We start from the raw sequence: 136451 nt of genomic DNA, 5'->3' as shown, positions 1-136451 counted from the left end.
TATTTTGGAATAGAATTGGACCCAAGTTAGATTCATCAAAATCTAACCTGTTAAGCCTAATCTGAAGTATACCCTTTCAAGCAGAAACATTAGCATGAATTACAAACAGAGGAAGAAACAACTGCAAGAAAAAACAATGAATAAGAAGTTGCTATAGTTGTATTCTCTCTTTCATGTATTATACCAGGGGATACATATCTGCCGTGCTACATACATACAATGAACCATAAACAGAATGGAATGCATCCCTCAATATTCTTTTACATCCTGCATGAAAGGGTACATCGAATCCTATAAAAGAAAAAAATGAACAAAGGGAACGAGGTATCTACGAAACAACAGTAGTGATTGTCTAATGGTATGAGAAGAGTTATATCAGAAGAGTCACCCTTTCGGATCATAATGAAGTTCTGCACCATCATTCAACAAATCCGATGGCTGATACTACAGTGTCATCATCCATCATACCATAGGACAAAGCTAATCTATCATCTGTAACCTATAAAAAAATGAGCTGATTATTTCTATTCTACCTTTGTATTGTATGAATCTCAGCTGTCACAGTGCCAAGCAGAAGCCGATATAAGGTTCCTATCCTTCCAGCCCAGCAACATTGCGCCATCCTTCTCCACCAGTTTATAATGCTTTGAGTAACACCTCAGCAGGCTTCTTATCACAGAATTCACATAAGAGCTTAAAGGGTATTGCCGGAATCCTGCCATTGTTAGCCTAGACTTCCACTTACCAAAGAGCTCATGGCGCTCCACCCTCTCCTTTCCCTCACAAGCAATGACATTCACAATATCTCTGGCCAGGCAGTGCTGCTCCACATTAATTCGCTCCTTTCTGTCCCTTGGCAGTGTCTCATCGATGGACTCAAACATTGCCAAGTAGTAATCCAGAGTCTCTATGAACCTGGGGAGGAAAGGGGCTGTGTTTGTGTTTGATTCTTGCTCTACCAATGTGGTAACTTTGGGAGAAAGTGATTTTACCATTCGCAGAAGCCCATCCCTAGGGTTGTTCACATCAACGCTCTCATCAGGGGTGTGATGGAGCTGCAGAGGGAAGTTGACAGCCAGAGCCTCCCCAGGCCTGACATCAAGCATCCCCCTCGTGATATCCGGTGCAAAAACTGGCACTCCATGAAACTCAACTGGAATATTGAACTTTTCAGATAGTGCAGCCAAGCGTCTGCCAACAGCTTCCAATCCACCACCACGAGCATATTTAGAAAGAGGATCATCAATTCCTGTAATGCGGACATGAGGAGCTCCACCAGGTCTGGCTGCAAGCGCCTGCAAGAGGGTCACCCATTGTGTTCCCTGACCAATGTGGAAATCGATAATGTGAATGCGATCTTCAGTTCTGCATGCTTCAGCAATGGCCCCATTGGCCGCCATGTAGCCAAACTTCAAATAGGGGCAAATTTCATACAGGATCTGCATGTAGGAAAGTAAGTCCTTGCCTTCAGGCTCTCTGCAACGACGGGCACGATATATGTTCGACCCTGATGCCTCCTTCCTTGCCACCAACGCTTCCACCATGTAAGCACCAAGGCGCTGGATTGGTTCTCCACAGATAGACACAGCATTCCTGGCCTTCGCAATCAACTTATCAAAATCATCCATATTGTTTTCAGAGAGAGCTTGAGCACACACAATCAATAATTGCTTAAGATTGCCAGGTGGAATATCCTGCAAAGACAAATCCCCTATTGCTTTCTGACGTTTCTCAGCATGAGAAACTTCAGTTGACTGCCTATGCCTAGAAACAAAGGATGTCTGAGGCTGAAGCACCAAAGATCCTTGGTGCTCCTGACTCCATGCCCTAGATCGCTGGCCTGTTGTTTGTGGTCTACTACTTTCTCCACAGGAAACATTCGGGGTGGTTACTTCTTCATCCGCATCAGGTGCCATTAGTGCAGTCTCTAATTCCTGCAAAGTGTATATTATTTTGTGGCTAGAATTTGCATCCTGTATATAAGAAGTTCCACCAGAACAGAGTGGTAGGATTTCACGCTTGCAGTCCAGAGAGGGACTCAATTTATGGCAATAAGTGTTAGATTCAAATGAAGAGTTACAAGAAGGGCTAAGTCCCGAGAGATTCTCCGTGGAGCTATGCTGCTCCTGGCTGTCACTCAACGTGGTGTTGGTATCACAATCAAATTGAGTCGATAAGGGCGAATCAAATTGAGACGAAAAGGGCGAGTTGGGTGAGTTTCCTATGTCAGATTTCAAAGAACTAAACAGCCGATTAGGTATAGAAGGAACAGTTGAATAAGAGGTTGAGTAGGATAGGCTTGCACCAGTCACACCGTAACTGAAAAGCTGGTGTGCGTCCATGCTATGAGTTTGGCATCAGCTTTTGAATGCGATGAAGAGATCTCAGAGAAGTTATCAGCAGTTAAGGACAGAATCGTCAAACCCTTTGTCAAGTTGACTACAAGAAGCTTCAACACTATAATAGAAGTTATACCTTCAGGAAAACAAAATTGACCTGCAAAACCAATGCCAAACAACAGTTAAGTTCTAACCGTTCACATTTTGTAGTTGACAAACAAAACTGAAAAGAGAAAGAAAGAAATCCAAATTGAAGAGCTAAAGCCATAGCTTTGATAACATGAACCTAGCCACTAAGAATCAATCTATAATTTCTTGGCAGACAATCTATTGCAAATAGTAATCACCAATCTAAAGTCAAAAAATCTCTCAGAAGTCCTTCTCTAGAATTAATTTATGATTTCTTGCTCAGCAATCCTACAAACACAACAACAAAGTAGCTTGATCAAATGATATAACCCCCGTACTTAGCACCACACAATTAATCTATGATTCAATAAACAATATACAGAAAGAGATCACATCAAGTGGTTTGACAAAAATTAAGAAAACAAAGACAAGTTATCACTCATTCATACATCCAAGAAACAAAAGCAAAGGCAAAAGCATATCCCTAAAGCAGAAATCTATAGAACTTTTTGCCTGAGCTGCACACATTAGTTTCCTACTCAAACAACAACCTAAGATCCACTTTGAACCCTATAACCAAAGAATTTGATGCAGAGTATTTTGAACTAAATAAGATTTTCACTCTTAGAATCCTAAGATTCCAAAAGTTAATCAACATCTGCCATCTACTTTGAGAAAGCTGCAATGTTTAACAACCACAACAGATACAAAGCTTAACAAATTGAACTCTTGTCTCAACAACACCAATCAACTTAACTTCCTACTCAAAAAGAATAAAATACTTAACCCATTGAAACCTCCCTCAATCTGGAACAGCCCAAAAGTTGCAATGATAAAAAAGTTGAAGCTGAAAGCAATTCACTTATTTCATATATGTTCTGGTTGCCAAACCAAGAGAACTAAAAGTTTACGTTAAAGAACCCAGAAAGAGAAAATATCTTTGCCAAGTTTCCCACAAAACAAACACCTTCTAGTTAAAAACTAAGGCACTTAAAAGTACCAAATTCCTTCAATCCATATTTAAAGTACTTAAAGCTCGGCTACTTTTTTCATTTCCCAGAAAGCTAATAACCAAAATGAAAACCCAGAATCAAATATAAAAGCCCAAATCAAAAAGAAAAAAAAAACAATTAATCACCCAACAATCCATAACCAAAATATATTCAAAGAAACACTAAGGAAAAGTCAATTTAACAGTGAACTTAGGAAGTTTACCTGGAAAATTCTTGTTCCTCCGGAATCAAAAATCAAAACCCAAAGCTTCAAAACAAGCAAAAGGAAAAGAGAAAATATCTTCTTCACTTAGACTTGGACTTTTAGTTTATTCAAAGTTTGAAATCGAAAGACAAAGCAGGCAAGAGTGTCTTGGATTTATAGGAGGGAAAGAAGAAAGAAGGAGGATTTAACGGTAACTGTTTTTGAAAATGTAGGAAGTCGTTTTTGTACTGCGAAAATTAACGGCGTTAAAACAAAAAAACGGCCGCCGACCATTCGCACACGTTCGACAACATTCTTCGATAGTTCCATTTTTTCCAGTTTTCTTTTCTTAAAATGCGTGGCAAACGACAAACGCTGTCTCCACGCGCCCCCCTCGACTGTGTAAACTAAACTCCGTCATCCCTTGCGCACTCATAGCCTCACTGGCAACATCAAATTTTTTTAATTTTTTTCTTTGATTTCCTTTTTTAAAAAATTATTTTTTATTTTTTAAAATTATCCATGATTGGGTTTTTCTTATTTTATCACATATTTTATTATTCTCTCAATAATTTATTTATTGATAAATTTAATACATATATTTATTCCGTATATAAGTGTTGACTTCAAAATAATTGATAATGATTACTTAAAATTAATCTTAATCGATATTCTTTAATTTCATCAATAATTTTTAATAATTGTCAATAAAAGTGACAGGTATTTTCCTTTGAATAATAAATTTACATATTCAACATATTGTGGTCCAAAAAAATTCTTTAAGAAGCACACAAGTACTTTAAAGTATTCAAATCATTAATTTAATTCATTCCTTTTAAGAATATGAATTTTTCATAGAAATTATTCATGACTTTTCAAAATACTAGTCAGAAAGATTCATGATAATATAATAATTATCTACGAAATGGTGACCATTGTTTTTTGACTGGTCAATTATCATAAATAGACACAATGACTTAATATAAAATATTTTAATAAGATATTTATATTAAAATGTTAATATGAAAAACATTAAAAAGCTTATATTTTTAAATATATATTAAATTTCACAAAAATTTATAATACTAGTAAGTTAAAATGATTAAATAATAATTATTGCATAATTAACCATAAAAAATTATTTAATTTAATTTCATAGGGAAGGAGCGTGGAACTTGAGGGCAGTGAGGGAACCAGGGTCCGAGCGTGTTCTACGGGTAACGAACACGTGACATTCACGTGACGTTGGGGGTGGGGCTGTACAGTCCGTTTGATTCGGATGCCCTCCTTGTACAACTGAAACCCGCAGCGAAAATACGATCACCCCCGTACGAACGACAGCTGGCAGTACCTCAGAGAAGGAATACACACGTGGCTAAAGGCAGCTGGCAGTACCTCAGCGAAGGAATGGACACCTGGCTAAAGGACGCATGTTCTTTTTGACTCCTTTGACTTGACGTGGCAATCTTGCTCTCAATCCAAGATGGGACCCGCAACAATTTACTTTGTTCTCTAAACAGCTGCTATTAATTATGATTAATCAGTTGAAGAGGGGAGATTAATTGCGTAGGGATAAGGGAAAAATTGTTGTTGGTGGAAGGGTTGATCTTTTAATTGTCCCAAATTACACGAAAATACTAAGAATAATTAATGATTAATTGATTGATTGTACTGACTATCTAATTATTAGTTATATGTTCAATTCCGTTTATTGCTTTCTAACGTATATTATATGGTTGGAAATTAAAGTTATATAAAATTAATATTAAGGTGCATGTTTCAATTCAAAAGTTATATTAATTAAATTTAAAAAAAAACTCACTTTGATCCAAACTTACTTCAATTCTGATATCTCTCATAAAAAGGATTTAGATAAACTCTCATACCACTTGAACGGGATCATTTTCTCTACCCAAAAAGCTAATCTAATAAAGTGTGCAACACCCATATTTATAAGTGTCTTAAGATCTTTCTAGTTGCCTGATGTGAGATTGAAGCACTTCAATAGAAGAATTGAGCGTGACACTTAATTACTGAATATTTTGTGTGTTTGGTATCTCACCTTAAGGTGGCAAAAAAAAATTATTGATTGAAGAGTATGAATAAAGATTCAAGTCGATCACCCTAATTAGTTTAAGTGCGAGATTTTTAGAATTTGACTAATGATATTTTAATTAGTTTGAACTAATCTCACCCATAATTCAATTATTCTCATGTGATTCTCAACTTAATTATTTTGTTAAAATTATTGGTTTACTGCCTTTAAGTGGCATATTTTTCATGTGTGGCCTAAAATTAAAATGTGGCTTGTGAAAAGAGTTTCTAAAATTATAACATGATTAGGGGGATTATGTTGACAAGAAAAGATCAATTCAAACACTATTGTATTGAGAAAAAGTAATCATCTTTAATAAGACAAAATTTATTAATTTCTTTACATACATATAATCAAATAAAATGAAAAAAAATATTTTTTGAATCTAAAATTTCTATTTAAATCTTAATTTAAACGCTGTTACTTATATATTCTCTTTAAAAATAAGAATAATGACCCTTCTTAATGTGAAATGAGAATGATGCTTTGCTTGATTATGATAGCTAATAAGCCCAAACAAATTTCTAAGACAAAGCATGCAATATAGTTAATTAACTTATCAAATGAAAGTCCTTTTCTTAATCACTTGTCATAATGCATGAACTTGAAAACCCAACCTTGTAAGGTCTTTTCCTTCCAATACAAATCATGACCCAACTTTGTGAAAGCAATTCATTTCATTCCCTCCCCACCACAGCCCCCCCGCCCCCCCCCCCCCCCCCCCCCCCCAAAAAAAAAAAAAAAAACAATCCTGGTAGTCTTTACATGCCTTTGTCATACTCCAATCAAATCTAGAAAAAAAGATAAAAAAATAAAAGGTGACAAGCTACCTGCCCCATGCTTGATTGACTCTTTCTTTACTAGCTAGAATAATCTCATCACTATGTCCTTATTTAATTTCATTAATGCAATAATTAATTATGAGACTAAAATATCATGTGAACCTTATGAAATTAATTAATCAACAAGATACAGATGGATAGGGGGGGAGAAAACAAAAAGCAAAAAGATTGGTGGGTTTCTAAGCTTAAGAACATGCATCTATCTAGAAGGTTGTAATGGGATGATTATATTCTCTTTTATAGGAATGTTTCACATCTGTTAGAACAAGATAAATCTTTTAATAAAGGATATGTCTGAATCACTAGCTTTTTATTTTTATTTTTTTATTTTATTTTTAGAGTTTCAAGTACAAAGGGGATAGCACTTCAATTTCAAGTTGTATTCTTTAATACAAATTTTTGTCATTTATCATCAACATTTTAATATTCATGGAAGTTTCCTTATTCACATTTAACCATCTTTCTCAATACCCTTTTTCAACCCATACATTTATGTTTCTTGATATCCTCAAAATATTATTCAAGACCTATATATCTATTGATATTTAGTATTAAATTAATGTATACTATATATTGATCAAATTAAAAAAAAAAAGTGGGTATGGATATTTTGGTGGTGTGAACGAATTTTGAATCTTAGTGTTAAAAGATAATTTAGATTTTTCTTTTACCTAGACTTTTAACAAAAAGGTTATAAACTTATAATTTCGAAAAAGAATCCTTTTTAATTTTTTTTTTAAAAATACAATTTAAAACATTTCAACAAAACAAAATTTCACCAACTATAGAATTTTTTAAAAAAATATCAATTATTTTTTAAAAAAATTACAAGCTATAACGCGGAAAAAACAATAGTGTGTATATATATATATATAAAATAAAAACTTAAATATTAAGAAATAAAAAATAAAAAATATGCATCCGAACATTTGGTTTGTTATCTAGTACGTGATCTCCCTATTTAAAAGAGTAGAAATCGAATCTTTCTTCTCTCAATTCTAAAAAAAAAATAAAAAATGTAAATTATATGGAGACAAGGCAGTATTAAAAGAAAAAAAAATCAAATATAAATGATTATGATAAGGTGTGAACAATGAAAAATTAAAGTACTAAAACAAACAACTATTACTACCTTTTTTTGGGGGGTTGGAAGAGAATCTTGTTGCTGTTTAAAGTACAATAATGGATAATTATGGAGAAACTTACTTTAAAAAAATTAAGAAAAGAAAACCCAAAATCTACATCATTATCAAAACAAAGATAATAATCTTCTATTTTATTACCAATAAAGTGTGAAGGACAAAAGGAAATATATACCCATCGAAAAGATGAGATTCTTTAAGATATAAAATGTTTTTTTTTTCAGGCTTATATATTACACTTATAAGTTATAACAAATTAAGAAAAGTAAAAAAAAAATTATGATTATTTCTATTTCTATTTATATTAATAGATTCAACAAGCTGTATGTATTACACTAATCAAATTTAAAATCTCAATATCTAATCTAATCGTATTCTGATTTATACTTAATTTTAAAATGTAATATAAAAAGTATTATGATTTGATCCTAAAATTTTTATTTAAATTTCTATCTACCTTTCTTCACAACAAAAGAGATTAATCAATCAAAAAATAGGTGACAGCACTCAAAGTCCTGAGTGAGATTATCAATGATCAAATCAAAACCAATTTTACCATTTTTTTCCTTTTCTTTTCATCATACTACACACGTTTTCTTAGATTGAGTCAAATATCATTAAGCCGCAATTTGTTATAATTAATCCTAGTAATTAAGATCACTTTAACTAGGTGTTAGTTCTATGATTCCATCAAATGAATTTCATGCCACATTTTGGGTTTTGACTGTTGAGTCGGCAGCAGCCAAAGGAAATTAATTTCTCTCAAGACTTGGTCACGGACATGACTGAGAATCACATTTCCATTCAATTCAGTGAAAGCAACAATAGCTTGTTTGGTCAAACCAAAGGGAAGCGAAAGGAAACTGACACAATGGCTTCGGGCCTTTTTCCATTTCTCAACTCTGTCACATGGGAAATGCTAAGGCCGGAATAGGTAGACCTAAAGGAACTTGTGTTCTCATTTCTCACCTATTAAGACTAGTACAACAAGCCCAACAAATGAATTAAAAATATCCCAGACATCACCAAATTGTATGCCATGTCAGCAATTTGTGGGCCTATAAAAATGGTGTGATGGACGGCTATGATTGGTTGGGATCATTTTTGTGGATCCATTGTGAGTCCTTATCAACCAACCAAAGTTCTTGCATGTGAGAAAGTTGTCTTTTTGTGTGTGGATAAAGTCAAACATGGCGCTATGCTTATGACAAATGTCTATTTCTTTGACCATGCATTGGTAATAGTTGATATTGATATTGGGGTTTTGACAATCTTGTTTAAGGAATTCAACAAATTGACATACGAGGATTTGCAAGTTCAATCTTTTGTCTTTTGGTTTAGAATTGGACAAGAACTTGCAATAGACAAATCAAATCTTTCAGTTCATGAATGGGATCATGAAAATCAAAGCCATGGGCACATTAATAATACAAGAAACGAAAATTTTAAGAATAATCACATTTGTAGTTAATAACATGATAATAATGGATAAATGTTAGTTCGGAAAGAAAATGAATATCATATTAGATATTTTTCGAAGGTGACACGTAATATCTCTTTTTCAAAACTAAGCAATTTCAATGAGATTACTTTAATGGTTTTCAATGACCTAATCGTTTGGGACACTCACAATAGAAGAATTTTGATTGACAATAAATTGAAATAAGGGAGACAAGTAGTAAACTTTAGTTATTTAGGTTTAACTCAAGTGATAAGAATGAGCAAAGATTTGAGTAAAAATTTTAAGTTTTAAATTGTAATACTTTTTTTTGATCTGGAAAAGTTTAGGTGTTTTATTTTTTATTTTTTTTGTGAAAAAGTTGTTTATATATGTAATTCACCATAATTACATTTGATAAAATATTCAAAACTCTAAAAGAATACTAGTAGTTGAACTTGGGAAACAAGTGGTGAATATGACAATTCCTTCTACTTACATTGAATATTGGACCAAGCTAGGTGCAAGTTGTCCATGGCTGCATACCCAATCTCAACCCAGATTTTTCAGGCCCCAACCTTGCCATGACTATAGACATTTCAAAAAGATGAACCTATGGGATTTGCCAAAGAGAAACGTTGCTTTCCGATGAAACGTACTTGATTAAGACTCAATTAGTCCTGTTAAAATGAATTTAACTCATCAGGTCGGCTCATTTTTTATTGAAAATGAAGTGTGTTGAATTTGAAAATTTAAACTCATATTAAAATCAGACTTAAATGGATCGGTCTATCTGATCAGTGGACTGAAGTTGGTTCGGGCGGGCTAGCCCATGCGGGTTAGAAGAAAAAACAAATTAATAATTTTAGTTAATTTAATAATTTGATATTTTTAATTATATGAAATTAATAATTTATTACCAATTGTATTATTTATTTTATATATTTCAATGTCTTTAATCTTTACTTGTCAAATTAATAATTTTAGTTTAGATTAAAACTCTATATCTCTTTTTCTTTTATGACAATAAATATTAGATGATAAATTAATAATAATTCAGACCTTAAAATATCATTACTGTCCAAAGAAGATTTAAATGTTCTGCTTAAGGATGAGGATTGAGAAGGATATAAATGAGTCTTGAAGTTTTTATTTATTTAGTTATATAGTTATGTTTATGGGATGGTAGTTTGTATTAAAGATTGAAACTTTATTTATGTAATTTATTTACTTATTTATATTTTGTGTAATTTATTTGTTTGTAACATATTTTTATTATTCAATTAATAGATTAAATCATAGAACAATTTTATTGATAAGAAATTTGTTATGTAAAATTGTAAAAATAAATTTTTTTTTTTTTTAAAAAAAGAGAAATCGGTTGGCTTACCCTGACCCATGCACTAGCAAGGGATGCACTAGGTTAAGGTTTTAATGGCTCATGTAAAAAATGGGTTGGATTGGCCCAACTTATATTTTTTCAACCGACAAGAATTTGGACCAAGATATACTAAACCAGCCCATATTGATACCTCTAAACTTAATAGACCAATTGGACTTTCAATGTTCTAGAAGATTGAACCAAAGAAAAGATTCTTTGATTAAATTATGAGTAACATCAAATCTTTGGAGAAGGTTAGTCACTCACCATTATTTCCAAATCATTAAGAAACAAGGAAACCTCAAGACCAAATGTAATTATCATATGAACTTGGTGAGAACTACTTAGAGGCTTTAGATTGCTTCTCTTTGGAATTGCCGTAAAAAATGGCAATTGGACCATTATAGATGACCCTTATCAACTCAGCCCAAGCCCATCTATAACTCAATTGTCTAGGCTAATAGTTAGGTGAGAACTTGTATAAATAGATTAAATGAAAATGTCAATGAAGTTTAAGTACAATTGCATTTATCACAATTGTTGAAATCTCTTCCATCTTTAGCATTTTTTTCTTCCTACATTTTTTCTTAAATGGGTTTCATCAATCTTTTGAGATTGACCTTATACTTTTATCTTTACTATTTATTTCTCTTGATATGCAAATTTTTATTACTTTAATTTTAAATATTATATTTAGAAATAAATCAAATTGTCATAAACCGATATATCTCACCACCTTTTAATTATTCAATACAATTTTGCGGTACAAAGAGAGACAAATAGTAAAAACAAATAAGGTCAGATAATATTTCTCTTTATAAAAAAAACCCATAAAAAAAGAAAAAAAAAAGGAAGTATAGTAAATTCCTATATATTCCCATAGTTCCATGCCAAGTTTCCACTTGCCAAGGCCTTACAAATTTGTTTTCTTGGATTTGACTTATCTCTAATATTTCATTCATTTTAAATGAACACAAGTACTAAACTCTCTTTCAATTGATTCTTCTCATCAAAATAAACAAAAACAAATATTAAAACAAATTGTGATCCCTCCCCCCACACCCCCCTCCCCAGCCCCAACTAGCTTGGACCCATGCAAATCATCCCTTTAGAGCCAGAAATGAAACTCTTTTACTATTATGTTTTTGAAAGAACAAGTGCACATGCACCCACATGTGCAAAATCACATGCCTCCCCTCCCCCCTTGGACCCCAACCCCAAGTTGGCCAAAACCTTTGGCCTTTGCTTCACTCTCATGCCACCATAAATACGGCAAAAAATAAAAAAATAAAAAAAAAAATTGGGGGGAAAATGGTGGGTTATATGTCTTTGCCACCAAGTTAACATGAGAACAATCAATGGGGACAATAAAGATGGAATTGAATATATGCATTACCTCATGCTAAGAGAGTGATACTTTACTGGTGATCCACTCCTAGGACTTGGAACTCCAAAGGCTAAACAAAAAAAAAAAAAAGAAGAAATAAATTTATGATTGTCATATGGAGGGGAGAAAATAGTTTTTTAAAGATAGAATATTATGCACCATTTTATGATCATTTTGCAACCAAGATCAGAAAGACTTCCATGATTTCTGTCTCCAAATTTGATAACACTATGCTTACTTTTTCTGTGGCAGCCCATAAATGTTTTAAGAGCTTATTAGGAGAAAAAAAGGGTTTTTTTGTTTAATAAATATCAATTATGAATTAGTTACCCTAATTACAAACTTTTAATTAAACCAAATGCATATTGACTTGGACCAATAAATTTTTAGAAACCCCTTTCATTTTGTTTAATTAAAGAGTAGTTAAAATTCAGCATCAATCTAAGATAAATGGAATTTTCAAGACCATGTCTAGCTTTATGTTAAAGCAAGTTATAGTGGAGACAATGGTCGACTTGAAATTTGATTAGTTGATGAACATATTATGAACTACCAATCTCCATCTAGATAGATTTTTGGGTACAGGCATGCTTAATCCAATACAAATATGTTCCGGAATAATTCGATAGAACATTCTGATGATTAAGAATACGAGATTTTGATTTTGAACTCGATTAATGAATTTTAAATCATATATATGCAAATAAAATAAGTGGTTTAATCTCTAAAGTCAAAACTAATCTATCCAATCCAATCTGAAATCAAACAAATATTAGTAGTGAATATTGTAAAGCAAACAGTGCCCCCTAGGTTAAAACTTTTCCTTTTGGGGACTTTCCAGTTGTAAGGGAGACAAAATACAAACGTTTTTCTTACAAGACTAAAGCACCTTTTAAAGATCTGTCTTGGCTCATTTGACCGTTTCTTTTGTAATAATCATTGTGCTTTAACCTTGTTGGAGGAGTTGGTAAAGTGAAGAATGATCCAAGATTTTCTTCTTTCAAAAAGCTTTTCCCCAATATAAAATACTTCAAATTAAAACAAAAAAAAAAGAAAAAAGCCATACATATATAATCATATGTATATAAATTATATTTAGGTGGTGATCTCTCTTTACTTGATTTTGACTCAAAATAAATATTACACGTGTATGTCACGAGATAAATAGTGATATTAAGTTAAATTATGACTTACGAGTATTTTTAATGTAGACTATAATGACGGTGATTTGTACTATAAAATATCATTTAAAAAAGAATCATGTATGTAGATAGGGTTTGGTTATTTTGTGAATGTATATGTAAGTGTGTTGTTTATTTAATTAGGTCCTCTTTGACATTGCTTCCTTCTAATCATATTAAGGAGATGGATTAACTCTAATCCTTTATTAGATGAAAGGAAAACCTTTTATTTTATGCATTAATTACAACTTATTAATTTGTTCTCTCGAAGCATTCTTTTGTGTAAACTTAGTCAAAAACATTCTGCTACAAATTTTCATGTCATTATTTCTAAATTAATCCCTCATGTGATGTGTCTTGTTGGGAACTTAAGCATTTTTAAAATGAGTGATGTACATACCACCTTCCCACATCTTGCTTTTTCTCTATATTATAATATCTCATTCAATTTTATACAATGTTTATTTAATCAGCTGGATCGTGACCAGCACCTCCACATTTTTTTCTTTTAATAAATTGTCGAAATACAACAAATTATATATATATATAATCATGTTGGGATATAATTATGTGTAAAAATTTGGTATAGAAAATTTAATTTGTGAGGGCAATTTAATGGTTTAAGATTTTTTATGTAACTAGGTGTAGGCATGAATAAATGAAGTGGTGTGGTTGGAGACTTTATAAGACATTATTTATTATTATCTTTGAAATAAAACCCAAAATGTCATAAGCTTTTAATGACTAAGATTAATGTCACTTTCATGCATATTTATGGATTCTTAATCTTTCCATTCAGATTAGGTGTGTTAGGTTGACAGTTACCCACTGCCTCCTATATCGGTATATGAGGAAAAGTCTCTTCAAAAATCAACAACCACTTCACTTTTCTTTGCTAAGTGTGGATACTCTTAGTAGGTTTAGTGAAACTAAATCTCATTTAAAGAAAGTATATGGTTGATGCATGGCTTCTTCCATTACCATTTAAAGAAGTGTACATACATTAGTCAAAAGAAGGTGAGATCTCGAACTTGAGTGAAACAAACTCGAGAAAATCATGCATTAACAATTGAGTTAAATATATGCAGGTGTCATAATTTCTATCTTTCGAATACTAAAATGGCACAGATTTTATCGAAAATTTTTTAATTTACTCTTTCAAATGGTTAGGGGGTAAGGTAGATGAATTATGTACCTAAATTGGAACTATTAGGGAACCCAGGTGACTACAAAATTTTGGTTTGCCTAATGAGAAGAGTTCAGGTAGCATACTTCAAGTCCACCCTAAGGTCCTAGCATGGTAAGGTCACACCTAAAAAGCCAGTGTGCCTTATATTCCTTTGGACCAACTCACCAATATGCCTTAACTTTTAGGGTATCCTTTGGGGTTTTTTCCTTTTCCTCTTTCTTGGGTAAGTATCAAAATATAGTATAATTTGGGTCTAAACCCAAATTTCATTCATTTAAAAATATGTTTTCTTACATATAATTATGTGTATATAGGTACAAATTAATACAAGATTTAATAAAAATAAAAAAACTTTATAACTTGTAATTATATGATTCATTTAATTCTATCTCCACACATTTATACATCCTTTTATAATCAAATTTATTGCTTCACTTAGAAATTGTAAAAAATTTAAGAAATTAACTTAATTGAACTCGATTAATAAATATCGAATGACATTTTGTTTTACTTTGCTATTTTTATCATATTGAAAAGAATAAAAATAAAAATTAATATTATAGAAAGATACATATGGCATGAGCTATCACAATTTTAAAAGTTATAATTCATATGTGAAAACTTATACTACTCATTTATGTCTTTGTGATTGAGATTGATGAGTACATAAAGCATGTAGGAATTATGAAATTAATCCATAAAAAACTCATGGTTTAATGATAGAAAATCATAAAATTATTATTAATTAATAATCTATCGCTATCTAATATTTATAATATTTTTCATGTTTAAAGGTGAAGATTCAAATTAAAAATTTTTTTATAAAATATTTTTTTATTGTTGAATACTCACGACTTTATATAATTAAGAAAAAAATAATACATTAAATATAAAAATCTTCCATAAATAGCACTTTAATCAATACTATTATAATTTATACTCACTAATACTTTCCGTATACTATACGAAATTATTAAATTTTAGTCTTTATATCTTAAAAAATTATTAATTTTGATCTAGTCATTAACTCCATCATAATTTTTTCGTTAAATATGATATACGAAGCATATTATGTTAATTGATCATGTTAATTAAGGTTGACGTGAAATTGATTAGAAATCATTTTTATTTTTAAAATAAAAAATTCTTTAAGAAAAGTTAAAATAAATTGTATATTTTAAAAAATTGTACAAATAATAATATAAATATTCAATTAATATTTTTTTATAATATAAGGATTAAATTTAAAAGAAAAACTAGGTCCAAATTCCGATTATTTTCCCGAGGAGTCAAATTCAACAAAGAAGGGCAATTTTGGCAAACAAAAAATATTCCTCTCTCTCCTGTCCCCCGCGTTTATTATACAAACGGCAACTCACGCCTGCCCAAAATCAGAAAAAATAAAATTCTCTGGAAATACTCAAAGAATAATTCTTAGGCCTCTCTCTCTCTCCTTACTCCTCAAAGCCTCAGATTCCTTCTTTAAAATCCCACTCAAAGAATTCTTTTCATTGTTGTTTGCTCTCCAAAGAAAACATGTAACTGATGAAATGTACGGTTTTTATCTGCTTTGTTTATAGTAAAAGGTAGCCTTAAAAAGTTTAAGGATTATTTTTTGGTGTTCTTTCTTTCATCAATTCATTCCAGTTCACTTTTTCTATTGAAAACAAATTCTGGGTTGTTCGTTTCTGGCCTTGGTTTTCATGTTTTCATGGGTTAAAAAGTTTTCTGGGTATCTTTTTTTTTTTTCTTGGTTTTTACTCTGTTTGGTTGGGGAGAAAGCTTAGGAAAGGGAAACTTATTGGTTTTACTCAAAAAGCTCTTTGCTTTCTTGAAACTCTTTTGGAGTTCATTGTCTCTTTTTCTTTTGGTTTTCCTGTTTCTTTTTTTCTTTTGCAGTAACCAAACAGATCAGTTTTGTCATTCTTGTTGTTTAATCTATGTATAAGCAGAAAGTTTCAGTTTTTGATGCATGAATGTATAATTAATAATTTTCTGAATAATGCTAATCAGATCAAGTATATTTGTTTCACAAGCTTTAGTCAAATTATTGTTTTTCCTTTTTTTTATACACTGAATTTTGTTTCTGGTGGTCTTTTCAATTGGTTTCCTTTTACAGTTATGTGAATATGAGCGGCTTCTAGTATAAAACTTATTCAAATAGAAGACGAAAAATTTGTCTTTTTGTTCATGTATCTTAATTTTGACTTTTGTTTCATTTGCCATGAAAAATGTGATGAAAGTTCTAAACTTGACCTCATAGTTTTGATAAAATTAACATTGTTTGACTCAGAATTGTGGTGCAGTTTTTTTGTTTTTTCTTTCTTATTGTCAATTTGATGATAGTTTAGAATTGGCTTAATTTGACCCCAGAATTGTATTTGCAGTTGTTTCAATGGACTGGAGGCTTGAATAGCAAATAGCAAAAGAGGGAGTCGAGATGAGGGGGGAGTCATCTGGTTTGATCATTGGGATTTCCATAGGAGTGGTGATCGGAGTGCTTTTAGCTATATTTGCACTATTTTGTATCAGGTATCATAGAAAGAGATCCCAGATAGGAAACAGCAGTTCCAGGAGAGCTGCAACTATTCCAATCAGGGCTAATGGAGCTGATTCTTGTAATATATTATCGGATTCAACTATTGGTCCTGAGTCACCTGTGAAATCTGGAAGAAATGGAATGTCTGTGTGGCTTGAAGGGTTTAAAAGGAGCAACGTTGTCTCTGTGTCTGGAATACCCGAGTACTCATACAAGTATGTTTCTTTTGAAACTTGTTGCACTTATGCATCGTAGAAGTTGATTTTGAGTGGTATTTATTTTAGCCAATATTTTTCTTTAGTTTTATATGTGATTATGAATTCATCGAAGATGTGTTAGTGACTGGTTTGTATTGTTATCCATGTGATGTGATGATTTAATGCCCATGGGAAATTATTTTTGTAGTTTACTCTGGAATTGAATTTGTTTAATTTATCATGTCTTTGATTTTTGTCCCAAGATAGGTAGCATAATTTGAACTTATCAAGGTTTTCCAGTTTTGGAATTTTGCTGACAAACTAATCGGATTTCTTTCTGTTCAATACTTTTTTAATAGCAGGCAATTCATATCTCTATAATCAAGCTAATGGCTTGAATGCAATAATATGTTTGAGCCCTTGATACTTTCATTCTTGTTATAGCGAACTAGTGGTATAGTTGGGTGTTATGTGGCTTAAATATATGTACTTTTTAATGAGCTTTTTCTTTGCTAATTCGGTGGTGGCATTACTCATACAGGGATTTGCAGAAAGCAACCTATAATTTTACAACACTAATAGGACAAGGAGCCTTTGGCCCAGTTTATAAAGCTCAGATGTCAACTGGCGAGATTGTCGCTGTAAAGGTGCTTGCAACTGATTCGAAGCAAGGGGAGAAAGAGTTTCAGACAGAGGTAACTGGAAATTTTAAATGGCAAAATTTATCTGGTCTGTATTACAATTTGCATAAACATTTGTTCAGTAGTATATTATTCTTGGTCTCTACAATAAACTTCCTCTTCAGAATGTTTTTCTTGTTACTATTGCTTCACATGCTTTCACAATTTCCTAAGGGATTAATACCACTTGGCAGACATGCAAGGAAGAGTTTTAGCTTGAATTTCTATTTCCACTTTTTCTACAAGCAAAAACTGAAAGTAGAAGTAGAGAAGTGAAGGATAAGAGCTACAATTCTTTGATAAGCAAAAAAGGAGTACAATTCTTTCTTTCTTTTTTTAGAGGGAATGAGATGAACAAAATATTGTAAGCTTGGATCGTCATATTGACTCAAAAAAATCTCGTCAAAAGAATTTGAGTAAATGAATTAAGGAAAAAAACTTGATTAGCCAATCAAAGTCATTCACTATCTTTCATCCACCTTATTATTTACCTTTTTTAACATGCCTTTGTTGATTGGATTTCTGTGTGTGCTTTTTTTGTTCCTTCCTGCAGTCTCCAACTTCTTTAATGTTTCACCCCCTTAACATTTCAGGTTATGTTATTGGGACGGCTGCATCACAGAAACCTTGTAAATTTGGTTGGATATTGTGCAGAAAAGGGTCAGCATATGCTTGTTTATGTGTACATGAGTAAAGGCAGCTTGGCTTCTCATCTGTACAGTAAGTCGGCACTCCACTATCTGGGTTGAAAGATCAGTTTATTTGAATGAACCAAACTGAAATATTGTACCATGGACTTGTATATGAGCTGGTATCACTCTTCTCTAGGTTAAGTTTTTGTGAAAGAATGCTTTTGTGGATCTTTGACATTCAATATTTTCTGTCATTGCGTAGTCTTTTCTGCTGTTCTGCTTGTTGAATTTAGAATATGCTGCTTCACTAAAATGCAAATGTATCTTTTTTTTTTTCCCTAGTTCATTGAGCCATTGTTGTCAAGTCATTGCTGAAAAACTCTATTAATGAGCTGACCCAACCTTACTAGTATTATACCATCATCAGTGCTTTACATACTTATTATGCAAATGAGTTGATATGGTGAAAACAAGTATGCCTGCTCTGTCTTATAAACCATCAAAAAATTCTGATTTGGGAAGAACTTGAAGTTGCCTTGCTCTTTGAAATTTCGGTTCAATATTCTAGTTTTCATTAGAAACAGCATTTCATCTTTTTGCAGGTGAAAATCATGAACCTCTGAGCTGGAATTTGAGGGTTTATATCGCTTTAGATGTAGCAAGGGGCTTGGAATATCTTCATGACGGGGTAATATATCTTCTTATTTGGATAATACATGGACCTGTCTGTAATTACAGGCATGTATCTGCAGATTCATGTGCATGTATTTTTATGCTTATGGTGCACATTTAGAACTTTATTCATATTTCTTTTGCAGGCAGTTCCTCCCGTAGTACACCGGGACATTAAGTCATCCAATATTCTGTTGGATCAATCCATGAGAGCCAGGGTACGTTCTTGTTGATTGTTGTATGTTGCTGCATGAGAAGCATGAAATACTATGAAGATTCTATAACTCTTAATTTCTGAAAGATTGGTATGTTTATGTACAATTGTACATCAGTGACCTATTATGGCTTGATCTTATGGGACTGCCATCTCAAGCAGGTAGCTGACTTTGGGCTTTCAAGAGAAGAGATGGTAGACAAACATGCTGCTAATATACGAGGAACTTTTGGATATCTTGATCCAGAATATATATCTACAAGGACCTTTACTAAGAAAAGTGATGTTTACAGCTTTGGGGTATTGCTCTTTGAACTAATAGCTGGCAGAAATCCTTTACAGGGTCTCATGGAATATGTTGAGCTGGTAAGATCATCTCTCTCACTCTCCCTGAAAAAGTTAAGCTTATATCCATGTTGTCCTGAATTAAATAGTGATATTACTAACAGGCAGCTATGAGTACTGAAGGGAAAGTTGGGTGGGAGGAAATTGTGGATTCACGTTTGGACGGTAAATTCGACGTGCAAGAGCTCAACGAAGTAGCAGCTCTCGCATATAAATGTGTCAACCGTGCTCCCAAAAAACGACCTTCCATGAGGGATATCGTGCAAGTGCTAACACGAATCCTGAAAACAAGACACAGCAAGAAGCATCACAAGTCCCTCTCTGCCACTGCAGACGAGTTTTCGGTCGACTTAGAGCGAGGAGAAACTAAGATGACATTCGCTGAACACGAACACCGGAGAGACGAGTCCATGGACAGTGCCGCTGACACCTTTGAAGTGTAGCCAATGGCTCCTTTCCATTTGTTAATTTGTTAAAATCTTTCTTGGTTTTGTCTTTTGTTTTGTGATGGACCTGAGGATGTGAAGGAAGCTAAAGCAAAGGGCAGGTTTGGTGTAGTATTTCCCCTTGAGAGTGGGTTTAGTGGTAAAAAGGATTGTTTGTAAGTTGGTGTAACATAGTTAGGCTTTCCTCTTTTTATTACTTTTTTCCCCACTTTTTGGTTTTGCTGATCTAATTTTGTATATTAATACTTTAGAAATGAAAATGAATGATAGAAAATGTTTTTTTTCTTTCCACTCAACTTTCACCAACAACCCTAATTGATTTTTAAATTATTACCCGAACCCATAGTTGAATATCTTAAACATTATTAAATACTCGATTGAAATAAATTTAAAATTAATTTTTATGTATATTATTAATAAAAATAAGTTAATAAACTAAAATTAATTTTATGTATATAAAATTATAATTTAATATTAATAATTAATATTTATAATCGAATGCAAGTAGTGAATATCTTAAATCATTACTTGAACTCATGATGGGTAGTACTTTTATTATCCAAACTTAATTATAGGATGTTTTAAACTTATTTAATAGGGTCGAGTAATGCAAAAAAAAAAAAAATTTTAAAGTTCTAAGAAGAATTTTTAGTAGAAAAAAAGAAAAATATATTATTTTAATAAATTTTCTTTTTAAATTTCAATTTTCAGCCCAAAGCCCATCTTTTGGCCCGAAAATATTGTCTTGTACATCTAACACGCCGTCGTTTTTAACGCTATCTATCATTCATTATCCACTCGCTATATTTATCGTCAGCAACAAAATAGTAGCTCTCGACAAGCTCGGATTACTGAACCGTTGAAGAAAGGCCAAAGGAAATGGCAGCCATGGCTGCGTTGCAAAGCTCAATGACTACTCTTTCGATATCTTCAAACTCTTTTTTGGGCCAACGTCTCTCAGTTCCTCCTTCACTCTCTCCTCTTACTGTACTTTCTCTTCTCTTTTTCTTTCCCTCTCAGTTCCACCATTTTTTCAGCTTTTTTTTTTGTTCGCTCTAAATTGACACTTTTTCCTTATTTTTTAATTCTTTCTAGGTTATATAGAAATGGGTATCTCATGAATTTCACCCTTTTTGTAGTTTTGTCTTAGTTGTTGGTATTTGCCGATGGATTTGGCTTGGACTAAAGCAATGTCCTTTATTCTTTTGCTGTTAAAAGGACCAAGCTTTTGACATAAAAGCTATATACTTTATTAGATTATTCAATTGTGTCTGTGTTGGTTGAAGTGCTTTCTTGATGATATTGAAATGTTTTTTCTTTAATAAAATTGATTTCTAGTTATTTAGTATTTTGGTAAATTGGAGCTTAATGACATAGATGTTGCATAAAGCAGGTTTTTTTTTTTTTTTTATGAATAAGGAGATTAAAATTTTTGAATAAGCAGAATATTTCTTTGCTAAGTCATTGGAATGGTGCTCCTATTGAGTTCATTTTTCATAAATTGGCATTTTTAAGGCTCTAGAGGGAAAAATAATGACTATCTTTATCAAATTAGTGACAAACTTGCCTAAGGTTGTTTGTTAGGAGTTCTGTCAATAGAAGTTCACGATGTATTAAATTTTCACAATTTGTAGCTAAGGTAAAATGGATAGATGGTTTTCAAGTACTTGCATTTTTATTCTTTTTGTGCCTAGCATAAAAAGTTTATGTGCTATAACCTGTGCTTTTTATGATTGATGAATGTTTTGGCCTTTGTTTAGAGATGCCATTTTGTTATATTAGGTGTCCTCTACTGCTTACCTCTCCATTCTTGAAAAATGCATAGCCAAGATGGTCGCTAATTGACGACCCTGTGCTGTTTGTAATTTTGATGTCTACTTGGCTTTCATGTGCGTGAATTTGTGCCTATGAGAGATGAGAAAGAGTAAGATGAACTGGGAGAATGCTTTGTTCACTTTACAGTTAATATGGTAATGTTGTCTTCTTCCTTGTGTTCAGAAGTTTAGAACATTTGTGAGATTGAGATTGTGATTGCACTGATTTGTAACAACTGAGCTCTATATCATTTTATTACTCTTAAATTACCATTTGAGTAGTGATTACTGCCAAGCTCAACTAATAATTAGCTGTATATATTGCATGCAGGTCAAGCCGAGAGAGAATCCTTGTCTCATTGTAGTGAAGGTTGGTATTCTGCTTTCATTTTCTCATGCAATTCGCTTTGTATTTTAACCAAAATTTCTGTGTAGAAAGAAAAAGGCATGAACCATAGAAACAGTAGAGTGGAACACTTGCTACTTCCATTTGTTTGCAACAAGATGTTCTAGAGTCATACTATAATTTGTTACATAGCTTAGAGTTTTTGTGGCAATAACAAACATTCACGTTTCTTAAACTTTTTTCCAGAGGGAAGATATTTGATTTCTTCCATTGATAGGAAGGGAGATACTTTCATATGAACTTGACATGCTTAATTCAAATTACTTATTTGTTCATGCTAACAAAAGGACAAATAGTACATTGCCAGCTTAACGGTTGAGCTCTATGTAACTTTAAGCCTCGTAAATTATGGACTTATTGTGAATGCTGCATCCTCTTTGAAAAGAGTATCATTGTGGGAGTCCTTGTTTTGCTATGTCAGACATGTTTAGTTTCCATGTTATTTACTATATTTCTTGTTTTTTTCCCCTGTACTTTCGCAGCTTAAAAGATGGGAGAGGAAGAAATGTAAGCCAAACAGCCTTCCGATTTTACATAAAATGCATGTTAAGGTGGGAGATACAATTAAAGTAATATCTGGCCGTGACAAGGGCAAAACTGGGGAGGTAACTGAGATCTTTAAGCATAACAGCACCGTTGTAGTGAAAGATATAAACCTGAAGACTAAGCATATGAAGAGCAGAGAAGAGGGTCAACCTGGACAGATAATTAAGGTCTTTATACTGTTCATTTTACTTTCAAAAAGAAAAAAAGTTATTACACTTTTATTGATACTCTATTTTGGAAAGTGCACATGCCTTGTTTCATTATATTCGGATGTATTTGAAATATATGTTTCTCATGTTCATCCCTAGGAGCATGTTTCTGTTTCTTTATGACATTGATAGGAGTAAGTTTCTCCTGCACTCCTTTCGCTGGTTTTTTAGTATGGATATAATTCCTGGAAAGCTACATATATTTTGGTGTGCAAATATCTATAAACACAAAATATTCTTTTCTTCTCTGCCTGTATATATGTTTATCTCATCTTAATTGTGGTGTTCCAGATTGAAGCACCTATTCATAGCTCAAACGTGATGCTCTATTCTAAAGAACAAGATGTCACTAGCCGGGTGGGTCATAAAGTGTTAGATAATGGAAAAACGGTTCGCTACCTCTTAAAGACTGGAGAAATCATAGACAGTGATGAAAACTGGAAGAAACTGAAGGAAGCTGGAAAGGAGAAAACTGAAGTTGCTGCTGCTGCTCCCGCGTCTTAGAACCTAACTCATAACTTCAAAATTAATGTGGCTTCTGGAAAATATAGATGTTTCTCTGTCCTCTTCCATCTTCATTCTCCAATTACTTTAAACACCTTGAAAGGTTGTCATTGTAAGTCGATTCTTTTTGGTAGTAGTAAATATTACTGTTGCTCTATGATTGTTGTATGGCAAACCAATGTGTAGTCTAAATATGCAAGTTATTCAATTGTTCTTACTCCAAGTTATGCTGATGGTGCACAATCTTAGAGTTCATTTCTTGCATTTCCAAATGGTTATGATACATCCGAAGCAAAGCATTATCTTCATAGTTCCGAGCAGATTATGACAAATTGTCCAGAGACTGGATGATGAAAACAGCATAAGCTTCACAGCTTGATGTTCTTTTAGAAATATAAAACTCGACCAGTTCCATATTCCAAATCTATTACACGTCTTTCGGTGAAAATTTACAGTTTCTAATATGTTTTTTACAATAGCAATCAAGTTTTCGATGCTAATGAACTTACAACATGTGAAAATAATATTAAGATATCATTTTGTGTCAATCTAAAGCATCTGTTTCACGTTTCTCATAACAAACTCCTTATTTTGATAAGTTGAGGCATACTTTTTGTACGTAAAATTAAAAATCAGAATCCAACAAAATCTCGCAAAAGAAAATGACACAAAGTTGCATTCTAGTTACTTGTTTGAGTAACCAAAAAGAGTTGTGGTCAACATTTGAAGGCTCCAAGCCGAAAGGAAGTAATGCTGGTGCACTTTCCAAATGGCTGTGTGGGCGCCTGACAAGGCATTGTTGAGAGCTCAGTTCTTGATGTTTTGGTTCCAGGGAGATGAGTTTCCGAAGAGGATTAGGATAACAGAAATGATCAAGAAATTCGTTATCCCAATAGCCTGTAGCGCATGTCATCATTATTTTTGTCTGTATATTTAAAATTTCCAATCAGTACTTCTCGTTCAGTGCAGTGTCATTGGCTACTTGCATCTTAAAGAGTTCCAAACCAATTCGATTTCTACTTCTCATCCAGAGTTGGGTTTCTCCCTCTTAGCTCAAAAACTACAAGAAAATAAGTTACTTTGTCCTTTCAATCCCATCAATGGTGATTCTTATGGTATCAATTATTCAAGCTGATACGAAAGGCAACGAACTTTTCAAGATCAAGTAGGGGGACCATGTCCTTAATTAGATTAAAGATGTGACGAAATGTGCTAGCTCTAGGACATTTTAGAGGTCTAAATATGCATGAATATTTCACAATACCCCTTTCTTCTTCCTACTTTCTAGATTGGTCAAGGATATGATTATTATCTTTAGTACTAAAGCAAATCACTTTCCTTCCTCTCTAGACATGGATTAACGCCCCCAAGATCTAATGGAACCCACCATTCCCTTTGGCTTAATCTGAAAATTTTGACCATGGGCCATTGTTGCTGCTTTCATGAAACATATCACACCAAAAAGACACACACATATATATCTAGTTAGAGAGTTTTATTGAAAAAGTTGTCTCGACAAAGATTTTCTTCTGATCTTTTCTTCTTTAGTTAGAATTTTATTTCGCTTTTATCATTTGAGTTTCACTCGAGTAACCCTTCGAGTAATTATTTCACTCTTATAATTTGAGTTTAACTCGAGCAACCTTTTCAAGTAAAATTATCTTTACTTGTCGACTTTCCAATCCACCTATGTGTACTACAACAATGCACCTTTTCCTTGTGAAAAGAACATGAATGTAAATGCAATGAACCTTTCTTTCCAGTACAACCTTTTAGGTTAAAAGCAACTCAAAACTCAGGTTACCTGCATGATAATCTAAAGACAAATGGCCACCATGCCAACATATATATATATATATATATAGAGAGAGAGAGAGAGAGAGAGAGTACATAAGCTTGGCATACGTCTGCCATATTGCATCAATCAAAAAATATGTACACACAAATGGCCACCATGCCAACATCATGCATGCTTCACTTTCCATGCGGCACATACTGCATTGATTTCTTTTTCATAAATAGATTAAATAATTATGACAATTTAATATTAACAAAGCACATGTCTTTGTTTGTCTGGTTGCTTCTTAATTATTCTTATATTATAGTTTTTCGAGATAAGTTTATTAACATATGTATGGTTTGATTGTTTAAAAGACATGCATAGTATAAGCTTTTCACTGGGGGAGCTTTGTTAGGAGAGGTATGGAGGATAATCTAGGAGCTCCGGCAAAGGGCAAGAGCGTGGTGGCGGCACCAACATATTGCGTAACCGGCGCCACCGGGTACATCGGGTCTTGGTTGGTGAAGCTTCTTCTTGAAAAAGGTTGCAAGGTTCATGCCACAGCCCGAAATCCAGGTTTTGTCTCATTTTTTTAATAATTTTACTTGTAAGTATATATTATAAGAGTAAGATAGAAGGTTATATATATGAATATTAATTAAAAGAAGATTAAATGATTTAGAGAATATTAATAACAAAAAGAAAAAGAAATGTTAGATATATATATACATGTATGTATGTATGATTTACATTAATATAACAATGCGATTATGTTATGATGATTTCTACTTTGATATGGTAGTAATGGTCTTAGTTTTCTCTTTGAAATTGTTCATGATTTCCAATCCCATTTCTATTTAAAATAATTTTTGTACTCAAATTGATCTCTTTAAGATATAACTCTCTGTAAATTATATAGCATGCATATTTTGTCATTAAATTCAGAAAATTCTTATTTATTTATTTGTTACAGTAGTAGGGTTATACAGTATGTATCCCTTCCCCGTTCCTTTATTCATTTCATGCCTTAAAAGGAAGAAAATACCTTTAAACTTTAAACAAATATGGTCATGTAGCCACCAGCTATATTATATAGGAGAAAAATTAATCTAAGTTGTCAAGAATTCATGCTATAATATGGATTAAAAGAACTATAAATGAATTGTTTAGAAGGGTGTCAATTAATTTAGGTGGTAAAGTCTTTTTTGATGGTTATGCTAAGGATTTGGGATGGAGGTTGAATTGAATTTTACATGCTTCATATGTTTTGTTGTATGCAACTATATGAATGATTTGATTGGGCTAAAATGAAGCCATAAATCTCAGAAAAGGCTTTGCATCTACTGTCATTATGGTCTGGAAGTGACCGGTTGAGACTTTTCAAAGCTGATTTGCAAGAAGAAGGAAGCTTTGATGAGGCTGTGAAGGGCTGCAATGGTGTGTTTCATGTGGCAGCTTCAATGGAATTTGGTGTCAATGTGAATGAGAACATTGGTAATGCCTGCATTATCATGATGTATCAACCAACTGATTATATCAGTTGCTCCTAAGCATTTCACCCACTAAACAGTTTTTTTTTACCTGATTTGCAAGAGGGATACGTTAGATCAAATATAATTGACCCTGCAATTAAAGGCACTGAAAACCTCCTCAAAGCTTGCTCGAAATCCAAGTCTGTGAAAAGGGTTGTTTTCACATCCTCCATCAGCACTATCACTGCCAAAGACAGCAATGGAAATTGGAGACCTGTTGTTGATGAATCTTGCCAGAACACGAGCGATCATGTCTTGAATGCAAAAGCAGGTGGATGGGTAAAGCTTCTGTTTCCTGTTCTATGCTATTGACCAGTCCCAGGAAATAGCTCTTCCTGCAATTGACTATATGCCTGGTTTTAACAGGTTTATGCCCTCTCCAAGCTTTTAACTGAGGAAGCAGCATTCACGTTTGCTAATGAGAATGGTATCGATCTTGTTTCATTGATAACGACAACTGTCGCCGGTCCTTTCCTCACAACAACTATTCCCTCAAGCATTCAAGTGCTCTTGTCACCATTTACAGGTCATCAGGAAAAAAGTTCCAACTCATTTTCTAATTATAAATGCAATATATAAAGCATTAATAACAGAAATATAACAAGGTAGACAGCAAAATCATTCTCAAACATAGTGTGCTGATGGCTTCTGCTTTTGCTAAATATCATACTTAAAATAAGCAAACCTTCAATTCTGAACTTGTTAACTACACCAACTTTTAGCACATTGTAAGAAGCGCAATAAATCACCTAAGAAACAAGGACAGCTAATTGATGTATCCTTGAAAACTAAGTAGTTGTGACTTTCTGCATTTGTCTTACTGCAACAGGTGATCCCAAGTACTTCTCAATACTGTCTGCTGTAAATGCTAGAATGGGATCAGTTGCTTTGGTTCACATTGAAGACATATGCGGTGCTCATATTTTTCTGATGGAACAAGCCAATGCGGAAGGTAGATACATATGCTGTGTCTGCAGCTCACCACTGTCTGAATTGATTGATCTTCTTGCTCAAAAGCATCCTTGTTCAAACCTTCAGAGGTAAGATTTTTATGAAGATATATTAGGCTATCAATCAACAATCTTAGAAGAAGAAATTTTTTAATCCTATATGTTCTCTTTTCTCTATGTGTGTTTCCAGGTTGGGGGCAGAGGGAAAAGGTACAAAACCTCCTGAAATTTCTTCCAAGAAGTTAAGAGATTTAGGCTTCACTTACAAGCATAACATAGAAGATATAATTCATCAAACAGTTACTGCTTGTGTAGATTATGGATTTCTGCCCCCTACCAGAAGGTAGGGGCTCCCTTGACTACAAGAAACTAGCTCTGATATAATCCTTGGTACAAAATAAATGACTACATGAAATCCTTGCAATGCTAGGCATATGTTATGTTCCTAGCATCCCATTAATCAACATTTATAGCAGTTATTAATGCTAGCAACTATGTGGACCTAGTTTACCAAAATGTGAGCGTGTCAGGCGGCATTAAACAGATCAAAGGCGTCTATCGTGGCACCAAACTTGCCCTATGCCTATGATCTTATGTCAAAATGACAGTTAATTGAGATGCTAAGAAATTATATATAGACTAATAAGCAGTTAGCAGTCTAACGACTTGAGCCACAGGAATAAGTATAACATCAGAATTATTTGTTTCATAGAGTTAATAAGGGCATAATTACTGTAGCTTAGTTGTCAACTGCACAGTGTAGCAAGAACTATGAGAACAAATTCAGGAATCATTCAACTTTCCATTAGTTTGGAACTCGTAGCAGAATGTACATAACCAGGATCTTTAATGCAAAAGCTACTCCCTTAACCAACTCAACAAACTTGTCCTTTATGGTCCAGGGTTGGCTATGTAGATTTTTCGATCCCACCTTGCTTGATTTGGGACCATTTTCAGTTATTCTTGAGCCCACTTTCAATTTTCTCACCAACCCTATTTGGATGACAAAGTAGCTTGAAAGCTCCCCCACAGTGAGATTTGAGCTATTTTGGCCTAAAGAGCATTTCACAAGTAAACTTTAAAGTTCAACATTTTTTTTTATACAGCTACCCCTTGAACAGTTCATGCCATTGCAGTCAATATTGTAAGTTGCTTCCTGGGAAAGTAGTAAAGAAACCTTGTTGGCTATCATCTGGAGTAGGAAGAGAGAGGAAGACAAATTTTTTGGATTTTACTTGAGTGCCGGTTTTAATAAAAACATATTGTTGTGTCTTTTACTCATTAGTACTCCTGGAGGTCTCTGCAGAAAAAAATTTCACAGGACAAAAATCTCAATGACTAACAAATTTCTTTTAATCTATCAAAAGTCTGACTTGAACTGAGAATGGCTCAGCAAAGGTGGCAGCCCACAAGATTGAAGAGTCTAAATCAGTTGGGGATTGGGGGGGATTCATTCCAAAATGGACCAAATAAATATCTTCATTTGTGTTCATCTGCTTTCAAACTACCCCAAATCCAATATTTAAAACTGAAAAATCGAATAGAATTCAATTTCTAGAATTTATGTTTTCCAGACAAGTGTTATGAGGGTTAGCAGACATTTATGATAGGCATGTGACAGAGAGCTTTAAAAAGCTGCACTGATGTTGCAGTAAGGAGATGACCTAATAAAAAATCCATGTAGGCTCAGGCAGAAGCTGTAAGGGATCCTTCTAAAGTGACCAATGAAAGTCACTATGTTTTGAAATTCAAGAGAGGGAGGGAGGGAGGGAGATTGAAAGAGAAAAGTTGGAAGGGCCCCTGACCTTATCTTTATTGTTAGTTACCCCTTACTCACCAAGAGGCTGCAATGCATAAACATATGCTCCAGAGTAAAAGCAAAGCTGACAATAAAAAACTTTTATTACAGCATTTACTGCGGTTAAACAAGGGATTGAGCATAGAAAGGACAGATTTTTCTGCTTGGACAGCCAAACATATTGCAACCCTTCTTGGTTTTGGTCCTGTGGTATGGGCTAAACATTGTTTGAAACCTCACCCTCCAACCAGGACCACATACCTTATTTATTCTTGACATAGATAGTGGACATGAACATTCATTGTTTTTTCATTGTTTTGTAGGAGTGCATACTAGAAAACAGAAGCATGCTTAGAAGAGTCCCATCTCCTTAAATCACTAAATTTCCATTGAATCAAACTCTTCTGTTGTCGTCTTTCGCATACATAAGTTAATAGGAATCTGAACATGATTAATGTAATCAATAAACTGTCATCTTACATCTTCTTCAATGGATTTAAAACTTTTATGAAATGATATCAACAACACAAGGACTGGGTTTTGTTCTGTTCAAACTTTGGACCCCTGCATCAGCATACATATGCAATTATGCAACTAAGTTTTTATGCTTAGTCAATATGAAAATATTCTCTAACTTCTAATTATTGCAAGTTTTGTACATTTCTTTAGTGATCTGATCTGTAGTTCTATAAAATAATTATCAACTATAGTTTCTAAAACCCCTAAACATTTTTATTTTTTTTTTGCTTTTGTCCATATTGTGCCATGAATTTTTCAGATAATAAATGCTGTAAAATATCTGGTTCCCCCTTCGAAAGATAAAAATCCCATTGAATACAGAGTTTTATCCATCTCCAAATCCTGAATTTGTAACTATGTGCATATCTTGATCCTATCCAGAAGGCTGGGAAAGTTGGCACCTAGTGCATGTTTGTATAAGCTGCAACAAAGCTTGGCAATGCAAATCATGGTTGAAGGAATATAAAAATTTTTCGATGAATTTTTCAACTACAATACAACTGTTAAGCAGGGAGGAAGCAATATAATTGCATGAAATATTCAAATGTGAGATGCACATGAAGCTTGCAAGAAGAATGAGAATTCTTTCAAAAAGAGGAGACGAAACCTCTGGCTACCAAGGAAAAGGGAAAAAGGATTCACATAACTTCACAACTTCTAAGTTTAAACTCTTGTATTGTTTCCTCAAGGTTTGCAGATTACCACAAAACAAGGAAGGAGAGCTCTAGGATTGAGCAGATAAAGCTCCTCTATATTTGAATAGAGACCAACTTTCCCGGCCAATGAATCGAACCCGGTTTGCCCTGCCATTTCCTGTATATTCTCCAAAGGTCTATGAACTCTCCCAGCAATTACTCTGCAAACTATCAAAGCTTTCCTTATAAATGGATCATCTTCAAGAATTTCAATCGACTCAAAAGCTCTTCCACTTGTGGAAGTTGTGAAAACACCAATTCCTTCCTTGAGCTCCTTCTTGGCAGAGAATCCATTTTTAATAATCCGACAAACACAACATTTTTCAGATATACAAAGACTTGAGGAACCATTTAGGCCAAGAGAACACGCCACAGTTGTTCCATAGAACCTCAGTAGCTCATTTCCATCAGCAAGGCATCGCGGATGCTTCTTGGGAAGTTTGCTTGCCTTAATCTTTACCATTTCCCTGTATTCTTCGAATCGAGCAAGAGTTTTCTGCATATTGTGAACTTTCAAAACTCTTTCAATCCGGCCACAATGGTTCTCAGACTTTAACCAACTTGTCCGGCATATAATTTCAACAATCTTTCTAGATGAGTCACCTTCCACAAGTTCAGTAACTGCCAAAGGAAGAGAATGTTTAGCTGCTGATAAGGAAAGCTACTTAAAAAATTGCAGGAAATGAAAACTACTTGATAGTTATATTCTCAAACTATGAAAAATCAATTCTAAAACAAAAGGAATTATTTTGGTTGAAGAAAGACATTATCCAATCAAAATATATATACAAAAGAAACACTATATCTGGGTTTGTCTTCACTTAAAACTTGGATTTTGTAACCAAAATATATGCAGAAAAATATAAGTTAGACAATTTCCTCTTCTCTAATTTGGGGAAGTCCATAAAGATTTGTAAAATTTCTGAAAGAAGTTCTGGGAATCAAGAATCTTGTCCAAATTGATAGAAAAGGAATTAGGAAGCTTAGGTCAGTTTCTATAAAGTAAAAAAGAATCTAACCCATGAAAACGATGTACTGCTATCTCAGGGAAATCAATTACCTTACTCGTAAAAGTGAGCCTGTAAAGAAAGAAGCTTGGATGTTCATTGGTAAAGGTAATCTTGGGATGTCCATTTTGTAAAGGTACTCACTAATTTTGTGGTCAGAGGAAAGGGGGTGATTTGGTACCAGGAGGATAAGAAAACAATGGAGGAAAAGAAAAGTCAAAAAGTTTCCAGCAAAAGGAAAGCCTGTACTTTATTAAAGAAACTCAAGAGAAAAAAAAAACAATGGAATCAGATTTTATCAAAGAACTTACCAGCATGCTTAGATAGATGGTGTGTTTCAGCAGCTTCCCATTTGCTAAATTGCTCTCCACATTTGTGGCAAGTCACTGTAGAACATCCATTAGGGTCAGTCTCGAGAGAAACTCTATTGCTTGAATGGACATTTCTACCACCAAAAATACCAGAACCACCATATCCAGGGCCGTCCCTTTCTGATACAAGCAAAGGTGACTTTCTTGGAGGAGTAGCTGAAGAGTTCCTTAAAGAAGGATTAAAATAATGCATCGTTGGGTGCCCTCCGGGCCCTGGTGTTCCAGGCCTTAAAGTACCAACAAAAGTTGAGCCACCACCATCACCACCACCACTACCACCATTAGCTCCATTATTGCCACCGTTACTGATACCATCTTGGAACCCTCCAAAACCAGTGATTTTCAGCTCACACCTTGAGTTACTAAGAATAACTTCATGAGTTATTGGGTTAAGAAACTCACTACTCCCAATGGATCTTGGACTGCAACTTGGTGGCTTCTCTAAATGTCTCTTGCTTCCATGAATGACATCCTTGAGATTTGCTATAGACCTTGAACACCCTGACCTGCCTGCTTTCCTAGTCAATATTGTACTCAATTGCTTCCTGGTTTTGGGGTCATGAACATCTGATGGCTCTGATTTACAGTGTAAAGATCTCTTCAAAGAAAACCAAACTGTTGGCATATTTTCTTCTTCCCTTTACTCTTCTTTCTTCTCTTTCTTCTCGAACTTTTAAAAACAAAAAAAGAGATTCAAAACCCTTCTTCCTCACCAATCACTACCACTATAATAATTATTTTCCATTTCTCTTTTGCCAATAAATTGTCATGTCACTCTCCACCTTCACTTTTCCCATGAAAGCTTAAAACAAGAATCTAAAAATATAAAACCCCTTTACCTGCTTTAGCTTTCTAGTTTTGCACTTACCTCCCTTTTCCAGCAGTTTCCTTTTCCATTTCTGGAACCAATAAACTCAACAGTCAGAACATGTCTTGTACAAGAAACATCATCAGAAAGAACTGATGCAAACGCAATGCAACACCCAGCAACGAAAATCAAAATCAATCTAGTGTTTCATGTACCATGCTGCTGTTGTATGCCAGTTCATACATGAGCGCTTAGCTTACCAACCATCATCTCATGAATATGTTTTTCAGCTTTTTCTGAAATGGTTTGTCTGTGTAAGAAGAGAAAGAAAGAGAATCTGAGGACTAGGCCAAAAAACCATTAAAGCCCATCAGACGGGGAAAAAAAAAAAAAGAGAGGTAAAAAATACATAATTAGGAAAAAGGAAATCAGACATACAAATACAAATACAAAGAATGGAAATTGATGAAGACATGAAGATTCTTTTGGCTCTTGATAACATGACAAGAAACCCTGAAAGCATCCCCCCATGTTCATTGGTCCTAATAAATAACAGTTACTGAGGGACGTAAACTTTGAAAATACAATAAATATATAAAAATAGAAAGAAAAAAAAACTCTTGTGATGTCTGGTGCAAACACACATGCATATGTTGAATTATAACTAAGTTTGCTAGGGGATAGTTTTCAATCAAATTTCAATTCTAATTTCTATGGTTACAACTAAATTCTCACAAAATAGTATTACAAATTGCAACTTGACCCTATTAAATGAAACAAAAAAGTCAAAATAGAAGGAAATATATTAAAGCTGCAATAAAGCACAAGATGTGAAATAAACAAATGCAAGTAGATTAGATTGCTAGATTCTCTTCATGAAAGTTAAAGATATTTATATGACAATTTTTCACATTTCTATCATTTTTTTATTTAATTTATTAGGTTTTTTTTTTATCATAAACCGTCATTTTCAATCCAAAAAATATACTTATTAAGTTGAAAAATGTTCTTATTTATAAACTCATCTTATCTCTTGCTAACATGAAGTCCATGACAATTTACTCCACTCGATATATAACACCCTTGTTACATCATCTCTTTCACTAATAGAGGAAAAGAATTTATCTTGGTATGAATCAAACTCACTTTAGTCCAAATATATTTCGATTTTGATATCTCTCATGAGAAGTCTCACATCAATAAATAGTTAGGTAGGTTTTTATATCACTTGTCACGGATTCATATTTTCAATTCAAAAAACATGCCTATTAGACATAAAAAAATCCTTACTCATCTCATCTAATACTGATATAAAATCTGTACAATTTAAGATGACTATGACATAATTTAACCTTTTATGTAACTAGTTCCATTAATTTTCTTTTTCTTTTTAGTACCATAATTTCTATGGAATCCATTTTGAAATTGTCTAAGGTTCCAACTCACCTACTTATTTAATTGCAAGAGGAATGGAATTCTACTATACACCTCGTGAACCACTTGATTAAAATAAAAATAATAAATAAAAATTATATAAAACCAAAAATACCCTTTTGTGAAAATGTGATGCAATTTCATATGCTATATAGTTTTTAATAATAATGATCTATCACTGTCAAAATATGCTATAGTAGAAAGTGGACCATGGTAGGTTACCACTTTTATGCTTGTACAACTGTGAGCTAAGAACTTTTTGTACCTTTGTAAAAAGATAGTCTTTTACATTTGTTTCCACTCAAAAAATTAAAAATTCCTTCAAGACAATGGATTTTATTTGCATATAAGTTTTAAAATTTGAGTTATTACCTAAATACATTAACAATCAAGACATTATTTCAAAGATAATTTATATTTTATCATTGAAATAAATGTTCGAATTTTCACAAAACCGGCTTTGGATTAATAAAGAGTATATGTAATTATTTTCCTCTTAAAAATCAAGAGAAGATGTCTTTAATATTGTTGTATAGTATATATGGGTACTTGAAAGGTAAGTCTTATCCAATTTATTCGTATGATGAAAGCAATTTGTATTGCATTATCCTAAGCCTAGCAAGTTATGATTGGCAGTTGAAATGAAGAAATTGAAGAGAATATTTCCCATTTATTTGGAGAATGACTGGTGACCCCAAAATGAAGCAAAATGGGGGTTTAATAATTGCAGTGGATGGGTTTGTAAGGAACATACTAACAAGAGAATATTATGCATTAATGCCAAAAGCATATGACAAAATATTTTTAATTTTTTTCTTTTTAAGCAAAGGAAAATCTTTTAAATGGGTAAAAATTAAAAGAGTTAGTTACCAATAATATGGAACATTTATGGCAATTCTTGAATTGAAATAAATTGGATAAATATAAGTATGGTGAATCTATTTTTATTAATTTTTTTCTTAATTAAATTATTTTTCGACTCTATGACAAAATTTATTTCTAAATGAATAGAATTAATCATGAAACTTGAAAGGTTTTATATTAAAAAAAATAATGGTAAAGGGTACTTATTAATTAAAAGAATTAACTCTTTTATAGCATGGATCGATATAGTATTAGTAAACTATCAAGCAAAGGGGGAGGGAGGGGGGACTTAGTGTTTGTATATTTGATCATATTCATTTGTATATTATATTTGTTATTTTTTAAATTACAAAAATCTAAATCCGTCTTTTTGAATCGTAAATACATGCACGAAAACACACTTAAATGAATTTATTTAAATATAAAATATTTCCAATTCAAATAAAAAAAAAATGTAATGTTGCTAATATCACCAAAAGCCCTAATCTAAAGAGGGACACTAAACCCTTGCATCATGCCATGGGGGCCATGTCTCAAAGACACCCTTTTTGACACCTTGAATCCTGGTTTAAAGAGCAACCAAATAATGAAAAACCCAAACTACAAAAACAAGTGGAGGATTTAGAAAAGAGAGTAAAATTCATAATTAGCTTTGAATAAGGGAACACTAATCTCAATGCAACTTTTCAAAAAAACATAACAAATAAATAAATAAATGATGAAAAAGAGGTAGTAGAAGAGTTTTGAAAGCTGGGGTTCACTCAAATTCATTTCTTTTTTCTTTGTTTCCTGTTTTTCGCTTTGTCATCTTGCTGTTTGTCCATTAAAGAGGCACCTACATGCTTGTGAAATTCATATTATATACATATAACCCATTAATTATTACTGTTTTTATGAAGTTTCATGGTCTGAGGCACTGCGTGGGCATACAGAAAAGCCATGGAAATGGCACTGGCGTTTGAAAGGGGAGGCAGATATAGTTAAGGTGTCGGTATATGTTTAAGAACCCCATTTAATGCTAGCACATGCCAACCATGAGAGTTCAACTTTGCCTTAGCAAATTGCATTATTTTAGAGACAATGATAATTGGAAAAAGAGCATTGACCAACTAAAATTTTCGAGTCAATTTATATTCAGAAGTGTTTGTGGATTGAATTCAGTCAAATTAAATTTTGATTTAATTTGAATTTGAATCTCGAATAAACTTAGATATGGATTGATTAACGTAAAAACAACTTTACTTTTATTCTTATTATCTCAAAGTTTATATTTAGATACCTTGAAGTCCCTCTCTTCTTTTTCTCTTTTGGTATACTAACTACATGTGTTAATCCCTTACTCATACATTTCGGATAAAGTTTGGACTTCCCATGACCAAAAAAACTCCTTCAAAGATAAAAAGAAAGATTGCCATATAGATGAGGAGAATCAGAAAGTTATAGGATGGATCATGGAAGAAGTAAGGTACAAACCCAATGATCATAAGACTTTGGGTCTGAAGAGGCAGAGCCATCTGGTCTTTGGACTAAGAGAGGACTAACCCAAATCCATGTCTGAAGATTGGGTTCTATTCTGTTTGAATTCGTGCCTGATCACACTCAACTCAACTTAGGCCCAAATTCACACATGCCATGTTTGAAGGCATGTGCATACAGGGTCACTCGTATTAGTCTTCTTTTATTCTTCCACTTTAATCATGAATATGCTTCCTGTAATTGTTCTTCTAAGTTAGCAAAGGAGATACCAAGATCAGAGCCTGTAATTGGGTTCTTTTATTCTTTTGAACATGTTCCTATTTCATATCTTACGTTTAGAAGTAAAAATCTTCTTCCACCAACATATTTTTTGGATTGAAAAATGTAGCCTCATGATATTTTCAGTGTCACTTGTATTATTGTCTTCTTTTATTCTTCCACTTTAATCATGAATATGCTTCTTGTATTGTTCTTCTAAGTTAGCAAAGGAAAAACTGTGCTTGTCCTTTTTGATCTTTACATTTTTTTTCCCAGCACTTTTCATTATTGCACAGTAAATTTTCTTTAATACTACACAACGCCTTCATCTTTTTTTTTCTAGAGAAAAATAGTAGAAACGAAAACATTGTAGTTGGAAAAGGAGTTGGGATTTCTTTGTCACATAAAGTTACTTATCTGCAAATAAGTACTTTACCCCTCTCAGCTGTCCTTTCTCTAATGAACTTGTTCATTGAAATTTGCTATAAGAAGGGCCCCACTCTCCTCTCTTATTTCCTTCTTATATTCACCAAACATCATGCCCCATGGTTGTTAGAGGTTGTGGAAATGGCAAAAGCCGGTATTTTTGTTTGCCTTGTGATTGTTATTGTAGATGTAGCTGCTGGTATTCTCAGCATTCAAGCACAAATTGCCAAAGACAAGGTACATGCATCTGTTCTTGTACATGAAAGAAAGAATGTATCTGATATCGTTACAAACTTTGTCAGACATGTAAATGTATTGAGGCTGAATCAGGTTTACCAATGTTTAAACAGGTGAGGTATATGAGTCTAAAGAGATTTGAGTGTCAAGAACCGAATGATCAAGCTTTCAAGCTAGGGTTGGCTGCAGCCACTCTACTAGCTTTATCCCATGTTACAGCCAACTTACTTGGTGGTTTCATGTGCATCTGTTGCACAGAAGAGCTTGAAAGATCATCTGCCAACAGGCAATTCTGGTTCGGGTGCCTTGTTCTTTCTTGGTATGTGCTTTTACACCTTCGTTTTTCCTTGTTTTCTGATTATGAGGATACTCCCATAGATTAAAATTCATTGTCTAAGCTTCTGCCCTGGGAATATGGCAGAAGAAAGTTGTGAATTACATCCATGTTAATTTCTCTGGTTTGCCTGAATGCTGCTGATTATCAGGATAGTAGTAGCTGTTGGATTTCCAGCCCTGGTTATGGGGACGCTAGAGAATTCCAAATCAAAAGGGTCATGCCAGGTTTTGCATCATCATTTTCTAATTCTTGGAGGGATACTGTGCTTTGTACATGGCTTGCTGAGTGTTGCATTCTATGTTTCTGCAACTGTCAGCTTTGAAAATGGAACTCCTCATGGACTACAAGGAGACCCTTAAACAATGATTATGGTCCATCAATTTCCAACCAAATTTGGAGGCTGCGAGACTGGTTGGACAAGGACTTACCTAATTAAGCTGTGTACCTGGTGCTTTCTTATGGGTAGGAAATAGAAGCAAAACAGGAAAAAGCAATCACTTTTTGCTAAAGGTTAAGATTGGAAGGGAAGTGGGGCAATTAGCTTTTCATAGTATTCCAACAGCTACAATTAACTCTACTCCAAATAAATATTTGTCATTTTGCTTTGTTCATACCATGTGTGGACCTTACAACAAGGATTTGTACGCTCTTTGTAAAATCAATTTGTAAGTCGACGTCATTTTCAATTAGATATAATTCACGATGTTAATTTGTCATTTTTCTTAATTTTGTAAATTGAATACATAGTCCGTGAGAGTCGTGAGAATCTAAATTAAAACCTAAACTTCTCTACATTATGCTCGTTTAACATTAAGTAAAAAATATATACACTTATCACTTAATCAAATGTTTAGACACAATTTTTTTTTTATTTTTCAATTTTAACATGAAAAAATAAAATAGGTTACCTCCATTCTTCGAAAATTCATTTCTTCTCCCCTCTCCAGCCGCATGCAAGACCTAAGATGGTTTCTCATAGCCTGAACTTCATAAGAATGGAAATTAGACATGGTAAAGCATCAAACTAGGCTAAGCCAGGTCCAAAGTCCACAGATGTTGGAGTTGGGCTCACCAAACTCTTTTATATATATTTGATCGACCCGATTACTAATATTTGAGTTTAGAACGAGTTTATATAAGAAGTTTACTACTTGTCTCGGGTTTAAATAGAGTAAGAGTATCATCTCTTAATTATCCGATACTCTATTTCGATTATATTTTAATCTAAGGAACATTGGATACTAATACCTTAAACTTGTTTATATATATATATATATTTTATATATGATTTTATATTAATAATATTTGCTTAAAAATGGATAAAATAATTTTTGCAGTTTATCAAAAATAAAAAAAAATTAAAAGGTGAAACAATACAATTAGTCTTTATATTTTGTCAATGTGGTAAATTTAATCTCTATACAATATTTTATAAAAATTGAATCTCTATATATTTGAAATTGATAATGTTAATTTAATTATTAATAATATTTTATTTTTTTATTATTTATATTGACATAATATTTGATTATATTTACGTAATATTAACTCTGATGTGATGTTGAATTTGATGATGTAACATTTAAAAATAATGTAATATCTTTAAACAATACTTATTTTATTATTATTAAATACCACATCTTCAAATTCAATATCAAGTCGCTATAATTAAATATCATATCAATATAAATATGAAAAAGATTTAACACAATTAATAATCGAATTGTTATTATTAATTTTAGAAAATAAAAAAATTTAATTTTTATAAATTATTATACCAGGATTAAATCTCGAAGGTGTAGGGAATAATGGTACAATATTACCAAATTAAAACAATATTGTTAGTGATGTAATTAATTGAGGTTAGCGGTACCTCATCTGACGTCGCAGCTTCTAATTGGCCAATCAAATCGAACAGTACAAACCGAACCGCACGAATAAAAATATTCAAAATATCTCGAGGACATTTCCGTCATTCCAATTATAAAGAGAGGAAAAAACTGAATTTCCCTCCTTAAAATTAAAATTTAACGAACCAAAGCCCGCAAACAAGAAAAGCAAAAGCGGTGTTCGCTTCGAATCTTGACCGTTCGTCTCATCCCCATCCAACGGTTACTCTTCTCGATCCGCGTCCTCTCTTCCCATTGGCTAATTCGTTTACGCTCTCCACTATATATATCCAGAACACCCGGCTATTCTCTCACTTATCTCTCTTTCTCCCTTCCACGCAAGTAATTTTTTGTATTTTTTATTTTCTTTTAAATATTCGTTTTATTGTTGTTGGGTCTATAATGGCGGGTCGGGGCAAAACTCTCGGGTCCGGAGCGTCGAAGAAGGCGACATCGAGGAGTAGCAAGGCCGGGCTTCAGTTTCCCGTGGGTCGTATCGCTCGGTTCCTTAAGGCTGGGAAATATGCAGAGCGGGTCGGAGCTGGAGCTCCTGTTTACCTCGCCGCCGTTCTTGAATATCTTGCCGCTGAGGTACAATAACTTTCTTTTATTTTTTTGCTAATTTTTCTTTACTTTGTTTTAAAATTTCTAAGGGATTATCGGTAATTTTTATTAAAAAAAGTATTTATTTGATTTGTAAGGTAATCTAGGGTTTCGAATTTTCTTTTAATTTTGGGAAGTTTTAGTTTTTGTTTATGAATTTTTTTCCTTTCGAATCTGGATTATTTGTTTGAAATTTTTGGATTTTTAAAATTTTCTATGATTTCAGATTTTTTTTTAAAATTCTGGATCTATGTTATTAATTAGGATTTTTAATCATATCTGCATGAAATTGAGGTTCGATTTTCGGATCTATTCTTTACTTTTGTAAATTTTAGTATCTTTCTATTTTCTCAGGCTCCAAAATTAGGGTTTCTTTTCGTGAATTAATTGTATTTTCCCCAAAACGTTTATATTTTTGTGAAATTAACGTATCTTAATAATCCCTAAAATTAGAAGAAATTAGGGTTTCTATCTATCCAAGCAGCAAATGAAATTTTTATTGAATATTCGGTGGTTTTTCTTGTTAATCTTAGTGAAAATTGTATGTTTATTTCAGGTTCTTGAGCTTGCCGGTAATGCAGCCAGAGACAACAAGAAAACCAGAATTGTGCCACGTCACATCCAGCTCGCCGTAAGAAACGATGAGGAGCTGAGCAAGCTACTCGGAGACGTAACAATTGCCAATGGTGGTGTGATGCCTAACATCCACAACCTACTCCTCCCCAAGAAAACCGGAACCTCCTCCAAGGCTTCCGGAGCTGATGAAGATTAGATCAGATTAGTTTAGATTCTGAAAGCCAGAGAGCAGCCATCCACTCTCTTTGTTGATGTGATTCTGAGATTTAATGGTCTCGGATTTTAGCTTTGCTTGTTGTTCTATTAGTTTTTTGAGCTTAGGGTTTGAAGAAGAATTTTATGTCTTTTATGGAATTGTAGTTTGTTGACAGTGTTTAGTTAGTAGGTAGTTTAGGGTTTTTAGTTTAATGTGAATATAATCAATCATCAATCATTATCTTCTACTTGCTTAATAGAAGAGTTATGACCCATTTTTTTCTTTCGTCTTGTTCATTAATTTAATGAATGCAACATTTCAATTTCCATCTCCATTCCTTTCTTGATCTTTAACTCTTGTTTCTTTTGATTAATGCTTGCATTGATTGAAGTTTGTTGTGGGATGTTATGAAAAGGGTATAGACTTATATGCAGTCTGTTAGGTTAGGTACTCCAATAAAGTTGGAGAACCTAATGAATCTTGCCAAACTGACTGGCATTGAAGAGGATTTGATGATCTGAAACCTTTTGACAATTCCAAATCTTATGAGGATTCCAAGTTGTAGTTTGTCAATGGTAGTTTTCAGTTTTTAGTTTGAAGTGAATGTTTCTCATCATCTTCCATGTGCTTAATCGAAGTTTGATTAATGATTTGTCTTATTGAAGTTTGTTGTTGGATTCTATGAAAGGGGGGGGAGGGGGTTTAGATACTTGCCTTTTGATCCCCAAGACAGGTGTAGAATCTTAATCTACTATGGTATGTTTATTGAATTTAATGTCTCTGACTAAGTTGATTGTGAATTGCATTTCCTGCTTGTTTTGATTAATGAAAATGATTGGCATTGAAGATGATTTGATGTCTCTGATTTTAGCTGAAAAACAGATTCAGAATCTTGCTCTGGTTTGTTGGAAGTTTGGGAACATGCAGCAGCAAATCTATGTTAGGATTCTCTGGTTACTGAATTTCATGATGTCTCTGAGTAGGTGGACTTTGTAGTGCATGGCAAGATTTTTCAAGCCATATGACAAGGTGAGGAATAATAGTGTCAACTTGAGTTTTTCCTATGAATTTTGGAAGCAAAATCCTGTATTTAAGTTGCCATTTCTAGTAAGCAGAAAAAGAAAAAGAATGTGTGTTCTGAATTTATAGAACATGTGCATTCTGACACTGGATGGGAATAAGCATGAAAGGTAGAGCTGGGTTAAATACAAGGCCAAACACCCAGTTAAAACTTAAAAGTCAAACCCAAACCAACGTCAAAAATGGGGCAATAGGAATTAGGAAAACAACGTTTTCTTGCCAATCAATGATCCATATTTAAGGGATAGAAGGGTGGAACCACGTCATATGTCATGTCATGGTCTAGTAGGAGAGTTGTGAATGTAATGTCGATTTTGTATTAAAGTATAATTAGATATTAAATGTTTACATTATTTTTAATTTATAAAACTTCTTTTATGAAATAAAATAGTAAAATTTAATAGGTCAAAACAAATAATACTTTTACAGGTTGATGTAGATAATGACAATTGATATTAGAGTTAATTTTAAGAGTACTAGCGATATACCACTGATGACAATGTCTTTATTAGAGTATGAGAGAATGTCACAATTTTAAAGAGAATCATGAATTCTATATAGATTATGTACTAAAGTATGATTGGGTAATTAAATATTCATATAATTTTGTAACTTGTGAAACACTTTTTATGAGATAAAACTATGAGATTTAATGATCCAAAATAAAAAATACCTAATAAGTTGATGTAAATCGTGATGCCATGCATATATTTAGTTCAAGCGCACGTAACTTTGTCTAAGCATAAGGGCTCACTGAGGTGGACAAGTTGTGTGGTTTCATGCCCTGCATGGCCTCAATGTCGAAAAGGCCTCTTTTAGAATGTTGTCACTTGTCATGGCAAATGGTTGGCGACTTGGATGCGAGCTTCACCTCCGAACTCACAAGCCTGAAAAGGACTTTCTCAAGACAGTGATAGTTGTCATAATTCAAAGGGATAAATCAATTTGTTTCATGCATATTCTTAGAAGGGCTAAAGCCAGGCTTTCACAAGAGAAACACGAAATCAAAGAAGAAACTAGCTACCAACTCCTCCATATCTTCAAGCAGAATACCACAAGTCAAGAAAGAAGGAAATTTAAATGAATCTGGCCTCAACTCAGAGACAACAGCCTGCAAAAAGTCCCTCCCAAGCCATTCCCTGCAACTCAGACACAATAGTGCAGAACAGAACAAACCATAGCTAACACATGAGTTCCCTGCATTTTTTCAAAGATCGTATGGACAAGCAAGATGTTGCTACTGTTTACTTTCATTTAGCTTGACTATGCCACTCATAAAGGCTCAGGATTCAATTAATTCTCTTCTCTCACTCTCAGTCTCCTACATTAGAAACAAACTGTGGGCTGCTAAAACAAATGAAGGAAAATTTCACTCCTTCCATGGGTAAAACATGAGAGCTAGCAATAAGAAATTCAAGGCAATGTTCCTTTCAATTATCTTCCCACCAACTTAGATCTCCTCTCCCAGTCAGACTCTACTGGGAATTCAATGGGTTCCCTTCATTTCTGCCAAGTGATGGGTACATGGCTTGAAAGCTCTTTTAACTCTTTCTTGTATAGAAGAAGAGCATATCAGTATATCACCATTAAAGGGTTAAAACTATGAATCTCAAATAATATTATTTGAATTAAAAGTTCTTTGAACTAATTAATATTCATAATAAAGTAATTTATATAATGTTTTGGTACATAGGATGGCTTTTTAATTGTATCTTAAACTACTCAAAAAAAAAAATATTTCATTACTCGAATTCACAAGTCTTTCTTTATTTCTTCTCGATTTTAATAATTATAAAAAATTTAAGTTCGAAATTTCAATATCTAACATTAGATTATTTTTTTTCAAAAAAAAATAATAACATCTCCCTTTTGGTTAACGAGTAAGACATTTGTTCATAAAAAAAGTCGATGTTTATAAATACTTATTAAAATAATATTTATAAAAATTATTTATAAACACTTGTTAATCAAAACCCTAATTCATATATTTATATGATAATTGGATTGCATGACTATATCCCACTAAGAATACATAAATATATAATTTAAACTTTCAATTCCCAAACTTGTACCAATAAATGACAAAAGAGCGACGGCCAAGGCAGCCCAATTTGAAATTTATTAAATGATGCCCCCCCAACGCGTAACGCGTAGCTTCCAAATTACTACAATATCCTTTTCCTCTCCTTTTTCTTAATGGAAGTTGGCTAAGAAATGAGGTCAATCCTTAACTTTGACATTTTTCAATAAAACATCGAAATTTTCGATCCCGGATAATTATCGAAATCTATTGCATGACATTTTCTCTCACCGAATCCGACAGAAGCTTCGTCTTGGGGTGTTTGACGGGAATCAAGTTTATATCGAGTTTACTTTGATATTATTTGTCAAAAAATTATTATTTTTTCTCTAAAAAATCAATTTAATAAGATAATATCGACAATTATAAAGTTGTGAGATTCAAACATCTTACTTACTTCTTTTGAAGTGCTTGGTGTGAGATTTCTATCTAAACTTCTATTTTTATATATTTATGAGATATTATTATGTGATTAAGTGATATTATGTTAATAATGTGTTGAAATATTAATTTTAAAATTTTAATATGATAAAAAAAATAGTTTATTGAAATTAGGGTATGATTACTATTTTCAGATTCTTATCACAACAATCAAGAGTTCATCAATGGAATAAATTGATAGTGGAAGGCTTTTGAATCTTTTGAACAAATTGGGAAAAAAAAGGATTGGATTTGGTTCAACTTCTTTCTCCTATATGGTAACCAATTTATCATATATATATATATATAATTAAAAGCAATTGAATTTCCATGTAATTAATATTTAAAGAAATAAAAGTATTGGAAATGGATAATAAAATGGGTTTTTTTAAAAATAATTGAATAATTTAAGATATTTCATATTTAATTAGAATAATAATAACTTATCTTTATCCATTCAAAATTCCAAAAAGTAATAATTATCATTAATTATTGAAAAGGATTTGGGCAAGGTAATTTTAACTTGTCATAACAGAACCTTAATCACTCCCATTAATTACCCCTAAAAACCTCATTTTTAAATTGCAAATTGCCCTTCTTCTTCAGTAAATTTCCATTTCAAACCCTAAACCCAAATTAAAAAAAATTAAAGCAAAATCCTAGAACCAAAAAAAAAAAAAAAGGAGAAAGAAAACATTGGAAACATTCTATGTTGTCAGCTCATTGTAAGAAGAAGCCTTGTTCCATAAAGGCCAATATTTTCTTGGTCAACATTTTTACATGCATTTAACAGCTTTTTTTTTTTTTTGCCTTCAATAAGTTGCTTTTCATTGGATCTGGTCATAACAAAGGGCCCATCTTTGCCCTTTTATGTGTTCACATTTAGGATCTTTCAATTAGTAATGCAAAGAGGTTGGTAAAGTTTAAAAGGAAAGATTTGAAATTTATTTATTTTTTCTATGAGCTCCTATTTTAGCTCTGTCTAATCATATCATTTCTGGTTTTTGTTTCAAAATTTGATTTTGATCCCATCTTTTGTCTTTCCAGGGGAAGATAAATTCTGGGTTTTGCTTGGTTTTTTGAGCTCTGATTCCAAGTTTCACTCTTTCATTAAGTTTTTGAGGATTTAAAGGTTTCTTTTGAGGGAAAATTGAATTGGGTTGGTGCCATATGATATAAAGGTTGAACGTTGATGATAGAAGTTGGTAGGGTTTTGGGTTGTGTTGGTGGTGGGGGGTTTTGGTTATTGATGAAATGAAAAGGATTCCTTTTTGTGCTTGTGATGATACTGATGATACAAGGACAAATGGGTGTCATAAGAACAAATTTTTTGTGGTTTTTGGTAATTCTGCTTTGTGTACCATTGGCTGTCAGCTTAGATTACAGGAGGTCTGGAGAAGAAGCATTTCTTAACCAATTAGTAGATCCAGCAACTGGGGAGATTGATGAAAATCTGGTAAAGGAGATTACTTTGCTTGTTTGCTCCTGATTACTGTTCATTTGCTTGTAAACTCCTTTGTATAAGAACAGTTTCCTTCAATGATCGGTTTTCTTTAATTAATGTTCATTGACTGTAATTGATTTGCTTGAACAATATTGTTTGTGGTCTGAAAGCAATTTTTGCTTTGTTTAGTAGCAGATAGTTCATATTTGCTGAAACCATGCTTTAGCCTTTTATTGATGCGGTAGAAATGGTTGAGAGGATGTTTTATGAAGCCTTGGGCATATGTTGGAACCATACTTTAGTTATCAACTCAAGCATTTGAACTTTGTAATATCTAATGATCCAATGATTACTTAGAGGTATTAAAACAGTTTTAGTAATCTCTGTATTGTTTGTCTATCAAGGCATATGTTTATAAATTGGTTGGAAGTGAGGAAAAAGAAAAGCAACATTAGAGGTGGAAATACGTGGGAGTGTTATGCACTAGTGCATAGAGATATCTGCTGAAATCAGAGTTTTTGACTATATCAGCAGCTTTCCTGTATGATGGATAGTGCATACTAAACTTTTGAGGACTAGAAGAGGCATTAGATGTATGACTTTCGAAGTCCATCTATTATACACTGAAATTAAGGTGCACTACAAATTGCCTTGAAACATGTTGTCTGATAATATTTTAAAGCTTATTACACCATTTGGTGATGACAGTAACATTAGATATTGACAACATAGATTAGTGAAAATGTAAGTTAGGTAGTGACAATCATTATTCAAATGGTTAAAAGTTGTACTTGAGGTTAACAATGATTTTCTAGTAGCTTTTTTTTTTTTAGAAAAAACAATGATTTACTGGTACTGTCAATAGGATAGGGCATTAAGATGCTTTTGGTTTCTGTAGGTTTGGGAAGTAGGAACTAAGTCCTCTTGCCCTTTGCCTCAATGTTGTCTGAAATTATTAAATTGTTTACATGCAGGCTGAGTTGTTATGGACAAGTTGCAGACAAGAGTTGAATGATTTGAAGGATGCTTTTGAAGATCCTGAGTTGCACCTCTTGGAGGAAACACCCAGTACAAGCAATGATATTGATAGAAAAGGTCACTCATTAGCAAAAGAAAACATTCAGAAATTGAATAATGTTCTCCATCCCCAGATAAAGCAAGCTATTTCTGACTGCATAAGAAAGAATAATCTTCTATTACACATATCTGGAGAAGATAGTGGCTTTACGACTTGGTACACCAGATATTATGAGTCATTGTTCCGCATGCCTGATGTTCCTAGAAGGATTTTGGCTACTCAGGGCATTGCAGGAGCCCCTTCCTCAAACTTAGGCCCATCCCCATCCCCATCCCCATCCTCAGCCCCAGCCCCAGCCCCTTCTCCTGATTTCAGTCCAGATCCATTGCAAAGTTCAGCATCTTCACCCTCTCCACTTCCTACACCTTCTCACCATGCTGCACCTCCAGAAAATGATATTCTGGACAATTTAAGTCCAGCCAATAGACATTCAGAAGAGAAAGGGACTGATAACAGTAAAACAATTATTGTTGCTTGTGTTGTGACTGCTGTAGTAACATTTGTTGTTGCAGCGTTGTTCTTCGTTTTATGCTGTCGTAGAGGTTCTGGAGCTAAACAAAATGATGAGAGGCCTCTTCTCAGTTTAAGCTTAAGTGAATACTCTGGTGGTATATACTTTCCCACACATTGTTGTTGTCTAGAATAATTTTACAAATTTTTTACCAAAACTTTTTTTTTTCAGGTTCTTCTCATGCATATGCTTTTGGATCTATTAAAGAACAAAAGCTTGGTCACCAATCATTTGGTAATGAATCAAGCTTACATAAAAAAGCTTCAACTAATGGCAATGTTTACATTGAATCTGATGCTCTACAAATCTCCCTGGATGGAAAGTCATCATCTGGAGCTGTTGCTGGTGCTGCGAAAGCCTCACCTGAATCTTCTGATACATCAGGCAATACTAATTCACTGCTACCACTGCCTCCAGGAAGGGTGGGTACTGTCCCACCTGGAATGCCTCCTTTGAAGCCTCCTCCTGGCAGAGCAGATCCTCTTCCTCCTGAACCTCCTGCGCCAATTAGGGACAGTCCTCCTCCACCACCTCCTGTCCCAAGTAGGGCCAGTCCTCCACCACCTCCTGCTCCACCTCCCTTTATGAAACCTGCTTCTGCCAATGTAGGTGCCCGGCCTCCTGGACCTCCACCACCACCTGTACCTCCTGGCACCAAACCAGGTCCTCACCCCCCTCCTCCTCCCAATAGTGGTCTTGCTCCTCCTAGGCCACCTCCACCAATGCCCTTAGGTTCCAAGATGCCTCGACCACCAAGTGGACCACAACGAACATTTAATGCTATCTCTGGTGAGGGATCTGGCTCAGAGGGTGATGCCAACGCTCCTAAAGCCAAACTAAAGCCATTTTTCTGGGATAAAGTTGCAGCTAACCCTGATCATTCAATGGTCTGGAATCAGATTAAATCCGGATCATTCCAGTACGTGACAATTCTTTCCTTGTTTTTCTTTTTACTCTTGATGCCAATGGATAAGTATGAGATGCTTGACACTACCTTTGCAGGTTCAATGAGGAGATGATAGAAACTCTGTTTGGGTATGCATCTGTTGACAAGAATAAAAATGATAAAAAGAAAGAGCCCTCTACACAGGATCCCGTGGCTCAGTATATTCAAATCCTTGATCCCAAGAAAGCACAAAATTTAGCAATCCTTTTGCGGGCATTGAATGTGACCACTGAAGAAGTTTGTGATGCACTTCGTGAAGGTGATTTTCTCCATCTTTTAATCCATTAAAAACTGTGCTTCTGAGCAACCTATGTGTAGGTTTCTAAGCTAGTGCTCCACATTGATGTTTGTCTGGTATACATGGCTATGGTATTAATGGCTAAGAGTGAAGCATGCTTAGCAATTAGGGTTACAAGCATTTCTCGAGTAGTTATAATGTGTGTTTTCAGCTACTGGGGGATAATTGTTGATAATTTAACAAGAATTCTGTCAGGGCATTTACTTATACCAATTATTGATCCTTGAAAGTGGCACTACTGTCCATGGAATTGGAAAATTTTCTCTATAATTTGCCACCTTTCCCTCTTAGCTGATTCCTTTTGGTTTTTAATACATTGTATCTCTTCTTGGAAAAGAATTTTAGTTGGCATGTTTTATATATCTACCATGTCTGAACTTATGCTAATGCCTGAACAATGTCAAACATGAACATTTAGTTGAAGCTAAGCATATGCAATAGAATAGCCTGTAGGGTTTTTCCCCCTTTACTGTATCATACTGACTGAGCTTTTCTATGCTTGGAATTAACGTATTTTTTTTAACATAGGCTGGAATATTGCACTTAAACCCAATTAACCACACTATCTGCTCATGCATCATAATTAAACAGTCTTGAGGGTTAGAGGAAATACACAGATTCATTTTAGTAATATGGAAAATTATTAAGATAACCTTGGCTCCTAAAACTTGTTGAAAGTGTGAGATTATTAATAGCCAGATAACTAAATAGGACATCGTCCCTTGAACCAAAAATACTTGTTTAAAAACCTGTAATTTGAGCTCACGGCTTCCAAAAAGGGTAGTGCTCCTAACTCTCATTCTGTGTGTACAAGTATGTTTTTGTTTATTTGTTTATTTTCTGGGGGTGGGGATGGGGCCTTTGGGGTGTTTCCCTCTAGCTATTGTAATATCAAGATGTGGACAGTGCTCTGCAGGCCTTTCTCCAGAATCCATGGGTGCACCATTGCCCTGGACTTATGAAGATTTATGGACGGATCTAGTATTAATCTGCAGACATCTATTTTTGGATACGAAAATATTTGCTGAATTATCTTGCAAGTGAACAGTTCATAACTGAAAGAGCTTCAACTTTATTTTTTTGATCAATCATGTGTCGGATGGGCTCTATGCTGTTACTCTGTTGTGCTTCTGGTGTGCTTTCGATTGTTGAATTATTGTAGTACTAATATGTTCCTTTTTTTGGTTATAAACAAAAGGTAATACTAATGTGTTTAGTTTTCAATCATGATATTCTAACCTGTTCTTTTGAAATCAGGAAATGAGCTCCCTGTTGAACTCCTTCAAACTTTATTGAAGATGGCGCCAACAGCAGATGAAGAACTCAAACTTAGACTGTTCAATGGTGAACTTTCTCAACTTGGTCCCGCTGAGCGGTTCCTGAAAGTCTTGGTTGACATCCCATTTGCTTTTAAACGAATGGAAGCGCTGCTTTTTATGTGCTCTCTTAATGAGGAGGTTATTGTCACTAGAGAGTCCTTTGAAACATTAGAGGTGGGTCATTAGATTTTAAATTGCATCACTTGCGTATCATATTTTGGTCCAATAATTCATACGAGGCATGTAATGCATCAGCAATGGTTGGAAATATTTTAGATAGTCAACAAAATGTAGTTTTAAGGATGTCTATGCCATGGAAAAACACGTACTCTTGTGTGATGTTTTATACAATCAAATTCAGTCTCTTTCCTATTTTGACAGGTTGCTTGCAAGGAACTCAGAAGTAGTCGCCTATTCCTCAAGCTTTTAGAAGCTGTTCTTAAAACCGGAAATCGCATGAATGATGGGACATTCCGTGGTGGTGCACAAGCTTTCAAACTTGACACACTTTTGAAGTTATCAGATGTTAAAGGAGTAGATGGCAAGACCACACTATTGCACTTTGTTGTCCAAGAAATAATACGCACTGAAGGTTTAAGAGCTGCCCGTGTTGCAAGGGAGAGCAAAAGTTTTAACAGCATCAAATCTGATGATCTTCTTGAGGACGTTTCACCTGATACGGAAGAGCACTACCGCAGCCTTGGTCTTCAGGTGGTTTCCCGTCTGAGTGGTGAACTTGAAAATGTCAAGAAAGCAGCAGTTCTTGATGCTGAAAACTTAACAGGAACTGTTGCCAAACTTGGCCATGCAATCCTAAAAACACGGGATTTCTTGAACTCAGAGATGAAGAGTACAGAGGAAGAAAGTGGTTTTCGTGAAACATTAAAGAGTTTTGTGCAGAATGCTGAGGTTGATGTCATGTCGTTGCTCGAGGAAGAAAAGAGAATAATGGCTTTGGTGAAGAGCACTGGCGATTATTTTCATGGAAATGCACAGAAGGATGAGGGCTTACGCTTGTTTGCCATTGTACGAGATTTTTTGATAATTTTAGATAAGGTGTGCAAAGAGGTTAGAGATGCCCCAAGGAAGCCAGCAAAAGCACAGACAAAACCCGTGTCCAATGCATCATCTTCCTCTGAGTCTCGTTTTGAACCACCTTCTTCTGATCCTCGTCAGAAGCTTTTTCCTGCAATTGCTGAGAGAAGGATGGACGATTCTAGTTCTAGTTCAGATGACGAGAGTTAAAAGTGTTCATTTGATGAAGGTATCATGTTCTTATCCTTGTCATGCAATCTTTTAGCTTGCCACCTTATATGCTGAAATTTAAAACTTAGACATATACTTGTCATAGATTGTGCTGCTGGTGAGATCTAAGTTCTGTTTTTCTTCAGATGGATGTTATGATGGCAGTTGATCAACATGGGAGGCTGCCAAAGCATCGGTGCTGCAAATGTTTGATGAAAGGAATACATCTGAAGTACCAGCAGAAAGGGAAAAGGGGAAGTGAATGGTATTTAGCTCTTCAATGCTAGATTTCTATGGAGCTAACATCACAATGTGCAATTGACCTTCCTTTGGTATTGGCTTCATGATTCTTGTTGAATTCCCTTCCCTCATCTGCCCAACTTGTGCATTGATAGATAGATATAAAGATGCCTTCATTTTTTTTTATCTAATATCTAATTCTTTGTTTATAAATTCTGTTGATAATTTTGATTTGAAAATTAGAATATTTATCAGGGTAGTGTTGAAATTAGAAACTGCTTTACTGTCTATAAATTTTGGATGGAAGAAATTTTGATATATTTAATTGAGTCAGGTGAATGCCACCACTTTTTCCTTCCTGACATGATAATATGCCATTCATTTCTGTAATGCCTTTGCTTAAAAAACCCAAAAATCTGATTGGCTCAGCAGCAGCTAATGAGGAGACATCAGCTTTGAGACTAACTGTCGTACTTCAAAGTACTTAAAAGGTTTCTTATAGCTGCATTTTGCCTCGGATGGCTGCAGACTAGAACATCAGATCATCTTACATTTCTATTCAGTGAAGGAATCACAACTTTGGGTCTCAAATTATTCCAAGATTGAGAGTACAAGATCAGCACTATCAATAAACAACATAGCATTTATCTTGGGGGTAAGGAAAGATTGATGTGGCTATATTCCAATACCCAAAGTGGCTCCAGCATTTCCACGGCTAAAAATTCAAACATCTTTGAAGAAGATACCAGTTCTTTATGCAAAAGCAACAGATGCCAAAATCAGAAGCATTACCGTCAAAATATTCATTGCCACTAAATAAAAAAAGATGAGAAAACCTTAATATAAAGAGGGTTTCGGGTGGAATGGAACTAGACAGCTGACAACCAATGAAAATGAAAATATTCCTTTCACACCACCTTTGCACCATTTCATAGTGATTTGAACCTGTCCATTCAAGGATATATCAAATTGATGGAAACTGGAATGGGACCAAATCTATGTATTGGCAATGAACTCTAGTCTCATATAAATACATTAACAATGAGGCTTGGGACACCACGATCTGAACCTCTAAGGACTCTTTGCTTGGACTCCAAGGCTAACAATTTATTCACGCTGTCTGATTATGATTACTGTTTCTGTACTATGAACTTGAGGAATAACATCATTTGTTGATTACATAATAAAAATTTTGAGCTTTTCAACCAAGAAAAGAATAAGGGCTAATGTTCTACCATAAAATTTTGCTCAAATTATTGTCAGAGTAGCAGAAACAGAATAGCTTGATTAAGGTTTGCCGTCTGTATTCTTCTGATCAGACCTGGTAGTTGGTAGCTGTTGTATTAGTATTATCAAAGCTTATCATTTGATTATGGTGTCTTATAAATTTTCTTAAGAACAACATTGGAACTTTTATGAAAATTATGCAAAGTTGTTGAAATTGAGTGTAGAATATTAACATCAAGAATAGATGGTTCTACAATCCTGCCAGAAACCTACTTAAGATTCTCAGCAAAAGGATAATCATTGTGCCACATCTTTTCGCGTTGATTTTTCCTGGGGGTCACCAGAAAAGCATCAATTCATGCCTAGTCTACTAGTCACAGTTCCTTTCTCACCAGTTAGCAATGTCCAGAAGAGAATGATTCCTTTTTGCTTTACACTCTTCATGATATTCCCAGGGAATTTGTCCACTCCTTTCTCTAAAGGACTCCTCTCACACTATAAGATGCCGACCCCCTAAAACTACCTCCCAGAAAATTCCAAAATCATAACATTTTTTTTTGGTTGTTTTGTAATGAGTGGTTGCATTAAACTTGAAGTTCAAACAGAAGATCAAACTCCCCAGAAATGGTGCATTTCATTAGCCGAAGACGTGTTCAAGAGGTTTCTCTCCCAGGGTAGTCCAACAGTGCATAAGGTATTTGGAGAAGGATCATTATTTAGTCCCCTGTTGTTTGGAAAATACTTTGATCCGTCCGACGCCTTTCCTCTCTGGGATTTTGAATCAGATAGCCTGTTATCTAATCTAAGGAACGCTGGCAAGAGCATAGTTGATTGGTTTCAGACAGACCAGGCTTATGTACTTAAAGCAGAACTACCAGGTAAATTTTTTCAAGCACCCCTTGAAGCATTCTGATGTTAGAATGTAAACTTAATGATCATTAATTAAGATAGAAAGGAAAGGAACATTAGGAGTGGAGGCATTATTCCATAGCTTGCAGCTCTTTCTGTGTCTTGAAAAACAAGGAGCCTTGTTTTGAAACATTTTTGGTATCTGGTTCCTGAAAATGGGAAAAATAAGGTGATGTTAGGCATGGGGAATCCTGTGAAAGAGTTGGGAATAAGGCCAAGACTCCATAGGTTTAAAGAAGAAGTAAATTAAAAAGTGGTTGTTTATTTTGTCAAGACTGATCCATGATGGTTTGATGATTAAAGCAGGAGTAGGGAAAACTAATGTTCAAATCCATGTTGACAATGGGAAAATTCTGGAAATTAGTGGACAACTAAACCAGCAAAGAGAATCCAAGACAAAGGATTGGAGAAGCTGCAATTGGTGGGAATATGGATATGTAAGGAGGCTTGAGCTGCCAGAAGATGCATATTGGAGAAGAATAGAGGCATACCTGAGCAACGATGTGCTTCTAGAGATTAGAATTCCCAGAAATCCTTTGCATAGTGATACTCCTGAAGATGCAGTGGGCAAAAATTCAGAATGAATGTGAAACAAATGACACACACTGCTAAGAACACGATAATCTTGACATAATGAAAACTTCTACTATGTGAGTGCATGGCATAGACCATGTAAAATTGTGTGTAGAGTCACATAAACACTTGGTATCAGTTATCAGATAGCAGATATAGGCCTAACTGATTATCTGAAATGAATTGCAGAGAAGAAGGATCAGGTACTTTTAAAGTAAAAAATTCTTAATCAAACAACAAACCAACAATTAAGAATTGGTATCATTCAATTCTCCAAGACATAAGTTTTAGATCCTTGGCCTACTGTTCATTTATAGGCAAGACTAGAGTTCAATATGAGAGGAAACAGCCCACAAGGGCTGCAGATAAGCTGTCTGAAACCATTGAGGACTACTTCATGAGCATCACCAACCACCTAAAAGGATACTATTTTAATAATTCACAGAAATTCTAAGAATTAAGTCAGAACTAGGCCAAGAATGAAATATGCAGCAATGTTTTTGGGACCTTTCCAAAACAGGATGTGAACCAGGCCAGACCACAGCATGCAATTTATAACCAATTGAAAACATGATTTTCTTTATATCACTGCATTTTTTAAAGCAAACATTATCATTTAAGAGCTACTTGAAACCAAAAAAGTAGCAGCGCTAACCAGCACTTGGTCGAGTTGTTTGTGTGCCTTGTCTTGAAGTATTGAAGTCGACGAATAAAAAGAACAACTAGGAGGATTTCTGTCATAAATGGGTGAAGAGAGAAATAAGGGTAGGTAGTTAAAAGAATTGGTTCTACTTAGTTCGTTTGCAGAATTGATTGCACCTTCTTTAATATTACCATAAAGCAATCAATTGAAGCACCAGGTAGAAGAATCTAGTATGAACACTGGGGGCTACTCCTTCAATCTGCAATCAAAATTCTTGCCATAACTAGCTGTCCAGTAATTTTTATCATAAAGATAACACTTTGTTCATGTTCAAGGTGCATCTTTCAGTCTATCTTGGTGTCCAGTCCTTAGTTTTTAGGATAATTCCACCCGTAGACCTCTAGAGAGGGTGAGAGAGAGGGAAACTAAACATAAGTATCTTTGATTATGACACTTTGTAGAGATTTTCTTGGCCCCAACCTTTTTCTTTTCTCTTGACTGTTAAGTAATGGTTGCTTCCATATAAAGAGAGCAAGCCATGAGGATATATGTTTTTTTTTCCTTATAAAGATCATATCATTGTGGTTTACAAAGAAGAATGGCAACAGGGAAATCACATAATTTTCTTCTCTTTTCTTCTGTTTCTTTGAGCTGCAATATTGTGCCTGAAAGTACAAACAAAATAATCATGAAAATGGTCTTTACCTCAATGATTTCTAGCCAGCATATAATGTTCTAATGGATTAATGTTAGGTAACATAAGAATCTGCCTAATCAAAAACACTGGCCCTTTTTTGTTGGATTTGGGTTTTACCTTCTCAACAGCATTTTAATATGCCTTTATGCAGTACTAATTTGTCTACTTCTCAATACCTTATAATTGCTTATACTTTTCCAAGACATTGTTCTTTCTGTTGAACTAATAATACACAAATCTCATTGATTCAAGTATAATAAATCAAGTTGTTGATCATAATTATAGACTGAGAATGAACAAAAAAATTCAGACAATGTTCTGATATATCAAGGATGTGGCAAATCGAGTGCTGTTGGACAACTTTGAAGGCTAGTATATATATAAATCAGAAAGATGGGGAACTTTTGCCTTGGTTTGTGTCTTGGGGACAAAGCTTTCAAGGCTAGATATGTCTGCAATAATAATAAAAATTGATGGTTCCATCATAATCTGTGAGAAGAATAATGTGGATGCAATAATTTCCCATGAGAACCCTTTTTTGTATTTTATAACAAGCTATTATACTCTAATTTTATCTTAAATTTATTTTCGAGATTTATATTTTTTTTTAAAAAAATTACAATTTAAGACGTTAAAATTTGTATGGATTTGATTTATATAAAAAAAAAAAAAACTCTTCCCTTTTCTTCCTAATATCTTGGAGCAATTTACTTCCACTTTGATCAAATACTACTGATTTGTACTAATGAAGACAAAAGGAGTACATTGAGGGAATAATTTTAACTAGATTAGAAGCCAAAGGGCTGATCAAAGATCAATGATCATGGATTTTCAATTTTCTATATACTGTGGGAGATATAAGAAATGAAGTCCAGTAGGCCCATCAAAAGACTTTTGGACAAGTTGGCACTTGGTAGTCCATTATTGAACTAGGGAATCTTACAAATCATGCATTAGTCTCCTATAATGCTTTTGGTTAAACTAAAAAGTCCAACAAGCCTAATGATTAGGCTCAATAAATAAGCCACAAATCTTTTATTTTGGACAGTTAGAAAGAGATATCAGATTCATATTCTCTTTGAGCATTCTTTCTCTCCTGAGAAAGAAAATTCCTCCTCCTCTCTCCTTTTATATGATAAACAATCCTTTTGTGCATAATCCCAAGCTCATTTGCAAGATGAGTAGCTGTTAAACAAGGAAGACAATTAGATACTGATGATTCTGCATTCAAAACTTGTTTTTCCTTATCATTCCTTGTACATGGGTAAAATTATTATCTGAATTCATCTCAAACTCGAATATAAAATATCCGTATTTTATAAAATTAGATTGAATAAATACAAATACCTGTTTAAAAAATACTCATTATCATCCCTAGTTCCCTGAAAGATAATTTAAGACCAGCAAACTTAAGAGAAAAGTTTCCTAAAAAATTGGCTTTTGAGCACTGCATAGGGCACATCTGTAACACTAGGAGGCAGCAGAATGTGACATTTCTGATGCATTTTAACTGACATAACACCATCCAGAGTTTAATTTAATGAGATTCAGCAATTAAGGTTGTTTTCAGTGTCATATTCCCATACCTTGAAAAAGAACATTCTCTCATTTTTTCCTGCAGGCCTCCCATCTTAGTTTGATCCAACAATTGTAGTCCAAAAACTTGGATTAACCTGCTAAACAGATCTATGTTATCAGTCAACTGAATAACCAATTAGATTAATCCATAGCTCTAATCATCTGCCATGTGCTTAACAAGAGGCATCCAAGACACAATGGCCAAACATAACATACAAGATTAGGATCTAATCTCGTCAGATTAGCGGATAATGTGAAACTGATAAAGCTGCAGCTTCAAAGCTTAATTGGGTTTCTTTGACTGATTAAGTAGTTAATTTTATAGTAACACATGATGAGGGATAAATTAATGATTAAGCCAAAGTACTTAGTGAACTTTTGTACTAGCTGACAAGAAGCATGAAAAAATACAAATAGGAAATGCTTGTTGCAGTTCAGCCCATGCAGACAGACAATGGATCTCATCAAACGGTTGTTGAACTAAAGAATAGGATCAATATTTTACCAAAGGGTTCTCAATTATTTGAGGGTTTGTGTGTGGTCTCGGGTGAATTTCCATTGGTGAGATCATCAACTTCATAACCAAACCTTTTTAATTTCTCAGTGTACCAAACGATTTCCCAAGCCATAATTCTTCACACCTAACAGCTTATGGTTTTCTCACCATGCATTCAAGGAATTGCAGGATCCAAGCTTAATTAACCAGGAGACGACCGTACCTTTCATCTTCTTTACGTTAAAGCAGAAGGTATTAGAGGAGGACAATACTTGCTTGGCAAAGAGGCAATTCCCATTAAGTCAAATTCCACCTAAAATATTGTATCAACTTTGTTGACATGCTATGAGTTTGTTGGTCGTTATTGAGTTTATACATATTATCAACTTATTAATAACGTGCTTCACGGTTTCATATCGAAATCATAAACAGGTATTTGGATCTTAAATCTTAATCTCAAAAAAAATAATGATATCGTTATGTTAAAAACATAAATTTTTATAAACTCCAGATTATGTCCGATTTATGATATATAATACACAATAGAGTAAAGAACTGTTCATTGATGTTACATGATACGATTGCTACCGACAAAACCTTTCCCATAAAGATGATAACAGATTACCAAAAAAAGGGCAGGCCATGAACATCAAACTAATATGCAAGAGAAGATAGATGGCTAGTCATTTTAGTCTATTAGGTAAAGAAAATTCATCAGATTTATGGGGTATATATCTTAAGCTGGAAAGTTACCAAATAGCCATGGAAACTATGATATCCATGGAGGAGCCATAGCAGTCTTTTTCAATGGAAAGTGAGTTAGTGCAACACGCATGGTATAAAAAAACATGGGTAAAGGAGAAGCCTCCTCCTCCTTCCCCATAGGAAGAAAAGGACCACAAGAAGGCATCCGAGTACCAAAAACCAAAGGGATATGCCAACCAACCTTCTTTCCCAAGTGTGACGGCAACTTTAATTCTTTTCTCAAGTACTGATATTTTGCACCAAATCAAATGTCTAAAAGTTCCTATTAGTGTAATTAAAGTGAAAAATTCTTGACACCCATTTGACGCAAAGAGAGAGATAACAAATATTTGTTTATTAGTATAGTAGAGTAAAAGGTAGGATTTTTTTTTTTTTTGGGTATGAGCAAAGAAAAGAGGACAAATATGCTTGGTTACTCTACTGACAAATCTTTTCTTTTCAAGTTTTTCTTTAAAAGGAAGTAAATAGGATGTTTTAATCTTATATCGAGTTTATATACACAAGCAGGTACACATCTTATTAAGTTAATCTTTTTAAAGAGAGAGTAATGATCTTGTAACAAAATCATATCAAAGTAATCCAAACTCTTATAAGAGATAGATAGGATAATCAATGGTGGCAAAAACATCATCGGATTGAGTAAAAGAAAATATCATGTCAAATATTTTTCACTTTTCAATAAAATAATAATAAAATAATGAACATAAATAACATTATCTTTTAAATAATTTTATTATTTATCTACCGAAAGCAATTGTTGAACTCCTAGATCAATGCAAAGTAAGACCAAGACTATTAGAATTAAAAAATTAAGTACATCTCAAGTTTCAATGAAGTACTCTCCTACATTATTTTTTTTCCTACCTATTTTATATTAATATATCTTTGACATTATCCAACCATTGTTTTCTTATGTTATCATTAATTCAATCATCATCTTATTTTTTTCTATTAATGTAGTTTTTAAGAATATAGAATTTTGCTATGTTATGGCTAATAATGTATACTATTGAAGAATAAACTACTTTTGTAGCTTAAGATTTAGGTCACCTAAGAAACCTACTTTTAGCCACACCAAACTCACATGCAATTCCCTCAAAATTCATTCACTATGTTGTGGGACAAGTTAAAACATTTCCCTAAATGTGGAAAAATCAAATATTGCGTTTTATGTTATATGAATGTCTCGATTATTTTACGAATTAATATAAAATATATTGACAGTACATTAAATATAAACTTTAAATTAATATCCGATCGTAAATTGGCGTAACTCGAGTGGTGAAATTATTTAAAATTTTTTTTATTTCAATTTAAATTTCTTAAGTGGACTTTTTCATGACCAAATCTATCAACATTGCACTGAGTGGACAATTTTAACCTCAATAATATAGTAATTTACAAATATGTAGCTGACATGACTAAGGGCAATATTGTCAAACCAAGACCCCTGCAAAATTCCGCCAGATCCCCCACTTTAAAAAATTTCAAATCCCAACGGTAATCACAGTCCAAAAAATCAAATTTTTACCAACAAAAAAGTAAGAAACTTTCATATTAAAAATCTAATTTTTTTTGGGAGGATTAAATTAAAGAATATTTTTTGATTGATTTCTGCTGAGTGTCCTTTGTTTGATCATCATCATCCTGATCTTCCTGCTAGTAATAGCAACGGTTGTGATTCACTATTGGTAGCTTTGAATGCAATCCATGGTCCCACTTTGCTAGACCCAAATTTACTATCTCCAACATCTCACAGCTTCCCTTTCTCTCTCTCTGTCCTTCAAAATGGGTTCAAAGAACCAGAACAAACCTCCATTTCAACACAACCCCTCTCCAACACCAACTTCCACAGCCACCCCAAGCCCTTTAAAAGTAAGTTTCTTTTCTTTTCTTTTTTTTTCTATTGAAATGTATTTGTCTGTCGTTGAAGTCTTGAAGGTTGTTTATTTTTTTTTATTCTTTCCCATTTTCTTGGTAAAGATTCAATTTTTATGTTCTTCTTGTTAATGGGTATCTTTTGTTTTTCAGTTTGGGCTTAAAGATTATTATAACCCAATTTTTGGGGGCTTTTAATTAATTTTTCAAGTAATTTGTTTACAGTGGATGGCTTTTTTTTTTTTGGGCCATTTTTTGGTAAAGATTCAATCTTCATGGTTTTTTTTTTTTTTGTTAATGAGTATCTTTTTTTTTTTCATTTTAATATTATTTTTAAGTCTAGTTTGTATCTAAAAATTGTTTTTTTCCCCATTTTCTGGATAGAGATTGAATCTATATGTTCTTTTTCTTAGTAAATACATTTTGCTTTTCGTTTTGGGGTTTAGATTGGCTTTTATTTTTCCAATTTTTGGGACGAAGTTTCAATTTTGTAGCTCAATTACTTCCTGCGGTTTTTGGATATTTTCCTTTTCTGGATGTAAAGTTTTAATCTGTATGCTATTGTTATTAATGGTTAAGTTTTGTTTTTCTACTATTCTTATGGAAAGAAAAAAATGGAAGCTGAACCTTTTTTTTTTCCCTTCCCATTTTTTGAGTGAAATATTTTTTATTGGATTTGTAGAAGAACTACATTGCTGATGAGGTGAGTGGAGAGAAGGGACAAAGGCTCGGATTTGACAAAATGGTTGGCACTGCAAATAATGGTAGGCTCCGGCTAGCTTTTTCACTTGTAAATGGCTCCCATGATCTTGGCCCCAATAGTGCGCCTGCGAGTAATGCAGGTTCAGAATGTGGTGGCATTGAGTTCACCAGAGAGGATGTGGAGGCATTAGTGAGTGAGAAAATGAAATACAAGAACAAATTTAACTATAAGGTTAGTGTGTTTCTGTTGTGTTTATAGTGGTTTAGTTGGAATTAGTTTCTGATTTTTGCTTTATTTTGTAATTCAGGAGAGATGTGAGAATATGATGGAGTATATAAAGAGGCTTAGGCTTTGCATTAAATGGTTCCAAGAACTTGAGGGAGAGTATGCATTTGAGCAAGAGAAATTAAGGAGTGCTTTGGAATTGACTGAGAGGAGATGCTCTGAAATGGGTATGAATCGTTCATTTATCTGTGGTTTAGATGTTTCATAATCGTATTGATCAATTTTCATTTGAGCTAAAATAATGTATTTCCTTGTAGAGGTGGCTCTAAAAAACAAGGATGAAGAATTGAATTTGATAATTTTGGAGCTTAGAAAGAGCTTGGCTTCCTTACAAGAGAAGCTTGCAAAAGAAGAATCAGAGAAGAAGGTAAGAATCGCGATATCTTTTTTTTTTATTCCAATATGTTTTAGTCAGAATTTTCATTGTTGTCTATTTCTGTTTGGAAAATAATTAGTTCTTTTGAATGTGACAATCAGGCTGCAGTGGATTCTCTTGCTAAAGAAAAAGAAGCTAGGATTAATACTGAAAGGTCACAAGCATCTCTTTCAGAAGAGCTTGATAAAGTTCGAGGCGAGCTTGATGGTGCTAATCAAAGGGTAAATATAAGAATGAAAATTTGATCTTCCTAAAGTTCTTTACGCTTTGGTTTTTCCTGTTGTTGCATCAATTTATAAGTTTACTTTTGTTAACTTGTACTTATGTGATTCTTGTACACTGCAGATAGCATCAATTAATGATATGTACAAGCTACTGCAAGAGTATAACTCAAGTTTACAGTTATATAACAGTAAACTCCAGACAGATCTTGATGCAGCTCATGAAACCATCAAGCGTGGAGAGAAGGAGAGATCAGCCATAGTGGAGAATCTTCATAATTTAAGGGGTCAGCATAAATCATTGCGAGATCAACTCACTTCATCAATAGTGAGTTTCCATGCTTGGGAAAGCCATCACTTGTTGCATAGTTTTATCATGTGCAGTAATCTAGCCTTTTTCTTATGGCATGCTAAGCACAATGCATGATTGTTAGTTGTCATAATTTATCTATAGTAGATTTGGCCTAGTGAATTTTCAAGCCAGCTGCTTCTCTTATCTACATTTTATTTCTGCTAACTTAGAAAAATTAAGATTTCATATCATAATTGAAAATTTTGTTTGGAGAACAGGTTTGATTTCTTTAAAGTTCTGAAATTTTGCAAAGTTTCATGGAAACGATATAAGGAGGTGATCTGCTTTTCTTGAAGTGAATAAAATATTAAGATGTAAATCATATGTTTGTAGAAGACTTAAAATTGATGATCAATTAGGTTACTCTAACTAATTAGAAGTGATATATGGGTTAAAAGAGGCTCAAGTGGTTAGTGGTGCCTTTTGTTCTAAATTCAATATTGTTGGCCATTCTCTCCTTTCTTTATTTTTAAATATTTCTATACTGGCTTAATTTCTTAAAAAAGTTTCATCAATTGGATTAGGCTTCACAAGATGAGACTATGAAGCAAAAAGATGCTTTGGTGAATGAAGTTGCATGTCTTAGAATGGAGTTACGGCAGATTAGAGATGACCGTGACCTCTATCAACAACAAGTGCAAACTCTAACTGCTGAAGTGTCTAAATACAAAGAGTTGGCAACCAACTCAAGCGAATTAGAGGTTAGGTTTTGCTTCTCATTTACTTTGCTTTGGCATTATATATGAACATATTCTGATATGTTATGTATCCTTTATAGGAAAAATGTTTGTCTCAAGGTAATCAGATACAAATATTGCATGATCAACTAGCAGTTGCAGAGAGGAAATTGCAGGTTATTTCATCTATCTTTTGAGAAAGCTAATTATATCATTCTAGTCAATTTATTTCCTATCATAATCTTGCTTCTTTCTGTATTTTAGATGTCTGATATGTCTGCACTTGAGACAAGATTTGAATTTGAAGGGCAAAAGAAACTTATAAACGAGTTACAAAATCGCTTAGAAGATGCAGAATTTAAACTTACAGAAGGAGAGAAGTTACGTAAGAAGTTGCATAACACTATATTGGTAATGTTCTGAACTATATCTTGTGTTAGCATTACCACAAATATATTTCCCTAACAGACTTATTTCTTGATTGTAGGAATTGAAAGGGAACATCCGTGTATTTTGTAGAGTGCGGCCTCAGTTGCCTGACGATTGTTCAAGTAACCAGGGGAAGGTTGTCTCTTATCCCACATCAATGGAATACCTTGGACGAGGCATTGACATGACACAAAATGGTAGCAATCCAATATATTTGAATTATAAAAATATATTATAGCGTGCTATATGATTTTATTACCTATCAAATCTTGTTTCCAAAGTTAAAGACTCATTCAATGTTTGTCTATTTATCAGGGCAGAAGCACTCTTTCACATTTGACAAGGTTTTTATGCCTGATGCATCACAAGAGGAAGTTTTTGTAGAAATATCGCAACTTGTCCAAAGTGCTCTTGATGGTTATAAGGTTAGCTTCTGTTTATATGTGAATGTTGCAAGGACTTTGTTAAATACAATAATGCACAGTAGTAGCATCATATATGCTTTACCAGACAATGGTTTTATCTTTTCACAGGTTTGCATTTTTGCTTATGGGCAAACAGGCTCGGGTAAAACCTACACCATGATGGGCAGACCAGGACAGCCAGAAGAAAAGGGATTGATACCTCGTTCATTGGAACAAATATTTCAAACTAGGCAAGCTCTTCAGCCTCAAGGCTGGAGATATGAAATGCAGGTGTGCAGTATTTCTTATTCCTCAGTTTTCTTTCTGTATTCCATTCTATTCATATGTTCTCTAGATAGTTATTAAACTTTTTCTTCAACAAATGTTCACAGGTCTCAATGTTAGAAATATACAATGAAACAATTCGTGATTTGTTATCAACAAATCGGGATGTGTCACGAATTGAAAATGGTGTGGCTGGAAAGCAGTATACAATCAAACATGATGCAAATGGAAACACACAAGTCTCAGATCTTACTATTGTGGATGTTCAAAGCAGTAGAGAGGTCTCATATCTTTTAGATCGGGCTGCACAAAGCAGGTAAACACTTTAGAATATGCATCATTTTGGCCTTCTCTATTAGATTAAGTAGCTATTTGACTGTGTTTTCTTTTCTTGAGTTTTATGTGTTGCCATTCAATATGCATGTTTGGGCTGTATTGACATGTATGTATCCAACCTCCACACTGTCTGCTAGTTATGTTGAAAATTTCACTGGAGAAATTTTCAAATTCTTTGTAAGAGAGATAAATCATGGACTGTTATCCTGAAGGTTATTTGAAAGAATTTTGAATGATGAAGTTTGTGCTTGTCTCATTCAGATCTGTTGGGAAGACCCAGATGAACGAACAGTCATCAAGAAGTCATTTTGTTTTCACAATGCGAATAACTGGAGTTAATGAGGTACAAGCACTTTTAATGCTATAATCTGTGCAAATATAATGCTACTCCACTCTCAATCTTTTCTTCCTCAATCCAACGCAATGCATTATAGTTTTGACCATGTATCTGTTCTCTACCAGAGCACTGAACAACAAGTACAAGGTGTCCTGAATCTAATTGATCTTGCTGGAAGTGAGCGTCTTTCCAAGAGTGGCTCAACAGGGGACCGGTTAAAAGAGACTCAGGTATTTTTTTAACGATACTTATTATTTAGTTTTGTTATAAACTGTTTCTTTTTTTTTTTTTTGACTTGTTCATTTTTTATCTTATTCAGGCCATCAATAAAAGTCTATCATCTTTAGCTGATGTTATATTCGCCTTGGCAAAGAAGGAGGATCATGTACCATTTAGGAATTCAAAGCTCACTTATCTTCTTCAGGTAAATGTATACACACAGAGTTACCATTCTCAATATAATTAAGGCATTACCAGTAGAAAATATGGAGTTACTATTATATCCTTTGATCTTTAGACTTTGCCTTAGAAAAACGTGGAGTTCATACCTCAACTGGTAATAAAACATACTGAAACGCCCTTTCAACTTAAATAAGATCTTCTTAGTCTTTCTGATGTGCAGCCGAATTCTTCATTTTAAGCTTTTACTAATTTCTTGCTGCCATTTATGTCAACATTTAGTGCATGTTTTATATCACAGCCTTATTGAAGTGTTAACTACAATGGCCCGTAAGTTAGAAAAATAACTTGTGCAGCAGATTGTCATCCTTCGCTCTGTACTCTTTTTGTTGACTATGTTATAGCTTTTTCCTTCTGGCAAAAATCTGCTAGGAAGAAAAAGAAAAACTATCCTTTGTTTGGAAGTATTAATTATATCCGTTTCTTGCCCACACCATATCTAATTTTCTTTTACCCCACGGTTAACCAGCCTTGTCTAGGGGGAGACTCAAAGACCCTGATGTTTGTAAATATCTCTCCTGAACCTTCCTCAGTGGGTGAGTCCCTCTGCTCACTGCGTTTCGCAGCCAGGGTTAATGCTTGTGAGATAGGGACTCCACGGCGACAACTCAACATGCGAACTTCAGATTCTCGCTTGAGCTATGGCTGACCTTTGATAAAGAAAATGTTTTTGTTTCTTTCCCCTTGTTTAGTTATCTGTATCTATGTTACTAGTATTAGTAGATTGAAAAATGAGAGTGATTCTAACATAAGCGGGTTGTAATCTGTATAGTAGTCATTGCACTTGTATCATTAGTAAGCAATCCCTTCACAGTTCTATATTTGTATTACTTGTGCTGAGCTGATATCTTCAACATTTTCCATTTATGGAATCAATGTAATGTTATTAAATCACGTTATTTATTTGTTCTTTCCTTCTATTTTGTTATGCCAAAGTTCACTCCTACCTTCAAAATGAAATGAAGACACCATTTTCCCTTTCTTCCCCTTTTTCGTATATGTTAATGTACTTGAGGACAAATGAGCTGCATGGTGCAAAGCATATAGATATTGCCAATATTGAAGAAAGCACATTCCACAGATTTAAGCCATTCGATCCATGACCTCTTGAAGAATAACTTTGGTGTCCTGATAACATGATTCTGTCTGCGGCAGGTTACGAGTCTTTGCAGCATCTTCGAGCTGTTAACAAAATGGAAAAACTTTGCAGTTCTTCATTTAGTAAAGATTGAAATCAATGGCAAAGGTTCATGTAAAAGATTGATTTACCTTCTCAAAACTGTCAAATAATCTGTTAGCCAAAGTAGTTAGAGGTTGCTTATCGTCAACTGGTGCTGCAGAGATGATATTGTCGAAATCATAGTACATAACAGTAGACTTAAGTCTCAAATACTTCTTAACATAACTCAGGGTGCCTGGTCCAATCAAATCTGCCATTGCAAGAAGATCAAATGCATATTTCTTCAGCCTATACATGCGGTTTTTGGTGTTGAGATTAGCCACATAAAGTCCTTTCTTTACAAAAGAACGAGTGCCCGTCTTCTCATTCGCAATATCTGTCACATTTCTTTTCATATCTTAGAACAAGATAGGAACATTTCATATTACAAGCAAATGAAACACCAGCAAGAAAGAAACCAAACACAGGAATTCACCAGGGAAAATGGAAGTTACTTTTATCAAGAAAATGATCATAAGAAAGCTTACTGTTTTCGACAGAAGGAACAGGTAGAAGATCAGTAATCCAGTAGCCATTATCTTCGGCGAGGGAGATACTGTTGCTAGAAGTTCCAACAAGAGCAATGGAGGCAAGGCTTAATGCCATTCTTCTGGTCATCTGCAATGGTTGTTCTCTCAAGTCTTCTGTATTCTTGCCAAGAAATCCAATTATTTTCGCTGTTTTCCTGCTTCTTTGAATGCTGGGAAGCTTTGGGATGGCTGGCAGGGTCTCAGTGATACCATTTAAGTTAGCTAAGTGAACCATTTTTGTATGAAGAACTGAGAATTCAGGAAGAGTTGCAGTGTCAAGTTTACTGATAAGACAGAGGTTCTTTGTGTTTCAGTTATATCCGTTCCTGCGAGCGTTGGAAACTACTGACCACCAGAAGCATATCCATACTAAGGATAGTATGGTCATTTTGAAAATATAGTCTGCCATTCCAACTTTTGACCTAGTCCATATCTTTAAACAAATTGTCAAATTGCAATTTAAGCCAAATTTCTTTAAACTTATTGTCACCTCTATCATCCACACTGCAAAACTGGTTTTTACCATCCTCTCTCCAAGGGGCAGAATTCACCCAAATCCATAGGTAAACAACAGAAAGCAGAATGTTTGCTGGCAGCAAAAGATTCAAGACACAGCATGTATTGCCCTGCCTGTTAGCACTACGGTTAAAGATCTACTAGTTGACAGCTAGAAGCCTAGGGCACTGCTTTGATTGCATGTGTATCTTGTGCCATTGGAGTGGAAAAGCAAAAAAAACAGACACTAGGCAGGATTTATGGGGAATTGTTGCTTCCTCTTAGCATTATTAAACTTGTACGAATCTGCACACAGGAATTGGTGATAAGGATAAATTTTTTTTGAACATTGATGTGGACCTGGGTTGATTGAAATGAGCAAAACATGTGGGTATAAGGCTACAAAAGCCTAGAACCTACCATAAAAACTTACCCAGAAAATTTTTTATTGGAATATTTTGCATATATGGTTTTATATAGCTAGACTAGGATGTTGTAGGCTAGACTCCAAGATTTGTAATTCCAATAAATAATGATGGAGGAGTTGAATTCTGCTACTACAAAGTTACATAAACTTCAACAGTATAAAGTATGAGAAATGTATTTGAAAAATGGGAAAATGCATGTAAAGCGATTCACCAAGCCAAAAACTTTGACTTGAATGGAAAAAGGCCTTCAGATCTATGGAAATTTCTTCCCCTGGTTTGGATTGATTGGAAACATAGGAAAGGTTTGAAACAATTAGACTCCACCTCATTTTGTTCCTTCTGCAGAAGAAAATTTTAAGACAAAATGAGACATCTTTGTAGAAAAGCCAATAGAAAATGAAAATATCTAGTGATTAGACTTGGATAAAGCTAATCCCCTTCCAGGTATGCAAGAATGAGTAGCTACCCAAAAGTGGGCCGTTCATTGATCCATCAGATTCCCATCATGCAACAAAACAAATTATAAAGAATTACACAAGAGGAAAGACAAAAGCAGCAAAGCTAACATGCCCCTAATCCCAGTATTGCACTGACAACCTTATAATCCAAATCCCTCTATAAATTCCCAACATATTCCCCAGAGAGAAGTGGAAGTAAGGTAGAGATGGATAAGCAAACTCAGGTGGTGAAGTCTAGAGTTGTCAAAGTAGACTCAGAAGAGTCTTGGGATTTTTACATCACACAGGCTAATAATCAAGGCTGCCCTGTAAGTCTTTCTTCCTCTCCCCACCCTTTAAACCTTTGTTTGCATGGCTTACTGTTTGTGACATTATTCGAAATTCAAAACCTGCACTCTTTCCATTTCTCTGTAATATTGCAGGTTATGGTACATTTCACAGCTGCTTGGTGCGTGCCTTCTGTGGCCATGAATCCTTTCTTTGAAGAACTGGCCTTGAGCTACCAAGATATTCTGTTTCTTTTAGTGGATGTGGATGATGTGCAGGTACTCTGCTTTCTAAAGTAATTTTTGTCAAATTTATGAATGATGCATATTAACCATATAACATAACAAGAGATATGCAGTTATTAAATACGGTTAATTAGGTTTTAAATCTTCATACTATCTCATTAAAAGTTTAGTAAAAAAGATAACAAGTTCATCACATCTCTTGATCTGCTCATCAGTTAGCAGGTGATCTTGTTAAATCTGATGTTCAACAATCATAGGATATGACCACGGTGATTAGTCAATTCCGGTTTTGTTTTACAATCCAATCAGAAAATAATTGATTCACATGATTCTTGACTCTAAATTGTTTATCATATTCTCTTTGAATCTATATGGTCATGGCCCTTGAAAATGAACATTTTGGCATGTTCTCACATGCAAACTTACATAAACACTTTACATATATATTATTCATATAGATTAAAATTATGGGTCTTCTTTTTTATTTTAGAAATTATATTTGTTTTGGATCAATAACATGTACATATTTTTTGTGAAATAATTTGGAATTAAATAGGGAGTAGCAATGAAGATGGAGATCAAGGCCATGCCAACTTTCTTGTTGATGAGTCAAGGAAGTCAGGTTGACAAGCTTGTGGGTGCAAATCCTGATGAGATTAGGAAAAGGGTTAATGGTTTTGCTCACCAAATTCGATCCAGTAAAGCTGCATAAACATTAATTTGGTGATCATATGCCTTAAGACAATATTGTAGAACAAGGTTTTTAGGGTTTAATCCCTTTTAATTTCTCTTTAATTACGTGTTTACACCTTTAACTTGTGTGTTTTTTATGGATAAAACCGTAAACCCATTAAAGTAGACAATACTTTGTAAGTTATGTGGATTCTGACATTTAGTTGAAAGGGACTCGATATATTTTAAAATAATAATAAAAAAACTTAATAATCATATTCATTGCATTTACATTATTATCCTAACTTATTGTATATGAATTAAATATTTGTAAATAGAATTGAAAGCAAAAGGTAGTAAAAAGTTATTAATTTATTAATAGAATGATCGTCTCAATCTTATAAGTATTATTTTATAAGAAACACGAAATTCAAATTCGATAAAAATAAATTTATATTTTAAACATAGTCAATGTACAGTACTTATACAACATCACTCCATCACATAGTAACATTTCATAAATATGTAAAAATAAAAATTCAAAAATCTTTTAAAATAAATAATTTTAAAATTTTGAATATTTATTTTTAAAAATTTTAAAATTATTTATTAACGAGATGATAACATTTGATTCACCCACTAATATGTTAACAGTACATAGACCTATGATTCGAACATTAATTTATAATGATTGCTGACAGCTAAATGTGCACTATAAACCAATGATTGTGAGATTAGTAGCTAACATTGCATTTAGTGAGATCATGCAGCAACTTCCTATTAATTAAATTCAAGAATAACCCACAAACTTTTGTTTATATTACCTACTTAATTACTATGGTACTTATATAATTTATTAAATAAAAGAGTTACAAAAAGTTTATCATTATGTTATTTAATTTATTATATTAAAGAGTAACAAAAATTTATATCGCATGATCTGAAACGATATATATTTAATATATAATAAAATGTATTTTATATTAATTAAAATTAAAATTATTAGAGTTTTTTTACAGGGTTTTTATTTTTTTACTAAATTTTTTTAATTCTAAAAATAAATTAAATATATATATATAATATTTAATTATATTAATTTTACATGAAAAAAACGAGCTGCTTTCGAATATTTATTAGACGTAGAATTTAATGAAAGAAATTCAAATTTTGGTCCAAGTTTCCAACTGGGTTTTTTGAAGCCCAAAAGGCCCAAAAGAGGGTCTAAGTGTAAGGCCCACCACCTGCCATCAAATCCCAACGTTTTCCTCACAGATTCCTCAGCCCCCAAATCCCCCTCCCCCACTCCCTCTTTTATGTTTTCCCGAGAAAATTGAAGGAAGGACCTATCTTTAATTTTCTCTCTTCCCAAACAGAACCTTACCCCCCTCCCCAACCCTTTTCCAAAGCCGGAGAATCAAACAAAATCCTTTGAGCTTTCCGGCGAGGATCGAAGTCAGCGGAGAAATGGTGTCACCTGAAAACTCTAATTATTGGTCTCACTTCGATTATGCAAACTTGATCGATGATATCCCTGACGGTCCTTATTCCAGTTTTTCTTGGCCCGCGCAGCCAACCAACGCCCCATCTAATGTTGTCAGGTATCCCCCAAAAAATCTCTTATCTCTCTCTCTCTCTCTCGCTGACTAATTTTGAATTAGGGTTTTGAATAATGTTTATTTAATAGATTGGCTTTGTTTTGAGATTATTTTAGTCATTTTAGGTGGGCGGTTTTGTTTTATCTGATAAGGGTTTCTCGGAATTTGTCATAAAGTTTTGATTTTGCACCGATTTTTCATTGAAAAGTTAGGATATTTTTGCGTATATATGGGAAGTAGATTTGGGGTTTTTTTTTTTGAGTAAATTATGTGAAGTAGTTGGTTCTTTATCTTAAAATTGTTGAATGGAATAAGGGTTTTTTTTTTAGAGTGGTGTGATTAAAAATGGTTATTAATTTATGTTTTCTTCAAATCGATAAAGTTCATCTATTGTTCATCTTAATTTTAGGTTGTTAATTATTGAACTATAGAAGGAGATCCTATGTTTCAAGCAACCTGTTAAGTTGGTGCATTTGGTTAGATTATGGTGTTTGTATGTATGCCATGTAACTTGACAATGTTGTGCGTGAGTGTGTGAGTGCTTGAGTGGTCATATGTTTATGCTGATTTGCCATTCATGCTCTCATGTATCATACGTTCTACCACATGTTTGTTTTCAGAGCATTTTGTGTTTTAAACCTGTAACACATTTTCATGAATTGGATTTTGTGGTCATACTTTTCATAGAAGTCCTTAAAACGAAAGCAACGTTATTGGAAAGTGGGATTTGAAACAAAGCTTCATGTGGAAGCATGTATTAGAAACATCTTTTTTCATTCGTTAGAGACAAATATTTGGTGCAAACTAGAGCTGGTGAGGATGCAGTTGGGTGTTCATTTGGAGTGTGTCTCCATGCAATTATAGTTGTCCATGAGAACTTGATTAGGCATTCATTATTACAGACTATAGGATTTCACTGTGTGCTTCTTGAGTGTTTTAGTGTTGATAGGTATGGATATATAATACAGATCCATGGGAGGGTAGGAGCAAGTCTGGATTAACCATTGGCTTATGTTTTTATACTCAGATATCTTGTTTCTTTTTTTTGTCCTGTCTCATATTTTCTTTATTGTGTCGTATGATCTGTTCCTAGCGTGGAAAATGATGGCTCATTTGGGGATTTGGATGGCCTTAAGGAATCTGGTTCAAAGAAAAGGTACTGTTCTGTTTTTCATGCTTGATGACGTAGGTTTTTGCCACTTATTTCTCATGTGTGTTTAGAAAGTTTTTAAGAACTGATTTAATGGTTAGATACTTTGGTGGGTTTAGAACATTTTTATTAATGGAATCTCTTATCGCTTGTTTCTTTTTGTGTTGCAGGGTTAGATCTGAATCATGCAATCCATCAAGCTCCAAAGCATGTAGGGAGAAGTTGCGTAGGGATAGGCTAAATGACAAGTAACCCCATCTCTCTTCTCTTGCCTTTCCTTTGAGTTGTCTCTGTTTCTTTGTTAAGCATGAATGTTCAACAGTTGGTGTAAATAACAGGTTTATGGAACTGGGTTCTATTTTAGAACCTGGAAGGCCTCCCAAAACAGACAAGGCTGCCATTTTGATTGATGCTGTCCGAATGGTGACCCAGTTACGAGGTGAAGCCCAGAAATTGAAGGATTCAAATTCAAGTCTCCAGGAAAAGATTAAAGAGTTGAAGGTGAGGCTGACTTGGGAATCTTTTTTTGGTAAAAAAATTGTCAGAATCTTTAGAATGCAATTTTCTATCTGCAAACTGCTGATATCTTGACAATGATTGAAGAAACATCAGGTATATCCATGCATTAGATTAACTATATTTTCTCTTTTTTAGTCTGAAAAGAATGAGCTTCGTGACGAAAAGCAGAGGCTGAAGGCAGAGAAGGAAAGGCTGGAGCAGCAACTCAAAACCATGAATGCACAACCTAGCTTCATGCCTCCTGGACCTGCAATCCCTGCTGCATTTGCTGCTGCCCAAGGTCAAGCTCCTGGGAACAAGTTGGTCCCTTTCATTGGTTATCCTGGAGTTGCAATGTGGCAATTCATGCCACCTGCAGCAGTGGATACCTCACAGGATCATGTTCTCCGCCCTCCAGTTGCCTAAGCTGGCAACCTACAATGATTTGGGTTTGCATTTTGACCCAAACAAGTGTATTTGTTATGTCATTGTTCTGGGCTGTTTTAGATTTCACTGAAGTTTGCTAACTGGATTTGTTGGGTGACTGTCATTGTATTCCGATGATTGGATGCTGGTAATCACATGTAAATTTAATAAGTTCATTGGGCGGCCTATGTTTCTCTGTTCTATAACCCTCTGGTTATATGTATGAGGCATTCGTATCGGCCTCAGCTTTACCAGAAAAGAGAGAATTTGGAACCAAAGAGTGAAGCTATTGAGCTCTGAGTGGGGTACGGAGGAACCATTAGCCGAAGGGTCTACCTATTTGAAACTTACATAGGTAACTTATTTAATGATCTACCTGGTTGTGTTAACAACAAAATCTTGAATTGTAGTCCTTGTTTGTGTAGTAACTTGTTTTCCTTGCTTAATTAGATGGGAAATGGGTTATGGTCTAACTGGTAAATCAGAATAGTTCGGAATATACGGTAACAAGAAAATAAATTAAGTTTGAGTCTGAAAATTGGACTAAAAGACAATACTAATGTCTAAATCAATATGACTTCTAAGAAAATTATTTTTTGGATTTTTTCATTTGGTAAGGCTGCTAAAAGCCAATGATTCCTTATCTTTTAGACCATCTTGGAACTACCTCTCTTCTCAAACCACCAGCTCTCTACTCAGTTTTAAAACCAACTAAAATGGCGTCCAAGTTTCTCAGGCTTCATCTTCAAACCTCCAAAAACCCGACTCCATTCCCTACCCAGCACCACAACCACCATTCTCATCTTGCTTTCATCAACTCAAATGCCTCCCACAGGTACAAGATCCCCTCTCTATCAATTCAGTCCTCCCTCTCCTCTTCCACACCTCCCTCCTCCAAAGAAGAAGCCATCCTCCAAGCCAAAACATGTCTTTCCACCTGCTTAGAGAAGCCTCTCAACAATCCCAAGCTAGCAGGCAAGCTCAAGAAGCTAAAACAACCCAGGTTCCTAGTTGAAATCCCACTCATTGATGACTCACCATCATCTCTTTCTCAACTAGCTCTTGATATCTTTAAAGATATGTCCATCAGAAGGAAAGGTTCTCTGGTTCAGTTTTTAGTGTTTTGGCCTAATGTAAGCTTAAAAGAAGCTGGAATCCAAGCATTTGAATCATGTCCATTGAGCCATATTGAACATATTGACTTGGCTACAGTTAACAGAAATAACAGAATTTTGAGTTCTGCTGATGTAGCAGTTTTTCTGGCTCCAGAGCCTTCGCAGCTTGCTGTTATAAAAACAATAGCTGACAGTTTGTACCCAAAGCCGATGGTGATTTTCAACCCCAAATGGAGTTTTGAGGAAGAGAGTGGCTTTGGTGATTTGAAAGGGTTTGTAGGATCTTTTGAAGTGATTTATTCATTCATGGGCTTAGAGGTTAGGGGTGTTGTGAGTAAAAGGAAAGGAATGGTTTTCAAGTGTGTTAGGGATGGTGTTTTGAGTGGAGAGCAATGGGCAGTTCTTGTTGAAGAAGATGGTGCAATGAAGGTAGTTTCAAGGTTCAAGTCGCGGCCAGGGATTGAGGAAGTTGAGAATGTGTTGTATAATTTGATGGCTATCAATTCACCTATTACAAAATCTGCCAAGTTCTTGAGGGACTTGGTGTCTAATGTTACTGGAAAAAAGTAAGTGTAGTTGGATTTCCAAGTTTGATCTATCATGATCTTTGCCCTCATGGTTTGAGGAGTTTTAGAGCTATCTGTTGAATTTTTATCAATGCAATTGACCGCTAGTTGTATTGAACCTTGTGCTTCTCTGAATTTGACTTTCATGCTACTTTTCTACAGTCATTGATATTGATATTCTGTGTATTCTGGCATAAGAATGTTCCTATGCCAGCAACTCCCTCTCTAGATAAGGAGGATTGGTATAAAGTAATTAACAAAAAATGGAAAATGAGAAGTTTAAAAACAAGTTCATTTCAGTGGTTTGGTGGACTAAGCTACTGCAACAATGGGATCAAAAAGGATAGGGAAGATCGACAAATAAACTTCTTGGTGCCTTATAGCAATGGAAAACATTGCACATGTCCTATGTTGTCTGTTGTTTTTCCTTTGTCATTTTTTGAGCGAAGAAAAAAAGATATTGTCAAATGGACATATCAAGCAGTTGCAACATACTTTGCAGCTCAAAAAGTCAGCAACCTACCATACTTGTTGGTGTTGATGGTTGAATGCTTGAATTCTGATGTTATAGCCCACCAGCCATATCTGTGACCATCATTTCCTTTTGGGGAACATTGGATTAGTATAAACAAATAAGTACTGCAGATTTGCTTGTTCAGTTGATATTGTATTAAATTACAGGTTTTGCAGTTGCCCTGTCTAATTCCTGAGAGAATGGCACAATCTTAATTATTTTCTTAATTTCTTGCTTAGTTGACTAATCATCATGGCGAAGATGGGTTATGGCATATTTCTGCATCCTAAACTGTTACTTACCATGGTATATTTGCAAGCTTTAATCTGTTGTTCTTCATTAAATCTCATGAATCAGAGATTTTTGCATCTTCTAGACATTTTTGGTGCGCTACAACAATAAATACTAGTGTGTTCCAATCTTGAAGATGCTTTTATCTCAATACAAAAAGTATAAGGAAAAAAAAATTAAAAAAAAAAAGGAAAGAGAAATCATCAGTAGGGACGAGTGAGTGATGGATTTCACAACCAGGGAAGAAGAGTTCCGAAAAAATCAGAAGCGTGATGCTGTTATGATTTCAGAATCTGTATTGAAGGCCTTGAATTTGTAAAGAACTCTCTCTCTCCTCTTTTTGTTTCTCATATACAAACATGTATTTTATCATCATTGTGGTCACTATACTCTCTCAAAATCCTTGTTAAGATGCCCTAATATGACAGCCCTTGATGAATTTATCCGAGAAATCGATATACTTAGCCCACAAAGGTCGAAGTTGAGGGAAGGCTATGTCTAGCCAAGGCTTTGCTCTGCCATTAAAATGGATGACCCCAGCGGTCTCAGCATCAAGTAAAGTTGTATTATCTTGGTATCCCAGTCCCAACATGTGCCAAAATGGGTCGATGACATGAACATGACCATGGAATGCAATTAGACCAGGGGGTAAAGTACCCAGTTGCCACAAACTGAGGTCTGTTTTCAAGTTCTGCAGGGGTAATTGAATTAGTCAGAACAACAAAATAAGATTATCTATTATCAATATTTTCAATGTAAATTGCAGTGCACACTCAGTTAAAGGTTAGAATCTGGAGATGGGATTACCTGTTCAAGCCAGTGATAGTATGTAAGGCTAATGTTGGTCTTCCTCCAAGCCTCAAGATCAAAAATATTCATGCCATATGCCCATGCACATTCATTAGGATCAAAATTCTTTGCAATCATAGGATGCGAGAAGTTGAGATAGCTCTTGAATCGCTTTGACATGACAAACTTATCTTCACCCCTACATGTCTCCACTGCTCCATTAACTTTTCCATTCATGTCAATGTCCCATAGAGGTGAAAGATCAGTTTGTATCACAATGTCATCATCTAGGAAGACTACCTTGTTGAGGCTGGGAAACAACTGCATGCAAAGAAAATTCAGTTAAGAAATAGCCACTAGTACTTGAATATTTCTTCTCTTCCCCTTAAGAAACAAAATGTTACCTCTGGTAAATGTATCCGAATGTGATTCATCAAGGAGTTGTACTTAGGGCTGAGTGCTTGTAGTTTGGCTGCGATAACTTGAGGCTTCTCGGTATTATTTGCTACAATTGCTGATGATCCCCCTCTGAACTGTGACCTTACTCTTTGATCTTTTTCCATTGCTTCCAAAACGGGCACCTTCCCTTTTGAAAGCCAATCAAACTGATGCAATGCCTTAACCTCAATTATAGCAGTCGATAAAGGGTGCAATGAAAACCAGGCCTGCATGGGGGAGTGGGTTTTCCTATCTGTTATTATGTGTAGAACAAATTTTTCAGGGCGTAATGCGTTTTTTACAAGGGATGTTGCAACAACTGAGGCTGCAAGCACATTATCTGAGGCAAGTACAAAGTGGAAGTAAGAGTTATCGACAAGGGCAGGGACGAGTTCTGCTGAGGGGAGCTGGAGGCGAGCAGCTGCGTTCGTGGAGTGCTCATTGGCTAGCTTTAGTGCCAAGCAATGCAGCTGTTTCGGAATGCTGCTTGATGCTACATGGCGGTACAAATATTCTTGGATTTTGGCCGTTCTGGTCCTTTGTTCAAGTAGAACTACCTGGAAAAAAATTGTCATAACCTTCATCAAGTCCAATACATTCTTGGCTAACTGCAATCTAAATATAAGGGCAGAAAAAACAGAAATCAAGTGATACCATTTCTCTTAGTCTTAGAGCAAAGGCTTTTGCATCTGATCTGCTTTCTTTCATTTCAGCCATAAACTCTTTTAATGTCTGAGGAACATCAGTTTTTCCTTGTACTTCATCTTTGCTTACTGGTTCATTTAGTACTTGGTATATCACTTCTGGGACCTTCAATAAACCACAAGCAATTCCAATTAGTTAAAAGAACTGATATTCTAAGCAATTTGTTAAACTAGAATGAGATTAGGAATTTACATTTGACTCAATCCTTCTTCCCAAGATCCTGGGTCCTATTCTTTTTCCCAGGCAACCTATCATAAAGCCAAAAACAAAGAATAATTAATTAAAAAAAGCCCAAATTAGTATTTATTTTTTCTTGCTAGGGGATCCTGTGGGAAGAACAAGAGCACTGTTAATCAACCGACCATATAGGAAAAACAAGAATTTCTTATTTAATTACTGTAATAATACTTTTCACATGCTAATAGTGATTTGAGCTTTTATTGAAGAGTAATGAACAGAGAAATTCTGGGTTCACAGTTATCACATGGTATTCCCAATGGTAAATGAGCATTGGCAGATAAATCACAAAGGCATCCTAGATGAATCTGATAGGCAAATGAAGGGTACATTTGTAAATGCAGATATAATAACTTAATTAATTTGTCACACGTGTTATTGACTATGATTACCCATCTGAATCTCTCATTATTCTTTATTATATGATACCAAACTAATCAAATTTCTTAAATGATCAACAAATAAAATCTATGGATATAAGTTTACTGCCAGAATCAGCTTTTTCAAGGCACAACAGATAATTAATTTCTATATATCTATAGAAGTAGAGTTTTTATGTAATAATTATATGACATTATCCTATATGCTTTGATTTTTGTTTTTTGGTTTATGTTTTATCTGACAGCAGACATTGGCATTTGATCATTGCTTTGTTATTCACTGTCAAATCTTGTAAAAAACATTTACATTCTTCCTTGAACTCTAAGTTCAATGCTGCTAATTAAAACAAGAGAACAATGTTAATCTGATGTGCTTTTGAAGAGAAACAAAAGGAAACTTACCTATAGTGGAACACTTGGTTTCTCCATCAATGCTGTCAACAGTTGACAATACAAAGACAAACCGGAGAAGGAATGTGAAGAAGAGAAGTGAGTAGAAGAGCATTCGGTATGAAACCCGTCTTGAACCAACCTTGACTTTGATGAACTCTCTAACTCCTTTGCCTGGAAGTACTGTCACATGCCTCAAACTCGGTGAGATGTGAAGCTGCATTGTTCTTGTCCTAGACAGAAGAAAGAGAAACAGCAGTCAAAGCAAGCAAGCAGAACCCAACACACAGCCCTCCAGGATGATACCCCAGGAATTCTTCTTCTGCTTCTCTGTACAGCTATTGGTAATTCATTTGGAAGAAGAACTGAGAAGTCCCCGAGTAAGGAAATTCTGTAAAAGGAAGGATTTGAGATGGGGTTTAAATTGTAGCTGTCAGTTACCTAACCTTGCTTAGCCTTCAGGCTAAACATGTCAAGTCCCCTGCAAGGTTATATTTATTTTTAGAACAAGTGAGGGAAGGGTTGTTAAGGAGACAAAGACATGAGACTTAGAAACAGGCTATGTTTGTTTTTTTGTTGAGTTTGGAGGTTTTGCCTTGGGTTTGAAGTAGGGAAGTTGAGAGATCATCAGAAACAGAAACTTCGGACAAAAAAAAAAAAAGAGAAAAAAAATGGGAAAATATTGTTTGGTGTCACTTAGCTTTGCCACCACATGAAGGTTTAGTTCTTGTAGGCATAGGAAAGAAAAAGAGAAGAGGGTTCGGACTTTGACGGTACAGGGTTTCTAAATGGAAAATGACTTTCTCTTTCTGTAATCTCTCATGGTGGGGTTGAAACCACTTCGGTTGTTGGAGTGAAAACACAGGAAACATCTAACCATTCATTGGAGAAAACGTTAAGCATGAAGATTTTCTTACTATTATATTATATACATACACACACAAGCACACAGAGTTATTGAATCAAATAAAAATAATACGATGACGAATCTCATGATTTACACTTGAAAATTTATATCGAAACTTATTCTTAACAGGAAGAATGAGAAGTCGAAAATGATAGAAAATTTTGTATACTGATAATAGTCAAAACTATACATCTTCCTTCATTTTCTATAACATATTATGTATATGTCATAGAAAAAGAGGATTAAGGTTCGAATTCAAAACCCGTAATCGAAATCTCATTTTATGTATACTAGAACCATTTGATTTTGAGTTCGAAAGAGATAACATTAATTACATATTATAATGAATTAAACCTAAAAAATCTGACATGATATAATTGATTTCAAGCTAGGGTTCTTTCTTATCTGTTTCCTGTAGGAAAATTATGTTTAACAACACTTCCATACACACATGAAAGCTATAACATCAGCTTCAATATTAAAAGGGAAGAAAGAAAGCTAGAGAGCATCAGCCTGGTCAAAAGGAATCAATTTACCTTGTAAAACAATCATACAAAATAAATGATATATTCTCTTTCATGGAAAATACTTACTTTCCCAGCTGATATACCACCTAATTGTGTAGATATATATATATATATAACAGTGCAATTTTCATTTCATGTATTGAATTCTACTCTATGCTCTTACAAAAAATAAAATAAATAAATTATAGTTTAAGTAAAGAGGCAAAAAAAAACCATAGAATTCTGACATGAATACCACGTGTAACTAATATAATAATCATTAATTATTAAAAAAAAATCATATTTTAAATTTGAGTTTTGATACTAGGAGAAATTAATTGGGCCAAGCTAAGTGTAGACCAAAAGGAATCCCAGATTATGGTGGGCTGATCCAAATAAACATCAACATTGCTATTTCTTTTGAGAAATTAGAATCATGGAATAATTTATTTTTCAAGATAAAACCTGATGGTACCTGCAATCTTGGGTACGTTGTCTCATATTATCATATTATGGAACCAACAAGTGTATTAAAAGAAAGAGAATTTTACCATCAAGACATAACAAAATCAATAATCACATCTCTTTTCAATGATAAAAAGATTTCAATTTTAAAATACGAGTTTTACAAATTACATTAAAAGAAAATATCAATAAATATAGATAAATTTGTAAGGCCTAATGACACCATATTTGTCTTTTCTTTAACAGCTTGATTAGCAACTCTTGGGTGACAAAGGTCAATAATCAAGATACAACAATATATGGGGAATGGAGCAAGAAGATTTTGCATTGCTTGTGCAGTACTAGGAATCATCAAAATAAAGAAGAAATGGAAAAAACAGATATTGACAATGAGGCATGTTATGGATTCCTTGTGTTGTACACTGTATTTGTTAACCCCATGTGTTCTTGGATTACATGATGCATAAATGGCAGCATATAGCTTTGTGCATGTTCTACTTCTTCTATGCTAGGGGTGATGAGTTTCTCAAGGATTTGCATGGATTTCTAAGGTGGGAAGTAAAAGATGACCACCAAAATAAAGCCAAAATTTTGGACTATTTCACAGGTGATGACAAAATGTATTCGACTCTTGTTCTTGGTTCTTCCTATGAGCTTGTCTGTTTTGTCGACATCAAAGGCTATAAATGCTCTTCAAGCTCAACCTTTCAACTCTCTAGCCATGGATACCTTGGGTGCAGTCATTGTTGAAACTGGTAGATGTTTTGCCAGCTTTATCTTTTCAAGCATTGCCACCCTTGCAAAACTCCACTATAACACCAAAAGCCTGCAGAATGAAATAGAGAAACTTGATGCACGAAAGAATGGAATCGAAGAGGATGTCAGATTAGCTGAAACAGAAGGGAAATGTCCAGCTGCATAAGTCAAAGGATGGCCTATCAAGGTTGAGGAGATTGAAGGAGAAGTACAGCCGATGCTAGAAAAGGCTGATAGGATTGCTGTCCAAGGATGCAGTTCAAGCTGCAACATTCTTCCCCGGTACCAGCTCAGCAGACGTATGGCAAAGAAGCGTCTTGAGGTGAAGCATCTGATTGATACATGCAATTTTGATACTGTTGTTACTCAGAAGAAGTCTCCTGTAAGAGCAGTTGAGAAACAACAAGGACCATCTCTTGCTGGTCAGAGAGAAGCAGTAGAGATGATAGAAAGACTACTGAAATTCCTAAAGGGGGGTGAAAATAAGAGGATAGCTGTCTGGGGCATGGGAGGAGTGGGGTAAACTACGTTGATCAGAAACCTGAACAACAAGCTTGAGTCATCCTCCTTGATGGAAGAACTAGATATTGTCATCTGGGTCACAGTATCAAAGGACTTGGATTCGGAAAAGGTTCAATCTCAAATAGCCAAGAGATTGAACTTAGAATTGGATGGGAACAATACCATAGAGGAAAGGGCTAAGAGACTGCTTCAAAGATTGATGAAGAAAAAGTTCCTCCTGATGATGTTTGGGAGCGAATTGATTTGGACATTGGGGGTGTTCCACAGGATGATGACCAAGCCAACTGCAAGATTTTCTTGACAACTCGATCCCTCGATGTGTGCAGGGCAATGATGACCAATGAAGAGAACAAGTTGGACGTTCTAAACAAAGCAGCATCTTGGAATTTGTTTGCGCAGAATGCAGGAGATGTGGTAGAAGTACCAGGCATTAATCCACTAGCCAGGGCAGTTGCAAGAGAATGCAGTGGTTTGCCATTAGCACTCGAGACAGTTGAGATGTCAACTAGGAATAGAAGAAAAATTGAGTTGTGGAAGCATGCACTTCACCATTTGCAGCGTTCAGCCCCTCATGTCAAATGCATTGAGGATGAAGTCTATCTGCCTTTGATGTTGAGATATAACTCATTGCCAAGTAAGATTCTGCAGTCATGCTTTTTGTTTTGTTCTTTATATCCAGAAACTATATGATCAGAACAAATGAATTGATTCAATGCTGGATAGCTGATAGATTAATCAATGGACACCAGACTCTAGAAGAATGTTTCAATGATGGGATAGCTTTGGTTGAAAATCTGAAGGATTCTTGGTTATTAGAACAGGGTGAATGGGCTGGAACTGTAAGATTGCATGATATGGTGAGGGATGTAGCCATATGGATATCAAAGAAAAGAAGATTTTCTTGTGAATCCAGTACTACGTCACATGTAACAAAACAAGGGTCAGAGGAATCATGCAGAAGGAAGTCATTTATGAACATCACAAAGTTGCCAAAGCAATTGTCAGGTTTCTCTGAGATAACTGTGTTATTCCTCCTAGGTAATCCTATTAACAAAATCCATGATCATTTTTTTGGAGAACTTAGAAAGCTTAGAGTCCTTAATTTGAGCCAATCTCTCCTAGCGTCTCTGCCACCTTTTATTAGTCAGCTACATTGCCTTCGTGCTCTTCTTCTAAGAGACTGTTGTTATCTAGAGATGCTACACCCACTTGGAGCTCTTTATAAACTAGAGGTGATTGATCTCTCTGGCACTTGACTGAGAGAACTACCAAATGGAATGAGTAAGCTACATAATCTGAGAGAACTAAATTTGTCCCGCACACACCACCTAGAAACCTTTGAGTCTGGTACAATTTCAGGATTTCATAGCCTGGAGTCATTGGACTTGTCTTTCAGTGCATATAAGTGGGATGCCAGATGTAATATAGAAGATGAGAGAGCAGCGTTCGATGAGATACTCACCCTGGAGAAGCTATCAATTGTTAAAATAAGACTAGACAAGGTTGATTCTCTTGTCCTGGATGCTTCTTGGTTGAGGAGACTGAGAGAGTTCAACATACAAATTAGGCCAACAAGTCGTTATTCAAACTATCTGCCCACTGAACATAATGAAAAGAGGGTCATTCTCAGAGGAGTTGACCTCATGGGAAGAGGGCTCAAAGGGTTGTTGTGCTCTGCAACTGCCTTGGATCTGGTTATATGTGGAGGCATGAGTGCATTATCTGAACTGGACATCAACAATAGTTTGTCTGGCCTGAAAAGCTTAAAGTCACTCACTATATCAAAGTGTGATTGCATCACTAGTTTGATAAGTGGAGAGAACATTGTAGGGAGCATCTTACCAAAGTTGGAGCATGTAAGCCTCAGTCGCTTAGAAAATTTAGCAGCAAATTTGGGAGGCATGGTCCCTAGAAGAGGATGTCTTAAGATGGTTAAAAACTACAGAGGTGGTGGACTGTAAAAACCTGAAGACCCCCATATCCTTTGCTTTACTTCAACAGGTTAAAACCTTGAAGAGATCAAGGTGAGAATTAGCAGCAGAATGAAACGTATCATTTCAGGAGAAGTGTCCACCGAAATGATCTCAAAGCTAAGAGTCATAAAACTGAGAGATTTGACCATGTTAACGACTATTTGTTCAAGGGTACCTGCTTGCCCTCTTTGGAGAAAATTGAAGTGAGAAACTGTCCCATGCTAACAAAGCTTCCTTTTGCGACAAGCAATGCAGTAACTCTTAGAGGAATAAAAGGGGATTTGCAGTGGTGGAATAATCTTGTATGGGATGACGTTCAGATCAGATTCAGTCTTCAGCAACGATTCCAACCATTTACAGCCTCTCCAATGCTGAAACTAGAAGATAGATGGGTAAGAAAAATTCCTCATTCTACGTATCTAGATAGCTATTTTCGGTCTGTTGAATAAGAGCATTGCATAAGATAGTAAAATATCCAATTGACTAATACAGTTTACTGCACTCATGTATCTATTTCAAGTGTATCTTACCCTTTTTTCTGGTTGATTTTCCTTGTTCTTAGGCCTAGTAGCTCGGAAAAGGTGGTTGAGAAATGGTGCTCAACAAAAATCTTTGGTACACAGTAGGTCAGGTTGATTCCTGCAGTTGTTTGGATTAGAGGTGTTAGATTCAGCTTTGGGTTATTACAACTTGTTTTGATGGTTGAAAAATTAATGCTGTGAAATGAAATGTAAGAAAACCCTTTTCCCCTTTTCTGGTAGTTCTGTTAGTTTGTGGTGCAGCAGGTTCAGAAAGAGAACAATATGTAAATAAGTGTATATAGCAAGGCCTTGAACAAAAGGCTGCCTATCCCACTTTGTTGCAGTTCATTTCAGAATGTGTATATTTCCCAACAATGTAATTACAGTGCTAGTTTTTCAAACAAGAAGCCTTTTTCTTGGAAAAATGTCAATGGCATTTCTGTTTATAGAACTATCGACGCCATAGCAACCTAGGCATAACTCTTAGCCATCTTTTTCTTCTTTAACAGATGAGAAATTGGGATTGAAAACTCAAGACCTCCTTTTGGAAGGTAGAGTTTGGCTATGATCAGGCTCAAAATTTGTTAATTACAGTCAGCTTTGGAAGCAAAGGTTGCACAAAAATGATGAAAGTACTATAGCTGTTGGTCCTTGCCTATATTGAGGATGACATAACTCATGCCAAAGACAGTTATTGAAAATTGAAGAGATTTGATCTCAACATATATCTATGCATGCAATTGTTGCCATCAATACAGAAAATCTTTGCAAGTATATCAGAAACATACAGAAAATTTGTAGAAATGGTTTGATGATCTGAAGCAATTTACAAATGCATAAAGTTTTTCTATCATGGTGGTTGTATATAGGAAGATGGCAGATAGTGTTGGAAAAGAGGGTAAACTATTTCTATGACATGCTTAAAGCCTTAAAGATCTATGTCCTAGCCTATCATATCTTGTACAATTTTCTTGCACTGCATGCAACGAATTCCAATTAGAAAGTAGAATAAAGCTATGTGAATTATAGAAGATAGTATATTATTTAAATCTTGGGAGCAAATGAGTAAGAACCCTTTGCGTCTGATGCTAGCAAGGTAAGCTAGAGATCCAAATCCAATGCCACATCTATTGCCTTCCCTACAAAGGTCAAACAATATGTCATTACCAACCAATGCCTGCAGGAAATTTTTTTTTTTTTCTAGTTTCTGTTTCTCTGTCTGCTGCCATGATCATATCAGACAAGCTACCAACTGTTGTGTTAGATTTCAGTCATCTTTCAGCATTGCTTCATATCTGGTCCCATGCCTTTGCAGAAGACTCTTGTATTAGTATTTGATGTGTTATGGTTGAGATCCTTCAAGTTTAGCATTATTTACAGTGTACATAGAGGCAGTTTGGGCAGTTGATTACTATTGACTATGCCTTGCTTATATATACTTGTATCAGAGATGATATTATTGAGCCTGTGTTCTTGTTTTACGGTTTTGTTTCGAGTGTGTGCTCATATTGCAAGAAAACACTCTCCCTCTCTTCATTAGCTTTGCTGTCATTCTCTGCAGTTTTTGGTTCTGACTTTTTCTGTTGTCTGCAGCTGCCGATCCAACACAACCTCTCAAAGATTAAAACCATACTAGAATAGCTCAAGAACATGGTTACCTACTTTCCATGCCTTGTTTATATATACTTGCATCATGAGCAGATACTCTTTTTCATTTTAGTTTATTGTATTTTGTTCAGTTGTTTCCCTGATTTGACACACAACAGCATGGTCTGTCCATGGGGGTTGAATGGTATGGTGCCTCTTTCAATTGCAATTCGATCAAAATTTCCTCCACAAGTTGCTGATAGATAACGCTGATGTAACATGGAAAACTTACTCCAAGAATTACTATTTACTGCTGCAGAAAAACTTGACCAAAACCTAAACGTGAATGGTAACAAATAAGCCTTTAAATTAATAGAATAGAAGCAAGTTGGGGTCATAAGGTAATGCTATTATTTACATATCACAACTAATTATTGGGAATTCATTGTCTGTTATTTACAATGTCAACATATGAAAAACCCAAAACATAGTATCCACAATTCCTCTTCACAGTCAAGCCCCCCTTTGCCTCTTGTTTACATTGCCACCCATAGTATTAACATTGTTAATCAGCCTCTGGAGAATAAAAAGAATATCTGCACACCTGGAAATAGGAAAAGAAAGGCAAAATTTCAGTTCAAAAATCATAACACAGACATCTTATTATCAAATTAATTTGACTGGAAGCATAACTAGAATAAAACATCAAGAAGGGATTGGCATATCAATTCAATATTTAGCTGAAGGAATACCTAAAGACTGCTTTGTCTAAAATGCCTTAAAACTAATGGGGACAGTTTACACCATGTTCAAGCAAGTTAGTTTATAATCTAAATAACCATTTGGCACAATGACAAAGACATTCAGATGTCCCACGTCCATGTACATACCTTTAGTTCACAAGGCATGGCACAAGCTGATTGAGCCATTATATTTAACAATAAGGAAAGAAATGGCATCTTAAACAATGAGTGAAAACACAAGTTGCCAAAGTTAGGTAGACGGCATCATATTGTCTATTCATACAAGGAATAACGAACATCCCAGTGTGGGTAAAACATGTGAAGTTTTTTAATTTTTTTTGAACAGCAAAATGTGAAGTTTAAATTAGGTATGTATCACTTTGAGGCATATCCAAGCTCGTGAACATGAAAAGTTTGGACACATTAATACTAACATTCAACTTATAATTTAAACTGGAAATAAAACCATTACCTCTAATCAAACATATCACCTTCATCTTCAAAATGATTCTCCATCTTGAGGCCTTCACTGTTACTATTTACAAACTTGAGTTGAGCTTCCATTTTTAAGCTCTCTCTATTATTTACAATCTCAAGCCGAGTTTTTATTTTAGAGCTGTCACTGTTATTTACAAAGCCCTTGGTTTCTATAGGCATCTGAGGACCATTCAAACTAGTTTCTTCAATGCCATTGAGAAGTTCAGTAAATGCAGCACCATGTTCATTCATGGAGTCAAGAGAGCCAGAGCTACCTCTACGTGAAACCTGCCCATTTTCAGACAGCCCAGACCTCTGATGCAGCAGGCGTCCATTACTATTGCTATCTACAGTTGGAATCCTGTAAAAACCAGACAGTAAGAATAATCCTTGAATGTCAACATAAGCAAATCCAATAGTTGCATGAAACGCCATTCAGTTAAGACCATGGAAAAACAAGGGCTAAAGAAACCAAAAGAATGATACTGATTAAGCAATTGGCAAAACATATAGATCCTATACCCTATAAATTAACTACTCCTTCACTTAGATGTAAGAAGCATCCTTTCAAAAATGATACTATGAACCAAAAAAACTCAAATATCTAGACTTCTTAAATTGCAGATAAAAACAGAATTGACATGCATCCTTTGAAACAGTAAAATAAGTGGACATAAATAGCACTCAGCAAACCTTGCTTGCTGGAATTTAGGAGTTTGAAGATAGTCAAAAACTGGAACTAAGTCTTTCGATCGTGCTTCAATCATGCGAGTTGGGAGCCTTTCAATTTCTATTTCCCCTCCAAAAGCATTTTCTTCGGCCATTTTGATGCCATCCATCACCATTGATTGGAAGTATATCTGGAAAGATATAGAACAAGAAAAAAGTTAAATTTCTTCAAATAAAAAAAACCCAGTACTCCAGGTGCAATGGCCAGACTTACAAAACAGGGGATAATTCTCCCCCTTCTCTCAACAACCTCCTTCACAACACCCACACGTGCACAAACACACATAGAATCCCAAGTGAAGGTGAGATTTGATCCAAGTCCTTAGCACAACCACCACAGGACTTTACCAACTAAGCTAGCTGGCACCTTCAAGCATAAGCATATCTCCAAAAACAAACATCTAAGAAACTTCTAAACACAGAGTAATACCTCTGGTTTTGCCCACAATGGCATTCGAGCTTGATGCATCTGCAGTTCAGCTTCTGAAATATACAAATTATGTTTTTCCTCAGGGTTGGGATTTGCTTTGTCGACAATATCAGTAGGCTCAAGGTATGTTCTTCCCTCTTTGATTTCTTCAGGATATACTTTACTGTTGTCTGATGTTCCATTCTCACCATATATGTCTACATTATCTTCTCGCTCCCTTCGAATGTGTTTCTGACATATATTCCACTTCTGGATTGCCTCAACTACTAATCTTCCATCAGATTCTGCAGTTGGCTCATAAGCTGCGCTTAATCCAGAAACAAAAGGTGTTGAATCACGGTCAGCTGATATTCGTAAAACATACTGTATCATACATCCAGAAGGAGAGAAAACCAGAAGGTGGTATTTTGTCTTCAAAGAGCTGCTCTCAGCAAACAAAAAATTATTGCCTTTGCAGTTATGGAAAGACGAAGCAATGGCCCCCGAAAGGGAACCCATCCTGCCAGTTGCAGCTGCTGCAGCGCCACTTACAGTGCCTCTCCAACCATTACTTCCGTTCCTTATTCTGCTAACAACAGAAAGTGTCAATGGGGGCCCAGATGCACAAAGGTTCGTTTGAGTAGGTGCTTGCACTCCTAAATTAGGAGGCCAACGAACTTGTGGCTTAGTCAGAACACCCAAACCGTTATGTTTGGAGGCAAAAACAGCATCACCAGACTGAAAATTTACAGATCCTCCCATCGGATTGATAGCAAATAGATGGCTTGTCCCTCTCGAAGAACTAATCATAATCCAATTGCTATCATCACTGAAACTAACATCCTGTATTACCTGAAAACTCAAAAGAAAGAAAAAAGATTAAGAAAAGGCTCATGTTGCTAACAACAGCATTTGTAAGAATTATATAGAACAGTAGTGCTGGTCTTACAGCATTTGTAAAACCACGCTGCAGCCTGTAGAGATGTGCATATGATGATGATGCATCACATACAGAAGAGCTTCCTTGAAGTGCAGGCATAATCTTGAAAACATTAATGTTATGACCCTGAACTGAAGCTGTCACAAGAAGGGTCCCACTAGGATCAAAGCATAATGCTGAAATAGGACTCTTGTGTGCCCTAAACTGAGCAATAACAGCTTTACTGACAATATCTCTGACAATGACCTGATAAACCCAGGGAAAATAATAAGAAGTGATAACCAAAAACAGGTTTATCTTGTATCCCTTTGCTTATAATGGCACATGAGAGTACAACTGAAAAGCCACTTTGTAATATGTGCTTAATATCAGAAAAAGCAGCCTCCGATTAAAAGAAATTTAATACATAAGATATTGAACAAAGAACGTGAAATTAAAGACTATATATATACATATTTATATATATATGTGTGTGTGTGTGTGTGTACACACACATATATATATGGCCAAATGTGAAAAAGAGAAAGGAAAAAGGGAGCTTGAAAAATACTAGTCTAGTTGCAGGTGTAATCAAACAGAAGAGGAATAATGCATACCATTCCAATGTTATCAGCATCTGGTAGATGACCATTAACAATCCCATTAGCTTTCGAGCCAGGACTTCCTGATTGCAGGGAATTGTAGGAATCAGGCAGGTATCTGGACAGTTTCTTATATCCAATGTCTCCTAAGGTCACAATCCCAGCAGCAAGTTGCTTGCTTGATTCTTTTGCATAGTGTGCAACTAGGCTCCCATTTGAAGAAAACCCAGAGAAACTTGCAGAAGGTGTAAGATGTTGCGGACTGACACGTCCACAATTGGAAGCTACAACTGGACTTCCACTATAAGCCAGCCACCTAGGACCAACTGCAAGAGGTCCATAACCTATACCTCCGGAACTAGGGCAGCCAGTGACTATAGGATTTGTAAGAAGGGTATATTCCATCTCTAATGTTGTGGCATCATAACAATGTATCTGCAAGATATAAACTTAGTCCTCAAACTGTGACTAGATGTAAGGGTGCTCAAAAGTAGATGCATATAAGATAACATACCTGAGCTGCTTGAACTATAGCAACAATCCGAGAACTGCACCTTATGCAATAAACCACTGATCTAAACTTTAGCTTACGTACATAAGATTGAGATCGCAAGGAATAAAACTGGACAATAGCAGGCACAAGGCTACCATTCCCTGAATCATGGTTGTGTCGAATGCTTCCATTGCCTGGACCATCCTGACTGTGATTACCCCCAGAGATGAACCCATCAGCACAAACTACCAGAAGGGGACGGCTGTCTACAAACTTGTCCCCTGATCTCTTAGAAGCTACTGGTTTCGGTAGCATTTGCATAAATGAAACAGGACCATCACGTCTTGATACCAAGTCACGGACATTATCTGCTTCTTCAACATCCCAAACCTGGAAACCAGACCGATAGCCAAGCAGAAGAACTTGTCGAATGACATCTCCCTCACCTTCTAACTTGTCAAAGCCAGCCCAATGCACCTTTACCTCATAAAATTTAACAGAGGAATATGATATTAGCCATATTTTCTCTATGCTCTTAACTTATAGGATTAACCTCAAAGTGTATGTTATACATGCATCAATTATTAACTGGGCAAAGGATGTATAGCTTGTAGCAATTGACAGGAAAAACAAAATCCAAAATACTCCAATATCACTTTGGATTGGATCTCAGAAAATTCAACCCTTATTACCTAAATCAAATTAAAGCAAACACATTATCTCCTGCAATTCCATCCTAAACTCCAATATTCTTTACCAAGTTCTCTATATTAATCTATGTAAGAGAATAAAACCTCTAACTAATTCTAACCCCATAAAGCATTCAACTATCAAGCCTTCAAATGTACTCTGTTGCAGCCTACTCCAGATCTGATTTTTTAACAACTAAAAACTACTCTTTGATACCAATCATTAAAGACAAGAGTGCAATCATTCAAAAATGTCATCAACTACTGATCCAAACAACAAAACTCTCCGAATTAGCTGACTGTCAGGTCAACACTAACACATGGTAAGCCCTCTTATAAAACAAATAAAGTAGAAGCTCAAAGAATCAGCCAAAATGCCAATAGACCACATGCGAAAAGATTAACATTCATGACAATAATAGGTTGAGAAGTTTCAAGGTGTGAAACAAACAAACACGTGAACCAACAGCCAACTAAAATTTCCAACCATTCATATCTACAACTTTTGGAGCTATGGTGCTTAACAGAACCATAAAGCTTGGAAACACTCACATATTTCTTAATTATAACTATTATCTAAAGAAATGCACTGTCAAACTACAGATTTAAATCCACTCATAGTCAGCCTGATTGACAAGTGGCTTCTAATGTAAACAGTAAATTATTCTAGAAAAATCCACCAGATCTTACTTATAGTTGATTTTTGTGTAGATAGAAAGCCAAATTATTTAATTTCCAAAATTGCTAAATCACCTAAGGAGATTATATAAATCATGAAATCACATACTTATAACAGTGCAACACCTTAAATACACAATATCATGGCAAGTCTAATCCCATGCCAAAGTATAGAAAATAATTACAGTGGTATGATGGATTGAGCTTCTACACTATGTCAAAACTCAAAACATATATAAAATGTCAAATGGGAATCAGGGATTCCCAATAGCTCTCCTCTGGAACCCAAACCAGAGCAGCATCGATTTATCGTATTATACAACATCGAACTCTTAACCTCATATAGAAAAAGAGCTTATTATATAAGAAACTATACTTAAAGTCCTCAAAAAAAAAATTAAAGCAAACAATTGTATCAAAAGAAGCTTGCCAATTCTACAACAAACTCAACATGGTCATAATTATAATCCATTTAAATAAAAAAAAAAAAAACAAATTGACCTGAAAGAAGCTTTCCAATTCTATAACAAACTCAACATGGGCATGCTAAAAGTCTCCAATATGAAAAAGGCCAAATTGAACTCAAAAGAAGCTGACGTTTTCTTCTTACGAAAATTTAAACCCCCTAAAATATTCCAATTCTATAGGAAAACTAAAGTAGGCACACTGATAATACTCGAAGAAACTTCAAAAAAAAAAAAACCCAAGATTGAACTCAAATAAGCTTTCCAATTCTATAACATATTCCACACGGACAACTAAAAAAAAATTCTCAAAAACCATCATCGTTTCTTACCTGATCACACCCAGAATCATCTTCCCTATCCACAATCGACGATGCCACGGAAACCGCCGACCGTGCCACGTTCGAAGCACCGGAAGAAACGATCCTCAAGTAACTGGAGATGGCACGAAATGAACTCCGAGCTGACCTCGAAACGACACCCCCACCTTGCATTTTAGATTGCCCTTGCCCATCGCCACTATTCCTCATAATCTCAAACACCCAATTAAGCAAACCCAAAATCGAAACTACCCAGATAATCAAAATTCTTTCTGATAATTCCCCAATTTCTTCTTTTATCATAAGCCCAAAGGCTGTTCCTACTCAAAATCTCATAAAAAATTCTTAAGCCTCTTTTTTTTGCGGGTTTTGCTGAAAAAAAAGGGGGGGAAATTAAGAGGAAATTATGAATACCCAGAACGAAAGAGCCTTCTAATTGAAAAAATTTTCAGGTTACAAGTGTTTCCATTTCAAAAAACACAAGAGAATTCTTTTCCCAAAAATAAACAAACTTCGAATCGAAACAAAACAAAAAAAAACCGCTTTGATTTTGATTCTGGTTGTTTACAAAAAACCCAAAAAAAATTATTTATTTTATCAAATATAGCACAAATTAAAAATTTAAGCTTTTGATTGGAATTAAACGAAAAAATTAACAAATATTACACAGAAAATAAAGAAAAAAAATTTTTTGTTTCGGAAATTGAATTAATTTTTGAACAAATTAAAATGGGAAAAAAATAGAAAAAAAAAGATAATGATTGCTAGAGTGTGGTTTTTAGGGTTTTTGGAACGAAAATTTAGGGAACGACCTGATGAGAGAGAGAGATAAAGAGAACGAGAAAAACATGAAAGATTTGAGAGAGAGAGAGAGATTGGATAATGAACAAATGAAGTTGTATTTTTATTTTCCATTTTTAATCTTTTTTCCTTAAGTTTTTCTTATTATTTTAATTTTAATTAATTAATAAAATTAAAGAGCAAAAGACTTTCTCTCTTTTGCTTTGGCTATTGGAATTCCTCTCCTCTCTTCAAACCTCCTTCACCTTTTCCTTCTCTTTATATAATTAAAGATGTGAACATAAATATCCATATTAATAAAGCAATTATTATTTTTATGTCACAATTGATTTAGGATAATCAATATAACATGCAAAATAATTATAATTTTTATTTTTTTATTAACTCTCAAGATTTTCTTATTAAAATTTTTACATGTCAATTACTCAATTTTAATATATAATTGTTATACATTGTTAGTACATCAAATATAAATTTAAAAATAATTTTATATAAATAATAAATTATTAATATTTAATAAATTTAAAAACTATTAAAAAATAAAATAATTATCATGATTGGATGCCTAAGATTTAATGGATTTGATCACATCAAAAAATTTGTGACGGTCAAGGCGTGCATTTTACATAAAAATTAAATTTAATGAACTTGGTCACCATCATAAATATATTTTATGAGACATGCATAAATTTTATTACTTAAACACATTCAATGTATAAATAATTATTACTCATAACATTTTTACCAAAATAATTTTTTTAATAAAAACTTTTTATTTAAGCATAATACTTAAAAACTCATAAATTTAAATAAATTATTTTTTATTATATTCAATCAAAATTTTATATTTTTATTTTTAATTAAATAAGTATTTATAACTAATAAAAATTTATCATTTTGGATCACATAGTGTTAATATATTATATCGAATGATGATATTACAAAATATAATTTTCACTTTTCATATCAACATCATTTTATAATTAGATAGATATGAAAATAACAAAAAAATATTTGACTAGTGATAATTAATTAATAGCTAATCATAAAAATTTATTTAATTGAAAATAAAAATATAATATAATTGAAAGCAATATATAAGAATAAATATTTATGTTAATTTTAATGAATAGTTAAAGAATTTTTTAAATTATTTTGTCTTTTTCTTCATTTATTTCTTAAACCACCGTCGCGAGTAGATAAAACGGCGTTACTCGCTATTACAACCGTCTCTTTTTGGACACGTGCTGCTAATTTGAGGTGAGTGTGAAGTTTTGAAAGGAACAGCGAGTGGTCGAGCAAAAAGTTTCTTACACGGTTGAACGAATTCTTTGATTCTTTAGAAAAGAAATTGCTGAAATTGGGTTGGAATTGATAGAGTGTTTATGGCAAGTTTTCTTGATTCTCAAGCATATTATATTTTTTTAATCCCTTGGGGTTATTTATATTAATATTTTTTAAAGCCCAAACTTTAGTCTAATTTTCTTTTATGGGCCCAATAAATTTAAATAAAATATGCACCTAGATTGTCAAATAATTAGTTGGTTTGACAATTTTTGAGAAATTTCAAAAAAAAAAAAGCAAAAATGTTTAAAATTCAATTTCAATTTGGGTCCAAGAGGAACAATTCAATTTCAATTTATAATGCATGAATTTATATTTGACATTATATCAAATAAAAATGTTTAAAAATTTTTAATTTTTAAATTTATTTATTAACAAGATTTACTAATATTTATAAAATTTATATCTGACATTATATCAAATAAAAATCTTAATTTAATTCCTTGCAAAAATTTTAGCTTTAAAACAAATTCCATGTACAACTAGCTACTTTGGTCAGAATAGAATTCCTTCTTTCAATAATTTAAAAATATATTGTTGACAATAAGAGATTAGGAAACTGTAGAATTCCTAAAAAGTGTTGGTTTAGGTGAAGACAGAAAAACTATATAAAGGGTGAACACGGCCTGATTTCTTCACCAAGCCAAGGAAATCAAACAATTCTCTTCTACAATAATCTAAAGCTCTTGCTTGTTAATTCCCCACTTTCTCCCTTTCTCTTTTGGTTTTCTTTTAAAGAACATGCATTCTATCAAAATCCAACAAGATGATTCTAGTGAAGACTTTATTAGTCAATTACCCGATGAACTTCTACACCATATTCTATCTTTTTTGCCGACAAAGGATATAGTAAGCACTTCTGCGTTATCTTCAAGATGGAAGTCCTTGTGGACTTTCTTTACCATTGTTAATTTTGATTTCAATGCATGGAAAGAGAAGCAGAAGGAACGTTCTAGTTTCTTAGATAGGGTTCGGAGAGAGCTCCTCATTCCTGACACTACACGCATACGAAAATTTCATCTACACCCCGATTGTGCCGTCCATTTTTCCCAAATACTAGCATCAATGTCAATAGTATCACAAGTAGTTAACCATAAAGTCGAAGAGCTTGATCTTTCTATTCCATATTACTTGGAATCCAATTTGTTTACCTTGCCTCATTGCCTTTTTACTTCCGAGACATTGATTTCTTTGAAGTTACATATGACTCAGGTTGCCTTAAACAATTTTCCAACCTCCATATTCTTACCCAGGCTTAAAACCTTGTACCTCGATTACATTAAATTCCAGGATGAGCACTCTGCTCAGTTCCTTCTCTCTGCCTGCCCTGTCCTTAAAGAGTTGTATATAGACAACTGTGGGTGGACCGAAACAACAAAAATTACCATTTCTATTCCCACCCTTTTGACATTATCCCTTATTTTCTTCGACGAAAATCCTCCAGATATGTCAATAAAGATTTGTACTCCAAATCTTTTAAACCTTTACTACACAAGTTCTTTGCAAGTCGAACTCATAGCTTGTAACCTATCTTCGGTGATTCGTGCTGAAGTTGATGTTTTCGGTTGGTTGAGTTATGACCAACGAGTTCGAGTTCAGGCTGCTCATCGCACTCTTCGATTATTGAAAGCAATTCGGGGTGTCAAATTTCTTGAACTATCATATGAAACACTTCAGGTATGTGTATATATATGTATATGAATATACATCTTTTACTTAATAATGCAAATCAGACGAACTTTAATTCATTCATTAGTTTCTGATAGCAAAAGTTTTTCTATTTTCTGCCAGGCTATCTCATTTGCAGAAAATTTCCAAGCTAATGATCTTCCTACATTTTACAACTTGACCGATTTGAATGTAAACTTCAACTTTGCTAATCGTGATGGAGCTGCACTGATGCATGTTCTTCAAAAGTCACCAAATCTACGATCTCTACACTTTCCCCAAGGATTTGATGAGGAATATCAGAAGCATGTTATACCGGTTAAGGATAATGCAGAAGAGGTTCGATTCTTAAATATATACTCAAGAATGCTAAGGCTTTGGAGTGGTTTTCAGTCCATTGCTCAGAAGATCTATCAGAAGACCTGGGAAAGAAGGAGGGGATAAACAGTGAGTTGAGGCAGCTTTTTTGCTCATATTGTGTGCATGTGTTCATGTAGAAGTAGTGCTGTGCTATAGGCCATGGTTAAGGGGTTATGTAATTCAAAGTTTCATTTAAACATGTAATTATGACTTGTAAGGTAGAGATTAAACAGAGTTTGTTTCTGTTTTTGTCTTGCTTTTTGAAAAAAACCCAATCCTTCTAACTTGAATTGTCATTCAGACACCTGGGTTTTGACAAGAGACACTTGGGTTTTGACAATAGCTGATGAAGACAACACTTGTGCTTAATCAATACAGTTCGGTGCAGTCGAGGCTCAGCTGGCATTTTAGATATATATATAATTAATATTATGACAGAACACTTTAGTTTTCTTTTGTTAGGTACATTGAATTAACACCTTACAGTTACATGATATGTGACAAAACATTGAAGGTATTTCCCAACTCATACTCTCTTGGTTTCTCAAGTCCAAACTATAGAACATCAACTTTTTATGGTTTAAATTTTTCTTACATGGTATCTTATGATTTCTTCTTTTTTTTTTTCAATTTTGATTTTTCAGTTACTATCTTATGAATAACTTTTGTTCTTATAAAAAATTAAACTATTAATTTTATTTAATAAAATTATAAAAAAATACTCTTAAATGTGAATAAATAAATTAATTTTAAATTAAAGATATTTTCGATAATTTCATTAAATAAAATTAATAATATAACTCGTATGAGAATAAAACTAATTCACCAAATTGTTAATTGAGAAAAGAAAAAACTATGAATTTATAAATAAAATGCATATCTATGCAAGTCATGTAAATCTAACATGGAATATTTAGTCTAATCTTGTGACAGTACCTACTTCTTTACCTTTGAGAGAGTCCTGTCAGTCTATCAAATATTTCAAAAGTTCATGATCATTCTAGCTGGCAATCATTAATAAAAAGTTTAGCAGAAAGATCTAGAACCCAAAAATTAAAAAAAAAAAAAAAGTTGCAAAGAGTATTATGCTAGGTGGGTCATTAGAAAAGGACTGATACCATATTCACAATTTCACATCCAGATTATTCTCATCCCTTGGTCTGCTCAAGCTTCCCTTTTGCCCTCTCTCCAATAATTAAAAAGGAGAAAAATAAAAGAATATAAATATTACTGCTAAATGAGAGTTGGGAATTTCTTGTTTGAACTATATAATTAACATTAATTTATTACTAAGATTTGCTAAGATAGGCTCAAGTGGAGAAAATGAAAAAGTTGGTAACTGAAGAGCCCAACCATGTCCTAAGGCTTCTTCTGCTTTGGGGCTTGAAGATGTTGTGAAATGTTTTGGGCTTGTTTTAGATCAGAATTTCTCTTCATTGATGTTTCATCCAGAGTTCCATAAGAACTCAAATCTATACAGGGAGTGGTTAGCTCCCTAGCCTTTGAAGCAAGATTCTGTTCTTTGATGGCCAATGTGATTGAGAAGTTGAGAGTTGGAGATCTGAAGAGCTTGAAATTCTGGTTATGTTGGGTTGACACTCTTTTCTTATCATTTGCACTGTTGTGTCAAATCTTTTTATGTCAATGTCACCAGTGTTACTTTGGGATTGAATCACATTTTGGCACATATTTAACCTTTGAGAGCTTATGTTTGCTCTGTTAGCTTATACGTTTGATATCATAAAACTGTCTCCAGCAAGTTGAAACTCCATCTTATAGGGCAGTATAAAGATCCTTATCCACAGAGGGATGATTCAGTTTATTAGTATTAGTTAATCTCATTACAGTGTGATTTTAATAATCCATTTAACATTGATGAGAACCCTTTTACAGTTTCTGGTGCTGTAAATTTGACAAAATGATGAATTGCTTGCTTAAAAGTGCCATACATAGAGAAACCCAGAATGCATTATTGCATTAGCCCCAGTCATATGCAACTGTGCCTAAACCATATCACCAAATTTGAATAAGCACAATTATACACTACAAAGTTCTATAACGTCTTCCTAATAGAATCTATAATGCGAATTCTGAAGATATTCAACTACTTCACCACAACAAGACAGACAACAATGAACCACATAGATTCACTCACACAACAACAGAAATACAAGATCAAAATAGAGATCTAATTCTAACCTCCACTTCTTTAGATACCTTCTGTAAGTGCAAAAACTCGGCCAGCTAGAGGCGAAGGCAGCGCAGAAACTGCTTCCTCGATTTTCTGACAGAACAGGAAGGGCAAATTAACCACTTAACCACAACAAGAAATGCAAATTAAGGCAGCATTTTAAAAACAAGACTATGACTGTAACAACGAAACTCTGCAATCTTTTAGCAGATGATGGTCTATTCGACCAGAAAGCATCTTTTAATTTGATAAAAAGGGAAAAGCATCTTTGAATAAGGGAGGCCAAAGGGTGAACCAAACAAGATCTGGAAATTTTCTATAGGATAATTAGGAAATACACACACACTAAAATTTTGGCCAGAAGGTCCTTGATTATAGGTATGTAAATAGTACAATAAACAACTTGATTTTGATTGCTGAACTACACTTGGTCAAGAGAGTGAAACCTTCAAATAGTTATCCAAGGCTTGCAGATAAAATAAATCACATACACCAGAACTGTCAGGACATACCTCTAAAGCATACCGAGCTGAAAAGTGAATCAAAAGAATTGCTTTGTTTTCAAACTTGTCAGCATAATTAATTATCTAGAAGCCCATCCACATAATGAACAAACACAGTTAGGAATCCTGAACAAATAACATATTGTCATAAACATAATATACAAGAATGTTTCTGGAAAGGCATAAGTTTTACCTCAGAAAGATGAATGTGTCCGTAATCTCTTGCATGCTCAACCGATACAGAGTTATCTATGAATGTGCTCTGCAGGACAACACTGGTTCTTAGTTAGCTATGACTAATACGTACACCAGTTATCAACACCTGTTGACAACAAAAAACCTAACAATTAATTCTTTTAAAGCTAAACTCTGGTTGAGTACCACATTGTTTTAGAATTTCATTGACATTCAATGGCTCAAAAACACTATCACTAAAATGAGTTTCCTCACTTCTTCAATGAATTTATTACCCAGGGCATAAAACATGATTTCTCTAAGCCAACCATGGCAATGCCATTAATAAACCATGATGTTGAAAATTTTAGGTATTCAAGACACTTAACTCTGAATACATAACTTTCTCAAAGCACAAACGCATGCCACAGAGAGAGAGAGAGAGGGAAGAAGGGGGTTAATTAACTCTTGCAAGTACTACTGATTATGCTACCATCACGAATGCACAGCAGCACACTCAGCAAAGGGGATGAGAACAATTCAAGATTCCACAATTCACAAAGGCAGACTATAACCGTTTACTACATGCATGATTGTGAACTGCATATGATTGAAATAGGGACCGCAAATTGCATATTGAAATAAATTTGCAGTCTATGGTTCACATTTATCAAGAGTACAAATAAAGATTGCTTTTATGGAGTGGTTCCCATAAGAAGTTCCAAGTTTCAGCAGCCTGTGGTTACCAAGAGAACCACCTCATCTCTAAAATTCAGAAGACAAAGCAACCAAATGAATCTCCAGTAAAGAATCTCACATTTATCAAGAGTACAAATTAAGTAGCAAAAACAAAAGAATCTCAGTGAGGCACCTCAACAACAAGAATCCTAGCCCTCAACACATCAATATTAGTTTTGTCAACTATAAAGTCAGACGTTGTATCTCCAGTAAAAGCAACTTCTGGTGCTGTAGTAGTGTAAGTAATCTGCCAACACATGAATTCAACAAAGTTACATAGAAGCTTAATCAGAGAATTAAGTGCAACAAATATGAAAGGTAAAAGGAAGAAAAACTTTTTTGGCTACAATGATGAGAATTAACCTAAAAAGAAATTTTAACCCCAGGTAACTACCTCACAACAGGTTTAAGAAATCTTTGAAAAACCTCTTTGGTGATTTTATCCATTATTACTAGATATAAAATTCTAGCGATGCAAACACTCCCAAATTTTAGAAAGAAAACAAAACTCATACAAATAGCTTTTATTTTTGTTTTCTTTTCTTGAAAGCACATACAAATAGATATTATATTCATTAATCCTTCTGCAAACCCAGTTTGGGGATTTTGATTTTATCATACTTCTCATCTTCTCCCTCCTTTCTTGCCTTCCCCACTTGAATGAAAGATGTTTTTGCACTCCTCTGGATTCTATTAATTCAGGGAATAATTTGTGGAAGCAATGTTGAGCTCAAGACACAAGGCAGGCTTAAAAGATGTTAAAGCATAATACTAACTATGAGCAACAATATTCCTACACCCAGCGTCAGTTGTAATCTTCTTATTTAAAGATTTTTTTCATAAACAAAGAAAAAAATGGAAAGAAGTTTTCTGTTAAAGAAAACAAATGCAGAAAGGAACAGTGGTAAAGAAATAACTTAAGCAATAAAAGAAAGAAAAGGCCATCAAACATATGTGGAATTTAAGTAGTTTATAATTATAATTATCAAGACAGACCTCCACACCTGATGACTTCAAGTTCTTGATCTCATTTCCAGAAAGGCCAAAGTACTCCTGTTTAAGTTTTTGTTTTACAGAGTAAACCACATAACCCTGCAACACTCACACCATTACAAATGGTAAGTAAAAGCACTGCTAGAACAGAAGCCATAAAAGAAAGAATATTAAACCTAATTGGTTCACCTGGCTTGGTATGACATGGTAAGTCCTAAAAGCTCTTACTTTCAGGTCCCTTCTCAAGAAAAATTCTTCTCCTGCAATTATAAACGGTAAGCAATTGAAGAGAAATATATGCAAAAAGAAGTGATCAAGAAAGGTAAACTTTTAAAGAGTGGAATAAAAGTTGCACATTACCCACATCTAAGCCTATTAAATTATGCTTTAGCTCTGAATGATCCATCTTTCTATGCACCTCAAAGAGTTTCTCGACATCTTCTTTTATAGCAGTGGGTACAATAATTGTTGGGGGCTTCATGCCATATAAACCCCGTGTTGCTACATACATCGGCAGGCCACCCTAAAAAATGAAAACTTATTTATACAACTAGCATTCCAACAAGATAGACAGTAAGTAAACATTCTTCAAATGGAAAAACATCATAGGAATCAACATAAAGAAACTAGAACAAATGACACATTTTTCCTCTCTGATACAGCTGAATTTGTTTAAATACGAAACAATTTAAAGAACCTGCAAATAGAACATTTTGAAAAAACAAGAGAGACATAAGAGACTAATAAGAAGAAACCTCCCAATCCTAAATTCAAACAAAAACAAGCTTTATATATTCAACATAGATAGTTTTAGCAAACGTATTCCATGTTGTCAGTTATACACTGAAGCAGCACAATCTCACTATCCAACAGTTAAAAGAAAAAGGTAAACCAATTAATGAACTAGAAAGAAGAATTATACAACCAAAAGCAATAACACAAGAAACAGAAACAGAAGAGAAGGAAAGAGAGAGAGTGACTAACAATGTGATCCATATGGCCATGAGAGATAAGGAGAAAATCTTGAGAAAGGGCACGTTGTGGGCATTTACCGATATCAAATGCTAAGTTAAGAGAAGGGAAAATAATGCATGTTTCATGCCCTCCTATTGACAACCCTTCCACCTGGTACCCTTCTATTTGCATTCCCTTTTCCTTCTTCTTTTCATTGTTTTCTTCTTTTCCTGATTCTGGGTTCTTTGATTTTTGGGTTCTTCTATCCATTTGAATGACCAACAGCAAGAACCAGGACCGGCTTCAGTTCACTTCTGCTCTGTTTGAGGGTTGTGGAAGAAGGGAGGGAGTTGACGCTGTAGATTTAGCGTAAGCGTTCCTGAGTTGAGGGTTTAGCGGCGTCGTTTTGAGGCAGAAGAAGAAAAAGCAAAGGTGAGGCGATGAAGCCGGTCGGATCAGCCCAAACCCAACTCAGATCTCGCCTTTAGTCTGGTTGAAGTGTGCTGGCCCAATGCAGCCCAAAAATTTTTGAAACGAGAGTTGGCCCACGTATAAATAAATTTCAAACTCAATTATTTTATTTATTTATTATTATGTGTCTATTTTGATTAGTAAAATTATTTAATTAATTATTAATTATATAATGAAAATGAAGACTTAACTAATTAAATTGAATAATAAAAGGGAATTATTTTTTAAAATCATCTAAAATGAAAATTTTAAAAAATTATAAGAGATAATATTTAAAATTACTTTTAAGTGAATCAGAAAATACATACATTTATCATTTTAAATGTATACATACCAACCCCACAAACTTAACAATGTTTGGGTAGGCTTGAAGAGTTAACTATACTTTTTGGACATGGTTTACACATTTATTTTAAAATATAACCTAATTAATTACTAGTCCTAAAAGAGGTGACACATTTGGTAAAAGCCCTCTTTTCTTTCTCCTTGCAAGTTCAAGGTTAATGGTTCGAGTCATGACATGTCTCAGTGTTGTCTTGAATGCGTCTCGCCCCATTGTGCCTCTAAGTTTAAGGTGTTGTTTGAGGTTTAGGGTTTAGGGTTTAAACATGAAGAGTATAGTGCGGAGAGCTTTGTTAGGTGTCATTTGAGGTTTAGGGTTTAGACATGAAGAGTAGTGTGGGGAGCTTTGTTAGGTGTCATGTGAGATTTAGGGTTTAGGCATGAAGAGTAGTGTAAGGAGCTCTCCACAATGTCATTTTGTTGTATCAACAACACTTTAAATAAAAATGGGAGGTTGGAAATCTTTTAAGTCAATTGATTTTCATAAACAAACTCCTTTGATTTTTTTTTCTTTAAAAAATAAATTCCATTATCATTTCCTTTCCATTTGATTCATTTACTACATTAGAGGAAGAGAGCAATTAATTATACAGTATAATTAATAGTATTTGATGATCCCACATAAACACTCCAACAACTATGTCTTTATTAATGGAAGATGATTTTCCTATACATAGAGAAAGGCAACCCTACTAGCTAGCATCAATGCACAAATTCCATGTGGATGACATTACTAACATCCATGAAAGTTAAAAGAAAAGGTTGGTGACAACCCAACAATGTAGGGGAACCCATGCCTTTAGCTTTGCTTCCTCTCTAACCTTCGTCTTGTTAGGCACTAGCAATGAATGTGAAAGACTTAACAGTCAGAACTTTGTACTACTATGAAGCACATGTGTAAACAACTTAGGCTTGACTCAACAAACCCTAGCCATCCTATGGAAACATTAATTGTGAGCATAAGTGAATGTGAGTTGAGATAAGGTTAAGATTATAAATAGTAACTGATTCAAAATTTTATATGAGATGATTAAAGGATAATTATGTTATATATCTTAAATTTTATGTATATAATAAAAAAATTAAAAAATAAAAGGTGACGATTGTTATTGTCTACTACCACTTTGACTCTATCGGTGATCGTAAGGACATAATCATGTATCATTCCTCACCTATTTGATGGGAACCCATTTTGCTAAAAGATTTTATATAATTTGATCTCAATAAAATTGAAGAGAAATCCCACATGGCAATGAGTTTGAATCTTTGGGTTTCTTGCCTACCAACTTGGAAGAAAAAATGACCTAGAAACTGGAAACCAGCTGTGTTGGCCCAAAAGAATTATTGTAAACCAACAAAATGGTTTGTACATATCTCTCTCACAAAGCCCTCCAAAGGTACCATAAATGAACCAAAGACTTCCATCCAAAACATGTCAATGAGTTTTGCATGTTATAATTTCTACACATAACCTCAAAATCAAAGTCATTTCACATTCATTCTTCACTTCCTTGTCTTGTGCCTTACATTTAGGCCTATCACATATTGTCAAAAAAGTGATAGCAAATGTGAAATCAATCACATGGGTTAGCATAACTTTTAACACCCCAAATAAAACCAATAATCAAACACTATATTCCATATAAATAAAAAATAAACAAATTAAGTAATTTAAATAAATAAAAATTAAGAATATTGAATGTCACGATTGTATATCAATAAAAAATGACAACAAATGTTTTTTTATTTAATAATTATATTTTTTAAATCGACGTGAGTTCGAGATAATAGTATATATTAAATTTTAACACTCAAAAGTAGAGAAAAAAAATTATTTTATAAAATTTTTAAAGAAATAAAAATTATTATTTTCATTTATTTTTCATACTAATATATTATTTTATTATTTTTTAATTTTATATTTATATACTTTGATTGCTTAAGACAACTTAAGACAAACCGACAAATCCACCTCCTGACACAGCCCCAAGATCCAATGCGCCTTTCAGGAGCCCATCTTTGGCACGTGCCCACCCACGAATCGCACGTGCCGCCTCTCTTCTTCTTCTTTCTTTTCCCTGTCCTAAGATTCCCCTCCCCACCTGAAAAAACCCAAATAAAATAAAGAAAATCCCACCATTAATCTTAAAACCCCTCCGAAATTAGGGTTTTCCCCCCACATTTTTCGAATTTTCTTCCATTTTTTGCATGAAATTCTCAGTCTGAACGAGCTTTGTTGAAAGCTTCCGAACAACGTTTTGAAAGGTTTTTTTTTTTTTTTTAGTTTTTTGAATATCAAAATGGAGTCGATTTTAGCTCGAGCATTGGAGTACACTTTAAAGTACTGGCTTAAATCTTTCTCAAGAGATCAGTTCAAATTACAAGGCCGTACCGTTCAACTTTCTAATTTAGGTAATGATTTTTTTATTTTGGATCTCAAATTAAGCTTCCAATTTCAGTTACTTAACTCTTTTTTTTTTTTTTGGATTTGATAGATATCAATGGCGATGCGTTGCATGCAAGTATGGGATTGCCCCCTGCTTTGAATGTGACGACGGCAAAAGTTGGGAAATTGGAGATAATTGTGAGTTTCTATTGTTTATTATTGATTTTTTAATTTTTTTTTTGGATTTTGAACTGAGAAATCGATGATTATTATTTTTTGAATTTGTAGTGTTGATTTGGAATTTATAAGAGTTTGAGATGTGAAGTTAGGAAATTGATTAGATTTCAGCATATGTTAAGCTGAAAATGTCTTTTGGATTATATATGGAGACAATTTAGTGGGAAATTATGAGGTTTTTAATAATTTTATTCACGTTTGGCTACTATGAATTGGAGAATGAGTTTAATTTTTCCTACTTTCAGGTTAGGATGGATTTTGAGATAACCGGTAATAAGTTTTGGATTTGCTGTTTTGCATTTAATTTTGATTTGGTTCATAATCAGGCGCTAAGAAGATAATAAATTTAATGTTCATTTCCTTACATCTCTTAGACATTGCAAGAGCATGCTGATTCTTAATTTAGCTGATTTTTTCTTCCCACGAGCTATTTAGTTTCTAGATGGATGACGACAGCATCAACTACTACTACTTCTGCCGCTGCTGCTGCTACTACTTCTACTAAGCATTCTCACTGTGTGGTGTCAATTATATGAATTACATTGCACCACCGTGCTTTATTTAAGACCATATGTAGTTCCTAGAAAGATACAATGAAAAAGCAACTTAATTAATTTCAGTTTTGTTTTTTAATATGTTTTCTTTATTCTTTTAAATGGAAAATTCGGCTTCACTTGTTCAATTCAAACTATATGTGAAAAAATAATTTGCAAACTGGAACAATAGGAATAAAAGGTTGAAATTGTCATCCATTTTGTATTTGCCTCTGAGCATTTGAACTGGTTTTGATTCTGTTTTCTTGAACTGATCATTTTCTCTAAATTGATCATTTTTCTCTTGTAGCTCCCCTATGTCAGTAATGTACAAATCGAGCCAATTATTGTGCAAATTGATAGGCTTGATTTGGTTCTGGAGGAAAATCCGGATGCTGATTCTTCTAGGAGCTCAAGCAGGTAATGTAGATTCACCCTTGCTCAATGTTATGTTTTACAATTAGAATCATATTTGTAAATCTGTCGTTTGGAATTGTGTACTGTTCTTTAAAGCAACTTGTATCTGCTTTTGTGCTTACAGCACTCAATCATCCACCAGCTCAGGGAAGGGTAGTGGTTATGGGTTTGCTGACAAGGTTAGATACTATCTTTGGTAACGTTGTAGATAAGTATTTTGCCTTAGAATATTAAATCATTTATGGATTTAAACACTACAAGGTTAGCACTTTTGTAGTGCCTGTACTTTGTCTCCAGGTTACTGTTGCCTAATACAATGTTGGACTTCAATTAGATCTTGAGCTAACATTAAATAAGAGAAAACAAATTCCAGCACATAAATATACAAAATTCTTTAATTGGTTGAATTACTGGTTTATGCACGTCATTAGCAACATTGACAAAGGTTTAGGCACGGAATATTTACTTCATGTATTGACCTTTTATTATTTTCAGATTGCAGATGGAATGACTCTACAGGTTCAGACAGTCAATCTTCTACTTGAAACTCGTGGTGGCGCTCGTGGCAAAGGGGGGGCTGCTTGGTATGTTGTTTTATTTTCAGCTTGGTCATAAACTTTCTGGTTGCTTGCATGGCCAGTAGATATATATATACAATCTAACGGTTTCGTACTTGTTTTGCTTGGTTGCTTTGATAATTAGACTCTTCTTCTCAGAGATAGACTCGTCTCCTTTTGTGCCTGACCCTTGTAGTGACGGTTATAATATAATTTAATTTAACTTACAAAGAACTTGTAGAAATATTTCCAAAAAGGACATTGTAGTATAATTGGAGTGCCCCTTTTTCTTCTAAGTTTATTCATATCTTATGTTTATACATTTCTTTTAACTGTATATAATCTTTTTACAAGCAAATGATTCCCTAGGAATTGTTGAAAAATGTATTGTTATATACTAGAAAATTCTAATCAAAGATGCATATGGCTATGTGTTGTCTCTAGAGTTTTTGGAATTGCTTTGTCTGACATTTGGTCATTTCTAAACATCAGATCCTCACAAGACTTCAATGCATTATATCAAAATAAGTAAGAAACACCATCATTGGTAGAGGAGGGAAACTTATGAAGATTTTACATCTTTGCATGAGATCATTGTTTATTCTATATTTATCTTGGGGGAACCCGATAATGCTGTACACTTTCTTGTTTAATGGTTTTGTAGACCTCAATGAAGGCTTTCAATATTTGCATTCATTCTATACGAATTACTAAAATATGTTCTGTCATTCTGCCCTTGTTTGTGCACTAAAAGAGGATAATTTGTTCAAGTGACAAATTTCTTTGGTTGTCAATGGAACTTGTATGGAACTCTTACCTTGTTACTTTTTTTACTCATGTTTATCATTTTTCAGGGCATCACCTATGGCATCTATCACCATGCGCAACATTTTACTATATACCACTAATGAAAATTGGCAGGTACTTTAATTGTGTTTTATTGTGTCATAATCTTGTTAACTGTTTTCTTTTGTAAAAGTGCACATTTGAACAATTTTTTTTGGCAGGTTGTAAATCTTAAGGAAGCACGGGATTTCTCCTCAAACAAAAAGTTCATATATGTTTTTAAGGTAATGTTTTACATAAACATTCCTTCCTCAAACTAAACAGACTTGTGATTCCCTCTCTTCCTACTATGCATGTGCACATACTGGCATGCACATTCCTTCTGTGCACTGCTTTATGATTGTCCTTTTGGTCTACCTGTGTCCTTGGTTTCTGTCATAATGAGTATATATGTTGCATGTGTCGGCTTAGTGTCTAATGATGCTAACTTCTTTTCGTTTCAGAAACTTGAATGGGAATCTCTATCTATTGATCTCCTACCTCATCCTGATATGTTCAGTGATGCTAATTTAGCACGTTCTCAAGAGGGAGCAACTCATAGAGATGATGATGGCGCAAAGCGTGTTTTCTTTGGTGGAGAACGTTTTCTCGAAGGCATATCCGGAGAGGCTTATGTAATGCAAATTATTCATTTTCAATTAATTTTTGATGAACTTTTTGTCATTTTAGACTGTTATGTGGTGGTAGAGATTTTTTTTTTTTTCAGGATGTCTTGTACTCTGACATTCTAACTCCAATATTTTCCTTTAGATCACAGTGCAGAGGACAGAATTAAACAGTCCACTAGGCCTTGAGGTTCAGTTACATGTTACAGAGGCTGTTTGTCCTGCGTTAAGTGAACCAGGTAATAAAGTTGCCTGCTTTCTACCTGCTTGTTTCACCATATGAATTAAATATATAATGCCAACACAGCATGTAATTGTGGTTTAACCACATGAGCAGGGCTCCGAGCTCTTCTCCGCTTCTTGACTGGATTTTATGTATGTCTAAATAGAGGAGATGTGGATCTAAAAGCTCAGCAGGTTTTAAATTTTGTCTCCCATCATTCGTTTGATATTTCTAGCATCTTCTTTTAACTTGTTATGGACAAATTTTACTGAGTTCTCTCTCTCAAATCTGACAGGGATCCATTGAAGCGGCAGGACGCTCTCTAGTTTCTGTTGTTGTGGACCACATATTTCTTTGCATCAAGGACCCTGGTTCGTTTCTGTTTTAGTTGTTTCCTTTTACACACATAGACAGAGTTATATTTTAATAAGCAGTTCTTGTGTGTTTATTTTAGAGTAGTGTATACATTCTCTTAGACCTCCATTGTGTTTGGAAGTTTGAAGGTAAAACAGAGTAGAGTAAATGGTGGAAAGGTGAGGAGTGTAGACTGAGTGAATTAGTATCTATGTTGTTGGGAGTGGGGAGGAGAGTAAAATAAGAAGTGTAAGCCTTGTTACCATTGCATTTTTCCATTAATAGATCACAGACAGGGTAGATCAAACTGTTTACTCTCTTTTGCTCTTCCCTCTTCTACTCCTCCATTCAAGCACACTGCTCATCATTTCATTAGAACATATTCCAACGGTTGAATTTACTTGCAGAGTTCCAGCTCGAACTTTTGATGCAGTCACTCCTCTTTTCTCGGGTATTTTTCTATGATACTTAATATATAACTTAATATCAATTCATTTTCCTGATCAAATTCTGGTTTTGTGGATCTATCTTATTTTATGTTTCTGCTGGAAAATTCTAGTATGATGATAACAATGCTAATTAGATTTTAGGACATAGAAGAAATAAGCGACTACATAATTGTATTTTATAAAGTCCAACATAAAAGACAACCATGCTCAATCTTTATGTGAAAAGTTGAAATTAAAATTATACAATATTGTCTTGTCTTATGATAATGTTTTCATGGTGATTGATGGCTTCTCAGTTAATTTGATTTAAAAACAATCCAAGATCCTAAATATTGTCTAATGAACTTTTATATTAGTAACTTCTAATTGTTTCTTAGTTTCCAGCTATGATCATTATGTATCCTTTACTTTGCATAGTCTGCTTTCTAAAGTTCCTCCATAATAATATTTCTTTCATGCACTTGCAAGACTGTTGGTACAGTCATGTTATGCTGGGATGTACCAAATCTCATGTTAGGATGTTCTGTTCCTGCAGGCCAGTGTCTCTGATGGAGAAAATGCTCATAATTTGTCCAAGGTTATGATTGGTGGGCTGTTTTTAAGGTAAATATTGTTATATTTTACTTTTCCAAAGCTTTGGTTGTGGTGATTTCAGACTGGCTATGTCAAGGTCAATCATTGCTTTTGTCATGTTTGAAGGTTTAAGCATCTGTGAATGTGGCTTTCCTTGTCTTTTTGGGTACAATCACCTGATAATTTGATTAATTTAATTTTGTGGAACAATTCTCAATGTTTTGGCTATATACATACTATCAAATCAAGAGTTCAACCTTTCTTCTGCAGAAATATTGATTTTCATTTCCCTACGCCAAATTTTCCATGAGCTTAGTCCAAATTTTTGAATGTATGGAAATATTCTCTCATATATGATACATGAATGTACATGTGAATCACTCGGAGTTGTCTTGCTTTTCTCACCTAGTTATCTTCATTTTGGCTGTATTACTGTTTAAGTGGAATTTAACGTGTCGGTGGTGTGATGCAGGGATACCTTTTCACGTCCGCCCTGTACTTTAGTGCAACCATCTATGGAGGCTGTCTCTGATTCTTGTCTTCACATTCCTGACTTTGGTATCAGCTAATTATTATTTTGTACTTTGTAGAAAAATAAATTTCCTTAGGTGGATGTACACATAATCAGGTTATAATATAGGTTACTGGAATATATTTTACTATTCTCTTTCTTGGTTTATCAGGTAAGAATTTTTGCCCTCCAATATATCCTCTGGGTGAGCAGCAATGGCAGTTAACTCTGGGTGTTCCTTTAATATGCCTCCACTCTCTTCAAGTCAAACCCTCTCCATTCCCTCCGTCTTTCGCTTCACAAACTGTAATTGGGTGCCAGCCTCTTATGGTATAATTTTATAATTTTGATACACAATTCCTTTTCAACCAATTGTATCAACTTTCCCTTCTCATGCTCATTTTATCGTTCATTGTTCAGATTCATCTTCAGGAAGAATCTTGTTTGAGGATATCTTCCTTCTTAGCTGATGGAATAGTTGTCAATCCTGGTGCTATTTTACCAGATTCTTCAGTGAATTCCCTTGTATTCACTATCAAGGAATTAGATATTAGTGTTCCTCTGGACACAAGCAAATTGGATAATCCTGGTGGTGGAGAGAACCATATCATACAAAAGTCGTTTGCTGGAGCTAGGCTTCACATTGAAAAGTTGTTTTTCTATGAGTCACCATCACTAAAACTCAAGCTACTGAACCTGGAGAAGGATCCTGCTTGTTTCTCTCTCTGGGAGGGTCAACCTATTGATGCTAGCCAGAAGAAGTGGACTGCTGGAGCTTCACAACTTAGTTTGTCTTTGGAAACTGCTTCTAGCTTGCTTGGACTTCAAAGTTCTCTTGGCTGTTCGTCAGGCTTGTGGAGGTGTGTTGAGCTGAAAGATGCTTCTATTGAGGTAGCTATGGCATCTGCTGATGGAAACCCATTAACAGTTGTGCCTCCTCCAGGTGGTATTGTCAGAATAGGGGTTGCTTGTCAACAATTTATGTCCAATACATCAGTTGAGCAGTTGTTTTTTGTCTTGGATCTCTATGCATATATTGGTAGAGTTAGTGAAAAGATTGCAGTGGTGGGAAAGAACAAAAGACCAAAGAGAAATAGGGATGAGTCTTTGGGTGGAAGGTTGATGGAGAAAGTTCCTAGTGATACTGCTGTAAGTTTAACAGTAAATGTCCTTCAGCTTAGTTTTCTTGAATCATCCTCCTTTGATATCCAGGGCATGCCTTTGGTTCAGTTCATCGGGAATGCTCTGTTCCTTAAAGTTACTCACAGAACTCTTGGTGGTGCTATTGCTGTTTCATCGACTTTGTGTTGGGAGAGTGTTCAGGTGGACTGTTTAGACACAGAGGGAAACCTTGTACACAAGAACGAAACACTGTTAGATTCAGTTGAAAATGGTTCTCTGGTAACTGGGAACGGATTTTCTCCATTAAGAGCTGTTTTTTGGATACACAACAAACAGAAGCACCAATCAAATGGAAAAGCTTCACTGATTCCATTTTTGGACATAAGCATTGTGCATGTCATTCCTTTTGATGAGCGGGACAAAGAGTGTCATAGTTTAAGTGTGTCAGCGTGTATATCAGGTGTGCGCTTAGGTGGAGGAATGAATTATACTGAAGCTCTGTTGCATCGATTTGGAATTATCGGGCCTGATGGTGGTCCCAGTGTGGAGCTTTCTAAGGGCTTAGAGAATGTATCATCTGGGCCACTGTCAAAACTTTTAAAACCTTCAGCTTTCATTGACAATGATCTTGAGAATGGTATGGGACATAATCTATTTTTTTGAGATAGTTGGTTTCTCTTTATAAGAAGCAGTAAAGCTTTCCTTTGGCATTTACTCATGTAATTTAACTGTAATTGTCTTAAATTTTGTATAGGTGGAACCTTGGGAGGGGTGAAAGATGATATTTTTTTGCATCTGGGAATGCCAGATGATGTAGATGTATCCATTGAGTTACAAGACTGGTTATTTGCTCTCGAAGGTGTGCAAGAGATGGCTGAAAGGTGGTGGTTTGACAAAGAAGTCTTGGGCAGAGAGCAGAGGTGTTGGCACACAACTTTCCAGAGTTTGCAAGTAAAAGCGAAAAGTAGTCCAAAGGATGTACCTAATGGAAAAGGGATTTCACATGTAATGCAGAGATACCCTGTGGAGTTGGTCACAGTAAGAATCACTTTACTTCTCTTGCGAGGCCCTTCTAATGGTATTTTATTAGCTTAGAAGTTATTAGAACCAATAGTATTATATGTGAGCAACACTGAACTGTTGATATTTCTCTGCTTTTTGTTTTGAGTGTTAAAAAGCATGTATACTGGTCTAGGTGGTGTCTAGGATGGGGTTTTCCTATGGTTGGGAGGTTATTGGAGGGTCCAGCCCTTGAACTTGTCATGTGATGGCAGGGTGGTGAAAGATTGGACCTTTTGGGTTTTATCTTTAATTTATTTCTATATCTGCTTAATTGTGGCGGCGGGGGGTATAGCACTATCATTTTCAGCAAAGGCATGGTGGGAATTAGAAATTTTGGTTTATTTAGTTCCTATTTATGTACAAGTACCTTGGTCCATGTAGCAGTGAGCTCATTTCCGTGTGAATGTTATGTTTCTGCCTTCATTCTAATAACTTTCTAAAATGTGAAAATGCTTGTAGGTCAGTGTGGAAGGCTTGCAGACCTTGAAGCCTCAGGCTCAGAGGGGCATTCTTCAAGATGTATCACCTACAAATGGCTTCAAAGAAAGTTTTGAGGCAATGGGAGGGATAAATCTTGAAGTTCGTATGGTGATGTCAGAAGATAATGTTGAGAACGAAATGGTCAACTGGGTGGTGGAAAACTTGAAATTTTCTGTCAAACAACCGGTAATGAGATCTAATTTTTGAAGAAGTTGATTACAGTCAAAATAATCTTGGTCAATCGCTCATAATTAAGGTTTCTTTCACTCTGTAGATTGAGGCCATTGTAACCAAGGATGAACTTCAGCACCTTGCTTTCCTGTGCAAATCTGAAGTTGATTCAATGGGTCGTTTAGCTGCTGGAGTCTTGCGGCTGCTCAAGCTGGAAAAATCGCTTGGCAAGGAAGCCATAGATAAACTTAGCAACCTTGGTAAGTTTGATTTAGCAAAGTGATTTCATTCAGTTAAAAGTTGCATACTACAAACCTTTTGTATGAGTTGGGAAGATAGAACACTTAAAGACTAAGCAGATTGGGTTTGTTGCCGAGGTCCTGGTGATGGAAACTTTTGCTGCCGATCACAAGTGCTGTTCAGGATCTTAATATACTTGAGCTGCACAAGTATTACATGAACAAAGTGGCGAACATTGAGTGGAATAGAACTGACGACCTACCTTTTACCTTAAAGAAAAATAAAATAGGTTCTAATAATATGTATTCTAGCTTAAATAGGTTCCAAAACCAGTTCAACACTAAGTAATAACTGTAATTCAGGTTTTCTTTTTTTTGAAATTTCATAGTGCATTAATCATAATAGGGAACCATCGTTCACCTTTTTACAAGGATTTGGCAAGGCTATGCCCCTTTCAAAAGTTAATAGGGTATACCAGTACAAAATCTCCCACAATGCCCTTTGGCCATCTCAGAAGTTCCATAACATGCAAATCCTGTACATCCTCAACAAATGCACCTCAACCCCTAATTTCAACCATGAAATCAAGATAGTTAAGAAAGTAAACCTCCCAACAATTGCACTACAGCTATTCCACAAGCACAACAACCACCTTGTATCTCATTTCCTGTGCACTAAAGACAGAATGCAAATGATCCAGACTTCCTAATCCATATGGGAAAAAGCTCTGTAGCTTGGGTCTTCTGCATTTGCAGCACTTACTCTAGTAACATTGTCCCATACATTGATAAGGTCCTCCTCTCTACCAATACCTGATTTCGCAAGGGTATCCTCTTGTTGGTTTGCCTCCCGAAGAGTGTGTTTGACTTCCCATTCTTTAACTCGTTTCTTTAGCATTTCAATATGAAGTACCCATTTTTGACTTCCTAATTCAGGTTTTCTTGGAAGGTATTCTTTACTTTCTTTGACCTTATTATTATCTGCATCAAATATAATGATTTACATCATTGCTGTCAAGCAAAAATGCATTAGCATATTGACAGGTGAATCAAGAACTTTTAGGTTCTAAAATTCAGAGTATAATATCATTTGAAGTTGGTTAACATTGTGTATGATTAAGAGCAATATGGGTGAATAGCTGAACCATTTCAAACTTCATTTAATCTAAAATCAATATCCTTTCGTTTTCTTTGGCTGCCTGGCTCTCCACTCTTGCTGCTTACTATTTTCCTCGGTGTGTGGTTCATAATGTATAAGTTGATTACTTGTAGGAACTGAGGGTTTTGACAAGATTTTCTCATCAGATAAGCTTGGCCGAGGCAGCAGTGCTGGAAGTATTGGGCTATCTCCTTCATCAAAAGAGATTAATGAAGACCAGCGCTCAACTGTGGCTTTGCTCGAGGAGGCAGTTTTGGATTCACAGACCAAGTGTGCTGCTCTTCTTGCTGAAATGTCTAATTCAGAATCTTCTGAGAAGAAGCTTACAAATATAGAAGAACTGAAACAGAAACTGGATAGTATGCAGAGTTTACTGGTGCAATTGCGGGGACAAATGTGATTAGCTATTTTCTTCTCATTCTTTGTTGTAAAATTTTGGGACAGAAAGCATCCCCAGTTATATAGTTTACTCAATTCTTTTCTGTATATAGTACAAATATATAAACACATGTCTGAGTGTATGTGCCGAGTTGGCATAAAAGAAAGCCCTTTTTTGGTGTAATCTCTCAAACTTTGTATCTTAATACATGTCTGAGTGTATGTGCCGAGTTGGCATAAAAGAAAGCCCTTTTTTGGTGTAATCTCTCAAACTTTGTATCTTACAAAAATGACATTTTCCCGAGTTTTAGTTGTTATCATTAACTCTTGTGATATTGGTAATGGATGACCCATCAGATTATATCTGGATTTGTAATTTTATCTTACAATCTATGAATTTTTTTTTTTTTGTATTTGAAGAAAAGGGGATTCGAATCTTATTCTTTTTTAGAAAAAAAATCATGTATCAATCAATGCATGGATCAACTCCCAGGTTACATGAAGATAAGCTATAAGGCACTGTTAGATGTTTATGAAGAAATGGAACAACTGTTGGAGCAAGGGAAACAATACCGTATCGAATATGCCAAAAAGGAGGTACGATCATTGACAATTACCTCATTGATTTCATATACACATGAGAAATATTATTGGTAGTTGTTGGATTTTCATGCTCCAGGCGATACAACTTGCTCAAGCTTACCTTCTTGAGGCCAAATGGACGCATGAAAATTACAAACCAACATTCGAGGAGTACAAGTCTAATGCATTGCTTACCTCTGGCTATGGTATGCCTGCTATCACAGCGTTCGTAGGCATGGGAGATGTTGCAACCCAAGAGACCTTTCATTGGGCAGTTAATAACCCTAAGATTATCAGAGCTTCCACAATAATTTGCAGGTTCATGGATAACATTGCTGAACGCAAGGTATACTACTATGATCAAAGAAATTGATTTCTAATGTGTTAAAAGTGTCTTCATACACCCGTGAGAGGTTAATTCAAAACAATTAGTTCTTCGTCTTAACAATAAGAGGTATAGAGTTCGACTATCAGCAAGTTTTTATTAACACTTTCCTGAATTCAAGCCTTCGACAGGATGAGCAGCTTATCTACCCACGCTAAGAGTTTCTTAAAACGTAAGAAATTTTTTCTATGGATGGCAGTTTAACCAAAGGAGAGAAGACCAATGCTCAGTGACAGAGTGTTACATGGAACAATATGGCGTATCAGCGCAAGATGCATACGATGAGTTCAACAAGCATATCGAGAGTTCCTGGAAGGATGTAAACAAAGAGTTCCTGAAACCAACAGAAATGCCAACACCAGTTCCTCAATCGTTGTCTCAACCTTGCACGGTTGATGGATGTCCTTTATAGAGAAGGAGATGGTTACACATATGTTGGCAAAGCTGCAAAAAGTGGCATCACTTCCTTGCTGATTGATCCAGTCCTTCTTTGAATTAGCTCTTGGATCTGCTTCTTCTATACAAAGTAATGGGTTGAGATTTGAGACTTGCATAACTCACCCTGATGCACCCTTGCACATGCTTGTGTCAGTTATTTTTATAGTTTACTTTTTGTTTAGTTTGTGATAGTGACTTGCAGCCTATGCATGTACAGGCATGAAGTGTGCCTTCTGCAGTGTGCAAGAGTATAGCAAAAGAGTTAATGATGCTGTGTAGTGTGTATTGAAGTGTTTTACTGCTTATGGAGTGCTGATGAAAATTCAGTGTCTTCTTTTTCAGCTATTCCTCTCTCTCTTCTTTCTGTTAGCTTACTGCCTTTGTACCTCACTGCAAACCAGTGTTCATTCTAGCTGTATAACAAAAAACTGTTGTGCTGATTGTTATCTCAGTTGTTGGTTTGTTCTCAGGTGGTTGTATGTATGTGGCAAATCTTTACAATGTGTTGATTGTTATCTTAGTTTTTTTTTTTTTTTCTCTTTCTTGCACCTGCTTTTAATTGGTTTATACATTCTTGCATACTCACATGATGTTTGAAGGATAGGAAGTGAGGTCAATAATGGAGAAGTAGGAAAATTGATTCTATCAGGCTATGTTCAATTCATATTTGCATTGTTGCGGAAATAACTTCAATTTTTTAATCAAACAATTCATTGAACTAATTACATAAGTAATCTATCGATATAATAATCAATTTAGCTGAAAAATTCATTTGTTTTGAAAGCGAGTGATGTAACTTTCAAATCTTTTTTATAATTTCTTATTGATATTAATCTCAAATACACAATTTTTTGAAAATTGAGATACATCTTATTCTAATTAATTTGAAAGATTGAACAATTTATTCACTCCGGACTTTACGTAGTGTCTGTTTACACATGTAAGTATATGAATTTCATCCAAATAAAAAATGTCAATGAATTAATTAATTTTCCCAGCTAGAAATCAAATCATCCAATTTGATCAAAATCAATGCATCCAAAAGATAACTAAACACCAACCTAAATATTAATTCGTTTTACTGTTTATGTCACATATGGTACAAACTTGTAACATCGACTTTAACAAAGTTGTCTTAATTTGATTAAACATAGATTGTCATTTATCATATTTGATTTTGTTTGATTCTAGTCCCACATTTAATGAACACTACAACATATTTCACATTTAATAAAATCAACACATTTTGTTTGGCAATCTATTTCGAAATAGATCGTTTGATTAAAACCATGGGTGATGTTACTTTCATGCATACTCTTTTGGAAGGCAACTGATAAAGCATGCATCCCCAAGTATAAGGTTTACTCAATTATTTTTCATATATAGTACAAATATATAAATACACGTCTGAGTACAGTCTAATGCCAGAAAGGGACAAGAGGCTCACACCTGCATAGCATATTCCTGTTTAATCTTATCTTTATTACTATGTTTTCTGGAGCTATTTTCTGCCATGTGGTACTATCTGAGGTTGATCTTGCCTGGCCTATTCTCTGCTATGGTGGTAGTAATCAGCTATGCCAGTCTTCTCCCTACTTCACTGCATGTTGGGGATTTATACAATTGGATATTTATTGAGACCCCATTCTTCAGGCTATTCTCTACTGATCTATTTTTTATTACCCTGAATGGAGAATGGAAAATCTATTGTAAGGTTTTTTCTTTTCTTTGGGGTGACTTGGATTGTTTTCCTTGTCCTTCACTGATCCTGCTTCTCTGATGAGTGGTTTTATAGTTGGTCCTATGCATGCACATGTATGAATTGCAATCAACCAACCAACCCTTGAACATTAATAATGCAGGAGCCTTTGAGAGGTGAAGTTTGACAATCAAGAGAAATGTGCCACAGACAATAAAATGCAAAGTAAAACCCAATTTTTCAAGATAAAATTGAAGCTGAAAAGCCGAGATCCCTTTGCACGAAAACTCCATTAGACAATAAACCATCTCGGACAGTTAAAAGTAGAATCAACCACCTATTCATTGATGCAAGCAGTTTAATCTTACATGCAGTATCAGCAGATTGGTTACTTTAATCTTAGTTCTCTTGCTTAATTTCTTTGCTAGAAGGACTAAAGGGTTTAAGAGATCCCTATTATCTTCATTTTGTTCTCTATTTTGCTCCTGCTTTTTAATTGGTTTCTACCTTTTTTCATATTCACGTGATGTTTGAAGGATGGCAACTGCGGTCAATAATGAAGTAGGAAAAGTCATTCTATCATACATGTTCAATTCATATTTGCCTTCTTGGGAAAATGACTTCAATTTTTTAATCAAACAATTCATTGAACTTATTACGTAACTGCTCTATTAATATGATAATTGATTCAGTTGAAAAATTTATCTATTTTGAAAGTTGGTGTTGTGACTTTCGAAATTTTTTTAAGATAGCAACTGCGGTCAACAACGGAAAAGTAAAAAAAGTGATTCTATCATACATGTTCAATTCATATTTGCCTTCTTGGGAAAATGACTTCAATTTTTTAATCAAACAATTCATTGAACTTATTATGTAACTGATTTATCGATATGATAATTGATTCAGTTAAAAAATTTATCTATTTTGAAAGTTGGTGTTGTGACTTTCGAATTTTTTTTAAGATAGCAACTGCGGTCAATAACGGAGAAGTAAAAAAAGTGATTCTATCATACATGTTCAATTCATATTTGCCTTCTTGGGAAAATGACCTCAATTTTTTAAACAAACAATTCATTGAACTAATTATGTAACTAATCTATCGATATGATAATTGATTCAGTTGAAAGATTTATCTATTTTTAAAGTGAGTGTTGTGACTTTCGAATTTTTTTTAGGATAAAATATCTCCACTTTTTAAATTTTAATTGAAATTTCAAGCGTATTCAGTAATTTTTGAAATAGACACTTCGTCTTAAAAGTGTAAACACCGTTAATAGGTAATATAAAAAGACTAAAATACCTTTTTTTTTGCGATAAAATACCCTCTCCTTTCTAAATTTTAATTGAAATTCCAAGCGGATTCATTAATTTTTAAAATAGACACTTCGTCCAAAAGTGTAAACGCCGTTAACATGCAATATAAAAAGACTAAAATGCTTTTTTTCTTTATGAATTTAAAAAATCATTATTATATAATTTTTTTTGAAAAAAAAATAGGCCAACTCCCCAAGGGAGGGAGGAAGCATAGACCAGCGTTCCCCTATATTTTTTAAAATTAATAACAAATTAATAAAAAAATAATAAAAATTATATAATAATAATTTTTAAAATTAATAAAGAGTAAAATTATCCTTTCAATATTATCATGTGATCAAACTAATGGAAACATTAATGATTGACTAATGGCTGAACTTATGTGTCTAGCGAAAAATATTTGTTTGAAACAGAGTGTTCATTTCAAAAACTAATGAACTCGCTAATAATTTTGATTAAAACTTAAAGGGTGCGAGTATTTTACCTTTTTTTTTTATAATTTCTTATAATATTAATTTCAAATACACGATTCTTTGAAAATTGAAATACATCTTATTTCAATTAATTTGAAAGATTAAACAATTTATCTGACTCTGAATTTTATTTAATTTCTGTTTACACTAAGTATATATAAATTTCATTCAAATCAAAAGGTCAATGAATTAATTAATTTTTCCTCCGAGAAATCAAATCATTCAATTTGATCAAAACCAATGCATCAAAAAATAGCCAAACATCAACCTAAATACTAATTTATCGTACTATTTATGTTGCATATGGTACAAAACTGTAACATCCACTTTAACAAGATTGTCTTAATTTGATTAAATGCTGATTATCATGTTTGATTTTAGTTGCTTCTAGTCCCACATTTATTTACAGAAATAGATTGTTTGATTAAAACCATGGGTGATGTTAATTTCATGCATACTTTTCTGGAAGGCAACTGACAAAGCATGTCTGACTGCATTCTAATGCCAGAAAGGGACAAGAGACTCACACCTGCATACCATATCCTAAACCACGTTGTTTGAAATTTTTAAAAATTTTTTAAAATATTTGTTTGAAATGATATTTCGATCCGAATTTACACATATGCATGAGGTGCTCTTGCCAAAGTTGGAGTGCACAAACAGCAGGATGATCTCTTGGGTTATTACTGGCTGGGATATGAATATTTTGACCATTGTGTTTGTGTTGGTCAGTTATTTCTGTCTGATGGCTGTGTTTGCATTGGGGCTTTGACTGGTCATGGTAATGGCTTTTGTTTTGTAAATGAGTTGGTACATTGTCTTCGGAAGCACAGGTGTGGTTGGGTTGATTACATCGGGAATTAATATTTGGCTGGCCGTTGTAATTGATTAAGATCTCATTTATGTCTACTTACTGCTTGCACAAGTTATTATGTTACCAGGTCAGATATCCGTGGGTATCCATATAATAATAATCCATTCACGTTGCTATCGAGAATTAATAATTGCTTGACCGTTGTAATTAATGAAGGTCTCATCTAAGCCTATATAAACACAACAACTATTGCAAAGATCTTCACTACTTGCACAAGTTAGTAAAAAAAGAAATGTCCTCGAAACTTTGTTCAAAATCTGCTTCTACTTCCTCTGATGATCATAATGCCAAGTCCAATGAGAATCGTCAGTCGGCCAATTTCCCTCCTAGCATTTGGGGAGATCTTTTCCTCACATGTCCGGAAAAGGTATACTATACTTCCCCTCTCCCCCCCCCCCCCACACCAATTTTTTTTAAAAAAATTACATGGTTTTCAATTATTTGAACTCTTAAAAACTCTTTAGATTATGCTTTCACAAATTTTTGCTCTTTCAAAGAATATGGATGCTACAACTCAACTACAAGAAGAATTGAAGCAAGAAGTACGGAGAATGCTCACCACACCTATGGATAAACCATCCCAAAAGTTGCACTTAATCGATGCAGTCCAACGCTTAGGTGTGGCTTACCATTTTGAGAAAGAGATAGAAGATGCTTTAGAAACTATATATGGTGACTGCAATAGTGATGGCAATGATATCTACGTTACATCTCTTCGATTTCGATTGCTAAGCATGGCTTTGATGTCCAGTGTGGTAAGCCTTAATTTGTTTTAAAACTTTATAAATGTTGAATAAATAACAGTTGATGTGAATATTCCACCTGGTTAAGATAAGGTGATGTGCAATGTCAAGAGAGGGATTCGATTATCTTTTAACGATTAAGTAATCGAAAAGTAATACTTTGGTGAGATTTCAAAAACATTTAATTGCCACATGCTGTATTAAGTATTGAATTTAATACTTTCCCTTGATTGAGCAGAAACATTTAACAAGTTCAAAGATGACAAAGGAAACTTCATGGTGTCCTTGAAAAGTGACGTGAAAGGCTTGCTAGAATTATACGAAGCTGCTCATATGCGTATGCATGGAGAACATATATTGGAAGAAGCACTTGCTTTCACCACCACTCATCTAGAGTTTGCAGAAACTAGCATAGATCAGTATCCCCTTTCAGCACTAGTCTCCCGTGCCCGAAAACGGCCCATCCACAAAGGATTGCCAAGGTTGGAAGCTAGGAGATTCATTTCCATATATCAAGAAGATGGTTCACATGACAAAACGTTACTGAAGTTTGCCAAGTTGGATTTCAACTTAGTACAAAATCTGCACAAGGAAGAGCTAAGCAAGATTTCTAGGTGCTTAACTCCGTAATCCTTATATATGAATTGCTTTATGAATAATAAAAAACTATGGTTGTGCTAATGGTTTTAATTCAGGTGGTGGAAAGATTTAGACTTCAAGAGAAAGCTACCTTTTGCAAGAGATAGATTAGTTGAAGGTTACTTTTGGATATTGGGAGTGTACTTTGAGCCTCAATACTCCTTGGCTAGACAGATATTGACAAAAGCAATAGTCATGGCATCAACTATTGATGATATATATGATGCTTATGGCACATTTGAAGAGCTTCAGCTCTTTACCAATGCAATTGAGAGGTCAGCAATATATAACTACATTGCAATTAACTTCTTCGATAACTTCAATATTAGAATTTGATTGAATTTTCAGGTGGGATATTAACTGTATGGACCGACTCCCAGCATACATGAAATTGCTCTACAAGGCACTCTTAGACGTTTATGGAGAAATGGAGGAAGTGATGGCAAAGCAAGGAAAAACATTTTGTGTCCAATACGCGAAAGAAGCAGTAAATTGACACTATCCCCATCTCATTTAAGATTTTCATGAAATAAATAAAGATTATTAGCTCCACAAAAGCTGATAATATACCCTCTTTGGCTTTGGTCATTTCCTAGATGAAACAATTATCTCAAGCTTATTTTGTGGAGGCTAAATGGTACCATGAAAACTACGTGCCAACGGTGGAGGAGTACATGACCAACGGATTAGTATCTTCTGGCTACATCATGGTTGCAATCACATCTTTTGTTGGAATGGGAGACATTGTGACCAAAGAGATCTTTGATTGGGCATCTAACAATCCTAAGATTGTTAGAGCTTCTTCAATGATTGCCCGCCTCATGGACGACATTGTTTCACACAAGGTAAAAAATTATATGCTGAAATATAGCATATAATTCAATCATAAATGAGACTAGCATCATACATTTTATCAATCACACCTACATATTTATTTATAAATTAATTTTACTATTGCAGTTTGAGCAAGAGAGAGGGCATGTTGCTTCGGCCATTGAATGCTACATGAAGCAACATGGGGTTTCCAGAAGAAAAGGCATGCAATGAGGTGAACAAGCAAATCGAGAATGCTTGGAAGGATATAAATCAGGAATTGGTAAGGCCACCAGCTGGGGTTCCAATGCCGGCCCTCACACGGATTCTCAATCTTGCAAGGGTGATGGATTTCCTTTACAAGGAAGGAGATGGATACACCCACGTTGGAGAAGCAGCAAAGGGTGGAATCACTTCATTGCTGATTGACCCCATTTCAACTTGAAGAAGAATTTGGTACCGAATAAATAAGAAGTGGAGTTGTTCACATTTCATAATGTGGCTTGTTGGACATTTTCAAATAAAATGAATGAGACATAATCTCATGTTGGAAAATAAAAGAAACAAAAAGCCAAAAAGTCATGTATGTTGGAAAATTCAACCAATTTGTCTGTTCTTAATAACAATGCTATTGCAGGATTTGCCAGTTGCGTTCCAACAATAATGACATGATCATGACAAAATTTTCACCTTCCACATGAACATCTTATGAGTATAAAATAAAAAGTGATATTTTGATAAATGGTAATTTGTTAACTCTTAGTAATAAAAATTTATTTGACTCAAAATAAAAATATAAAAAATTAATTAAATGTAATAAAAAATAATAGTTTATTTAAATTTTCTTAAATAATTCAATTTTTTTTTTAAAAAAACAATATGCCTTTCTTTTAATAATGAAAAATGTTCATTAAACTTGAGTTGTAGATCAAGACGTAGTTCTCTTCGTTCAATGAATTTCATCACCTCTTTCATATATTTTGAATTTAAAATATTTAAAATAAAGTTTCAGAATTTTAATTATTCAAGGAAATTTTAAATATAGCAAACATGTCCTAATAAAAATAGGAATCACTCGTCGATATTTTTGAAGCATTAATTAGTTGCCAACTCTTTTAATATTTGTTTGGACAATTTTGATGCATTAATTAGTTGCCATCTCTTTTAATACTTGTTTATTTGGACCACACTGTTGCAGCAAGCTTCCTTTTTTGGAAAGTGAATATTTGTATTTGAGGGTAGAAAGTTACAGAAGACAAGTGAAAATACAGCTTTCACCCATTCAAGCATCCTTAATTAATCCTTGCATTGCAAGGTCTAGCCTGCCCTGATGTACAGCTCAAAATCCCCATAGGCCTCAACTCAAGTGCAACACTATTCTGTAAATACAATAGGCCCAGCTGATCATGCACACTCTAGATCTTGAGTGCTCCCAATAAATGGTTTGGTTTCAGGATTCCTTCAAGTAGTGGTGGAGTCAAAATTTTGTATTTAGAGGATGAAAATAAGAAATTTAATGTCTGTAGAGATAAAATTATATTTTTTAAAATAAAAAGTAAAACTATAAAATTTGAAAAAAACAAAATATTTTTTTTTAAATTTTAGGGGGAGGCTAGGCACCTACTAGCCCCCCCCCTTCGCCTCTGCCTTCAAGAGACCCACAAGACATGACATGTTATTTTTGTTTTGTTAATAATTTTCTTCGTTTTAAAGTTGTATTGTTTTGACTTAGTGGGCAATCTTGTGTCTATAAATTCATGTAGCAATCGCACTCTTAGCCTCACACAAATCTGTGTTGATTAAGGAGTAGCAAAGGCACCAAATTAACCCTTGAATTCTGTGCTTCCAATACTAGCATACCCCATCAAGAGAGAAATGGCTTCACAAGTTTCTCCAGTTCTTGCTTCAACCCAAAAGGCCATATCCTCTTATATGCAAAATCGCCCCAAGGTTGATTTTCATCCTAACATTTGGGGAGATGTTTTCCTCAATTGTCCTCTTAAGGTATATATAAAACTTCGTGTATGTGTGCGTGATATTTATATATATAATTATAATGTGAAAATTTTGAAATCTAATACGTAATGAAACTTAATATGTTCATGACATTATAAGATTTATTCTTATTTTCTTGACAGTTTTTATTTTTTGTGAATATATAGTTTTTTTTTAATTTTTTAACCCTATAAATATATTGCATTGTACAACAATATTGATATAGTTAATATGTTAAGGAAGGTGATTTACACATTTGTTACATGTCTATTTAATTACTAAAAAAAAACTCAATTTGTAATAAATTTTTAACTACATGATAAGTATATACATAAACTAGTTTATAAAATTTTCAAACAAATTATCAAAGTACAAGATATACCCTATTTAATATTTGTGGCATTTTTTAGCCATTTTTTTCTAATATAATTTATTTAGAAGAGAGATTTTATTTTTTTTAGTCCTTTATTTATAAGAAGAAATTTTCATCATTGAGCAGGATATTGATACTACAACTGAACTACGATATGAAGAACTGAAAGAAGAAGTAAGGAGGATGGTTGTTGCACCTATGGATAATTTAAACCTAAAGTTGCTTCTTGTCAATGCAGTCCAATGGTTGGGTGTCAATTACCATTTTGAGAAAGAGACTGAAAATATATTAGAACAAATATACCATGACAGAAATGATGCCAATGATCTCTACACTACAGCTCTTCGATTTAGAATACTTAGAGAGCATGGATTTGATGTTTCATGTGGTATGAGAAGTCTCATCTCCATATTGAAACTTGCGACTTGTAATCTTTGTTTTTAGTAACTCTTAATCCATTTAATCTAACAAGAATGTTTGATAATGACTTTGGGTGATTGAGCAGACGTATTCAACAAGTTCAAAGATGACAAAGGAAATTTCAAGTCATCCTTGACCAGTGACGTACGAGGATTGCTGGAACTTTACGAAGCTTCCTATCTGCGGGTGCATGGGGAAGATATACTTGATAAAGTAATTTCTTTCGCCACCACTTACCTAATTCTTGCAGCACCAACTTTGGACCATCCTTTATCAGAACAAGTTGCTCACGCTTTGAAGCAGTCAATCCGAAGAGGCTTGCCAAGGGTGGAAGCTAGGCGATACATTTCCTTATACCAAGATGATGAATCGCATAATAAAGCGTTGCTGGAATTTGCAAAGATAGATTTAAAATTGTTACAACTTTTGCATAGGAAAGAGCTCAGTGAGATCTTTAGGTATGTGTTTGAGCCTCATACTAACTGTATTTCCTTACTTGTTGAATCTTTTCTTTCACAAATTAAATCCTGAAGGTTAAATTGTGCTAATGGGGTATGATGTTTTAGGTGGTGGAAAGATTTAGACTTTACAGGAAAACTACCATTTGCAAGAGATAGGGTGGTTGAAGGTTATTTTTGGATCATGGGAGTGTACTTTGAGCCCCAATACTCTCTTGGTAGACGGATGTTGACCAAAGTAATAGCTATGGCATCAATTGTAGATGATACATATGATTCATATGGAGCATACGATTAGCTCGTACTCTATACAGATGCAATTGAAAGGTAATCAGATCCATTTCAACAAGTTTATAAATTCATGATCCAGATCCTCAACGAATATTATTAGACATGTAATTAACCTTTAAAATGTGTGTTAGGTGGGATATTAAATGCATGGATCAACTTCCGGATTACATGAAGATAACCTATAAGGCACTATTAGATGTTTATGAAGAAATGGAACAACTGTTGGAGCAAGGGAAACAATACCGTGTCGAATATGCAAAAAAGGAGGTATGATCATCGACAATTACCCCATTGATTTCATATAAACATGAGAAATATTACTAATAGTTGTTGGATTTTCATGCCCCAGGCGATACGACTTGCTCAAGCTTACCTTCTTGAAGCCAAATGGATGCATGAAAATTACAAACCAACATTCGAGCAGTATAAGGCTAATGCATTGCTTACCTCTGGCTATGGTATGCTTGCTATCACAGCGTTCGTAGGCATGGGAGATGTTGTAACCCAAGAGACCTTTAATTGGGCAGTTAATGACCCTAAGATCATCAGAGCTTCCACAATAATTTGCAGGTTCATGGATGACATTGCTGAACACAAGGTATACTACTATGATCAAAGAAATTGATTTCTAATGTGTTAAAAGGTCTTCATACATCAGAGAGAGGTTAATTCAAAACAATTAGTTCGTTTGTCTTAACAATAAGAGGTTTTTTGCCTGTGTTGTGCTCTTTCTCTTGACTTTTGCTGGTGTGGAGCTTGTGTCCCAATTTTTGAGGATGTGGGGATGCCATGGTTTTTTTGTTCCAGTGGCTTCTGATGTAAGAGGGGTGATCTTCACCCGTTTACTTGTTAACAATACTCCATCTTTTCAAAAAAAAAAAAAAAAGGTTTTGAATTCAAGTATCAGTAATTTTATATTAACACTTTCCTGAATTTAAGCCTTCGACAGGATGAGCAGCTTATCTACCCTTCATAAGAGTTTCTAATAACATAAAATTTTTTTTCGATGGGTGGTAGTTTAACCATAGGAGAGAAGACGAATGCTCAGCCATAGAATGTTACATGCAACAATATGACGTATCAGTGCAAAAGGCATACGATGAGTTCAACAAGCATATCGAGAGTTCCTGGAAAGATATAAACAAAGAGTTCCTGAAACCAACAGAAATGCCAACACCTGTTCTCAATCGTAGTCTTAACCTTGCACGGGTGATGGATGTCCTTTACAAAGAAGGAGATGGTTACACATATGTTGGCAAAGCTACAAAAAGTTGCATCACTTCATTGCTGCTTGATCTAGTCCCACTTAGATTTAGATCTTGGAGCTGCTTCCTTTATACAAAGTATTGTGTTGAGAGTGAGATTTGCATGACTCAACCTTATGCACCCCTACACATGCTTGTTTCAGTTATTTTTATAGTTGACTAGTTGTTTATTTTGTGACAATGACATGCAGCCTATGCATTTACAAACATGAAGTGTGCCTTCTGCAGTCTGTGAGAGTACAGCAGAAAAGTTAATGATGTTGTGTTTGAATCATGTATTGAAGTGTTTTACTGCTTATGGAGTGTTGTATTAATGAAAATTCACTGTGTTCGTTCCCTTCTTTTTCAGCTCTTCTTCCCTCTGTTTTTTCTATTAGCTTACTGCCTTTGTACCTCACTACAAACTAGTGTTCATTCTTGCAGTATAACAGAAAACTATTGCACTGATTGTTATCTTAGTTGTTAATTTGTTAGCAGGTGGTTGTGTTGAAAATGATATTTAACTAGTTAGACAGAAACTCTTTAATTGATTAAGAAGTATCATTAACTGGTTAAAGGTTGAAGTGGTGAAACAGAAACTCTTTAATCGGTTCAAAAATGTCTTTAACTGGTTGAAGCTTAGCTTGGCGGGAAGAAACTGCATTTGAAGAAAGTCGCTGATAGGCGGCAAAATGACGTCGTTTTATATTTTGTTTGTTTTTTCGAAGTGTGAAACGCTTGCCTAAAATGTCGTTTAGCAAGTGCTTTAGTCTCCTTACCTCATACACATTTTTTTTTTTGTCGTTTTGGTTGGTTTGTAAGGCTGTTAAGCCGTTTTCTCCTTTTTTGTCTTTTTCCGGTTGGTTACTAAGCACAGACACCTAAGCTTTATTTCTTAGTGCTGAACTGGTTTTTGGAATGCCGAGGCTACATCTAAGCTTAGAATATGTTCCATACATGTAGGAGATATATATATTGAAAAATGGAATGAAAGAGTTGTGAGCCGATTCCCCCAGATTTTTAAAACTTCTTTTGCTTTATTTTTCCTTCTTTTTCTCTAAGTTCTTTTCCTGTGATAGCTTTCAAAATTTCTACATGGTATCAAAACATTCTTCTTCAGGGACCTGTGATTCGATTGTTTTTACCTTGAATATAAACACAACAACTAGTGCAAAGATCCTCACTACTTGCACAAGTTAGTAAAAAAAGAAATGTCCTCGAAACATTGCTCAAAACCAGCTTCTACTTCCCCTGATGATCATAATGCAAAGTCCAATGAGAATCATCACCTGGACAATTTCCCTCCTAGCATTTGGGGAGATCTTTTCCTCACATGTCCTGAAATGGTATACTACTTTTTTTTTTTTAATTAAATGGTTTTCAATTACTTGAACCCTTGATAACTCTTTAGATTATGCTTTCATTCATAATAATTTATTAGTTACTACTTAATTACAAATTTTTGCTCTTTCAAAGAATATGGATGCTACAACTCAACTACAATTAGAAGAGTTGAAGCAAGAAGTATAGAGAATGCTCACCACACCTATGGATAAACCATCCCAAAAGTTGCACCTAATTGATGCAGTCCAACGCTTAGGTGTGGCTTATCGTTTTGAGAAAGACATCGAAGATGTTTTAGAAAGTATACATCGTGATTGCAATGGTGATGGCAATGATCTCTGCATTACATCTCTTCGATTTTGATTGCTAAGAGACCATGGGTTTAATGTCCACTATGGAAAGCCTTTGTTTTGCAACCATTTAATCACTACATGTTGATTAAGTATTGAATTTAATACTTTTCCTTGATTGAGAAGAAACATTCAACAAGTTCAAAGATGACAAAAGACACTTCAAGGTGTCATTGAAAAATGACGTGGAAGGCTTGCTAGAATAATACGAAGCTGCTCATATTCGTATGCATGGAGAACATATATTAGAAGAAGCACTTGCTTTCACCACCACTCATCTAGAGTTTGCAGAAACTAGCATAGATCAGTATCCCCTTTCAGCACTAGTCTCCCTTGCCCGAAGATGGCCCATCCGCAAGGGATTGCCAATGTTGGAAGCTAGGAGATTCATTTCCATATATCAAGAAGATGGTTCACATGACAAAACGTTACTGAAGTTTGCCAAGTTGGATTTCAGCAAAGTACAAAATCTGCAAAAGGAAGAGCTAAGCAAGATCTCTAGGTGATTAACTCCTTAATCGTTATATATGAATTGCTTTATGAATAATAAAGAAATATAGTTGTGCTAATGGTTTTATTTCAGGTGGTGGAAAGATTTAGACTTCAAGAGAAAACTACCTTTTGCAAGAGATAGATTGGTGGAAGGTTGCTTTTGGAAATTGAATGCTACATGAAGCAACATGGGTTTTCAGAAGAAAAGGTATGCAATGGGTTGAACAAGCAAATTGAGAATGCTTGGAAGGATATAAATCAGGAATTGGCAAGGCCACCTGCTGGGGTTCCAATGCCGGCCCTCACATGGATTCTCAATCTTGCAAGGGTGATGGATTTCCTTTACTAGGAAGGAGCTGGATACACACGCTGGAGAAGTTGCAAAGGGTGGAATCACTTCATTGCTGATTGATCCAATTCGCAATTTGAAGAAGAATTTGATATGGAATAAGTATTAAGAAGCAAAATTGTCCAAGCTGTCTTGAATTTAAAATCTTTTGATAGATTGTCAGAGTTTTTCAATGTAATAATAAAATAATATATTATATTTTTATTTCGTCATCCTTATTAATTTATTTTCATTTTACTGGTATATTTTCTCTGTTATGAATAAAATTTCAACTGTTCCATACATCAAAAGGAAAATGAGAATAGCATAAAAGAGATGCTCACAAGATAAAGATCACAAGAAAGTGACAAAAAAAAAAAGGCTCAAAATCAAGACATGATCACATGAGTGTGAGTGTATGACCCCATCCATGCATGATCATATGATCACCCTTTTTTGAGGTTTGCCTTTTTCGGTCTATGGGGACTCGATATTTGTAAGTTGCACAACAAAAATGTATAGCACTATAAAAATGCATATAAGCCCTGGATCAGGAGGGTTTCTAGTCGAGATAAGCATTCAAGATCAAATGATGAGAATGGAGACATCAGTTTGGGACAACCTTTTACTTTGTACAACATTGAGACATCGGCAGCTGATGATCCAAAGGCTGAGCACATTCCATATATACCTTAATTCAGGTAATTTCACCAGCTCCAAGGGTGTTAAATTCAAGAGCAATGATGAGTTAAGCTCTTTGTTGGCATGAAGAATTATGTCTTTCCATTGAATGATTAGGCCCATCAACCTAATGGCTCGAATTTGTGTAAACCGGAACTGCAATTTTCAACCTGTTCCATTTTGTTATAGTCAATGAGTCTAACACTTTCTAAAAATCTCATTGGATGTTCTCCTTTTCACAACTCTTTCAAACCATTCTTTCTTCTATGGCTAATTATTTCAAATCAGATAATGGATTGGTTGGCTCCTGCTGCTGCTGTTTGAGCTTATTATGCTTAGAAAAGCTTCTTTTTTCCTTTCAAAATCTTGATCCTATGAACTTATTATAGTTTGTGAATTGTAGAGTACTTAGTTTTAATTTTTTAAATACAATAAAGAAAATGTTATTGGATTTTAATATGGAAAGAGCTATTGCAGATAACTATTATTAATTAATTTGGTGGCAATGCGGTAGGTTGGGAAGTCCTCGAGTGAAGGTCGTTAGGCTTTTGTTTTTCTTCGTTTCCCCGTTTATTTCCTGACCACTTAGAGTTAATGCTTAATTTGTACTGCTACTGTGGTGTTGTATACTGAAGTTGACTGTGTAATCATCTCATTGCAATGAGATGTGTATCAATAAAATTAACTTGATTGAGCAAAAAAAGAAATTTATTAATAAAATATATCTTTGTCACTTAATTTACATATGATAAAATAAAGAATATATATATATATATATATATATATATATATATATGTCTTTGTCAATTGGTGCCATCGAAGGCCTCGTTGTAGATCCGCCACTGCTCATAATGAGAAAATTCTTCATCCTGACTCTCCGTCGGTGACTCACGCCCCTCCATGGGCCACGGGATTGATCTAAGCCAAGATGGGGAGAAAGGTATATCAGCTTCAGTACACTCCTGCAGCAACAAAGTAAGCTCCAGCTTCTTGGCTACATCTGCCATTGTGGGTCTCTCATTTCCGCGTTCATTCAAGCAGTTATAAGCTATATTCGTGTACGCTTTTAGGCTTTTTGGTGCAATCTCACCCTTAAGGCAAGGATCAATAATTTGGTCAACCAGGCCATCTTCAACGCATCGTCTGCCATGTTCAGCTAAGCTTATTTGTTCTCTCTGCACCAACTCAAGTACTGTTTTAGCACATAACACCTCAAATAAAACAACTCCAAAACTATAAACATCAGATTTAACAGTGAGACGGCCAGTCCACATATATTCAGGGTCCACATACCCCCAAGTGCCAACGAGGGCAGTGGTGACATGGTTATCTGATTCTGACAGGCTTGTTGAGATCAATTTGGAGAGATCAAAGTTCGAAAGCTTTGCGACCAAGTTCTTGTTTACAAGAATGTTTTTGCATTTGATGTCCCTGTGGACTATCGAGGGGTTGGCTGCATGCAGGAACTCTAGTCCACGTGCAACTCCTATGCAGATTTGAAGCCTTTGTTTCCATGATAACGGAGGATTGACGTTGTTTGTGTTCAGCAGATGATCTTCGAGGGTTCCATGGGGCGTATACTCATGTACAATAATATTATCCGATCCATCACAGCAATAACCTATCAGAGAGACGATGTTGGCGTGACGAAGATTTGATAGTAATTCCATCTCTGTCAAAAATCTCTGGTGATCTGAGGCTTTTTGCTTGAAGACCTTGATGGCTACCAGATCTTTATAGCTGTCATTAATGTAACCTCTGTACACACTAAAGGAAAAATCATCGGAGGAAAAATCATCAACTCTCCGTGCTATATTAAAGTTGTTGGTGATGGTGCGGAGCTCTCTAAGTGTAAAGCGTTGATTAAGTCTCTTCCATGCTGGTGAATTCTCGTTTGTTTCCTTCTTTCTCCTCCATGAAGAGTACAAGCAATGAAAAAGATGCTTGCCTGAAGACGGCATGGGGGAGTATTTGGTTATGGATGTGGCCGTCAGAAAGGCTTGAAATAGGAAAGAGCAGGAAGAACAATAGCATCAGTAAGCTGTTTGCTATGACTCTAATCAGTAGTGTTTTTCCCTCCGTTTAGTGTACATGAACTTCTCTAGTGGGGAGAGATGAGTATCAGAAATTTAGAATGATTTATGAGAGGGTCTCTTTTTTAATAAACTTGAGGGGTCTAGGTTTTCCTAAGATTTTTTTTTGTTTTTTAAAAATTAATGGTTCATTTCATTAAGAGGGAAAGTCCCTAAGAATACAGGTTCAAGCAAGAAACACCAGAGAATACAGGTTCAAGCAAGAAGCACCAGACCGAAGAGAAATCAGCCTGGACTCCTAGCATACAAGACTGGCTGACAAAAATATAGATCATCCCGTGATCTTTACACAGCATAAAATTGACAGGCAAACATATGCACCAGAGCCTAGTAAGAAAGCGAAATTAATGATCAATTATCATAACGGAAAATCAACTATCAAATCATCAAATCAAGCCTTCAGATCAATTATCATAACGGAAAATTAATGATTTTCTAAGTTGCTAATTACTTGACAAAGCAATATGAATTCCAAGGGTATGTAAAGGGGAAACAAGCAAGTGGCAAGAGGAAGTAAAACATGTGTCCTTGGTAGAATTTAGAATCCGAAAGAATATGGTAAAATAGAATACATACCTGGCTTGAATTTCTTGTGTTGGTTGAATGATCAAGAAGCTAGCAAATAAGAAACATCGATTTTAGCCCTTAATTTCCACCAACGAAAAAGGATTTATCCACCGAGCACGGTATGGCTTGTTCATTCGTGCTTCCTCAAGGAGGACATTCTTTCTTTCTTTGTTCAAAGATCTTGTGAAAATTCAGAGGATATAGGGAAGGAGTAATTAGAAATATCAAAATCGTTTGTAGCTTTGGTATTCAAACATTTTGAATATAGTGAAAATCCCCCATCCGGGTGAAAATAATATCGTCTACAAGTTTATATACACTAACAAACAATAGTCATCAATCACGCGGGGCCTAATAGCGTAGACTTCTCACCAAGCGAAGCATGCATTCAAGTGATTGCAACATAAATGATTAATTAGGTGGCTCACTACCTGTGTTACTGCCTTCACAATAAGATTTTTTTTCTCAGTTAATCATAAAAAATTTATTTTTTTGGAAAGCATCATTTCATTGATAGTCAAAGTAAGCTGTACACATGAGAGCATGGGAGAAAAAACCTTGCCAAGTATACAATTCGCTAGCTCCAGTAGCTGTATAAAAGCAAGACACCCAGAGAAGCAGTACTCACAAAATACCCAAGGCAACTTAAACAGAAGGGGAAACAAGAACAGGGGACAAAATCCGTAAGGCCAGGCATCTAAAACAGGAGTAAGTAGATACTCAACAACATGCAATTAGTTGTCATCATGCAAGAGGTGGGGGAGATTAACGTGGTTAGTGTTGCTCGAACTGACCTCATCTTGGACGCTACCGTTAATCCAGAGAAAAGCCGAAGGTCTAAGCGCACCCTTCTTTGCCAACAGATCAACCATGTCATTGGAGGAGCGAGGAATGTGAATAATGCACCATCTATTAATTTTGTTGAGGATGGACCAGGTTTGAATAACCAAAGCTCGTAGTCTCTTTGGCACATCATTGTGATTAGATAACCATTTGACAACATTGCGGTTATCACATTCTAGAATAAGCATAAGAGAGCAGCACCACCTGGATGCTGCATAAATTAATAGTGACAACCTCTTTGATTGTGAGAAGTTCAGCGGTGGTAGAATCTGTAACACCAATGTCTTTAGAGAACATAGCAAGAACATCGCCGACTTCATTCCGCAAGACACCACCTATGCTTGAGTCACCAGGACAGCCTCTCAAGGATCCGTCTGTATTGAATTTGAGACACTTCGCTTTTGGTCTTGACCACAATACAGATATTTTATTTTTGTTGATCAAGGTAGGGATAAAGCATTCATTCAGGGATCAGGCGAGATCAATAATGGGAACAATGAGGTTAGGCCATTTTGCATGCATCCACCAAGTCACCTTAATTTTCAATAGCTCAAAAATCTGCTCTTCGCCTCAAATCTTGCCATTGAAAACGACATCATTCCTATAAGTCCAAATGGTCCAAATAGTTGCATACCACACCAACCCATTACTAAGTGAACAGGCAATGTCAAACCAAGATAGAAAACATATCAAAGGGTCATCATAGACCACCCACTGAATATTCCATAAACAGCACCATTGCTGCCACAATAGCCAAGATTTAGGACAGTTAAAAAAGAGATGGCTCACAGTTTCAAGACTATTGCGACATAACAAGCAAGTGGCAACCTTAAGGGTGATGATACCCCTACTTTCCAATGCCTTTTTAACCACCAATCGACCTCTTAAAATCTGCCAACAAAAAATCTCAATCTTGAGAGGAGTAAGTACCGACCACACTAGTTTCCAATGAGTGGCTGAAGAGGTGTTAGAGAAGACTTGTTGGCAAAAGGAGTGGGGGGAGTAGTTACCATTTGGATGCCCCTTTCATATCAATTTGTCTTGGAAGTCCTTGCCAATAACATAGTCATAAATAAGTTGCTCAGAATTGTCCCATTATTCCTTTTCCCAGTCGAAGACCTCCCAGTGAAGTTCAATGTTCCAAGACTAGTCACTTCCATTCTAGCTACCAAAATCGTTGACATAGCTCGACTTTTTCAATGCCAGCACATAAATCTTTAGGATGGCATTTTGTAGATTAAAGTCACCAGCCCAATCATCATCCCAAAAGTGAATTTGGTTACCACAACCTATGGAGAGATCCATATTGTTAGTCAAAGTGTGGTTGTAATCACTATTCCCATGAAAGGGCTTGGTGATGTTTTTCCAAATATCCGAAGCTTTAAGCGAATTACCCAAACTTGGCAAGGTTGATCTATGATTCAATACGGAT

The 136451-nt window shown here is 34.6% G+C and overlaps 20 protein-coding genes and 5 pseudogenes across 35 annotated transcripts; 18 read left to right on the top strand and 7 right to left on the bottom strand.

Annotated features, from left to right (window-relative positions):
* Window positions 1-137: 137 nt before the first annotated feature.
* On the bottom strand, window positions 138-3833 carry LOC18593701 (scarecrow-like protein 21). Of its 2 annotated transcripts, XM_007021048.3 has the most exons (3): window positions 3684-3833; window positions 2687-2756; window positions 138-2496 (listed from the first exon to the last, which is right to left on the bottom strand). In XM_007021048.3, the coding sequence occupies exon 3, from the start codon at window positions 2340-2342 to the stop codon at window positions 552-554; it is 1791 nt and encodes a 596-aa protein (XP_007021110.2). In that variant the 5' UTR covers window positions 2343-2496; window positions 2687-2756; window positions 3684-3833; the 3' UTR covers window positions 138-551. The 2 variants fall into 2 exon arrangements, with proteins under 2 accessions (XP_007021110.2, XP_088664401.1); XM_088808275.1 differs by lacking the exon at window positions 2687-2756.
* An 11888-nt stretch (window positions 3834-15721) lies between these two features.
* On the top strand, window positions 15722-20336 carry CRLK1 (Protein kinase superfamily protein). The gene is made up of 8 exons (XM_007021044.3): window positions 15722-15872; window positions 16708-17074; window positions 17598-17751; window positions 18330-18456; window positions 18971-19056; window positions 19187-19258; window positions 19417-19620; window positions 19704-20336. The coding sequence occupies exons 2-8, from the start codon at window positions 16761-16763 to the stop codon at window positions 20040-20042; spliced, it is 1296 nt and encodes a 431-aa protein (XP_007021106.2). The 5' UTR covers window positions 15722-15872; window positions 16708-16760; the 3' UTR covers window positions 20043-20336.
* Window positions 20337-20859: 523 nt separating this feature from the next.
* RPL24 (Translation protein SH3-like family protein) lies at window positions 20860-23751 on the top strand. Its single transcript, XM_007021043.3, has 4 exons — window positions 20860-21032; window positions 22191-22229; window positions 22748-22978; window positions 23312-23751. The coding sequence occupies exons 1-4, from the start codon at window positions 20925-20927 to the stop codon at window positions 23522-23524; spliced, it is 591 nt and encodes a 196-aa protein (XP_007021105.3). The 5' UTR covers window positions 20860-20924; the 3' UTR covers window positions 23525-23751.
* Window positions 23752-25627: 1876 nt separating this feature from the next.
* LOC18593698 (NAD(P)-binding Rossmann-fold superfamily protein) lies at window positions 25628-28274 on the top strand. Its single transcript, XM_007021042.3, has 6 exons — window positions 25628-25880; window positions 26631-26798; window positions 26898-27115; window positions 27203-27362; window positions 27666-27876; window positions 27977-28274. The coding sequence occupies exons 1-6, from the start codon at window positions 25727-25729 to the stop codon at window positions 28131-28133; spliced, it is 1068 nt and encodes a 355-aa protein (XP_007021104.1). The 5' UTR covers window positions 25628-25726; the 3' UTR covers window positions 28134-28274.
* Window positions 28275-30667: 2393 nt separating this feature from the next.
* On the bottom strand, window positions 30668-33414 carry LOC18593697 (zinc finger protein-like protein). Its single transcript, XM_018124470.2, has 2 exons — window positions 32117-33414; window positions 30668-31419 (listed from the first exon to the last, which is right to left on the bottom strand). Exons 1-2 carry the CDS (start codon window positions 32799-32801, stop codon window positions 30788-30790), a joined length of 1317 nt encoding a protein of 438 aa, XP_017979959.2. The 5' UTR covers window positions 32802-33414; the 3' UTR covers window positions 30668-30787.
* A 4145-nt stretch (window positions 33415-37559) lies between these two features.
* Window positions 37560-38711, top strand: LOC18593696 (protein VASCULATURE COMPLEXITY AND CONNECTIVITY-like). The gene is made up of 3 exons (XM_007021040.3): window positions 37560-37679; window positions 37793-37998; window positions 38165-38711. The coding sequence occupies exons 1-3, from the start codon at window positions 37584-37586 to the stop codon at window positions 38373-38375; spliced, it is 513 nt and encodes a 170-aa protein (XP_007021102.3). The 5' UTR covers window positions 37560-37583; the 3' UTR covers window positions 38376-38711.
* Window positions 38712-40215: 1504 nt separating this feature from the next.
* RAT5 (Histone superfamily protein) lies at window positions 40216-41541 on the top strand. The gene is made up of 2 exons (XM_007021039.3): window positions 40216-40496; window positions 41065-41541. Exons 1-2 carry the CDS (start codon window positions 40308-40310, stop codon window positions 41278-41280), a joined length of 405 nt encoding a protein of 134 aa, XP_007021101.1. The 5' UTR covers window positions 40216-40307; the 3' UTR covers window positions 41281-41541.
* Window positions 41542-45623: 4082 nt separating this feature from the next.
* On the top strand, window positions 45624-52298 carry FH5 (formin homology5). Of its 4 annotated transcripts, XM_007021035.3 has the most exons (8): window positions 45624-45772; window positions 45908-46316; window positions 47279-47990; window positions 48065-48812; window positions 48896-49098; window positions 50395-50630; window positions 50838-51720; window positions 51848-52298. In XM_007021035.3, the coding sequence occupies exons 2-7, from the start codon at window positions 46143-46145 to the stop codon at window positions 51699-51701; spliced, it is 2937 nt and encodes a 978-aa protein (XP_007021097.3). In that variant the 5' UTR covers window positions 45624-45772; window positions 45908-46142; the 3' UTR covers window positions 51702-51720; window positions 51848-52298. The 4 variants fall into 4 exon arrangements, with proteins under 4 accessions (XP_007021097.3, XP_017979938.2, XP_017979937.2 ...); XM_018124449.2 differs by lacking the exon at window positions 45624-45772 and having other exon boundaries at window positions 45785-46316; window positions 47279-47975; XM_018124448.2 differs by lacking the exon at window positions 45624-45772 and having other exon boundaries at window positions 45785-46316; window positions 47279-47987.
* Window positions 52299-53693: 1395 nt separating this feature from the next.
* LOC18593692 (HSP20-like chaperones superfamily protein) lies at window positions 53694-54856 on the top strand. 2 transcript variants are annotated; one of them, XM_007021033.3, is made up of 2 exons: window positions 53694-54046; window positions 54384-54856. In XM_007021033.3, the coding sequence occupies exons 1-2, from the start codon at window positions 53740-53742 to the stop codon at window positions 54659-54661; spliced, it is 585 nt and encodes a 194-aa protein (XP_007021095.1). In that variant the 5' UTR covers window positions 53694-53739; the 3' UTR covers window positions 54662-54856. The 2 variants fall into 2 exon arrangements, with proteins under 2 accessions (XP_007021095.1, XP_017979972.1); XM_018124483.2 differs by having other exon boundaries at window positions 54381-54856.
* Window positions 54857-60545: 5689 nt separating this feature from the next.
* Window positions 60546-66465, top strand: ATK3 (kinesin 3). 2 transcript variants are annotated; one of them, XM_007021028.3, is made up of 17 exons: window positions 60546-60704; window positions 61390-61641; window positions 61718-61862; window positions 61953-62062; window positions 62173-62292; window positions 62417-62620; window positions 63169-63345; window positions 63423-63497; window positions 63586-63732; window positions 63809-63947; window positions 64066-64175; window positions 64284-64445; window positions 64547-64755; window positions 65037-65118; window positions 65238-65342; window positions 65432-65536; window positions 66041-66465. In XM_007021028.3, exons 1-17 carry the CDS (start codon window positions 60618-60620, stop codon window positions 66218-66220), a joined length of 2409 nt encoding a protein of 802 aa, XP_007021090.3. In that variant the 5' UTR covers window positions 60546-60617; the 3' UTR covers window positions 66221-66465. The 2 variants fall into 2 exon arrangements, with proteins under 2 accessions (XP_007021090.3, XP_088664383.1); XM_088808257.1 differs by lacking the exon at window positions 60546-60704 and adding an exon at window positions 60751-60770.
* A 61-nt stretch (window positions 66466-66526) lies between these two features.
* Window positions 66527-67632, bottom strand: PNSL3 (PsbQ-like 1). The gene is made up of 3 exons (XM_007021027.3): window positions 67279-67632; window positions 66841-67127; window positions 66527-66753 (listed from the first exon to the last, which is right to left on the bottom strand). The coding sequence occupies exons 1-3, from the start codon at window positions 67553-67555 to the stop codon at window positions 66655-66657; spliced, it is 663 nt and encodes a 220-aa protein (XP_007021089.3). The 5' UTR covers window positions 67556-67632; the 3' UTR covers window positions 66527-66654.
* Window positions 67633-68785: 1153 nt separating this feature from the next.
* On the top strand, window positions 68786-70028 carry LOC18593689 (thioredoxin-like protein CXXS1). Its single transcript, XM_007021026.3, has 3 exons — window positions 68786-69009; window positions 69124-69246; window positions 69770-70028. Exons 1-3 carry the CDS (start codon window positions 68908-68910, stop codon window positions 69923-69925), a joined length of 381 nt encoding a protein of 126 aa, XP_007021088.2. The 5' UTR covers window positions 68786-68907; the 3' UTR covers window positions 69926-70028.
* A 1121-nt stretch (window positions 70029-71149) lies between these two features.
* On the top strand, window positions 71150-73742 carry ILR3 (basic helix-loop-helix (bHLH) DNA-binding superfamily protein). The gene is made up of 5 exons (XM_007021025.3): window positions 71150-71483; window positions 72574-72636; window positions 72801-72878; window positions 72969-73131; window positions 73285-73742. Exons 1-5 carry the CDS (start codon window positions 71350-71352, stop codon window positions 73552-73554), a joined length of 708 nt encoding a protein of 235 aa, XP_007021087.3. The 5' UTR covers window positions 71150-71349; the 3' UTR covers window positions 73555-73742.
* Window positions 73743-74237: 495 nt separating this feature from the next.
* On the top strand, window positions 74238-75506 carry LOC18593687 (plant/protein (DUF1995)). The gene has a single exon (XM_007021024.3). The coding sequence runs from the start codon at window positions 74271-74273 to the stop codon at window positions 75237-75239; it is 969 nt and encodes a 322-aa protein (XP_007021086.3). The 5' UTR covers window positions 74238-74270; the 3' UTR covers window positions 75240-75506.
* Window positions 75507-76290: 784 nt separating this feature from the next.
* GAUT12 (galacturonosyltransferase 12) lies at window positions 76291-79428 on the bottom strand. The gene is made up of 6 exons (XM_018124465.2): window positions 78992-79428; window positions 78165-78220; window positions 77922-78077; window positions 77234-77824; window positions 76848-77150; window positions 76291-76731 (listed from the first exon to the last, which is right to left on the bottom strand). The coding sequence occupies exons 1-6, from the start codon at window positions 79200-79202 to the stop codon at window positions 76447-76449; spliced, it is 1602 nt and encodes a 533-aa protein (XP_017979954.2). The 5' UTR covers window positions 79203-79428; the 3' UTR covers window positions 76291-76446.
* A 2402-nt stretch (window positions 79429-81830) lies between these two features.
* On the top strand, window positions 81831-84096 carry LOC18593685 (disease resistance protein At4g27190-like). Its single transcript, XM_088808251.1, is given in 3 exon segments — window positions 81831-82350; window positions 82353-82814; window positions 82817-84096. Coding segments are annotated over 3 exon segments (2262 nt in total).
* Window positions 84097-86563: 2467 nt separating this feature from the next.
* Window positions 86564-93632, bottom strand: G18F (autophagy 18 F-like protein). Of its 2 annotated transcripts, none has more exons than XM_088808316.1 (8): window positions 92752-93632; window positions 90610-91071; window positions 90111-90530; window positions 89524-89760; window positions 88596-89426; window positions 88130-88296; window positions 87432-87797; window positions 86564-86820 (listed from the first exon to the last, which is right to left on the bottom strand). In XM_088808316.1, exons 1-7 carry the CDS (start codon window positions 93040-93042, stop codon window positions 87434-87436), a joined length of 2772 nt encoding a protein of 923 aa, XP_088664442.1. In that variant the 5' UTR covers window positions 93043-93632; the 3' UTR covers window positions 86564-86820; window positions 87432-87433. The 2 variants fall into 2 exon arrangements, with proteins under 2 accessions (XP_088664442.1, XP_017979942.2); XM_018124453.2 differs by having other exon boundaries at window positions 90610-91065.
* A 1993-nt stretch (window positions 93633-95625) lies between these two features.
* Window positions 95626-96996, top strand: LOC18593683 (F-box/LRR-repeat protein At4g14103-like). Its single transcript, XM_018124477.2, has 2 exons — window positions 95626-96561; window positions 96676-96996. The coding sequence occupies exons 1-2, from the start codon at window positions 95626-95628 to the stop codon at window positions 96994-96996; spliced, it is 1257 nt and encodes a 418-aa protein (XP_017979966.2).
* On the bottom strand, window positions 96673-102843 carry TRZ1 (tRNAse Z1). 3 transcript variants are annotated; one of them, XM_088807817.1, is made up of 9 exons: window positions 102496-102843; window positions 101872-102034; window positions 101701-101771; window positions 101515-101610; window positions 100652-100765; window positions 99800-99868; window positions 99616-99690; window positions 99112-99196; window positions 96673-96974 (listed from the first exon to the last, which is right to left on the bottom strand). In XM_088807817.1, the coding sequence occupies exons 1-8, from the start codon at window positions 102733-102735 to the stop codon at window positions 99122-99124; spliced, it is 903 nt and encodes a 300-aa protein (XP_088663943.1). In that variant the 5' UTR covers window positions 102736-102843; the 3' UTR covers window positions 96673-96974; window positions 99112-99121. The 3 variants fall into 3 exon arrangements, with proteins under 3 accessions (XP_088663943.1, XP_007021074.1, XP_088663942.1); XM_007021012.3 differs by lacking the exon at window positions 96673-96974 and having other exon boundaries at window positions 98865-99196; XM_088807816.1 differs by lacking the exons at window positions 96673-96974; window positions 99112-99196 and having other exon boundaries at window positions 99208-99690.
* Window positions 102844-105273: 2430 nt separating this feature from the next.
* On the top strand, window positions 105274-115897 carry LOC18593681 (amino-terminal region of chorein). 3 transcript variants are annotated; one of them, XM_007021008.3, is made up of 20 exons: window positions 105274-105690; window positions 105774-105862; window positions 106745-106854; window positions 106976-107030; window positions 107347-107435; window positions 108263-108329; window positions 108416-108478; window positions 108698-108868; window positions 109005-109098; window positions 109197-109276; window positions 109378-109453; window positions 109844-109887; window positions 110421-110488; window positions 110931-111016; window positions 111142-111299; window positions 111390-112728; window positions 112846-113129; window positions 113613-113819; window positions 113908-114064; window positions 115349-115897. In XM_007021008.3, exons 1-20 carry the CDS (start codon window positions 105579-105581, stop codon window positions 115600-115602), a joined length of 3603 nt encoding a protein of 1200 aa, XP_007021070.3. In that variant the 5' UTR covers window positions 105274-105578; the 3' UTR covers window positions 115603-115897. The 3 variants fall into 3 exon arrangements, with proteins under 3 accessions (XP_007021070.3, XP_007021069.3, XP_088664460.1); XM_007021007.3 differs by having other exon boundaries at window positions 105275-105690; window positions 115316-115897; XM_088808334.1 differs by lacking the exons at window positions 105274-105690; window positions 105774-105862; window positions 106745-106854 and having other exon boundaries at window positions 107029-107047; window positions 115316-115897.
* Window positions 115898-116057: 160 nt separating this feature from the next.
* Window positions 116058-117389, top strand: LOC18593680 ((+)-delta-cadinene synthase isozyme A-like; annotated as a pseudogene). The gene is made up of 3 exons (XR_016027586.1): window positions 116058-116177; window positions 116260-116508; window positions 116747-117389. The product of XR_016027586.1 is annotated as a (+)-delta-cadinene synthase isozyme A-like (transcript).
* Window positions 117390-121577: 4188 nt separating this feature from the next.
* Window positions 121578-124105, top strand: LOC18593679 ((+)-delta-cadinene synthase isozyme A-like; annotated as a pseudogene). The gene is made up of 7 exons (XR_016027478.1): window positions 121578-121712; window positions 121843-122100; window positions 122327-122702; window positions 122784-123002; window positions 123076-123214; window positions 123324-123572; window positions 123688-124105. The product of XR_016027478.1 is annotated as a (+)-delta-cadinene synthase isozyme A-like (transcript).
* Window positions 124106-125415: 1310 nt separating this feature from the next.
* LOC148761444 ((+)-delta-cadinene synthase isozyme A-like) lies at window positions 125416-128505 on the top strand (annotated as a pseudogene).
* A 1027-nt stretch (window positions 128506-129532) lies between these two features.
* Window positions 129533-130689, top strand: LOC148761443 ((+)-delta-cadinene synthase isozyme XC14-like; annotated as a pseudogene).
* Window positions 130690-132296: 1607 nt separating this feature from the next.
* On the bottom strand, window positions 132297-134447 carry LOC108662710 (receptor-like protein kinase FERONIA pseudogene; annotated as a pseudogene). 2 transcript variants are annotated; one of them, XR_016027523.1, is made up of 2 exons: window positions 134186-134447; window positions 132297-133515 (listed from the first exon to the last, which is right to left on the bottom strand). The product of XR_016027523.1 is annotated as a receptor-like protein kinase FERONIA pseudogene, transcript variant X1 (transcript). The 2 variants fall into 2 exon arrangements; XR_016027524.1 differs by having other exon boundaries at window positions 132297-133464.
* Between the last annotated feature and the right edge of the window lie 2004 nt (window positions 134448-136451).

The sequence above is a fragment of the Theobroma cacao genome, chromosome 7 (genome assembly GCF_053813885.1).
Source record: "Theobroma cacao isolate CCN51 chromosome 7, ASM5381388v1, whole genome shotgun sequence".
NCBI lineage: Eukaryota > Viridiplantae > Streptophyta > Magnoliopsida > Malvales > Malvaceae > Theobroma > Theobroma cacao.
The sequence above is the reverse complement of the archived record's forward strand: the minus strand, read 5'-3'. Positions and strand labels throughout refer to the sequence as shown.

Bases quoted from the DNA above. Each gene is read 5' to 3' on its own strand.
- FH5 (XM_007021035.3), top strand. From the start codon at position 46,143: ATGATACTGATGATACAAGGACAAATGGGTGTCATAAGAACAAATTTT. The intron at 48,813-48,895 runs GTACGTGACAAT...CTACCTTTGCAG, and splicing joins ATTAAATCCGGATCATTCCA to GTTCAATGAGGAGATGATAG. The intron at 50,631-50,837 runs GTGGGTCATTAG...CTATTTTGACAG, and splicing joins AGTCCTTTGAAACATTAGAG to GTTGCTTGCAAGGAACTCAG.
- CRLK1 (XM_007021044.3), top strand. From the start codon at position 16,761: ATGAGGGGGGAGTCATCTGGTTTGATCATTGGGATTTCCATAGGAGTG. The intron at 17,752-18,329 runs GTAACTGGAAAT...TTAACATTTCAG, and splicing joins AGAAAGAGTTTCAGACAGAG to GTTATGTTATTGGGACGGCT. The intron at 19,057-19,186 runs GTAATATATCTT...TTTCTTTTGCAG, and splicing joins TGGAATATCTTCATGACGGG to GCAGTTCCTCCCGTAGTACA.
- LOC18593696 (XM_007021040.3), top strand. From the start codon at position 37,584: ATGGCAAAAGCCGGTATTTTTGTTTGCCTTGTGATTGTTATTGTAGAT. The intron at 37,680-37,792 runs GTACATGCATCT...ATGTTTAAACAG, and splicing joins CACAAATTGCCAAAGACAAG to GTGAGGTATATGAGTCTAAA. The intron at 37,999-38,164 runs GTATGTGCTTTT...GCTGATTATCAG, and splicing joins GGGTGCCTTGTTCTTTCTTG to GATAGTAGTAGCTGTTGGAT.
- LOC18593692 (XM_018124483.2), top strand. From the start codon at position 53,740: ATGAGTGGTTGCATTAAACTTGAAGTTCAAACAGAAGATCAAACTCCC. The intron at 54,047-54,380 runs GTAAATTTTTTC...TGATGATTAAAG, and splicing joins ACTTAAAGCAGAACTACCAG to CAGGAGTAGGGAAAACTAAT.
- LOC18593698 (XM_007021042.3), top strand. From the start codon at position 25,727: ATGGAGGATAATCTAGGAGCTCCGGCAAAGGGCAAGAGCGTGGTGGCG. The intron at 26,799-26,897 runs GTAATGCCTGCA...CTGATTTGCAAG, and splicing joins CAATGTGAATGAGAACATTG to AGGGATACGTTAGATCAAAT. The intron at 27,877-27,976 runs GTAAGATTTTTA...GTGTGTTTCCAG, and splicing joins CCTTGTTCAAACCTTCAGAG to GTTGGGGGCAGAGGGAAAAG.
- ATK3 (XM_007021028.3), top strand. From the start codon at position 60,618: ATGGGTTCAAAGAACCAGAACAAACCTCCATTTCAACACAACCCCTCT. The intron at 65,343-65,431 runs GTATTTTTTTAA...TATCTTATTCAG, and splicing joins ACCGGTTAAAAGAGACTCAG to GCCATCAATAAAAGTCTATC. The intron at 65,537-66,040 runs GTAAATGTATAC...ACGGTTAACCAG, and splicing joins AGCTCACTTATCTTCTTCAG to CCTTGTCTAGGGGGAGACTC.
- ILR3 (XM_007021025.3), top strand. From the start codon at position 71,350: ATGGTGTCACCTGAAAACTCTAATTATTGGTCTCACTTCGATTATGCA. The intron at 72,879-72,968 runs GTAACCCCATCT...TGTAAATAACAG, and splicing joins AGGGATAGGCTAAATGACAA to GTTTATGGAACTGGGTTCTA. The intron at 73,132-73,284 runs GTGAGGCTGACT...TCTCTTTTTTAG, and splicing joins AAAAGATTAAAGAGTTGAAG to TCTGAAAAGAATGAGCTTCG.
- LOC18593697 (XM_018124470.2), bottom strand. From the start codon at position 32,801: ATGCCAACAGTTTGGTTTTCTTTGAAGAGATCTTTACACTGTAAATCA. The intron at 31,420-32,116 runs GTAAGTTCTTTG...TTCCTTTGGCAG, and splicing joins CCATCTATCTAAGCATGCTG to TTACTGAACTTGTGGAAGGT.
- RAT5 (XM_007021039.3), top strand. From the start codon at position 40,308: ATGGCGGGTCGGGGCAAAACTCTCGGGTCCGGAGCGTCGAAGAAGGCG. The intron at 40,497-41,064 runs GTACAATAACTT...TGTTTATTTCAG, and splicing joins TTGAATATCTTGCCGCTGAG to GTTCTTGAGCTTGCCGGTAA.
- LOC18593681 (XM_007021007.3), top strand. From the start codon at position 105,579: ATGGAGTCGATTTTAGCTCGAGCATTGGAGTACACTTTAAAGTACTGG. The intron at 109,277-109,377 runs GTTTTAAATTTT...CAAATCTGACAG, and splicing joins TGGATCTAAAAGCTCAGCAG to GGATCCATTGAAGCGGCAGG. The intron at 109,888-110,420 runs GTATTTTTCTAT...CTGTTCCTGCAG, and splicing joins AGTCACTCCTCTTTTCTCGG to GCCAGTGTCTCTGATGGAGA.
- PNSL3 (XM_007021027.3), bottom strand. From the start codon at position 67,555: ATGGTTCACTTAGCTAACTTAAATGGTATCACTGAGACCCTGCCAGCC. The intron at 67,128-67,278 runs GTAAGCTTTCTT...GAAATGTGACAG, and splicing joins TGTTCCTTCTGTCGAAAACA to ATATTGCGAATGAGAAGACG. The intron at 66,754-66,840 runs GTAAATCAATCT...TTTTGTTAACAG, and splicing joins TATTTGACAGTTTTGAGAAG to CTCGAAGATGCTGCAAAGAC.
- LOC18593687 (XM_007021024.3), top strand. From the start codon at position 74,271: ATGGCGTCCAAGTTTCTCAGGCTTCATCTTCAAACCTCCAAAAACCCG.
- TRZ1 (XM_088807816.1), bottom strand. From the start codon at position 102,735: ATGGATAGAAGAACCCAAAAATCAAAGAACCCAGAATCAGGAAAAGAA. The intron at 101,611-101,700 runs GTGAACCAATTA...TGAGTGTTGCAG, and splicing joins ACCATGTCATACCAAGCCAG to GGTTATGTGGTTTACTCTGT. The intron at 99,869-100,651 runs GTGCCTCACTGA...GTTGTCCTGCAG, and splicing joins CTAGGATTCTTGTTGTTGAG to AGCACATTCATAGATAACTC.
- LOC18593683 (XM_018124477.2), top strand. From the start codon at position 95,626: ATGCATTCTATCAAAATCCAACAAGATGATTCTAGTGAAGACTTTATT. The intron at 96,562-96,675 runs GTATGTGTATAT...ATTTTCTGCCAG, and splicing joins TATCATATGAAACACTTCAG to GCTATCTCATTTGCAGAAAA.
- GAUT12 (XM_018124465.2), bottom strand. From the start codon at position 79,202: ATGCAGCTTCACATCTCACCGAGTTTGAGGCATGTGACAGTACTTCCA. The intron at 78,078-78,164 runs GTAAATTCCTAA...GGTTTATTGAAG, and splicing joins GAAGAAGGATTGAGTCAAAT to GTCCCAGAAGTGATATACCA. The intron at 76,732-76,847 runs GTAATCCCATCT...TTACCCCTGCAG, and splicing joins ACTATCACTGGCTTGAACAG to AACTTGAAAACAGACCTCAG.
- LOC18593701 (XM_007021048.3), bottom strand. From the start codon at position 2,342: ATGGACGCACACCAGCTTTTCAGTTACGGTGTGACTGGTGCAAGCCTA.
- RPL24 (XM_007021043.3), top strand. From the start codon at position 20,925: ATGGCAGCCATGGCTGCGTTGCAAAGCTCAATGACTACTCTTTCGATA. The intron at 22,230-22,747 runs GTTGGTATTCTG...GTACTTTCGCAG, and splicing joins CTTGTCTCATTGTAGTGAAG to CTTAAAAGATGGGAGAGGAA. The intron at 22,979-23,311 runs GTCTTTATACTG...GTGGTGTTCCAG, and splicing joins AACCTGGACAGATAATTAAG to ATTGAAGCACCTATTCATAG.
- G18F (XM_088808316.1), bottom strand. From the start codon at position 93,042: ATGATAAAAGAAGAAATTGGGGAATTATCAGAAAGAATTTTGATTATC. The intron at 89,761-90,110 runs GTATGCATTATT...TGGGTTTATCAG, and splicing joins ATGCTGATAACATTGGAATG to GTCATTGTCAGAGATATTGT. The intron at 87,798-88,129 runs GTTTGCTGAGTG...TGGTTTTTACAG, and splicing joins CCTAAATTCCAGCAAGCAAG to GATTCCAACTGTAGATAGCA.
- LOC18593689 (XM_007021026.3), top strand. From the start codon at position 68,908: ATGGATAAGCAAACTCAGGTGGTGAAGTCTAGAGTTGTCAAAGTAGAC. The intron at 69,010-69,123 runs GTAAGTCTTTCT...GTAATATTGCAG, and splicing joins CTAATAATCAAGGCTGCCCT to GTTATGGTACATTTCACAGC. The intron at 69,247-69,769 runs GTACTCTGCTTT...GGAATTAAATAG, and splicing joins TGGATGTGGATGATGTGCAG to GGAGTAGCAATGAAGATGGA.